This window comes from Corvus cornix, chromosome 4A, assembly GCF_000738735.6.
Source record: "Corvus cornix cornix isolate S_Up_H32 chromosome 4A, ASM73873v5, whole genome shotgun sequence".
NCBI classification, from domain to species: domain Eukaryota; kingdom Metazoa; phylum Chordata; class Aves; order Passeriformes; family Corvidae; genus Corvus; species Corvus cornix.
This window is the reverse complement of record NC_047058.1, coordinates 13,358,771-13,502,949: the sequence shown is the minus strand read 5'-3', so window position 1 is coordinate 13,502,949 and position 144,179 is coordinate 13,358,771. Positions and strand designations below refer to the sequence as shown.

Below are 144,179 nucleotides of genomic sequence, written 5' to 3'. Positions count from 1 at the left end.
GTGTACAGCGTCTCTGACATAGTCTGTCTTAGAAACGAGCATTCAATTTTCATCCTCTTTCCTCTTTATTTGCACTGTCAGATCGGTGTTTGTAGCAGCACAAAAGGGAATATGCTATGAACAGTCCAACTTCCAGTACACTGGTGCCCAGCAATGCAGGGGTGGATTTCGCTTCATCATGGGAGATTCACTGTAATTGTCTCAGAGCTTCATTAGCTGTCAGTGTCTCTGCATCTGACATGTCAAAACCCAGAGACAACCTACTAATTTCTTGTTGAAAGCAGCCACAGTCTCTGGAGCTTGAAAAGATACACAGGCTCCTTCCTTTTATGCTGACACACCTAACAAGTGCCAAATGCTCTCACCTCTGGATGAAATCTGAAATCAACAGGTTTTGTGGGTTCTCAGAGCTCTCATGTGGTTTTTTTTTAAAGACAGAGACCACAGTGCTTCAGCTGGGCTGGGGTTTGTGGGTTTCTTGGCATCCACCTGTGACTCTGCCATGTGCATCCTGTTGACAGGGAGCAAGTCACTTAGTCCACATCCTCATCAGCTTCTTCATCTAACAATGGAGCCTGTACCTTTTTGTATCTAGTAGGTCTGTGGTGAATTCCTGAGTATTGGTAATGTGTTCAGGTTTCACGGGGATGGTTATTTTAACAAAAAATATCGTGAATAATATTTGGATCCTTAAGGTGTTCATATGAAATTGTTCACTTTTCATCTATCCTGACTCCACAACCAGACAAGATTTAGGTCCTTCCCAGCCCTTAGTCTTGTCTCCCCGAGATGGAAACTCCAGAGCATGTGTTAGAATCCAACCATGAAGTGTGGTGTGTGTGGGTGCACCATGTGGGTGCACCATGTGGGTGCCTGTGGGTGCACATCTGCCCTACATCTGTAAGGTGTGGGGCAGATGTGTGACAGGCAACACAGTTTGTCTTCTCCTGAAGCTTAACTTTCTCAAGTAAGTTGGAGGCAGCTTAGCAGCTTTGTTATTCCCAGCCTAGTGGATCTGGAGCAGTCCTGGGGTAGTTCTGTGAAGGCTGTGGGTTCTGCCTACATGGCTGCCTTCAGCAGCAACATGATAAGCAGCAGCTTGTAGCACCATCGCACCCTCCCACACTGGGGATGACTAGAATGTGCAGTTGTCTTCCTTGTTTCCTAATCTAGTACATGATTTTATAGCCCTTGGATCCCGCGCTGATCCCAGACAGGCATACAGATCTCACATGCTGTTACAAAGGAGGAAACCCTGAGAAATGCTAAATGTCTAGAACTTAAGCAGATTTGCTCGTGACTCTTGGTTCTCAGGATCACATCTCTTCTTTCATTGAAGTATGATGCATGCAGTCCTTTTGCCCCTAAAGAAGAATTTTTATTTTGTATGAATGGCATTGGCCAAAGATATTGTCTAAGCACACAGATGTTATATAGTCTTTACTGTGATTGCTTTCTGCAGTTTTGGAGCTGCTAATTTTAGCTCTTCATTTCCACAGCAAGACCTTTTGGCATCTTTGTGGAACAGGAGCAGTGTCCTGAATTAGCACAGCTCCGTGATACTGACACTGTATAACTGAAGGAAGGAAATAGCTCCCCTGGTATGTGCTTTTACTTTAAGCAGCATAGGGATATTTGTTGAGATTCACTGAGGAATAGAGGCTGTAAGAAGTTGTGGTGTACTGTAGCTTCCCAGCAGAAAACAAGGGTATGGAGGCTCCAAGGAAAACAGACAACCTGTTTAATTCTCATAATGCTTACTGTCATTTGCTTCCAGGATGAGCAGAGCAGTAAATGTTGAGCAAAGCAATAAATACCAAGTAAAGGATGTTGATTTGTATGCACAGCAATTGTTGGAATAAAAATCAGTTCAGACCCCAGTGACCCTTGCCAGCCCTTGTTATGGCTATAGAGATCTGAATTCACATAAAGTAAATACAACTTAAAATTCAGGATACCCATCAGATTGTAACTCCAAATAGATCCTTCTCCTTTGCAGAACTGACTGGGAACTTTCCGCTGGAGGAGAGAGGCCTCAGGGGAGCAGGACCTGTGGAATTGTGTTGTATGGGGAGCTGTATCCCCAGCCCTGAGATGCTGCTGGCATTTTATTTGGTGTTAAGTAACACAATAATCTATTGCAGAGAAAACAAAATAAGAACTTTGTATCAGAGTGTAGATGCCAGACGTGCATTAATAAAACAATAAATGAAATTAATAATTTATCTGTGGCTGTTTTTACTTTTTGGGTGGGTTGTTTTTGTCTCTTTTTTTTAACACTAGTAGAAGGATATTTCCATTCAAACTGAACTGGAGTGAAATTACTTCTAGTATAGATAAAACATATTCAGATGAGCGGCATGCTTTCCCCACAAAGCTAACTGCAATCCCAATTAACACTTCTCAAAACTGAATTTATTTTTTTCCCCCTGCTTCCTAATGAGGTTTTTTCCTCCCTGCTGTCTTGATACAAAGCTTTATGCCGTATGAGTGTGTTCATATGGTGCTTGAGTGCGTTATCTGACCTTGATTGGTGTTTTGGGAGCCAGTTAAATAGATTACATAGAGGTTACCTTGACAACTGTCTTTGCTGATTTAGCAATGCAGTTCATTCTTGGGCACAAGACTCTCAGCAACTGTGGAATTCCACTGACTTCATATTAATCATTAACACAATGTTCTGGAGAGGCTCTGCCGAGCTAGCAATAAGGACTGTATTGAAATTATTTTTTTTGTGGGTAAATGTTATAGACCAAAATATGTTTACAGTATGAAATGTTGTTCGCAGTCATAAAATGAAAATATATGTTCCTGTTTATTTTTTCTCTCTCTTCTAGTTTCAACAATAATATTGGAATAATAAATCTCCTATCATGTCTGATGGGAAAAGATGGTCTTATAAATGAAACTCTTTCCTTAACATTGATCTTACACCATACCTTCTTTTAGGTCTGTAACCTCGCAGGCATGACAGATAGTTAAATTCAGTGTGCAAAAGCTTATAAGCCTGGAATCTGATCTCTATTAACTTCAAGGAGATTGCCTCTGATTTACATTAGTCTTACATATCGGTCAAAACCTGGTGCTTTTCAAAAGATGTTGGTAGAAAAGACAGGCACTTTCTTTTTCAAAACTGTTGTCCAAAATTGTTTACAATAGCTTAAACATTAAAGCCCTTGTGTGAGCAGGGCTTTGGGCTTTGTCTTTAAAATTAATATTTTTACTTTTAAGTACCCAGCTCAACCAGAATTTTGCAGGAGGATGTCAAGATTCTGGGGATGTATTTTTTTTGCAAGAGGCTGGAAACCTTGTGGAAATTAGACGAAGTTTTTTATGAATTAAATATGAAAATGAATAATGTACTCAGTACAGGGGCCACACCATGGTTTTTCTTCTACTATGATATTCAGTGTATCTCATAATGTCTTGTCCACGTCTCCATTTTCCATCTGCAGCATTGTACTGCAAATCTAACTGATTTTTGGGGTTGAAAATGCATAATTGTGTCATACAAAATGTCATGTACAAAGTCAGTGGAGAGCAGAGTTGAGGTCTGTGGCACATGGATTTCACACATGGAAGGAGATTGTATGGGGCTTATGAATAGATATATTGGGCTAAATATTTTGCTAGTGCTATCAGGCAATGAAATACGACACTTTTTTTACTGCCATCATTAGGTTTCAGAGGTAGTCCATTACAAATAAGAAAGTCGTTTGTACTTCCTGGAGCAGTTGTTTGCAAACTCAGAAGGACAGAATTAATCATGGTGTCTTCAAGTCCTGATTGTAAGTTACTGTTTGCCCAGTTCGAGAAATATTTTCTTTCAACTGAAATTATACTGAAGAATAATTTCACCCAGATTTGTTTTTCCATTCTTTGAGCAGTTTGGTGCTGGGCCAGTAGCACAGGCATGAGCCATGTTTTTTGTTTGGGGTAAGGACAGTGCACACATGGCTGGGCCTGTGGCCACTGCAGCTACTGAGGATTTTTCTCTAGGTGTTTTTTGCAGAGAGTACCAGAAATAATTGGAACTTTTCTCTCGGGCCATGTCTAGTATGGTCTCATACACTGTTTACAGCCAAGAAGGACCTTTCACTCACACAGAGGACTCAACCACACAAAGAGGCAGCTCTGTCTATAGAGATCTCAACTTTTTTGGAAGCAGGTATCTACACTCATTCATAGATGGCTTAGTGAGACATGGCAGTTGCCTTTGCACTCCTGATTTTGTGTCCCCAACACTGCCTTGGCGTGCTGCCAGCATTGAGACAAACATCAGAGGCATAAGTAGAAGGGTCAGTAGAAACTGGATTGTGTGGCTGAGTTACTGTACCCAAATATGACTCTTCCCCGGCCCCCTCCAGCACAGCTCTTCTGCATGCCCAGCTTAGGATTTCTTGGCATAAAAATACACAGGTCTGCAGCTGGAGCCTAATTTTGGACATCCACCAAAGTACCTCTGATACAGTATACTTACATTTATTTTTTGCTGGTGCAAGATCAGAATCAGTCTGAAGCAGGCTGGTGGGGCTTGCTGGAAGATATTCAGAAGAACACCCAAATCCTTCGCTGCAAGACGGAGTGGAATTGCTTACAGATCGATTAAGGAAAGGAGCAGAATTTTGTTACTAGAGATTTTAATCTGTCACTTTAAAAGACAGTGGTTATTTCCAATGCGTGCTCTAGCGTGTTTCACAATTGGCAGGGTTGATTTATTTTGGAGGCATGTAACCCTGCAAGAATTCAAAAGCAATACACTTTGAGGCTTCTAGTTTTAAGATACAGGGCACAGCTGATGGAGATATCCTTGACACGGTTTCTTTTTTTCACATCTGATGGGTTTGAATATTGAGCACGGTGGTGTCCAGCTGCCAGCCACCTGATCATGTGGTGCTGGAGTATTGGTCCTCCTGGAGAAGGACATGGAATAGGCAAAGCATAAGTAGAGATAGGGTTGGTTTAGGGGGTTTTGTTGCAACTAGGAGAGTTCCTTTTACCAAAGGAACCTACAAGCATGAAACAATTTAACTTCTACATTTTGTACTAGTACAGTTTCCAACTATCTTTGACTCATTTTGAAATACAAGGGTCAACAAAAGTCTTATTTTAGAACAAGATCCATTGCAGACTGCTTTTAGCCCTATGTCATTTTTACACCCATGTACTCATTCCTGCAAGCTGTGACCTCATGTGATCAGAATCCAACCCATTGCTCCCATCTGCCCTTCTGCCACTGCAAGAAATCAGGCAAATATTTCTGTCTCTCATGATAAATAAATATTTCTGTTGTTCATATGTGAATGTCCTGTGTAAACCCAGTGGCCCTATGTACTGATAATTGCCACGTTTCAGCATTCATAGGAAAAAGGGGTTTCATAACTATGAAATTTCCACTGGTAGGAATTTTAAGAAAATGTAATTTGATGCCAAGTGTCTGTGCATATCAAAGTTTAATGACTAGTCAAGACAAACATCCATGGTAACATCTGGGATATATTTATGCTTTAGCCATTGAACCAATCTGGTCAGACGTTTCAAGGCACTGTCCATCTGGGCCTGAGAAAATTTTTCCAAGATTATTAGATATAGTCTGAAGTCTATAGACCTGAGATTAATGGCTGTTTAAAGCCTTTCAATTTCTGCAGAAGAACAAAAAAGCAGAAACTTTCACAGACTCAGATAATGAAAGAGGTCACTCATGGATTATCAGGAGGATATTTTAACAAGATACTATGGAAATGTTGTTAAATTATGAGTAGCAGCCACTGTGGTATATTCTCCCAAGATATGGCCAAAACTATCAATACTGAAGTGATGTAAAGAGTTAAATAGGGCTTTTTCTCCAGGCTGATGAAGCAAATGGCTCTGGAACCTATTAATTCTTTTCCCAGAGAATACTCCTGTGGTATTGGGGCTTGGTTCCTGATGGGCTTTGGACTGGAACAAAAGGCATGTTTAGATGCTGATGCTTGAAGCTGCTCTAACTTATGCTTTGGGACTGTCTAGCAATTAGGTTGGGATCAGGGGATTTCAAAAGTCACCTTTGCACCTCCTGTTTTGAGCTGCATTCTGCTTTTTTATCGTGTATCACAGATCATGCTGGGGGATGGGATTGCAGCAGTAATTTGCCGTATTACTTTTCCCTACACACCAATAAATAGAAAACATTTTGTATTTTTTACAGATTTACTCTTTTGAAATAACTCCAGAATTTAGGATTTGTACAATATTTGTCTGGGAGGAGAAAATCTTTGCAGACTTCTGTTGTTATATGTGTTTTTCTAAAGGATCCTTAATGGAACAAGATAATTCCACCTGTGTGTCATCATTCAGTGTAAGGGTAAAGTTGTCAACAGACTGTGCATGGAGATGAGCATTCTGGTTTCCTTCATATTGAAGTAAGATATATGTGTGTTATTTCCTTACATGTCACCTGGAAGGTTGCCCCTGAGTATTGCCAAGTCATACAATTAACACTGCTGAATTCCCCACAAGAATCTGCACTTCTGATTTTCTACCCACACTAAGACAGTGATTCCAGCCCCAGACTAGCTTCAGTACTGAGTAACACCAGATACAGGTAACTACAAAACTTTTATATGTTTATGTACAACAAAGGCTTTACTAAAGCAAGACAGAGCACTAGCTAAGAATACAGAATGATATCTCCATTTCCACTTCATTTTTCCTTTTCTCAGAGGGTGGGGAAATGGGAAAAAACAACCTCTCAGGTCAAGGTTGAAGACTTTGTAGTGCAGAACAACAAAGCTTGACTGTGATAATCTACAGAGCACCTGCCCTGAGGATAAACAAACAGTTCACATTTTTGTGCTTTCAAGTATGGTATAAGCAAAATAGCACAAGCAAAAGATTCTTTTGAACCTTACAGGAAAGGAAAAATGGAAATCTTAAGAACAAACAAAGTATTTTATATCCTGTGATGGATTTTGTAACAGAAGCTGCAGCATGCAAATCAAATTGATCAAAACCATCCGTGTCATTAACCACATGATTGGATCCAAGACGAGAAGGTGTTCTCCCAGTTTTTACCAACTCATTCTTGAGCTTAATTTTGTCTTCCATCCCCTGTACCTTGCTGATGGCAGAAGCACACTGCTTGCCTCGTGAAGCATGCCTGAGTTTAGTCCCTTAAGCAGGGTGATTTTTCCAAAAAGTTTTCCTAGTTGTTGGGCTTTAATATTCTTTCCATGTACTCCAGAACATTCCAGCACCTCCTATTCTTTATAGTCTGAATAATCACATTTTTAGACTCTGCTGTTCTAAAGCCTTCTCCTAGCTAGTAGAATTTTCATAACACACCACACACCAATCACATGCTCCATGTTGATCAGCCCACTGATATGCATGCAAGTTTTTCCTCCCTCTTTTGCATTTTTGTTGTTCAAATATGGTGTTGATGAGACTCCAGGAGAAGTCTTGTCCCAAGACACATGATCTTTTCTCTGTGCATGATACACTCTCCAGCCTTTGTGAAGATGTTATTTGGGATAATCCTTTAAGGAAAAAGTTTCCCTTTCAAGTCTTGGGCTTTGGTCTCCTAGCACAAACACAGAGCAAATGAGCTTCTGATAACTTTAATTTTACTTCAGATGATATTCTGAATTATGTAGAAATGCAAAATAACTGAGGAGAGCATCGACAGACTGCATAGGGAACCATTAACCAAGAGTACATGGTTAAGCACAGATATTAAGCTGTGTGTTGCTGAAACACAGACTAAGTAAAAGGGAACACAAACCTCAGGAGTTCACATCAGGCTGAACAGCAACAACTGAGTCCAGCAAACAGACACACTTGGATTTCCAGAGGGCAGACTTTGTCCTGCTTAGGAGACTGGTTGACAGAGTCCCTTGGGAGGCAGTCCTGAAGGGAAAAGGAGCCCAGGAAAGCTGGACATACTTTAAGAAGGAAATCTTAAAAGCACAGGAGCAGGCTGTCCCCATGTATCAAAAGACGAGTCGGTGAGGAAGACCGTCCTGGCTGAACAGAGATTTGGCTGTAACTCAGGAACAAAAGGAGAGTTTATGACCTTTGGAAGAAGGGGCACACAACTCAGGAAGGCTACAAGGATGTCATGAGGTTATGCAGGGAGAAAATCAGAAGGGCCAAAGTTTTGACACTGTCTCCCACATCATTTTCCTGGAGAAACTGGCTGCTCATGGCTTGGATGGGTGCACTGTTCACTGGATAAAAAACTGGATGGATGGCTGGCCCCAGAGAGTGGTGGGGAGTGGAGTTACATCCAGCTGGGGCTGTCACCAATGGTGCACCAGGGCTAGGTACTGGGGCCAGTTCTCTTATCACATCTTGATTAATGATCTGAACAAGGGGACTGAGGGTATCCTCAGATGTGGATGGCATCAAGTTGGGTGGGAGGAAGGACCAAGGCAGTGACTGTCCCCCTGTGCTGGGCACTGGTCAGGCCACACCTCAAATCCTGTGTTCAGTTTTGGGTGCCTCACAACAAGAAGGACACTGAGGGGCTGCAGTGTGTCCAGAGAAGGGAACAGAGCTGAGAAAGGATCTGGAGCACAAGTCTGATGAGGAGCAGCTGAGAGAGCAGGGGATGTTTATCCTGGAGAAAAGGAGGCTCAGGGGGAACCTTATCACTCTGTAACAACTGCCTGAAAGGAGGGTGTAGACAGGTGGGGGTCAGTCTCTTCTGCCACATAACAAGCCACAGGACAAAGGGAATTGGCCTCAAGTTGTGCTAGAGGAGCTTTAGATTTGAGATTGGGAAAAATTGCTTCACTGAATAGGTTGTCAAACACTGGAACAGGCAGCCCAGAAAAGTGATTGAGTTAACATCCCTGAAGGTATTTAGGAGGTGTAGATGTGGCACTTAGGGGCATGGTTTAGTGGTAGACTTGGAAGTGTTGGGTTAACTGTTAGACTTGGTGATCTTAGAGGTCTTTTCCATACAAAAAGATTCTATAGTTCTAGGCTTGTTGGTGTGCTGAAAGCTGTTACTGAATACAGCCAGGCTCCATCTTGATCCCACTGGAAATCCCCAACAAAATTCCTATTTATTTCCATTGCTGAACAATCCTGGCAATAATAGAAACATTTATATGCGAAGAAAATGTGTGTGTGTTTATGATTCTCCTCTGGGTTCTATTTTCTGTAGAATCAAAGTCCCAGTTCCCATTTCATGATGAACCTAAGTCTTCACTTCTGTTAGCACCACAGAGAAATCTCTGACAAGACAGATGTCTGCAGCCACCAGAAGCCTTAAATTGAACACCTAAAAATAGAAAGCTGCAGAATTTATAAATATTTTTGCAAATCAACCTTTTATAACTACCCTCCTTTTGTAGCAGTGGTAGTTAGGATTGAAATCCAAGTATATTTCAGCAAAAGAGAAAGCTGACCAAGCAGCCCAAGAAATTCTGCAGAGTTCTGCAAATTGCAGGAGGCCCAGGGAAGGAAATCACTGCATGCCAATTTTTCCCACTGATTTCTATTGTCTCTACTTATCATATGTAACACAAGGAATGCAGTGTGGAGCACTGCATCTTCCCCACAATTCTTACCTAGCTAATAGCCTGATTATGTTTTATGACTTTGTATTCTCATTCAACATAATTTACTCTTCAGTTAGAAAATATGACTGTCCCCAGAGAAACATCCAGCCCTTTGTTCTCTTTGTTCACAAATTAGTTTGGAGAAGGATCGACCGGTAGTGTAGAAAGCCTGTATTGGATCTGCTAAGATCTCTTCCTATTCAGATTTGCTTTCTGTGGCTGGAGGCTACTCTTGATAGTTATTTGGAATGAAATATTGTTCATCCCCTTAACAAAGAGATAGTTGGTTCCATTCAGTACTTCCATAAACCTCAGACAGTGTTTATATAGTGTATTCAAAACATGCCAGCTATTTCTTACCATCATGTAGTTTCTCTGACCATGGGCTGGGCTTCTCTTTTATTAGAGGGCTTCTGTTTACCTGGCATCTCTTTTTGTTCTTTTGTATCTTTCTCTGTGCAATCATTTCCTAAACTGCTGGAGTACATATGATTATGAAGACAAAGAACTGCAGAATTTCCTTGCAATGGTTCCTTCAGCTTTTCTCCCAAAGACTTGCTCCTGCCTCCCTATCTCGCACCTGAGGTTGGATACTCCCTTCTCCACTTCCCTGGCTCCAGCATGTGGACGTTGCTGTGGAGCCCATGAGCAAATCACTGTGAATGATTTCCATTTGTATCTCATGTCTCAGTAAACCTCTCCCTGGGGTCTCCTCTTCTCTCTTGTGCATCCCATATCCCATTTCTTCCTGGTTTCACATTGCTAACTGGAGCAATCTGTGCCAGATAGGAGAAAATTCAGGGAACTCTTTTAAGTAGAAAGTTACTCAACTCAAGTAATTTCACTTTCCAGGAGAGATCTTTGCTGATGAATAGATCTCTTAAAATTGATCTCTACTACCAAGACTTTGCCAGGGAAGTCAAACCAGTATAAGCTTCTTGATAAGGATCAAGTACTGTGTATAAAAACTGCCTGTATTGCTAACCAGACTAATTATATAAACCATCCTGCAGAAGATTTCTTTTGCTGCTATAAATTGTGCCAGCTCAGGTGAATTCCTTTCTAAGCTATTTTGGCAAAATGCTGCCTATGCAATGCTTTGTAGGCTAAAAGGATCCCTTATAGAGGACTTTTTTGGACCAGGTGAATTTTTCTATTGGCCTGGTATGAATATCTATGAAAATCTAACTTGGGTCATACCACAGCCTTTGGTTTAGCTGCAGGAGTGGGAACACAAGAGAAGGAAGGCAAGAGGCACTTCTATTGCAGCCAAAAAAGCCCCTTACAGATCTCAGTATGCCAAATCCAGCTAAGTAGCTAAGTATATTCACTGTCATCAGAGGATGTGAGCATTGACAGTACATATCCTTCCTCTGCTGGGTGTTGAAGTCATCATGGACAAGTCATATTAGGTATTTTCTTATGCAGCCCATTGAAAATGGTGGGCCAGATGCACAGCTCCTTTAGATTAATGCCAATGCACCTCTTTACACCAGCTGACAGCCTAGCCCACAGTGCCCTAAATGCTATTTATTATTTTATTTTGTTTGCTAGAGTGACAATGGAAATGACAGTGATACACAGGTCAATTCAATCCTGCTGACATAGCCTCAAGGGGTTTTATGTTTGGGGGTTTTTTCCCCCTCTCCCAAGAGAATCTGCCTTACAGTTTTATATTTGGTAAGGTTTATTAAATAAGATGGGCATATTAGCAGTCTCATATGCTTGCTATTTTTTCTATCTCTTTATTTCTTTAGCTTTATTAATCATCATGGTACTTGAAGTTGCTAGCATGAAAAACGCACTGTAAGAATAAATAATCATTGTTATCAAAGTGCTTTGATTAAATGATCTGTAGGATTAAATCCTTATTAAAGTAGTATTATTGTTCATGATTATCATTATTATTACATATTAATTAGTCGTACCAAGATAGTGCAGCTTTCGGAATTATCTTTACCAAAGTAGTTAAATACAAAGGTTTCAAATTGCAATAGGTTTAGTGGTTTAGGACATGGTACTGGGATTATAGATAGTATTATTTATTCAGTTCAGTACTTGCAAAGAGCTGATGATGTGCTCAATGCTGTGCACAGCTGAATTTGCTGTCTGAAACATATACTTTAAGAAAGGGAAATGAAATAGTTGCATTAGAATAGGGTTGGTTTTTTTTCTGAAATCCAGGAGTTCAGTGTTATTTATAGCTCTGCTACTTCCTGTGTCTATTAAATTTTGTGCTTTGTCATTTATTTAATCTTTCTCTGACTCAGTGTATTGATGTGCATAAAAACCATTCCATTAATTAATGTGTGCACCATTTTGAATTATAGGTACCATGTAAGGGAGGAGCTTTTTTTCCCATAGCTGAGAAGAAGCTGCAGTTGACACGGATTGCCATGTCTGTAAACTCTTCATAGATGGGGTGCCTGTTTGGTTAATGGAACTGTGAGGTGATGTGATGGGCAGATTGTGTACAGGACATTTCTCTCTTCTTCTTTTATCTGAAATGATACTGTTACTCCGGCCCTTTGATGCAGTAACCTAGCCAACTTCAAGAGACATGGGATAAGAAAAGGCTGACAAATAAAATATTGTTATGGCAGGTGTTGTGAGATGGTACTGTTATATAAAGTCTTACAAGTTCTTTTTTTTCCCGCCTTATTATGTGAGCAAACGTTCAGTCTTGGGAGGAAGACCCACTGTGTTCATAAATTTTCTTTTGCAAGATCCTGGATAGAGAAAGTCAAATAAATAATTCCTTTTGTTGCCTTGGTCTGTGGATGGAGTTGTTCTGGAGACAGATACTCTCCAAAAGACAGGCATTAGTACTTGGCTAAATTCCTGAGCAAAGCCATCACCCTGCTGCTGCCATCTCTTTTCCAGGTCTAATTTTGCTTTTTGCCTTCTCTCTTTATGTCATGCCTCAAATTTAGCATCACAGGCTTTTCAGGGGCAGGACTCTGTGTGAGATACATAAATCCAGTTTAGGCACTGATTCTGCCTGCAAAGCAGGACCAGGTGGGGAAGTTAAAAATGACAGTCCCAGGAGCCACCACATTGAAAGGGGAACTGGTGGGTGAGGCAGGAGCAGATGTCCCAGAGAAGGACAGCTCTCTGGCCTCTGAGTGCATAGATGTCACCTGGGATTCTGAAATTTCTCTTGAGGGTTAGTACTCAAAGGAAGTTGACCCTTTCCTACCAAACAGAGTGAGAGAAAGACCATATCTTTTTTTTTCTGCTAGTGGACATCTTCTGGGAAATGGAAAGCTAAATGTCCCTCTGCTAAATCTGGCATATAGAATTAAATTTAGGTCTCGGAAGGGCTCTGCCCGCCAGGCTTTTTGAGTGCTGTGAGCTCTCTCAGCGTCTTCCAGTGTCACTACTACAGTTTGTGTTTTATGCAGTGAAATACCAGTGGTTGAATTACTTGATGAGATGTCCTAACTTTGTCACCTGCCATGTGAGTGATACAACCATTGTTTTATAGGATATTCCTGTCATAACATTTCTGAATGTTTCAGAAGAGCCTGACACTCTTAAGAGATGGAGGAGATCCAGGCTGAGGTCCAAGAGAGGTACAGTGGGGGTTAAAATGTGGATCACCCAGGCCACAGGCACATACCCCAGCTCCTACAACATAGAGTTTAGTACATGTTTAAAGGTATTGACTAAACTGGTCCCTGCTGGTTAGTAAATAGTCTGCTGTGCTGAGTAACGTGGTCTAGATTCTTGCCATTAGTGTGCCACAGGGGGCTTAACATATTATGGACATAATGGCTCTTCCTTTAAAAGCACCAAACTCCTCTTGCACTCAGTGTCATTTTGGGGTATGCAAGGAATGCGCGAGCAGGCTGCTGAGAGCAGCAGCCAGTCATTTGAGCAGTCTGAACTTTTTGCTTGGCTGCCCTATTTAAAATGGGTACCAGTGGAGCAATAGATTGGCATCTGATGTTAGTTAGGAAAAAAACCCCACACACTTAAGTGAAACAGTAGCAAAGTGATTTTTTTGTAAATCTCTGGAATTAATAATTACAGCTATTTGAGAAGAAAAACAGTATCATTCATACTGAAATATATTCTCTTCCCTCCCACAGGGGAAGCCTGTGTAGGTGTGGAGCTGCAGTCTGGGAAATTAAAAAATGCAAATTAAAAAATGCAAATGTAAAAGAGAGGCATTGCTTGCTGCAGTGCTCTAAGGGTTTTCTTGAATAGCAGCAAATTAAAGAAATGCTATGTAATCAAAGTTTATATCAAGCCTATGAAAGAAAAGCAGCATTATCTCTAAATATAGTGATAGTACTCTGCTCCTGATCCTTTATATTGTGTACATATTACCAGTAAATTACAAAGATACTGTATTATGGGTTTCAACAAGTCCTTGAAGAAAATGCACATTAGCCTTTTATATGCCACTTTATTCTGTTGTATTAAAACACGATGATTAGGAAGGAAAAGGAAGTTGGGCTACTTATTTTTTCAACTCAGTTCATTCAGGTTTCTTCACTCCATTTCCCTTTGCTGTCAGTACCAAAAAGGGCTGCCCAACTGGAGCTTTTTGCTGCCAATGGTAACACAGGTCAATCAGATAAACTGTACTGATTGTACAGAAGTTTAGATTTTTCTGTCTTCCACATCCCCTCTCAATTTATCCATATATAACCCTATCCACCTGCTTTTCTCAGTTTCACATCAACTTCATTTGTGGTCTGTTTGCAACATTTCCCACAAAAGGCCGACACAGCCCATCTAGGAAAAATAAATGCACATGCAAATATTATCTGCTCAGTGTTTCAAGATAAGCACAGTGCAGTGAGAAGGAAGGTAAGCAACATGACCACTTAGGAACTTCCCAGCATAGGGGTACAGAACGGCAATATCCAAATGGATTAACAGCACAGACAGTGGGCAATGTAGCTGAGGAGAGAGAATCAGGCAAATGGTGCATCCTAGCAACATCCAGGTAACCTGTGGTCTCCAAGGCAATATGTAACTAGTTTTGAGAGAGATGAGATCATTGCCAACTAAAATGAAAAATAAGGTGTGATGGAAATTCATATTTATTTGATTGGTAATTATAATCACTTTCTCCAGCAGAACTCAGGATATGTTTGGCATGACTAAGAACAGAGGCACAGCCATAAACCACATAGCTGGGAGTTTCACCAAAGGTAAGGAAACTCTCTTTAGGTTTTGGTTCCTCTGTTTGAGAGAACTTGTATTCCTTTGTGCTGTGATGATTTCACAAGTTTCATTATTTTTTTGTGATTCTTGGTCAGCAAACTCACTGGAGCAAGAGATTTGCCCATGACAATCTCTGAGCTCCTGCAGCAATTGGGTGGAAAGTAAAATAGAGATGGAAGGTGGTGGAGTCTTCTTTCCTCAAGTGTTAAGAGGAAGCTTGCAACCACAGCAAGGTGCAGAGCCTGGAAGTTGTGAAAAGTGGAGCAGATTTGTATAAAAGCAACAGGCTTTATGCAAATGCTTGTGACCAGAGTATTCAGATTTTTTTGGCTGAAAATGTGCCTGCAGCCTGAGCTGTACACAGAATTCAGCTCTGTGGATTTGGCAGAATGAGCAAACGAAGACTTCAGCAGAATCTCTAGGTACTTGAAGAAACTAGGCCAAGCACAGCCAGGTAGATAACCGCTGAATAAAATATTTTTTAGATCCTGATTTTAATTAAAATAAAGCATAACTACCCCATTGTGACACCACTACAGTTTACAATTCTTTCTTCATTTATTTAATGAATCAAAGCAGATAAATCAGTGCTTGCAAATCTCCTAGATAAAGAGATGAAACTCAGATAACCTTCACCAAATATGTTAATAAAACCAGAACTAGCAATATCCCACAAATGCCTCTATAGATGAAAAATACTAAAAGGATTTGAAAACTGCTTTTAACAAGTTGTAAATAGCATATTTTTTAATTTAATACTGTAATATACGATATGCTGCTTACTGTTCATACCTATTAGAAAGGGGGTATTTGAATAATAATCGGGCCTAGATTGAAATATCCTGCAATGGAAAAAAGGTGGCATTTTCAGAGCTGTTATGACCATGTGATGTGGTGAGGTGAGCAAAGATTCCTCCAGGGCATCTTCTTGAGATACTTCTTATATTTCAATGGCTCCTTTTCTCTTGGTCTGTCAAAGAGGGAATTAAAACAGAACTGCACTGGGAGTGCAAAACACTCACCGATAGACTACGAAAGCCACTTGTGATGTGACCTTTACTGGCTCAGGAGATGAACTTCTCCAATCCCAACCAATTACAGCAAAGGACAGTCATCATCACTGTTTCTTTACTCACTTATTGTATCTTGACAGACTTTTGTAACTAGTCTAGCTCTGCTCCCAAAGGGGCAGTTTATTACAAAAGTACTTAAGTGTTTCCATGATTAGCATTCCAAATACTTCATGGTACCACATATGAAACACAGGTCTACCTCTCCTTTGACACTTTAATCCTAAATTGAGGTGGCCACTCAAATTTTACATTCTCTGCAGTGTGCATTTAGCAGCCTTGAAACTCTTCCAAATTGTCTGGCTTTAGCTGCTTAGAAGAATCCGTTACTCTCAAATTCAAATACCATCATAAAAGCTGCTGTAACACCAGGGGTCCTCAAAAGGTCTTTGCCCAATTCACCTAACATTATCAAAGTGCTTGTAACTGGACATTTATGTTTCATTCCTTATTTAGTCTATTTTTAATGTAACTAGCATTGGGAAAAGATGGTGAATTTCTCAAGGTCTTAAAAGAATCTATTATATCATTTCTATTGGGTCTTCTATTCTTTACACTCCTCCCTTACCCCTGACAGCTAGAGTCAAGTTCTGCTACCAGTAGTTACTGGTTTTATGGGTGTCAGTAGCAGCTGTTCTGAAGCCTCTAAAATGGCTAAAGAAGTTACTGAAGTCATTATCATTTCTATGGCAAAGCAAGTCGAGGTGTCAGGCTCATCCTTTTCAGACCAACTTAATCATACCTTCCTGCCCTGACATCACTGGAATTACCCATCTGTTTCCTGTATTTTAGTGCCTTGTTGACTTGAGGAGTGCCTCTCTCATGTTTCTAACTAAAAGTGATGTGCTGAAGCACATAAGCAGGCATTGAAGCAAGCTTGCAGCACCTATTCAGTGAAAGGATTGAAGGACTTTTGCTTCTAAAGCTATTAATCTTGTGCCTTCCAAGCAGAGAAATCAATAACATTTTGGAAAGTCAAATTGTTCATAACGGAACTGTGGGTGGTGTCAGTGCAGAAAAAACTCATAGTTACTGGAAAATACAGAGGAATATATGTATTTATTTGATATTGAGTGGTGTGCATCAGAAACATAGCAAATACCTCTAGCAAGAAACAAACAAAATTTTTGTAAAAGCCTTGTTGGCCAAGGAGAGGGGGAAACAGATCTAAAACCAGAAGAAGCAGGGCTGTACGAAGTAATAATCAAATGCACATAGTAACTAGAGCTGGACTACAGTGCATAACCTTTTCCTTCAAATGTGGATTGAAATCTTTCCAAATATCAATTAATCCCTAATCTACCATGCATTTCCTAGTTGCTTCCTGTGCATTATTAATGGACTGGTCACCCTGAGATGAAGGTAGGAAGTAAAAGCAATTAAATTTCTCTCCCACCCCTGCAGATACAATTGACCTAGAGGATTCAGCTACAAGTAAAAATGAAAAAGCTCCCAAAAAGAATAAACATGGCCTTCTTTCCTGAGCCAGACTGTGTACTTTAAAAAGCTGCATGCAAGAGCAACAGCAAGCTCCCTTTATATAAAATACCAAATTCTAAGATTCAGGGCTGATGAAGGAAAAAAAGCAGGTACCCGATCTCTGCTGATTTTTCCTGGTGTTGTCCTGTAGTTGAATGGAAACTTTAAACCCACAACTCCAGACACTGATTCTTTTTCAGTGTAGAAAAGAAAAGCCCATCTGTCTCCTAGGAAGTATTCACTCCATTTGAATTCAAAGAAACAATTTTAACGTCATGTTTTTGTGGAGGGTGATGGCCACAGAGTTCAGGAAGGCTTCTGACTGTGTTAACTCTGGCCTGAGAGGGATGCAGTCATCCTAGCCTGCAATTCCCAAACAGAACAGTCAGCAGTGATAACAAGGGGAGCTCTGTGGCTGCTGTTTGCTCTCTAATGTTAAAGGTTTGTGTTTGTTTCTACAGTGTTGTAACGCTGAGGTGAAAGTCTATCCCTTTTGCCCTGTTCAGCATCACTGGAGATAACATACTAGGCTAAAATAGGTGTATTTCCAAATCACCCCAATTATCCTTCTGTTTGGAAAAAAGTCTCCTATCTTAACCAAGATTATGTTACCAAACTCGGGGTGTGTGAAGAACTGACTGTTAAGGGAAGAAGGAGGAAAACACTGACAGTGCCTACACAGAGAAGAAGGGGAAGGGGTGTCATGTGGTTGTATTAATGCAGAGGTCCACTCTGAATGTCTGTGAACGAGGTCCTTGGCTGTACCCATCCTGTAAGCCACTGGAAGGATTTCTCACTATTTGTTTGCTCTCTGGAGACAGCAAGTGGCACTGGCAGTAAGATGCACAGTGAGTGAGCCAAACCTGGCTCTCCTTGCCATGCAGTCCTGATGCAGCCAGGAGAGCCCCAGCAACAGAAACCAGAGTGGACTCTGCTAAAAGGGTGAGTTAGGCTGGCAGTGGAGCCCAGCTGAGGATGACTGGAATGGGAAACAGGAGGTGCTGGTTTTGCACTGTAATGAAGAACGGGTTTGGAAACAGGGGATGCAGAAAGATGGGCTATTAGCTGAGACTGGAGTGACCATAAAACAACAGGCAGGTTGCAAACTGGTATTGTCATAAAATATTCAAACAAAATGATATCAAGTATTAAAAGCTCTGCTTACATGCCAGCAAGAACTGAGTAAAGCCACAGAATATGAGCTTGATTCTGTGCCTTTTAATGAGACCATTCTTCATAACAACATAAATTAAGGAGAGACCATCCACTTTGATTTTGAATTTCCATGTTTGTCAAACTGAGTTTCTAAAGTGATTTTTTGTCTTTTTCTTTTAAAAAGGCAAAAAATACGAAGATCATAGTATAGTTAAATCACTTGTAAAAATTCCTTTTTTAAAATCAAAGCTGTTGAATGTTCAAGAATCCATTTTATGGTTATAAATTACTGTGTTTTAGTCTTGCATGATTTAAAACTGATTTTATTAATATTAGCAAAAATGTCCTCACAGACAGACTGAACTCTTGTGCCTTAACTCAAATCTCAGCTAATTATGGCTCAGCTGTAAAGTTATAAACCCTTGAAAAACAAGGTTTATAAGAGAAGTATTGACACAGTCTTAACTATAGCCATGTGAATGGAACCACTGTAACATTGTTTGGAAATAGTGTTCTAAAAGGGAATCTTTTATGAAAAGAGATGCCAGCTGTTCACTTTGGAAACATTTATTTCATTGGCTCGTGATAAAATTGGCTGTGGAAGATATAATTCTGAAACACAGGAACTTCTTAATTTCATTATGACCTGAAGTCACTGAGAAAGACATGATGCCTAAGAGCAGTGAAAAAGGATTGCCAGTGTTGGTTTTGCTTATATTGCTTTTCAACAAATATACACATTTTCTTAGAATAATTCATGCTGGACAGGCCCTCAGAAGGTCATCAAATAACTCCTGCTCAGAGCAGGAGAAAATAACAATACATTTTTTTTATTTCATTTTTGCAACAGATATTTTCTTTTTATTTAAAAAAAAAAATCCACTTGCTTTGCTTTGAGGGGACAGAAGTCTACAAGCATGGCTAGAACCCGCTGCCAACCACATCCATGCTCCACAGTCCAGGACTGCATAGGAATTGGTGGCTTTAACCACAATAATCCAAAACCCAAAGAGATAAGTAAGAAAAAAAAATTAAAGAAACAGAACGTGTCCTGTTGACTGGCTCATCATCTGCCACGTGGATTGTGAGTCAAAAAGGTTGCTGGGTCTGGGAGAGAGATCCAGCATCTGAGAGTTGGCAGGGGAGATGCCACAGCTGAAAATGCTGCTCCAGTGATATTTTTCTGCAGAGAACCTAACAGGAAATAGCTGTCTACCCTCAATAATAAGATCTGGCATGAGTCTCCTGTACATCACATGGAACTTGTTCATCTCACAGCATCCCCTTGTCTCAAAATTAAAGGAGAGGTATGGAGTGGTGTATCTCTATATGTGCCCAGGTACTCCTGGGTATGAAGTCCTGAAAATATACCCTACATATCCTATATTATATTTTATATATCTCATATTCTAGCATATTTTAATGGTGCAAAACTCTTGTAAATGCAGGAGAGGAAAAAACTTCTGTTTCCTCGAGTTGTTTTTTTGTAACATCCATGCAGTGCTGAGACCCAGATCTGTGTGTGTTCATCCCTCATTGCTACATCTCCTTGTCCTTGGATAATGCTGATGAACTTCTTGTACTGGCCAGTGTCTGCTGCTATTATTGACTGCAGTCTCCATCCTCTGCCATGTCATTGAACTTCCATCACCATTGGCTTCATTAGCAATTATTGGTTTTGGTGAAAAAAAATCCTATACCACATATTATGGGATGACCTGTGGCCGTTATGGAACTGAACATTCCCATAAGGATAATCTAGCCACAATATATCAAAGTGCTGAGAAAATATCCTTTGTCTCAGGTCATGTAACCAATGTGGCTGTTAAATGTTTTAAAAGCAGTTATATAACAGGCATTTAAAATGTTTTATTGAAAACCCTTAATGCTGCTGTAACTAAAATGACCTTTAGTGGAGTAACACACATCACATCTTAAAATGGGATGTGATTAAAAATATCAAATGTTATAATGTGCTCATGGCTCTACATGCACCATCCTGTCATACCAACCACAGAGGCAGATGTACTTGCTTTGGTTTTTCAATATTATTTTCAGCTTAAATGTATAACCTAGTTACTTTACAAGGAATGATTATTATAAGCTTTTAAACATTCCTTGCAATATTTGACATATGAGCACTTTATTATTGGTATTTTTTTATGAACAGGTGGTATCTTTTAAGGCAGATGTTCCCAAACACAGAGCATTTGATCTAGGGAGAGTTGGCTGATCAGAGGATTCTCACTGGCTTCTCTTCTCTTACCATGCTATGATTAGATTTCTCTGAGAAACAAAACGTGCATCCATTAATCTGTACTGTCATAGAAGAAACCACAAAAATGCAAAAAGTAGAAAGGTGATTTTTACATGTCAATGCAAAGCAAGATGGCCATGAAATATGTTTTTTTCTCTTAAGAGATTGCCCTTACTAGAAGCAATTTTAAAAGCCCCATAGAGAAACATGCACTTGAAAAAATATTAAATATCGTGTTACAAGTCATATAGTGCTGATGTCTGGAGTTTTGAACAAAAACCATCTGAATAGGAAGAGTGGAAATGTTTTTGAACTCAGGATAACAAAGCTAGAAGTAGAACAGATACACAAGTGGGGAAAAAAAATCCCCAAACAAAACAGATTCCCTGAATGACAATTGAAATGAGAGACACTTTTAAAAAATGGAGAAATGCTCTCACTGAGACTATCTAGCCTACTGAGAAACACAATTCTTTTTTCACTTACAAGTATTCTGAAGAGGGCTAGGTGGAAAAAAAAAAACTTACTCCAACAGATGAGAGCAAAAGATCTTTTTATCTTTCTATTTACTTTCCTGCCTAGTAGCTCTTTCCCCACAACTTCATGAGCACTGGTCATTCCAAACAGATTATCCTCACTATCTTACAGTAGGAAGTTGAGTCATAAAGGAGTAAAGCAGTATCCAAGATCACCAAGAAGCCTATGAGAGGTAGAATCAGGAGCTGAACAGAGTCTGTAACACGTGATTTCATCACATAAGTATTCTTCCCACCCCAAATTTTACTCCTAGTGCCTATGGAAATATCTCACTCACATTAAACTGATACATGCAGAATGGACAAGACTTCTATTTAAATAGGATTGGCTGGAGCAGGACTCAGGAACCCAGAGGATGAATTTGTTACCAAGGTGTTCATAAGCAAATGGAACAAATACGTGGCCAAAACAGACATATAGCTTTAAAAAATACACACAGAAATACTGGGAGAAGGTTAATCATAAGTGATAAGGAAATAAGGGACAGCAATTAAATTTAAAATTAATAAAATGGACTTGGTAACTTCCCCATAGCTGTTCATGCTTTCATAAAGTCACCTCTACCCCCATGAACTTACAAGGTACAGCCACAAGCTTTTAAATACCTTGGTGCAGTTCTAACAATTGAACAGTTATGGCAGTAATTCGGTAACAGCTGTGGCAAATAAGGGAGAGTCCTGAAGGGAGGCAAAGCCTTTGATGCTTCCTGGGTGCTGCTGAGAAAGAAGCTGCAGGTCTGCAATGATGAGGGGAAAGGCTGAATAAGAGGGAGCACTGATGGGCTGGAAGCAATCCAGAGTGCTGGAGGAGCCTGGAACCACAATGAGGAGAGATGGGAGCATGAGGTGAGTAAAAAATTGCAGCAAAACAAGTGTTGTACTGACAGTTGCTTGAGAAATGGTGCTTCAGGTATGAAGTTTGTTTCTCTGTGGCTGGTATTTGACTGTGGAAATTGTAGAGGTTGACTGGGTGAGAGAGAATTGGTGCTGCTGTTGTCAGAGGTGCTGTACCTAGAATGAGATTTATTTCTGGAGCTATGGGATGTGCCTTAGGAGAATGTTTTTGAGTTGAAGAAAGTTAAGAGTCCTGTTAAATGTGTTTAAACAAAAGCACAGAGAAGGCTCTAACGTTGTTAGCAATTGCACAAAACCCCTGGAAGTTGAAACCAACCAAGTGCTGGAAAGAGGGAAGTTTGAGGGATTTGAAAATAACTGCAGTTGTGAGGATCATACTGAATAGTCAGATCAGCATTTGTGCTCAGTCAGCCCAGGACTTGTCTGCCAGATAGTTTGATTTTTGCAAAGGGAGAACAATGGAATCGCGCATGCAAAAAATTATGCTTTGTGGAGGGGAATGTTTCTTGACCAAAAGGAAAAGGCAGACATTGGGAGCACAGGCTAAACTGATGTTTAAAACTTAAAAATGTGAGCAAGAAAAGATAGGAAGAAACAGATAAATGGAACAAGCAGAAACAATAATATCCCTGAATAAATAGCTCCAAAGTCACCAGGTAAAATAGGCATAATGGTGGTGGGAGCTCCTGTGGCTATAGGCCATGGCAGAGATACCAGTGACCTTGTAGTCTGTTACTCATTTTGGTACTTCTGCAATAATAAATGCATAGAAACAACAAAAACATTCTAACAAGTGTCACTATGGAGCTGGGAAATCAGTAGATTTCCCATGGAATTTCTTCTGAAAGGGAAACTTGAAACAACCCAGAGAACAGTAAATCCTAGTAAATGTTTATACACGAAACTTCACTCTGATGAGCAGCTCAGTCCCCCCTGCTACAGGGCCCTGGAGTAGAGCTGGCAATTAATCTCCAATTGCTTGGGTGGGAGCAGTTCACAGCTGAAGGGGCTCTGTGGATTATAAATCTGGCAAGCAAAATGGGAACTCAGAGAACTGGTAATGAGGGAAGTGTTAGTATAACTATAGTTAAAGCTATAATCACCAGAACTGCAGGGCAGATAGTAGACACCTATATGGCAATTTTCAATTCAATAACTAAAGTAGCAGAGTTGCCTAACAACACCACTGAGCTGCGATTACAACTGGCAGCATTATGTAACTGTGACAACCAGACGAAGTGGAAAAAAAAGAGAGAGAAATGCATATATATTTCCTTTCCTAGTTACTGAAGGAGTCTGGGGGATGGAGCCCCATATTTGAAAGCTGCAGAGAGAATATACTACAACCCATTTTGGATACTGCTCATCAATACCCTGGGGATCTACAGACACACACAAAGAAAAGGATTAGACAAAGGCAGGGGTTTTTTTCCTTACCATGAAAGTGGCACCAGAACCATATTTTTTCCACTCATTGAATAATGCAATCCAAGTATACTTAAAGAACCTGGAGGCATGGTTAGCCTCAGCTCTAGCCACCAGTATGGAATTTTGCACTGCAATGTTCACATGCTCAAATTTACCATAGCAACCTCCACATCACATTTAATACGCAGAGACATCCCTCCTCTTGCCTGTTTAAAGAGCCCTTGTTAAGTGGTTTTGCTGTATTTTAGATGCCAAGATGTCGGTAAGATTGATGGAAGGGTGCACAATCAAACTTGCAAGGAGAGCCTAGCATCTAGCTCATTATGTAAGAGAATTAGCAAGGCAGTTCTTTTGACATGACAGTCCATTATGGCGGCTGTCAATCATACCTTAACATATGCTTTTTTTTGTCCTCTTTGGTGTGTTTTTTTTAAAAAAAAAAGTTGTTCCATTCCTGTTCCTCAATAAGGCAGCGTGTAGATGCTTTGTGTGCAGGCACAGTAGCTGTTGCAGATCTAGATGGGCAGTGCTTTCTCCACATAATTGCTGGGTAACATATAATTATGCACGCATGTGTAATCCTGACTCGTATGGCTCTTTGTCCCAATTATATGTGCACAGAGGCTTCAATATGCTATTGCTTCTCATCCACCTCATCCCTTTGGCCCTCTCATATGAGATAGTGGTGCTTAGGTATTTTGGTGCAGAAAGTCTAGGTCTGCTTCCTGAGGAAAATGCACCTAGAAGGGAAGTTATATTTATTCATTCCTCCTTCAGGGCAGGGAATAAAATTTTGCACTAAGAGTTGTCATAAAATGACATTGATACCATAATAATATGTACCACTTTTCATAGAAAGACTTCCATATAATGAACAGAGAGTAATGAGTTTAACCTGGAAGATGATTTAGTGTTACAATAGTTGGCAAGTGAAGAAATAGATGCACGGGGAATCTCAACTTTGACTCCAGTTCAGTACCCTTCCTCAAGTCTTCTACAACTGAGCCATCGCCTATTAGAAAAGAACAGGGATGGAAAGGAAGCAACTGCTTAGAAAGGCTCTTTTCATCTCTGAAAGAACATCCAAGAAGGGGAGGGGGCACCAGAAGGACAGATTGCCTCTGAAAAATAAAGTTCATTTGTACAATCTCATCTTGACTGGTGTGCTCATTCGAGAGAGATGGTAACTGGCAGTAATGCATGCTAGGAACCCTGGGAAGGTAACACATAGCAAACAATAGTGCATTTGCAAACATAGAATATGTATTACAATAGAATTATCTTTTCATGATATTAAAAAAAAAGATCCTATATGTTAGAAGGCAGCTCTTGTAAGTTGTAGTTTTACCTGCTTTGATTAACACATGTATATCAAGCAGTACACTTGAGACTTGAAGAACACTACTGGTTTTGGCTCACTCATGAGAGGGAACAGAGAGATAAGCTGGAAGAAGCTTCATTACTGCACATCCATCTTTCTGCTACTCGTTCTGTCTGTGTCTCTCTTTTCTAGCCCGTGTAAAGTCCATGTTCTTGCCTTCTGGGGCAACACAAAGGCAACTGCTAACACAAAGGTGCACCAATGGAAAAGAGGTAGCACATCTGTCCTAGCAAAGATGAACTTCCAGAAGGAGGTTAGTTCACTGGGAAAAACAAGGTTAAACCCAATAAAAATGCTTTATCTGGGTTGCAACTTTTATTGGGGTGAGTAGAAAAGTGGGATTGCATTTTAAGAGCCTAGTGGGTATACAAGGGTTTGGGAAGGTTTCTTCCTGAAGTAAATGTTTTCAGAAAAGTCCTTTAAAATATTATCTGGTTTCCCTTCTCTTAGTTTACCTGGAAAGAAGCGGTGTGCTTTGTTTGTGCTGCTACCTGTAGTCCTAGGTAGGACTGGGGTATCCATATAAATGCGGATACATTACCCCCTCTGCCCCAACCATCATACAGATTAAGGCTTGTGTCCTGGAAATTGCTGACTGAGGCAAATACTCTTGCTCACATACACTGGCAATGATTTCAAGGGGGTCCTCCAGAGCCAGGGCTCAAGAGACCTCCCAGCAGGACAGGTCTTGGACAACTTGTATTGTAAGCATTGGCCTTAGTCTTTCTGCACAAATGGATCAAGCATCATTGACTTCATTGGCACTGCTCAGATGTGCAGTGGAGTGCAGATGTTTGCTTCTGACCTTTTAACATTCTTTTCCATTAAAACTCAATAAATGATGCCCTGAAATACCAAGCAGGATGCACATCATTCCAGCTGATTGCAGCTTAGGTGTTTTTCCTTTCTGTGCTAACATTTCATAGTCCTTAATAACTGTTCTTTTGTTTTTTCCTTGAGGGAGAGAATATATGTACATATATATATATATATATATTTTTTTTTTTTTTTTTCACAACCTGTTAAACAACTTCAAGGATGCTTCGTTCTACTATTTCAGCCATTAGGTGACTCTTTCCTTGGTCCGGTCTGCAATGAAATCAATGGAAAGTGTTCTATTAAATTCATTTGGCTTCAGATCAGATGCTGCCATTGAAAACTCTAATATAGGCAGCCTGGTCTTTGTGATATCTACCATAATGGCACAGTGTGGTCCCAATCCTGCAGTCTGACTCTGGGAAAATCCCTATTGACTTCAATGAGAACTCTCCTAAACGAAAGATTTCACAATCAGGTAATGAGAAGCAATGAGCATACGCTGCCCTCTCTATTAGATCCTGTAGTCAGACTACTTCTGTTGGGCTTCTATAAAGTGATTTTCTCTGGCAATCTGTGCTTGCAGCAGCACCTGCTCTGTTAGTCTCTCAATTCTTCGCTTAACAAAACAGCTTGAGTCTGCAGGTGAAAGATTCTGAAATGTTTTAATTAACTAGCTTGAGCACCATTTGATTTCTATCTCCCTAGATGTTTCAGAAATTCCAAACTGCTTGGTTTTGTGACTGCCATCAAACAAGATTTGAACATATGAAACAGGCTGCTGTAAGAGGAAAAGGTGCTGAGTTTATAATGTAAAGTTTATATCAGGCCACTGTAAACAGTGTGTGTACACAGCTTGTTATCACTGGGAGATTTGACTAGCAATGTTTCTCAGGCTGCAGGAATAGTTCTAGAAACTGTGGGCCAAATCTTATAGCTCTGATTTAGTCAAAACTTCTATTGATCTCAGATCTTTTGGGTTGAGGCTTATCTTGAGTTTTAGAGAATGAAATAAAAGATCAATGGGAAGAGCAAAAAAAAAAACCCACCTAGAGTTTTTTAAACTATTCATTTTTCAGGTTACACAGGAATATGCATTTTGGTGGGCTGGCATTGTACAGAAGCAATTGGAGCTCTCGGTCATACAATGAAATAATTACTGCAGTGTTCTGGCCATATTAGCACAGCTCAGTTCAGTAGGTCAAAGCTGTGCACCTACCACCTCTCAGAGAGGGATCAAAGGAAGGCAGTAAAACACAGCACCGGGAATCCTTCTGAGATATCCCACACCTCGGGCTCCCACACCCTGCCCCGGCTGCTCACAGCACAGAGCAGCTGGAGATAAGGGCTTGGTGTCTGCCTGCCATGAAATATGTTCTTCCTAAAGGGCTCAGAATGGACCTGTATTTAGCAGGGGCACAACCAAGCAGGAATAGCTATTACAGTTTATTTGCATGTATCAGCCCGAGTTACTTGCTTACAGGATTTGATACCAGGCTTCTGAAAAAAATAGGAAAAGTAGGCATGTGAAAGGAGGGAAAGCTATCAGATATCTGTCGTGGCCAGTGGGAACTTTTTTTAGTCCTGCCAAAATGATGAAAATATACCTTCAGTAAAAAGATAAAAGCTAAAATTCTCCTGTAGCAACTTGCCTCCATGATCTGAAATATCACAAGGCTTGTAAAGGGATGAAAGCTGAACAGCTTTACCAGTACAGCAGCAAAGCACAGTGTACATTTGTGGAATCCAGGATTTGAACGTGCTTTAGTCTATATGGAAGGGGTTTAAAATGTTCTACACACAGTAAGAAACACCATTTACCAACAAATCTTTAATAATCAGTGGAGTGCTGCTGGGGGAAATTTTTTTTTAAGTCCAGGATTACCACACAGGTATCTTTGCAAAATTACACATATTACTGTTCTGAAGTCAGAAACCTTAATCTGTAGGGTTTTTTCCTCCTCACATTAAGCTCAGTAGGCTAAATGAAGTGTTCTGTGCTGCATTGTGTCTTTTCATAGTTCCTGAACAGAAGCAAATTTAAATAGTTAAAATCCATTTACGGGTAATGTTCCTCACAAACACTGCACCACTGAGACTATTTGTCTTTCTGAACTTGTGCTAGTGCTCACTGCATTAGCAGTTTAATCAGATTTGTTAATGAATAATGTTTTGCTTGCAAAGTATATCTTACGTGCATTAAGCTGTTAATTGTGGAGTTGCCACAAGCCCTGGATGAAAGGCAGCACACACTGAAGGAGTCAGGGAATCCAGATCCCAGCTGGGTTCCTGCTCCCGCTCGCTCCTCTGTGGAATTCCCACTGGCTGGGTAACAGACCCTGGTGAGCCCCTTCTGGCTTAGCTGAGCTCTCTGGGTGCTCTGAGCATTGTCTTGCTTCCCTCTAGTCCTTGGTGGGGCTCAGGCAGCAGGGACAAAAAAGATTATTTTTCTGATATGAAGAGTTTTTGGTGATTTTGTTTGGTTGTCTGTGATTTCTTTTTTGGCAGCTTGAAACAGATGAGTGTATGGGATGTGGATTGCTGAAGATACTAATTTAACCCCGTAGAATACTTTCTATATTGGTGATTACTGATGTGGTTTCCCTACTGATGCCTTTGCTCTAGCCTTGGAGTTTTACTTTCACTCTTTGGTTTAGTATTTTAAGAAATTAACAAAAAAAAAAATGGAAGTTTGATGTAAGTCTTGGGCTTCTATTTTAACCTTCTATTTCTTAATGCCTGGTCCTTATTTTCATCTTGAAGCTTCATTCATGTATTTTTCTTGAGTGGATGTAATTTATTAGTAAAATACATTCGGTTGGGCATCACAATTCCACAAGCTGGGCAGTCTTTATTAAAGTACAAGCTAGCTTCTACATCCTGCCTAGTGATAAATCACAATATTGTGTATGAAACTTCTCATTTAATTGCAACGTAGAACAGTGGGGCAGAAGTAGGAAGTGAGGTTTTATTTCTCTTTGAAGTTAAACATTCCACTTCTCGTTTTCTTATCAAGTTTTCAGTTTCATATGCCTTTGAAATACAGCGATTATATAAAACACTGCTTTGAACTATGTCACAGAAAAGTGTGTGCCAAATTTTTTTAAGGCCTGGAAGTACATATAAACATAAGTTGTTTCACATAATATCTTGTTTTGTGGGTTTTTTTGGAATGCAAACTAGAATACTGAATCAGAGTTAGGCACTTGTTTAAGGACATGATGAAATCTAGAAATTATCAAGTAGGAAATCAGGTCCTGAATCCAGGTATTAGTGATCAATTCCTTCCTCAATTTGGCTGGCAAAACATGTTTTTAACATATTCATTTTCCTCCATAGCGATTTCTTTTTTTTTTTTCCAGGGAAGGCCAGTATGGTCTCAGGTTGGATTATCTCAAAGTGCCTTCCTTAAAGCATCTTTTTCAATAGTGTGAGTTGTAACTTTTATTGAGTCATTCTGAAATCTGTCCAGCTTCAAAGAAATGAGACAGACGTGCCTCACCAGGGTGGTTTTGTAGCTGTGTCTGCTCTGTGCCTTCACTGCTGGGCTGTGCCCCAGCAATGTGAGGAACCTCTGGCTGTGCCCACACAGGGCACAGCTGCGCTGAGCACAGGCAGCCTTGAGCTATCAAAAGCACCTGTGGCCAGTAAGCTGAGCTCGGTGTTCACTGTCCCTTACCTCAGCTGACACTTCAGGTGGATCAGAGGTGAAGCAGTCTGCATGACAGCCACTGCAGATCCCTGTTACCAGCACCTTTCCTCCTCAGCCCCATCCTTTGTTACCTCCCAGCCACTGAGCACTTTGTGGGAGGCAGCAGCTCACGGTCCTCGGCTCCCTGAATGTCATCAGAAACTGCCTACACACATCCTCCTCCAGCTGGCTCGGGAGGCGGCGGGCTCAGGTGAAAGGTGGTGCTGACAGCTGGGGCTGCTGGCAGTAGCACAAGGTACTTATTTAGACAGGCTCTGTATTAAATGTTCCCCTCTGCCTGCTTCGCTCACTTGTTCCTGCCCTTTCCCAGCTGATACTGGGAATTGCTCTGCTCCAGTGGTGCTAATTCAGGAATATAGTGCTGTCTTGCTAGCCTGGCTCTGGGAAACTCTCTCCTTGTTTTTTTTTTCTCTTGGAAAAAAAAAAAAAAAAAAAAAAATTCTTCTGGGCTCTCCTGCTGTGGTTCCACAGATCTGGATTAGCTGGTGGCACAGCAGCGATGTGGCACCACAGTGGCACAGCTGCTTCCGAGGCAGGGGGGAGCTGGGAGCCCTCCTCCCAAGGGGCTCCGCCAGCAGTTACCGCGGCCGGCCGGCGGGGCCGGCGGTGTGCCCGGGCAGAGGCGGCGAGGGGCCGCGGGACACACGGCCTGTGCCCGGGCAGAGGCGGCGAGGGGCCGCGGGACACACGGCCTGTGCCCGGGCAGAGGCGGCGAGGGGCCGCGGGACACACGGCCTGTGCCCGGGCAGAGGCGGCGAGGGGCCGCGGGACACACGGCCTGTGCCCGGGCAGAGGCTGCGAGGGGCCGCCGCCGTGTGCCCGGGCAGAGGTGGAGCGCGGCCCCGCTTGTGCAGCCGCGCAGGGGCCGCCCGGGGCTGATGCGCCAACAACGCGCGGGGAGCGGGGCCAAACACCGCGCACGTCACCGCTACCGACGGCTCTCCCGCCAGCCTCCAGTTCCTTCCTGGCTTTATTTATTCCTTGTGGTGAGCACCAGCTGAATGCGCCGTTTTATCCCCAGCAGGACAGGGCACACCCAGGGAGGAGAAGCAGAAAGTTCATCGCGGCTCCAGCCAAGCTGGGAGTATCTGCGGGTCACTGTCAACAGGAGCGAGTGGGACGCATTTGGCTGGGGAAATATGACGAGTAAAAACTTCAGGAAGGAGGCAGAGCCAAACGTGTCAGCTCTATCCAAAGCAGAGCTAGGTAAACCTGCTGCCTATTGGGTTACACCAGCTGCTGCAGCCCCTCTTTCTTAGAGTAAAGGCACAGAGAATCCAGATTGTGACTGAAAAGCTCGTCTTATATGTTTGCTGTTCTGGCACTGTATTTTGGCAGTAGAAGGATTGAAATTTTTGAAATTAGTGTGTATGTGATTCCTTTCCTTGCGTGTACTTCTGTGATGCTTATGTATGGGTGGCACACCCCAGCACATCCCACTGATTCTGAAGCTGATCCTTCTGCTTTGGGACTTCAAGTTTATCTGACTGCTCTTCCCAATCACTGTAAGGTTTTTATTTAGCACCTAACACGATGTTAAATTCTTTTTCTCCCTTCCCAATACACCGTGTACTTCGGGGGCTGCTGACCACCCCATACCCCAAGCAGTGTCACCACTTGCCCTTCAGCTGATTCCCGTGCAGCCCCTGTGGCAGAGAATATTTCAAAATGTTGCTAAGCTGACACCATTTTTCTGCACGCTTTCCTCATAAATCCAGCAGACTTGAGGGAAGTAATTGCTCCATCTTTGGCTCAAGATAACTTCTGACACCATGTAATGTTTTATAAATACTTGAGAGGCAGGTTTTTCAGGAGAGAAGGCACACTACCTATTAAGTGCATGAGCAGTCAGCTGTGGCTGATTTTACTCTGGTGTTTGGAAACTTCTGAAGTTTTACGCCAGTAGAACCAGGATTTCACCTTTTTGGTAGACACGAGATGCTCTCAGTAGTTCTGTGTGATTATCAGCACAGTCACATCTACACCAAAATTATTATTTCATTTTTTAGTCGTGTTCCTGCTTGCAACTAGATACCTCATCCCTAATACTCTTTGGGTAGCTCTGATATCTTTTTATGTACAGTCCTATTTCCTTTCTGGACACAGCACTGAAATACGACCCAGTGCCAAGCTGTGGTGCCAAGGTATAAAGTGCATATGAAGAGCAGACTAGCTCATCAGCACAGCAACTGGTGCCATAGCCAGGGGTTTGTGTACGGGTTACATTTTTGTGTGAACTGAACTATGCTATAAACATGAGAGAAAAATCCCAAGTCAATGAGAATACTGTTACATAAATAAAGTCATATTTATTTCTTTGGCCTAAGAAAATGTTGTGACTAAAATATTGAGGGAGATCAAAGAGGCAAAGAAACACCCCCCTAAGTAACACAGTAATAAGTGGCGAGTCCAGCTTCCCTCTTATAAACTGGTCAAATGTGCCAGAGCAAGTTCTTAAGCCCTTCAGTGATCACAAGTGGAACAATGCTGCAGAGCACACAGGAGGGGAGGCTGTTCTTGGCTAGGTCCTGACTAACACTGACAAGTTAGCTAAGGGTATAGCTGTGGCTGAACCACTGAGCAGCAGTGGGTTCAGTGAGTGGGGCTGTACTTGTGGGGCTGTACTTTGTTTAAAAATGAAGCTTCCTCTCATTAAGAACACATGGAAATATCTGAGGAAAACCAATTTTTAGAACACTTTAGGAAATGGGCAAATTACGTCTGACAGAATAGTGATATGTAAAACAATGAATGTAAGACAAAAGGTGCATCAGGGAATTCTCAAGACATCTTTCATAGTAACAAAGCCAAAAGCCATGCAAGACATAGAAAGATAATTTTCTTTCAAGATACGGATTTTTTTTCCTTTCTTTTCTGGCATGCTGTTCCTATTCAGAGGCCTGAGAGCTTCTCCATCTGCCTGCAATGCTGGGTCTTGCTTGCATAAGACATCACCAGTGAGTACAGTTACTCAGACTTCATACTCACAAAGAAAGTATTGTTTTTCTGCCTGTGTGAGAAATAAAATATTGAGACCTTACTAGTATTCAAGAAAGGACAATTAAATGTTCAGAAACAGGTCATGAGCTTATCTACACTGATGTTAACTAGGATAAAAATCTTAAGAGATTTAAATGCTTATGATTCACAGCATATGTAAGTACTGACTGATGAGACTTAAGGAAATATTTCCCTCTGGGGCAAGCTTTTCCATAATCAACCATTACAGGCACAGTTCCTCTAGTCCGTGATACCAGACTACAGGGACAGCAGCTGTGACCCAGGATGGCAGCTCCCATCTTCCTGCAAGGTAATGGCTGTGGCTGACAATCTCTGTTCTCTTGGAGCCATGCCTAACTGCAGATGTACAGCCCATTTGGGGGTTTCACCAAGGCTGTGTGGGGGGTTCTACTTGTTTTTCATCATTTTAATCTCCTTCACAGGTAACCGTGTTAAAAACACTTCCAAAATTGCTGTGAATTGATTGTTGATCGGATGTTACACCCAACTAGCCAGTGACTGGTCCAGCAAGGAGTGTTCTCATACAAGTGTGTTGCTATTGAAGACTGGGCTGTGGGCTATGCAGAGTGTAATTTCAAGACAAGATTACAGTTAGCCTGGGGAAAAAAAAATTTAAAAAAATATATAGGGAAATTACTTCATGCTCTAATTTGGCAGAGTCTTGATTCTGTAGTTACCACCTGCCTTACTTCAAGACCAGCAGAAACTGTGAGTAGGACTGGCAGGAAGACAGGTGTGACTTTTAACAAGTATGGTCCTGTTAGATCAGCAGTGAAACCTGTTGGGTCCTGCCACCAAAGACAGAGGTCCTGTCAGGCTGCTGCTTCTATGCTGTGCAACTAATGTGTGGATGTGTTTGTAGGAAAAGAGAGTGTCTGATTTGCACAAGTAGGGGATCAGCAGCTGGGGTGGGTGCCTGTGTCTTGCACATCTAAGGGGCAGCTTTGTACACTGAGTGGAATAGCTCAACATCCACCACAGTGCTGTGATCTTTAATAAGTCTCCTGTACCATGAAGGCACTAAAAACTGAAATCAACTCCCTTTTCTGTTGACAGCTCTTTATGATCCTCTCACTGGAAATACTGAAGTCTGCAGTTAAAACGGAAATATGTTTAAGAAGTATACTTTTGTCTGTGTTTGCCTTGGCTAGAGGCTGAAGTGAGTACAGTGTGCAAGTGTGGTGCAATAAAAGGCTTCAAGAAAGAAAAGAGTATGAGATGTGTGTGTTATAGATGTAAATATCACTAGCAGAGCTGTGCTGCAGAATAAATTGAAAGGTTTATAATGGGTTTCTGTCAAGAGGTTGCATAATGGTTAGGAAGACGATACATGGTTCAAGTCTAGAAATGGCAGCAGATGGAAAAGTATTGATTTATATTAGTGATGGTAGAAAAATAAAGGAAATAATTGAGCTACAACAGCTAGTTTCATGCTAAAAGAACAGTGTTCACAATCCATTTGCTTGCTGCTACTAAGTGTCACAGTGACTCCAGGAGAGATGCCTGTATTTCAACCACTAACTAGCATGTTTGAGGACCAAAAAATTTAATAGCCATTAACGTGAATTTAATGGCATTGTTATGTATTCAGCTAGAGCTACTGGAAGCAGGGTTTTGTCTTGATAGGAAACAAAAAAGTCTGTATTTGTACCAGATTCTATGCAAAAGGACAATTGTGCTCAGCACTAGAGAATGGGGAAGATGTCAGAGGTGCAACTATAGCCTCCTATATGCTGATCAATATATACTGACAGACCCTGGATGACTTAAAAAATGATCACGAGATCACTCCATTCTCCACTACTAGAATGGAGTTTACATGAAATGCAAGATCACTGAAGCAAAGCATCCCAAATACCCCTTTGTTCCCAGTTAAAATCCCTAATGAGATTGGAAAGGCACAGAAATCACTTCCACTTGGCTTTATCCCTGTAGTGAGGGAGGGTTTTCTTCTGGTCACAGAAAGCAAAATCTGTTCCTTTGTGCCGCTTATACAGGATCAGGCATTCTAACTTGGGATTTGTAATTCACCTGTATGGGGGCTGCATGTAGACTCAATGGTTTAGGAGAGTTCCCAGTGGGTCCAAGATCCCCGTGTGTGCAAATCAGTTCCCTGGTGCCCGGGCAGCCAGGCTCCTTCCTGGGAAATCGGGAGGGATGGTGGTGGGTGGCTGGGTCTCCCTTGACAGGGGCTAGCAAGACAGCTGAGGTGGGAAACTGAAATGGGAATGTGCACCTGTATCTTCCAGCTGAGCCTGAGCCTGTGGCATAAGCATGGGCAAACCTCTCTGCTGAAGAGCTGCATGCAAAAGAACTCCTGCTCTCTGTGCTCCCCTTCTCTCCCTTCATCTCTCACCTCTCTTCTGAGCAGAAGCGCTGAGCTGAAGCAGGCCAAGTTCTAGCTGAGTCTCATCTCCCACAGGGTACTTGTGCCCCTCTTTCTTGGAGTTTCAGGAGTGGCAGAATTCCTGGATGTGGTTTCTCTTGTGAGTGTAGCTGCGTGGAGAGGTGTGCCTGAATGTAGGTCTTCATGTAACTTAGCCCTGGAACAATAAAAGTTCCGTAAATTAGGATTAGGTCTTTAAATCTGAGCCAAAAAATTATACAGGGGTCAGCTAAGGCTGTGAACTGTTGTGCAAAACCCTGTATTTTCATCAGCCTCCTTTGCACATGTAACCTGTAAGGTACAGGCTCCTCCAGCTGGATTTGCACTGTTGTGAGGCAGCTTTCTGGCAGAGGTGGCCACAAGTCCACATTTTCAGAGCAAGACCTTAAGGATCTTGCTCATATTCCTTTGGAAATGGAAGGACAAAGTGTGCCCAGTTCTGGGGTGCTGCTGACACCTCCTGCCATCTTTCACTGGTCCATCTGCCCCAGTAAGTAACAGTGCGAAGGAAGAAAGATGATTTCTGGAGGGACCTAGGCTTCTTCTTAAAGGACTACTAATATTGGCTGCTGCAGGAGCAGATGGGATTTGCAGGAACCCCAAGCTCCATCTGTTCACGATAGACATGATGAGCCCAAGATCCAGGGCACAGCTGAATGCAATGGCCAGCCCAGCATTGTCAGCTGGAGGTGAGGAACAAGTGGGTCAGTGCAGCAAGATTAGAAAACAAGCAGTAAAGGCTTCTTTCACTAGAAAATGGCAAAAAACTTTTCACCACTGTTGAAATATACCTGCAGTAGAACCGAAAGTCCACTGTGTAAGGCCACCTCCTAAAAACGCCTGGCTGTCCTTTAAACAGCTTTATTTTCCCTTCCAAGCTGCCCATGGTTGTGGCTGCACTGGAGCAGCCAGAGCTGACTGCAGCGTGCAACCTTTTACTTAGTGGGTGGAGCTGGCACAGCAGCATTTGTAACCTCAGAAGCTTGAATAACCCAGTTTCTAAAATCATCGTACTCACCAGCCTATGCAAAGAACATATAATTAGAGCAGCCTTGACTATTTCTGTTGAAAATAGCTCTTGCAGCTTCTTGTTAGTTCTGATAGCAGGAATGTTGCTGCTTCTGCACTAATTGCTGTAACAATCTTCCGAGGGCTCAGTCCTGCAGTCAGTACATACCATTCCTGCTGAGCATGCTGCTCTTAAAACTAAGGGACTGTCAGCCCTGGCAGAGCAGGGAGCAGTGCTGGCTGATGTTCTGCAAGTTTTTCTTGCATAAAAGACATTATTACTTGTTATTGATACAGTTCTTCGGTGTAATCTGCTCAGCTAAACTCCAGTGTAATCTGCTCAGCCTCCATCAGGCTCTCCACAGCTAACTTCTGTCAATGTCCATGAGCTCTGCTGTGACTCTCAGGAACAGCCTCTTACTGCTGCAAAAAAATTATCCCCCTTAGGTAAATGGTGAGTTCATCTGAAACAGCATCCCTTTCTGATTAACTCATCACTTTATATGGGGAGAAGATCCTAAAGCTTCCTTAGCTGTCTGCTACCTGTGACATGTTTACCATTCTCCACAATGGGAAAGCTTACTCCTTGTTTTGGCTGTGATTCTCACTTACCAGCTGATATTTCCACATCTGCAGCACCAGGGCACAGTTTGCCTCTCCACAGCATAAACTCCTAGAACTGCTCACCTCAGATGAGGCCACATTTGAAGTGGACTTGTTTTGTCACCTATGGCAATCTCAAACTATAGCTTGTGCATGCACAGAAGACCAAATCAACTCTGTGTCCTGGAATGCCTGGGATCATCAGAACTTTGCACCAAAAGGCAAAGCTTCCTTTTGAGAGCCTTGGCCAGTGTTGGTCAGGCTAAAGCATTAGCAGACCAGGATCTTGCCCATGTAACATTGGTTATAGTGGTGCATTTGAAATACTTTAACACAAATTTATCAGTCACTGCCTCTGGGGCATTTGCCTGATACGTTGCAATCATCTGGATATTTTAGCAGAGTTTCAATAGACTTGCGTCAAAATCATTTTACCATCATCTTGACATAGTAATGTAGTCTCCAGTGACTGCAGTGACATTATTTTGCCATCATCCTGATATCATCTATTACAGCATTGTGGTCCCCATGCTCTGGCATTGCTGAGCACTTTGCCTCATTATACTATTTTCATAAGCTTGCTCTGAAATTAGTGCAAAATAGCTCTGGTTTTCATAGCGCGTTACATGCATGGGGGAGTTCCCTAAAATCAGAAAAGATATTTCAAGTATACTGATCTGCTATTTTAAGAACACTCCAGATTTTAAACATTTTTCCTTTAAATGACCAAAATGTTTAATTCATACAAAACTGCCAGAAAAAATGTTCACTTAGGAGGTAAATGATGTTTTACTCAAAGTTTGGCAGGAGTACTGAAAATTGGTTCCAAATTATGCTTTGTTAAACTCTCCATCATTAAAAGCAACATAAACTTAATCTTTTTAGCGTGTACACTGGAGGAAACATTGCTTATTGCAGCCTGAAATAGCCTCACTTATTCTTATGTTTATGATCCAGTGACTCCTATGTTTGGGATCCAGCTTATTTTGAACAAGCTCAATCCTTTACTGTATCATTTTAAGTCTTGATCACAAACATATCCCAAATATCTTCAGATGCACAGATAATTTCAGAAATTGAGAGTATTGCTGAATTGTCTTAGATAGAGAGAGGCTTATGTCTGGGCTTAGCCTGGCCACATTTAGCTAAAGCCATCTTAAACTTGGCCATTTTCTGAGCTTAAGACAAACAATTTCTCCGGTGGGATTGTTCATGTGAACATAAAGTACACACATAAGTATTTGGAGAATCCAAGAGTGCAAGAGACAAGATGTAAAGATTTTCACTGACTTTAGTGGCTTTCAAATGGCTTCAGTAGCTTTATACCAGGTCCTTAGAGAGCTTCTACTTATATTTGTAGAAACAGGAGGAAAATTTAAGCTTGGTGCATCAGTCAGTGCACAGTGGTGATCCTCTTGCAATCCTCTAAGTACTGGAGTTTGAAACTTAAGTATGGAAAATGCTGTCTGTGGTGTTTCAGCTCTTAAGTGCCAGGAATGCTTTCAGCAGGGGGTACAGCACTGACATCACTGGAGACCCAGCTGACACAGGACTTGGTGTTAAGAAGCAGTTCATATTTTGCAAGCTTTTTGTAAACTGCTGTAGGGTCGCTGCTTCTTAACATCCTGCCTTGGTATTCTCATATCTCTATTCCATGGGTGTCTTTTTCACCTTTTTAGTTAATCACATTTTCTAAAGAGAACAGCAGTAAAAAATAGGTGCCCAGTGAAGGCATTAATCCTTTTTTTCATGCCCTCATAGGAGGCCACCAGATTATAAACAAAAAATTTTAAAAAATGAGTTTGATTATTTCTTAATTGGGAGAAAATAGCCGGGGTTTCTTTTTTTGCTATTGATGTTACCCTTTTCAAAAGTACACACGTTGCAGGAGTTTTAAAGTTTCAGCTTTAAAAGTATGTTGTCTCACATTCCAGTACTGATCCTTGCAGTATTGTCTCTTGGTTGGCTGCCCTTTCATTTCTCTTCAATTACAGCTCCCTCAAAAGCTGTATAGAAAAAGATGCAAAAGAATAACACAGGCCATTATTCTGGGCTTTCAGTGGTGATAGACTCTGCTATAGCAGACATTCAAATAATGACTGAGCTATCACTCCCCTCAGAAGCTGTTCTAACAAAACACCACCAACAAAATTCATGGGGTTAGTTAAATTGTGACAAGTTATGGGATGATATGGAATCACTTTTTGTCCAAACCCAGAATTACCTCATGGTTCTGTTAGCTATATTAAATCTTCATTAGTCCAAAAACGAGACTGAAATCAGGCCATTCATACACTGACATCTGCTGAGCTTGCAGATGAATAAAACTTTGTGCTTCTTCCCTACATTCAGTGGGTTGGCAAACAAATAATTATTTTCTGTTTCTATTTTGTTCATACAAAGCCACCAAATCATGGTGCAAAAACATGCAATAGTAAATCTCCCATTGTCTCTATCTGGAGCCATGTCTGGGTACATCTATATGCAAGTTGTAAAGTCTGTCCTGAAAAAAGCTGCCTGGTAACCCTGTGAGTATGCCAGCAATCATAAATGTGGTCTGTTTTACAGGGCATGCTGGAAAACTACTTGTGCTAGGGAGAAAGTTCCTGATAGCAGCAGCCGCTGTCCCTGGGATGGGAAAGCAGGCACGTCCATTAGCCATTCCTTTGTCAGTAGGAGCAGCTTATCTTCATAATGCAGCCAGGGGAAGGCTGAATTACTATCAGGAAAACAGACAAGTAGCTACTACTATAAGCTGAGTGGGAGGAGAAGCAGAATGGGGACCACATCGGTGGGACTCTGCTGAAGGAAGTGAGAGGGGAGTTAGATAAAATGAAAATAGGGTCAGTGTCAAAATGTTTAACTAAGAGGCAGCAGCAGTGGAGTGAGCAGGGACACGAGATCACAGGAGATAAAGGGGTGGTGGGGAAAAGTAACAAAAGCAAAAAGCTCAAGGATCGTCTTTGAATTCTCTGGGGGTTTTTTCCCAAGGAGAAACATTGCTTCTGGAAAAGAATCTCCACCTCCTTTACCCTGGTAGGTGGAGCAGGAGTGAAGTCTGAGGGGGTTTCATTGATCCTTAGCAAGGAGGGGGGAGACCCCGGGGAAAGGGACACTGCTGCCAAGAGGGAGGGAGGTGCTGTGTGAGGAGCACCTCTTCCATTTCAGTGTAGGCGAATAACAGTAAATGGTCACATCAGGGACAGGCAGGTGGAAAGCCCCTGCACCCCAAGAACAGGGAGGGAATGGCTTTTGTGAGCCCACGTGCTGAGACTGGTAGGATGAGATGTGTGAGGAAGAGCTCAATGTGAAGGAAAAAGGGCTTTTTCTCTGGGTGCCCACAGGCTAAAGCCCAGCACAGAGTGTTTAGAATGCTTCTGCCAGGCTCTGCTTGCATCTTTCATTTTAAAACAATGAATATAGCTATTCCTAATTTATTGTAGGATGCTCAGAGCTGGCAGATCACCAGCGTTGTTTCTTCTCTCCTTGGATTAACCCAGTGTTCTCTGCTTTTCCGTGAGCTGCTGCCACCAGGGTTGTTGTTTTGAATTCTGCAGCGCCAGCTCAGCCAATCAATCACCACAATCAGTGCTGGCATTGAGACACAAAATAACATGGAAAAAAAACCACTGTGTAACCCAGGGAAGGGCTGGGTGGCACTGTGAAATCAAGAGCAGACACATCCTGCCAGTGGCTACATCATCTCCTCATTCCCTGCTCTGTGTTCGTGTGTGTGAGTATGCATATGTGTTGTGGCTTTTCTCCTTCCTCCTACAGTTTGAGAAACTTGGCCCAATATGCCAGAAAAACCTACTGAAACAGCGAAATATTTAATGAATCCTCTTTATGCCTCAAATCCAGTCCAAGCTAAGGAGAATGGGGGAAGAAATTGTGATTAAATGATTAATTTGATGTATTCTTAATACATGCTGTTAACAAGTGTTGTTAACTGAATGAAATGTGTTGTGTAACAGATCACACCTCCTTTTCAACTGACACCCTAAGATAGAGATCAGTGTTTGTACAGTAGGGGGAATGCAAGTATTCTTATACACTTTGCCTTTTCAATCAGGAGACAAGCTCCCCCAATTTTATTATCATTTTAGTGATGTCATCTCATCACTGTGTAAGTTTAGATAAACTAACTTCCTCATTTTCTGTGAGCTGTGACTTACAGCACTGTGGCTTCAGTGGGCAGAGATAGAATGACGTTTGTCTGGGACTACTGTGGGTGGTAGGAACATGAATATCTTTCTGACTGTGAGCTTAGTGATCGATATTCTAGTTACCATTTTAATGGAAATATTCAGCAACTGTGTCATTCAGAGCATTCTACACATGGCTGGGTCTGGGTTTAAACACATTTGTTGTAGGGATAAATTCTTGGCTAGTGGCCAGTGATCCAATGTCTTTTCTCTGCACGTGTGTTACCCACAGGTTGTTGTGCAGATGCTCCCGAGCAGGGCAGGAGGTGCAGTGGGTAGGACATGATCTGCTACACGAGACTGTAGCTTGGGCTTCAGTGTTCTACTCTCTCTTTGTTTCCCCCTGAAATGAATTCTTAGCTAGAGCAGGGAGTGCAGGCTGTGTTTTCGCCCAGCAGTTCAGTTTTCTCTGGAAACGTGGAGCAGAACTGTGCATTGAGTAAAGCCCCTCTGTGTCCTTCAGGAGCAATTCCCGGCTGAGCGCTGCCGCAGGTGTGAACAGTGGATGGTAAAAACTTGGGCAGTTGTGTTTGCACCTTGGCAGGGGAAAGGCTGCCAGCTGAGCTCCTGGTTCAATAAAGTGCTGAAAAGTTCATCCAGGTACAGAGGTGCCCGTGGGAGGGATCACCTCTCTGCTGGAGCTGAGGCACCGGCTGACGCACCTGCTGAGCCGCTGACGCCGAGAGAGGGCCGGGGTTGCTGTGATGTGCCATTCCTGCATCCAGGCATGGCTGCCATATCCCTAGAGTGAATTATCCTGTCAAACTGGGGGAATAGAAGCCCTCAAAAAGGGAAGTGAGTTTTTAGAGGTTGTCTAAGTCTGCCACAACTTTAAAAGCATAATTTCTGATAATGTACATCTTGCATACTTTTGAAACCTTCCAAGGAGGAAGGCTCTGTGACCTCCCCAGGCAATCTTTTCCAGTGCTTAACTTGCCATATTATTACCAAGTGTTTCCTAATGTTTAACCTAAATTTCCTGTGCTCCTGTTTAACCCAATACTTCTTACCCTATCCACACTGGATAAAGAAGACTACTTACTCCTTTTTTTTTTCAGTGCACATGTATATTACACATGTAGTCCTCCTCAGCCTTTTCTGCAGGCTATATGAGAGCCTTCCTTCCAGTTCTCCTTGTAGCTTGTGTTTGCTGGGCCTCTGCCTACTCTCAGTGCTCTCTGCTAGATCTTTTCTGTTTGGTATCTTCTTTAAAGATGAAAGGACTTGCCCCAGATTGCTTACCCTGCTCCAGCTGTGAAAAATCACATTGTATTGTAAGCAAACATCCTCAGAATGGCCTGATCACCTGTGCAGCCCTTCTCACTTTTACCATTTGCAGAAACTAAGTCATTCTGATCTAACACACAAGACTGGAGTAGAAGTATTTCACAGAAGCAAATCCAGGGCAGATGCCTACAGAAATGTATTTAACATACTTCCAGTTTGAGAGAGAATTTTGTAGGTGGAGGGAGACTGTATTTCTCCTAGCTCGCTCATGACCATGAGGAGGCTGATCCTGGAAAGCTTTAATAAAGTTGAGATTTATCTGTTGCTTCTCCTCTATTCCCACTGAAGGAAATGAAATTGGTTTAACAAATCTATGTTTTTGTCAAAGCCATGCTAGCTGTTACTCATCTCCTTGTTATTTCCTGAGTGGTTACAAATAATGTGATTGTTTCCGTATTTTTCCAAAAACTGACCTTCACCCACTGCTCTTTAATTCCCCATTACAATATTTTCTCTCCCTGTAAGGAAACACACTATCTGCTATTTTTCTCTCTTCTGGATTTTCACCCATATCCCCTAAGATCTCCAAGAAAACGACTCATGGCCCTGAGATTGCTTTGGGTAGTCCAGTAGGATACTTTAAGATGAATTGTATCTGACCCAACCAATTTGAAAGATCTGATTTATCTAACCACTATTTAATCTGTTCTTTCCCTGATTTCACTTGTGTTTCTAGATCTTTGTCACTATTGGTGTTTCCTGCCTAAGGTCATTTGACTTTTTTGGTAAAGATCGCAGAAAAAAAACCTTCAAGCACTCAGCCTCTTCAGCATCACCTGTCAATAACTTTCCCTGCCTTGTTCAATAGCAGGCCAACACATTTTCTTCATCTTCCTCTCCTTATGAAGTATGATTGCATCCTATTTTCTTGTTGTCCTTTCTGCACCAATGTGTTCTCACTTGACCTTCGTGATTTGGGCCCTACACCCTCTCTTTTCTTTCATCTTGGTCTTCAGTAATCTGACCTAGGCTCAGCTTTCTCTGCCCTTCTGGTGTTTGAGGTCAGAGTGGAGTCTATGATTTAGCTAAGGTGGTTTCTTGCAACACTTCAAATGGTTTTGCTGCTTTGGGATAATTTGCACTCATGCTGTTAATAGAACTATTTTAAGGAACTATCAGCTACTCTCAGTGTATTCCCCATGAGATAATACTTAAAATTCTCAGATTTTATTTAATCTGCCTTTTCTCAAGTCTATTGCTTCTATTTGCTATTCATTTTCCCTTCCAGGAGCAGTGGATTTTCTCCTTCCATGATAACTGTCACCAAATTGCATTCTGTTTGCTTATTTTTTAAACCTGTTTCTCCTGACTCTTAAAATGAAGACTAAAGAGCATTCCCTTCAGTTGCTTCTCCAGCCTTGTCTCCTGCAGGACACTGGCAGTGTGGAGTTTGTCCTGTGGTCCCTGTGTCCCAGCAGGCATCTCCATCAGCCTCCTGCCATGTGCCTCCATCGTCTCCAAGCCCAGTGGCCTGGATGTGTGTGTGATTCATCTTGTTGCCCTCCAAAAGAAGGAGCTCTGTCCATCTGTTCTTTGTGGCTTTACTCTGTACACCCCAACCCCCACATCGTGACAGCACCTGTGTTCACTCCCTCTGTTATTATTAGCTAGGGATTTTCAACTGGTTATCTCTTCCCGTGTTTTACACTGTGGGATGAATGTGTCTGTGGACAGCATTTCGTCCTTCTCCACTCCTTCTAGCTCCACTAGATATATTAATATTCTAGTCATGTGAATTATCCCAACAAGTTTCTTCTGCCAATTAATTCATAATTTTGAGCACGTATTAAAACTTCCAAGTCCTCCTGTTTATTCCATGTATTTCGTGCATAAGTTCTTGTGATTACTTTTTTGTGATTGCACCCAGCATCTATCAGGAATAACTCTGTGAAGTCAGCGGGTCGTATTTTGCTGTCATTTACATGAATGTCAATCCAAATTATTCTACTGATTGGCAAGAAGCTATTTCAGATTTACTTACATGAGGGTAAAGGAAGAATTTGGCCCATTGAAATGAATTCTGTGTGAAATAGGTCTGGGCCAGGAGGATTAACATGTTTCTCTAATTGCTAGATGTGTTATATTGTATGTAATCAGTGTAGTGGCAATAAAATATAATTGCCACACCCAGACTATTTCATCACCAAGCTTTTTGGATCCTTTAATTGTCCTTCGCTTGTTACTGTGCTCACATTAATAAGGTGCAGAGTTTAACATAATTGAAAAAATGAATTAAAATAATTTTAAAAGAGAACTCTGAGATGTACATGCAAGCAGACTGTACCATGTACTCTGCGCTACAGCAAAGCAGCAGAATGAGGTAGAAAAAGTCAGCTTTTGAGGTTTTATTACTTTTTGCTTTGTGATGACTGGCTGCGAGCCCACACATTTCTTGAATACACAATAGGGAGTTGGGCAAGACTGCAGAAATAAATTTTATTAACACACAATCACTGCAGCACCAGACAGAATAATCTCCTTTAGTCTCCTCTAGCTGGCAGAGTCCTCTTTGTACCAGGTCAAGTCAATTAGCAGTATAATGTACGACAGGTTTTATTTAAAAAGGGTTTAATTAAAGTTTTGTTACAAAGCTCATACAAACTAACATTCTGTCTTTTAGGGATATGTATTATCGAGAAATTGATTTTAACTTAAACACTAATTTATAGACTGTCCACTTTAATAAGTATAATTCCTTGGAAGATATTAAGGTCCTCCTGCCCCAAATAAATTCAGGTCCTGATTCAGCAAAACATGTAATTACTAAGGACTTCAATGAAGCCACTCATGCACTAAAAGCTGAAGGTGTGCTCCAGCACTTTGCTGAATCGGGGCCTTACTGTATAACCCTGCCCTGATTACACACATGGGCCAATTCAGCCATGTCTTTGCTGAGGAAGATGCTTAAAACCATTTGTGATGTCTTTAAAATATCTCATACAGGCCAGTAAGGATGGGAGCATTTCCTTCTTCTAGATACAGATGGTTTTCACAAGTCCTGGCATCTTCTCAGTTCTTACATCTAAATACAATGATTTACCTCTGCCACCTGTGAATATATTTTTCAAAAAGAGAAAATATTCACCCTACTAATTCTTCAGTTTTTTCTCTTCCCAAGAAACCAAAAGCTGGCTCCCCAGAAGATGCAGCTAAGTAGAGCTGCATTAACTTAAATGGAGCTGTGGTAGTTTATGCCAACTGAGGGTGGTAGCCCAGAAGTTTAAGTAGATGTTCTTAATGAAGACTAGCAGTTACTCTGCTTATTGCTAACTAAAAACTTTCACCTGCTTGTAATTCCTGTAGAATGAAAATACCCCTAAAAGCTGAAGAATATCTCACATTTCAAGATAACTGATAATTTATCATTGTATGTGACCTTTTTTTTTATTATGCACAATCTATACAATTTAGAGTAACAAACAAGTGACTAGAAGGGATTTCTGTGTAGAAAAGATCCCAGGGGGTTTTTTGGCTCTCTCCTGGGCAGCGTGGTTAACTTAGACCAAAACCTCTGGATCATTAATTTTCCCAGTGACCAGGAGGCAGGTGAGCTGGGCTCTGTGGTCTGCCTTGGACACCCCAGAATGTGCTGGATGTTTACAGCATGTGCTGGAGCCAGGAATGCTGGACCCTGCTGGGGCAGCCCCAGTGGGGGGGTCAGACACTCCATGTGCTGGGAGCAGGCTTGGGCAGTCCCAGCAGCCTCCGTTTTGGCAGCACACAGCCTCGAATCCACAGCAATGGCCAGAGACACCAAGAAGCCTTAGAAGGCATCTGTCTTCTCTTCACAGCATATTTGGGAAAGTTGTGCCTTTCTGTTGTAATGTTTATTACCAAAGAAAAACCTCCTCGTTTTTTATTTTTACTTCTTAAATCTTTGAGACACATGTAACAGTGGGCCAGAATTTGCTTTGATTAATCTCCAATCTGGTTCTACTGTGTTCTTCCCCATGGTGTAAATCTAGACTGCAGCTGGTGGGGGTTGTATGCTTAAAAAGAAGAAAGCCTCAGCACCACAACATGCAAAGTAGCAGGCTTGCATTGCCTACTTCAACGTCTGAATAGTCTGAAAACCAAAATATAATTCAAATACTACTTTTCCTGCCACCTTCTGCCTGAGCCCTCCAGAGCTGTGGCAGGGAAGGCAGGTGTGCATTTGAAATATGTGACAAGAGAATAAAACGGGGGGCAAGCGGAGGGAGAGAGAAAGAAATGCATTCAGAAAACCTGTAGAAAAGAATAAAGAAAAACTTGAATAGAGCAATAAATTCTGTGGGACAAGTCCTACACTGACAGCTTCAGTGACATATCCCTTGATTTCAGGGAGGCTGCCAACACTGAGCTGCTCAGGAGATTCTGCTGTGATGGCCCTACTTGTTTGAGCAGAGCTGTTGGGTGGGGATGCCTGGCCCAAATATACATCACAGGCTGCCTGCTAGCTAGAAGAACAGGCTTGCTCATTTAAAATTGAATCAGGCTTCAAGCTTAAGTTTGCAACAGAGTAACATATGGAATGAAATAGTTTGCAAAGAAATCTTAAGCAATCGGATAAATTCTCAAACCAAACTCTTCAAGAGGTGTCCAGGATTAATGCCCAGTCATATTACAAGTTAAACATGCTGGTCAAAGCAAATTTTACAAAACCCAAAGAGCCCTAGCACACAGCAGGGTGTGGGGTTCCTCAGGAATAACCACCAGGCTCAGGTGTGCTGGGGGCACAGGGCTGGTGTTCCTCATGGAGGCTGCCAGGCTGAGGGACAACTGACCCCTGCAATTAAACAGAAGTATTTTCCATACTTGGGTTCCTTGTTGGCCAGTTAAGAGGTATGGGATATCTTTGCCATTTTACAAGTCTCTGTGTGACCACATTGTCCACAGAATATGGAGAGAGGAGTGGCTGGATGTTGCAAGGTGCTGTGCACCAGCCAGTGCAGGTAACTGCACTTCCCACTACAGCAACTTCTTAGGTCCCACCGTCTTCCAAAGGCATTTGCAGGTTTAAAGTTAAGTGTGTTTTTAGAAGTGCAATGGAGTTTGGGGCCAAACTGATCAGCATTTTAAAGAGTTCCAGCCCAGAACTGTAAAGCAAAATAAACCCAGGCCTCCATGTGCCAAAGCCTAATGTGTTAGCCCACTCTTTCATCCACCCTTTCCTTCCCTCCCCTCCAGAAACAGTCTCACCCAATTTTACTGTACTGTAATGGAAAATAGGAACCAGAATGCACTGGGACCTCCTTTACCAAATTTTTTTAGAGTCCAAATAGGTCCTGTAGACCTCTCACCAAGTGATTTCAGTTCTCTCAGTCAAAAAAGCCACATGAGATAAAATACAAACAGCATTAATCCTTGAAGACAAAATACAGCAGAAGAAAGCGTTGCAATGAAAATTAAAATATCTGCAAACTAATTTAGCTAGAGTCCACCATCCTTTTAACATTTGGAGTGATCTTCCTCTGGAAAAAAATAAATTAAGGTCAACACACAAACTTCCTCTGCTTCCTGGAATTCTTACATATTTTCACTATGATAACATGATTTGTGTGTGTGTAAATGCGAGGGGAGAGGCGGCCGAGAGCTGGCGGAGAGCCCCCTCCCCCTCGGTCCTGGGAGAATGCCTGAAGCATGAGCTCAGCTGTTCGCTCCGCGCATGGTGTCATACACTTCCACAAGCAAATTCACAGTGACATTAAGAAAAGAAGATCTGGGGCCCTGGTCTCTAAAGTGTTCACAGTGTCCATGAGACAGCTCCTACATAAAGGGCTGTTTATTTGTTGAATTAGCAAATTGGTACCCGTGGAGGGGGTTGCAAATATCTGAGCAATCCTGGGGTTTTCTTTGGTACAGTCACAAAAGTGTGTTTTCTTCTATGTGAGTTTGTTCAGACAGAAACTCAGGTCTTTGCATTTCTGCTTCCTCCCCCTCCTCCCTCATAAATAAATACCCTTTTAAAAAAGGTAGCTCACAATTAGCCATTAATTAAGTCCTTTACTGGTTTAAAATAAATAGTTGCTGAAAGCTTCAGATGAGGATCTCAGCACAAAGCACATCTGTACACCATGGTGTGCTTCTGAGAAACAGAATTTAAATGATTTGCATATGGCCACCTAAATATTTAATGGGTTTGCAGTTTAGGAAAGCTGGCTTAGAACTATGCTGTGCAGCCTATCATCTCCTCTGGCTCTGCTGGCTATGTTGGGTCAAATGTGTTGTTATTTTTAGGGCCTGATCCTGGAATTTCAGAAGCTATCGGAGCCCTTGGCACCATTTTAAATGGGGGCTCCTCTCCAGCATTGTGTCTGCACACAGCTGAGCCTAGGACACATTCAAGTTTCTAAAGCTGCTGGAGTGTTTGAGAATCTTTAAGCCAAAACCTAGCAGTGTTGTTCCCTTCACAAAGAAGTTTCACACTAGCATGGTATCAGTTCTCAAGCTGCCTTACAGCCCCTCTTTCTTCCCCTGCCCCATCCCCCCGCTGTGGCCCGCTATGTACACGCTCCCAAACCCAGCTAAGCATTTCACGAGTGTGCAGGGCTGAATGCACATTCACAGGAAACAAAACCGTGAGATACTTTCAAAAATGCAGACACACAACGCTTCTAGACAGCTACAGGCAGGTGCAGTGTTTATGCTCCAGCCGACTGTCCAGTGCTGCAGCGGGACAGAGGCATTCTGATGAGACTGCGCTCCAAGGCCACAGTAAAATATTAACTGAATGGAAAAGTTAAAGAAAAAGAAGTAGCTCTTCCCAGTGGAATTGTAGCATTCTCTCCTCGTCACATTCTTTTGAGCCCATTCATTCCTTTGGGCTCCAATAACAAATCAGCTCTTTGTATATGGTGAGACTTGTAATGGAGAAGAGAGAGAAATTCCCTCAGAAGCAGAATTCTGTCTTGCAGTTTTTGCAGGGATCACTGTGCTTCTCTGTCACGCACAGAGAGACTTCTTCGCAATTCCACTTCCAAGCAGCCTCTCTGGCACAGACCTGGTCCCTGTGCTTTAGAGATCAAGTCTCCCATCACAAACATGCATCCAAATAGCCAGCATTTTTGGAGCAGTCATTCCAAGTACTTCATCAGGTAAACACTGGGGCTGAGGAGGCCAATAACCCTGGGGATTCTTAATCTCATGCAGAGTCAGGTTTTACTGGCCAAATCCCAGTAATCCAAAATTCCTGTTGACCCCAATGGGAATTACAGGTGCTTGAAAACCTCAGATTTATGGATCGCTTCATTCATCATTCCACTGCAGCCTTGTCTGGACAGGAAGACAGTAACCTTTAAAGAGCAACACTTCACAACCATTAAGGAACTAATATTTTATGCATTTGTATCACGGTTGGCTCCAAAGCCAACCTTGGCAAGTGTCTGGAGGTTTCTCCTGAGAGTCATTTGGTGTGTTAATACTGCTGCTCTGTTTAAGGTGTTTAAGGGTTGTTTCTCTGATCCTTCTTCATTAGAGGTAATTGAATAGTTTAGAAGCCCGATCATTGTTTGGCTGAGTCTTCCAGTCAACAACCCATTGATTGAATAATCGCTCACAAGACACAGAGGCACAGAAAGATAAGTTTATCACAATTTTCTAGCACTCAGAACATCTTCAAAGTGCTTGACAGGCCACTAATTACATTTTTATAAACAGCTGTGGATTCAAATCTTGCCAAAATGCAGAAAGATCCTGTTGCTCATGATTTCAATTTCCCTACAACTTCACTGGTGACTTCGGCAACAACATCCTCCACACAGTTTCCTTACTTGGGGAAAAAAATTCCCTCCAGTTGCTTTGCAAGGAGGTTCTGTGCAACCCCAGGTGCCAGCCCCTTCCTGCAGGCTTCTGAGCAGCTCTGTGTTCCTTCTGTGCTAAGAGATTTCATTTCACCACCCCCAGCGAGACAGAGTCTACCTTCTGCCTGAGGCAGAGCTGCAGCTCAGCCGTGTCAATTGTAAACGATGCCTCCCAAACGTGTATTCCTGGTTTCCAGAGTGACTCCGAAGTGCTACCACACCTATCTTTAGAGTGGCTAAAAGTTACCAAGAGGCAGTGTGGTCACAGGGAGTCACATACCGTGCTGATGAGCATAGCATGAATTGCTAACTAGACAGCCGGGAACACTTGGATTTTCCTCCTGGAATCCCTAACTGACAGAGGCAAATCTCTTTTTTTTTCTGTGGATGACTTACTATTTGGCTCTCCATGCTTTGCTGGGACATACTATGACTTGCTTCCCTCCTAGGCCTTACACCCAAAGTTGCACTTGCCTCTTGCCCCACCTTTTCAGGCTGTTCTGTATCAGGTGAGCCCCAGCTGAGAAAACTGTTCTGAGCTCTATTCTGACTTCAGGACTGACTTCACTCCTGCTGTCTTGAAAACACTTTCCCATGGTCCCAGTGGAAACTGTGATACATGTTCATACCAGCATCTTTCAAAAACCTTCAAAATAATGTGAATTTTGAATGTGTGATCACTTTCATCTTGGACTGCTGACTCCCCAAAAGCCTCAGGATCATTGCACCAGAAATTGTATCGAGATCTGTGGTTAAGTGTCTAGAGAGCAATGCAGCTGGAGCAGAGCAGAGCAGTATGGACTGCTGCATACAGGGGAAGGAGTACAAGAATTCAGCAGCAGGCTAAGGTTAGGGTCACCTGTGCTATAGATATTTCAAATCTATCCAATTAAAGAATGTTAATTTTGGTGGTTCTTTTTTCTAGTACAGTCAGAGCTGGTTTTCCCTAATAATGGAAGAATGCCTCCATATTCAGAAGAGATTTCTAAGAACTTATTAAGGAATATTTGTTCAACTTAGAGAAGAATGAAGTCCTACATATATGTTAATACATCCCCACTAACACAGAATGGCTTTTTGTTGTTCTCCTCTGTGTGGAACGTGAACAATTTATAGTCTCCTGCTGCATCTAATTAGTGAATCTGACCCTTAAATTGAAGCAGTAGAGGTTTGTGATTTCTAAGTCCAAGATTTCCAGGCTCTATCATTGAAAAAGAGGCTTCATGGAAGACTCAAGAGATGCAGTATGATGATATTTAAAAGCCAGTGAGATACAGCCAGAAAATAAAGGCATGCTCTGAAGCAGTTGCATGGCTGTCTTGGTTCACATTCACAACGCAGAGTGAAGGTAAACTGCTTTCAACATGGATATGTGGGAAGAACTTGGCCTTGTACAGCTCCCTCCTTGGTACTAGCCAAGATAAAAATACATCAGGATTACCAGCATCTAGGAAACTAGCATATGGTGCTACCACAGAATGTAATATGAATATACTTTAGAAAACCATTATTTTTCTCTTCTTGAGCAGTTTCTCATTAATATAGATGCCATTCATTCTCTGCCTGGATTTTTTCCGCATTTTTCCCATGAAAAGAGAGGATATGCTTGAATTAATTTAATTGCCAATGTTTTTTTTCAAATAGCTGTGGCAGAAATAACTTTTCCTAGCCAGGTTAAACAGCCCCTTCAGTGCAGCAGTTAATACTTATTGTTGCTGTCAGCCCCTCTGCATTGATTTGGGATCATACTGCTCTTAGTGCTGAAGTGGCTTGGGAAGTTGCAGTGCTTCCTTTTCTCTCTCCTTTCTTTTTCCTGCAAGAGCAAGATGATCTCACCATAATCTGGAAATAAGTTGTTTTCAAATACTTTAGGAAGAGCCAGAGTGCTCAAAAGGAATTCAGGGGTTCACTTCCAAGCCAGTTGAAAATTGTTCCTGAATGAGGGGGCTCCTTCCTTCACGGTGTGGTGATCACTGTGCTTCTGTGGGGCTGTTGAGTCTGTGTGAAATAGGCATCAGCCAGGCAACATCCCCCACGGCTGGGAGCTGCTTACCACCTTTTCCATCCTCCCATGGCAAAACCCAGCTTCCCTCAATGTAATGTGTAAAATGGAGGTGGTGCTACTCCAAGTAGCAGCGGGTACAGCTGGAAGACAGAGCAGGAATCACCATCACCTCTCTGAGAGGGAAGTGCTTTCCCTGTCCCAGCTGCACCAGCCACAGCAGCAGGGAGGGAGCGAAGCTGATTCATGTCCCTCTTGCAGTCTTTACCTGCAAAGGTTACACTGGCTGGTCCTGTGAGGGCTGTGCCCTGTTCTGTTGTGCCCAAACTGAATCTATTCTGCACTGTGAGAAGAGAAAAGAAAATGCTATCCTATTGATTCTGTCATTTCTGCCACCACTGTCAGCTCTGGACATTTTGTATTTTTGTAAACATAGAACTCATTAGGGCATGCAACTGACTTGAGAAAAGTGATGGTAAAACAGGGAGGTTTCTGAACACTGAGATGAGTATGGACCAAATTCTGCATGCGGCAGAATTGTAAGCATCTCTCACCAAATTCCACAAATGCCGTTGTACCCTGTGGCACATCCTGGCAGCTCCAGCAGTAGGAGAGAGACCTGTCTCCACCCTGGAGTATTTTCCTTGGGAGAGGGAAGACAGCAGAGTGGATAGCTGGGATTAGAGGTGTGAGCACAGCAGAAGAACCAAGAGAAAGTCTTAAGGAGTAGTAGGGCCAAATGAAAGAAACACTTTGCAGGAATGCATTGGGTGACCAGGAGCAGAAGGTGGGCAGGAGAACAGAGGGTCCTGGGAGGGGGACAGCCTGAGAGGACACAAGCTGGAACTCCCAAGGGCTCCCAGGGGTATTCTCCTTTCTGCCTTTTACAAGTGCTGGCAATTTGACTACCACTCCTGGCCCTAATGTACAAAGAGTAACTATACTCATCATCCTTTTGTACTTGCATGTGGTGTAACTGACTTGTAACTTTTATGTACCTAAAAGTAGTTAAGTTCAAGCTCTTTCTTGAGTTATGTGAGAAATTTGAGGCTACTGGTCTCTTACTTTCCTTTGGGGAACAGGGAGGGTGGGGTAGTGCAATTTCTCAGGACCATGCCACCTTATTAATTTGAATAACAAAATGTGAAGTTCTGGATGGATGCCATAGTTTTGTTGATATTTTATTGGACATAGAAATGTATCTTAATGGCTTTTCTTCATTCCTGTACTGAAGGGAAGTAAGGCTTTATTTTTTGGCTCACGAAACCTGACACTAGTTGAGACACCACACATTTCTACAGAAGGCTGCAGCCTCTAGCAAACGGATGCATATTTATATGACAGGATATGCTCAGTAGCCCTGGGAAACCAGGAATTGAAATCAATAATTTCTGGTAAATCACAAACTGACATTGGCAGCATCCTAGTCTGGCTGAATATCTGTATCATCACAGACACTCTTCTTTAATAAACAGAACATACAATGTTTCATGCATTGGTTTTGCATTTTCTTGACAACTGCATAAAAGTATAATTTCTAAGCATGATGCAAGGGATCTCTGACAAAGGGAAGAGGGTAACATTTGTTTCTGTAAGCTCTATGGGTTTAAATCTCAGGGCCAATTCTGCCATCAGGTAGTTTATGAATATTCATATAAATTGTTTTGAGTTGAAGAATATGTAACTTTGCCATGTATCTGGCATGGAAAGAATACTTTGACAGTCATGAAATAGAGAATGTTTTAAAAAATAGCTTTAGCAAAGAGAGGACAGCTTTAGAAACAAAAGGGAAAATTAAGGAAAAAAGGTGTGTTTCCAGAGGAAAGTAAAATTATGTGATCCTGTCTTAAAAACAGTGAATATAGAACCATTTTCTCATACTTAGATATTTAAAGCAATTTGGAATGTCTTGTATCAGGTATGGGTCAGATTCTGCCTTTCTCTTGACTTCTAGAGGAGCTGAGGCAAGTCTATATGTCCCTAATCATTGCAGTTGTGTATGAACTGTGTGATCCAGCAGTGAGAAACAGCAAGGCTTGAATACTGCTAAGCCTTGTTTGCGTTATTACATCTTCTGAGTGGTGTCTTACTTGCAGTCAGGTACAGGAGTCAAATAAGTGTGTCCTGCTGCCTAGGCCTATTGTTAACCTGGAAGTTTGGCAAGTGATGCCTGTCACTGTTTGCTCCTGATTCAATACCCTTCCATGTGCTGGGAGCTGGTTTTGTGCCCATTTGGCTGCTGGAGCAGTTGATAAATGTGAGAATGCTTGGAAAGAAGGCATCTCCTGGGCAGCGACAGGAGCTCATTTAAACAACACCTGGGTGTTTGCAGGTACCTCTCACTTCAGCAAATGACACCTTTTATTCTTAGGTGTAACTGAGGCTGCAGGTGGAATGTGCAGCAGCCTCAGCCCTGCTATCCAACACACCTGCAGCCCAGCACAGGGTTTGTGCTCGCTGGGCAGAGCCAGCAGCAGCCGTGCCAGGAGCACACATCACAAGTCAAGAGGGAAGTTGTTTTATGCACGAGTCAGAATTGGAGAAATGTCATTAATTATCAAACATTTCAATGTACTGTTGCTGACAATAGAGCTATTCAATGTGATATTATGTTCATTTGTATCAGCTTCTGTGCTTTTAATGAAAAATCTTATTAGCTGCAAGATGGTCAGAATTGAAATGTCTGTAAGTCTTCTACAAAAACAGCTCATAGAATCACAGAATGGTTTGGGTCAGAAGGGACCTTTAAAGGTCATCTGGTCCAAACCCCCTGCACTGAGCAGGGACATCTTCAACTAGATCTGGTTGCTCAGAACCTTGTCCGACCTGACCTTGAAAGTTTCCAGATATAGGGCATCCACCAACCCTCTGAACAACCTCTCAGCATTTCACTACCCTGATCATCTGTGTGCTTCCCTCAGCACTTGGGTAATCCCTTCCATATATGAGAGACTCATACATAACTTACATTACATGTTCTTAAGTGGATCTCTGAGCTATGCAAATAATTGATTTCTAAGTTAAATTAAGTTCAAAAGACATCAATTTGAAACAAGCATTTGGCCACTAAGCAGACATTAACAACTTGATTTTAACTGATACTTTAGTAGAAGACAGACACTTTATGCTATGTACCTTTCTGAAAATATGAAGAAGTTACTCATAGAGTTGTCATCTCTTAACTCCTAAGCAAAGAGATTAGACTGGTGTCTATTTTTCTTTCTATTTTAAAAGACAAAATCGTAATTCACTTTAATTTATATAATTTTCTAAAGTAGTACATGTACCCACTGAAATTTAGTATGGCCATCCATCCTTTGATGATTTTACCTGTACACTCTTTCATGGGAGCTCATGTAAGTAATGACTTGTGGAAGTTGAAGGACTTGTGAAAAGTTGATCATTCGTGTTCTTTTTTCATGTCCAGTGAAGACCATGCTGAAACCCTTTAGTTAACTGCATACAATCAAAAGCTTTTTTCTTGAAGCTTATTTTCCTAAAAGTAACATTTCTTAAAAAAAAATAGAATTGATACATTAACCATTATACACATATACATATATTTTTCTATATGACTTATAGAATTATTCCGTGTAGTGAGCATTATTGAGTAAATTTAAATTGTTTACTGATGCAACTTATCTGTTTTTAGGTATTTCCCGTATACTTCTAGTAGGAAAAAATAATGTATTGATAGGACTGGAAAGAGAGAAGCTGAAAGATGCTAGATTTAGATTAGATAATTAGGAAGAATTTCTTTACTGTGAGAATGTTGAGGCCCTGGCACAGGTTGCCCAGAGAAGCTGTAGATGCCCCACCCCTGGAAGGGTCCAAGGCCAGGTTGGATGGGGTCCTGAGCAACCTGGGCTGGTGGAAATTGTCCCTCCTCATGGCAGGGGGTTGAAAGTAAATGGTCTTTAAGCTGCCTTGCAACCCAAACCATAGCATCAAAGAATGGTTTGATGCTATGAAAAAGGACATGCAATTAACCACATTCAGAAATGACCTGAGATGCTGTTTTACTCAACACGATGTTACTGAAGCTGATGGTATTGTGGCTTTCAGAAATGAATTGAGAGTTTGCATGCATTAGTGATTTCATCCCCAGTATATTACAGTCCTATGGGGAAGTACACAAAGGACATGAGGCTTCCTGGTTCTGAGCATCAGCCAATTACAGATTGGCTTTGCTTAAAAAGAAACTTGCACCACTACCTGCAATTTGTCCTGCAATTGTTCAGTAAAAGTTTCTTTTCTATCTTCTGCAGCATCAGCTATTGCTTGTGGTCAGAGACAAGATACCAAATTAGCTGGATTGCTGATCTGATCTAGCATAAGAAATGCAGTACTGACTAGTCCAACCAACGGCTCATCTAGCCCAAACCATTGATTTCACCTGATTTCAGGCTGCAAATGTGCAAGTAGAAAGCATCACATGCTTGCCACCCATCTGGTTCTGAGGCACTGACAGATTTGTGAATCCTTCAGTGGATCTGTGGTGAATCCTTGTGCTGCTCAGTTGCTGCTTCCCTTCAGCGTACAAGACGTGCTGTGGGGCAGCCCTTGTTTGCTCGGACTCCCGTTCTGTGTTCTGATGCCAGGAACAACAAAGGCCAGCTGGAAGTTGGGCACAGTTCTCCTGGGAGAACAGAGTCCCAGCATCATGATTGCCTGGATGCTCAGTTTTAGCACGTTTAGTTCACACCAGCCTGGAAGATGCAAACCTTTTTTCTATCCCTTGGCCATCTTACATTGGCAGTGCCTGTTGCTGACACAACCCATCAAGGCTGTGTCTGAGTGTGTGATCCTTTTGCTTGGTGAATGCAACTTTGGGCAGTTATTTAGCATATTGCAGCTTTCCAGCTAACTGTTCTCCTTAGGTGGAAAGATACTGCTTTCTTAAAACTGTGGAGTAAAGGAAAAACATTGGTCTTGTTTGGGATATTTTTGGTTTGTTATGTTTTTTGGGTTTTGTTTTGGTTCAAGGCACTCTTCTCATCCATTTTTATTTTTCAGATAGTTATAATTTCTCAGCTCTCAGACTCGTCTTGTCTTGAATAAGACATCTCCATGTGGAAAGAAATGATGCAGCGTTACAACGGAACAAAGCAAACTATGTTTTCTGTGGATATTAAAGATGCTAAATGAAATGTGACAAACTACTGTAAAATTGATAAAGAATGTGATTAATCACAGCCAGTCAGGCCCAGATTTGATGCCCAGTATTGGGGAAAGCATTTGAGGTCCTAGGATATGTTTTGTCAAGCCTCATAGCCACAGCAGCCTGGATGCCATTAGAATTACATCTTTTCTGCAGAATCCTACAAGTCACTTTTTCAAAATAGAACAGAAGCACAGCAATAAGGTAGTCTGCAAATGCTTAGGGTAAGCCTAACCTGGGAAGATGAAATACTGCCCTGAAGAAGCCGGTGAAAGTTTTGTTATTGATTCCAGAGCAGCCAGGGATTCCCCCAGGTCAGCTAGAGTAAATATGCCTAAAGAAAGGGCTCATAATTTAATCACCAAAGATCAAAATTGCAGCCCTGAAATCCCCTGCTTAGCCATTACCCATCGCTGAAAATTAGTGATCTCTGCAAGGGATTTGTTAAATGCTCACACTGCCTGAAATTAGGCTTCTGAGCACACCCAAAGCTGTCCTTGCCACTGTTGAGCATCCCAGCACATACCACACAGGCTGATCAGCCCAGTGCACCAGGTTTGGCAGCATGGAGACACTTGGCACTGAGCTGCTGGAGTGACATCCAGAGCCTGCATGGCTTAAGCCAGCAGGATCAGAAAAGAAAATGTTTCCACATTTCTGTAGTGGACTAACTGCTAAAAGTGTCTCGCTTTGATTTCCCTCTGAGAGCACCCCCCTCCCTACAGAGGAGAACACAAACCACTACCTGGCAAGCAGATCCCCTTGGCAACTAAAGGCAGCAGCATCATTCCTGCTGCAGAGCAGGCACAGACAGGACTCCTATTCACCCTACCCATGTCATCTTCCTTTTGGGGAAGGCCTTTGGTCTAGTTTTATAAAGTGAACAAAGCAAATGACAGTTCTTAGGAAGTATTGTCATCTGTCAGGAGCTTCAGATGTCTGGCAAGAGTCATAAATGACAAAACTTCTTGACAATAACTGGTGTACACTGAAGGTGCTGTATAGAAAAACTGACATGGACCCACCGTTCATCATCTGATTGTGGTGTTGTCAGTAGGTCCAGTTACAGTGTGTGTGAATCCCTGTGTGCCCCACGTGTTCCACACATATGTATTTTTGTCCCAAATTCTCCAGGGAGAAAGATGGGAGCCCTTACGTACACACGTATCTTCAGGGGAGGGTTTCTGGCATTGCACACTGGGCAGACAGTGGCACTGTCTTCCAGGTGGAGTTTAATTCAAGCATGATGAATGTGTATCTTCACTGAGCCTGCTCCTTTAGGTGACTCCTGCTTAGCATGTTGGCTCTTTTAGATCCCATGCTGGTGCCCTAATGCTGTGTTTGGGCCTCAGCACTTCGGGCAGGGTTGTAGACTTGGTCTGGGCAGCCCAGCAAACCCAAACATCAGATGTTGATGCAACCTCCTTAGACACTGAAGCCTTTTGAGATCTGGCCCTCAGAGGCTGTAGAATTCAGGGTGTTTACACCCACAAAAGTTTATTATTTTTGTGCTTCTTTATTTTCAGTTGACAAAACAGATCAAAATAATTTTAAATAATATAGGAGGCAAAAGCACTAGAAAAGCCAAACCAATAAGTTTCCAAACAATGCAAACTGAAATACCACAAACACTGCTCAGGAAAGCGGGCCCATTGTTACAGCTCTCACAGGCAAGCCAGAGGCTTCAGCGAAGCTGGAAACCAATGTTTCTCTGTTGATTAACTGATATTGCCAATATTTATTAGCTCAGGGTACAAAGATTGGTTTGGAGGTCTGTAAGTTTACTCCAAGTTGAAGGTGATTGCTCTCTGGAAAACTTTCAGGAAAGCAAGGCCAGATTCTGGCTCCACTTTTATGTATTTGGTTACAGTAAAGGGGTTGTATTCAAATAACTTTCTTCCTAATTTTACAGAACATAATTTACTAATATCACTATTTCAGGAATGATTTTAAAAACTAGACATTTTCTTACAAATGCTACTAAGTCTTCCACACCTCATCCATTTAGTCAATGTACTGGGACAGGGTTTCTAGCACCTCCAATCTATCAGGACAGGAGTGACAATTGTAGTGATTTAGCAAGGTAATAAAATTAAATTATACCAGCAATTATTTGTGGACCCAGTGTGCTCTTCTAGCTGCCTGCAGCTTGCTCTTCCCAGTTCTTTCTGAACAGTCCAAGAGGAGGTCTGAATAGGTTCTCAGCTTTCAGCTGATGGTCTATCAAAATTAGTATTCAGGGGCTGCAGCTTGTAGCAAGCACATTTATAGTCATATGAGAAGTGCGTGGCTTTATGGGAGCTCTCTATTTGGAATTGTGTCTGTCTTCAAAAAGACATGTACATAGCACAAAAGATGAAAATGAAACAACTCTGCTGTTTCCTTCTTGCTAACCTGGGTTCACCTGTGTGAGATGAGTGTAACCCTTTTGTGTTAAGAGTGCTTAATATCATATGCCATAAAGGGAGAGGAAACTACACTGTAAGAATAACTCAAACCTTTACACTTCATGCTTTGGGCTCTCTTTTCAGTGATTTGAGCACTTTGATTTGGAAGGAAAAATAAATCTATTAATTGCCAGTAGCTTTCTGACCTATCCAACTTTGTACTAAATGAACTTGAAGCTCTACAAGGAAGGTGCTGAACATTCTAAGCAGCTATTTGTGCGTTAAATTTTTGGCTGTAGGCTGGTTAATTTTCGCCTTCATGAACGGAGAAAAAAAAAATTAAATCCTTGGATCTGTGAGGTGTCCAGTTTCTGTAGAGAAGAAAGTGTTACTTCCCCTTTAAGCCTGGAGCCGTTCGTGTGTGTGAGTGTGCGGTCTGTGTGTGTGTGTGTGTGTGTGTGTGTCTCCTCCTCTTTGAGTGACACAGCACTTAGATATGCCTATCAGTAACTTAAACCCCACAAACTCCACCTTCTAAGTGAGGAAGCTGTGGGTTGATGGAAATGTAGTGAGCAGATCGAGACAGACAGTGAATCATTAGCAAACTGCAACGCCAGGATGAACTTGTCTGGAACCTAAAAGGAGAAAACAGGCTGCGAGTCCTCTGCGGCGCTGGGTTTGCTCAATACAGCCAAAGTGGATCTAAAAGCCGGTTGATCCCCAGTCCAAGATGCTGCTGGTTTCCCAGCGGGTAGAAGCACCACGGATGGAGCCACATATTCCAGTAAGTAGCATTTGAAATCGATATGGGCTGAGGAAGTAGGAGCTGGTTTAAAAGGACTTAAACACCCTCGGAACAGTTGCTCGCCGGGCTCGGCACGGTCGCAGCCAGGCTGGAAAGTTTGCAGGGGCGGTTCAAGAAAGTGCCCACCTTGGGCTCGTTCTGCCCGCGGGTCCCGTGTGCCGGGGCCGCCGGAGGGAAGGGGACAGAAACTTGAGGGGGGAATTTCGCCCTCCGTTATGGTCAGAGCTGAGGTCGGACCACGGAGAGGAGGGCAGGAGGGAGAGGGTCCGTGGGCTTTAAAATGGTGGTGAAGAAGGTGATTTGCGGTGCGGTGCGGTCCCGGGCACGGCGGCGGGGCAGCCAGTGCGCGGCAGCGGGGGACGCTCCGTGGGTTTCTGTGTCATTGCTCGGGTGGTGACGCGCTGGGCTGCGGGAAGAGGCGGTGGATGCTGCGGGAAGAGGCGGTGGATGCTGTCGGGGGCGAGCGGGAGCGGGGACCCACCGGTGCGCCCGGCGCCGCCAGCCCGCGGGCTCCCGTGTCAGTGCGGCCGGGCCGGCTCAGCCATCGTCCGGGGATTTCCAGCTAAACTTGGATCAGACAGGCAGGGGAGGATAAACCCGTCATCGCCCGGGGACTCCGCCGGGAGGGTGTCACGCGTGGAGGGGCTAGTGCTGGTCCCTCTAGTATCATTTTTTTAATAACTCCTGGTATTTGTGTTGGCAGCCGCGTGCCGGGTTATTTTGGGAGCCTGAAGCGCACGTTCGATAGGCAGGATTGTGAACAAAAGGCTCGGCCGAGCCCCGAAGGAGCCCTGGGTTATTCCTGCCGGGAGCGTGGAGCGCGGCGCTGAGCCCCGAGCTGCGGGCGCGCGTGTGCGGGAACAGCCCCGAGTGCGGGCGCTGCTGCCGGCGCGGCGCCTTCGCCGCTCGCTGCCGGACCGTCCGTGTGTTCGGAACAGAACGCGTGAACAAAACGCATGCTGACTCACGCTTTAAACTGTTTTGGTTTCTTATGCTATGATTAAGATCGGGGTTCAGAGCAATGGCAGGGTAAACACGGCGCTTGCTGGCTCGGTCCCACGTCCCCCCCCCCAGGCAGGGGCTGCCCCTCTCCCCCGTCAATAGCCGGTCCCTCCTCCCGGTCCCTCCTCCGACGCCTCTCCTGGCCTGTTGCTCGGCCCGGAGGAGCGCCGGGGCCGGGGGCACCGCGGCTTTTGTTCATCTTTGGTTGGAGGGGGGTTGTCACCAGGGTGACTCGGAGGGATCCCGGGGAGAACGGCCGTTTCTGGGAAGAAAACGGGCTTTGATTTCCTTTCACACCGCCCCCCCTCCGCCCCCCCCCCCCCCCCCGGAACAATAAATTAAAAGGCCGCTTTTGTTTTCCACGGTGCTCCCGGCGGGGGGGCGGCGGAGCCCGGGGCCGGGGAGCGGGGCGGGAGGCGCCGCGGAGCCGCGGCCGGCGCGATCGGGCGGGCAGGTCCCCGGTGCGGTGTGCGGGGGACGCGCGGCCGCCTCTCCTCGTCCCGTCGGAAGCCGATAAACCCTGCGAGCACCGGCCGCTTGCAGGGAGCCTCCTGGAAGAGCCTTCCTCCTCCTCCTCCTCCTCCTCCTCCTCGGACAGCGGGGGGCACCCCGCGGTCCCTCCCCCGCCCCGCCAGCGCGGAGATTAACTGCGTCTGGCCCCTTCCGCGGGCCGGGGGCGGAGGCGCCGGGCTCCCCCCCCGCCGCCGTGCGGCCGCCCCGGCTGGGCCGGAGGGCGGGCTGTTGGGAGAGCCGGGAGGGCGGAACGCTCCCCCGGTTATATAACGCGAGTCTTCCCCTACTTAGCCCCGTAATCCCCGGGTAATGCCTAATGCCGGTGCCCCGGGGGGCTGGGGGGCAGGGGGTGGCTGCTGCTCCCGGAGCTCCCCCTCTGGGCCGAGCTGATGGGGAAATAAAGCTGCTGATGTGCAAGATGGACCATATGGTGCCTCCGGGAGACAGGGAGCCGGAACGGCCTTGAACCTGCCGGTCCCGGCAGCAGGGTGCTGTTCCCCGCCCCGGGCTCCCCCCGGCGCACCGGCATCCCCGGGTCAGTGGGGCCCCGCCACCCCCACACCGGGCTGCCCGGGACGTGCCCCGTGTGTTCCCGGGGAGGAGCTGCGTGCCGGGGGAACGGCGGTGGCAAAGGCACTGGTAGTGCCCGGGGGGAACCCTCCCGTCGGGGAGAGGGGGGAAGCCCCCGCGCAAGGGGGGCTCTTCCCTGCGGCCGCGCTCGCCGAGTGAAAGGCAGCGAGAGCAGTTTGAGTAAGTTACACGCGAGCACCTAAAAAAGCAGCGATCTAGTGCTGGCACTGCCCATTTTCAGTTCTCTCTCCCTACCATATGTTTAGAAGAGAGAAAAAAAATGCAGTTTGGGAAGGATGCTTTCAGCTGAAGGAGGAGGTGGGCTGGGGGACGAGGTACAAGGAAATTCCATGTTAGGAAAGCATTAGCAGGGGGTGACTTCTAATGTTTTCCTGCCACTGACGTTGACAGTGACACACATGTGTGGGTTGATATTGGAACGTCACAGAGTTTTTAAACTCAACCAGGAAATAGTCTGTTGCTCAGGGATAAAAAACCAAATAGTCTGTACTGTAAGCCAGGTAACATGCAGTTAACAGCCCTCGAGTGAGTGAAAAGCTGTTCAATGTTCACAATTGAGCAGCTCAATTTAATTCAGCTTTTTATTTTCAGAGGTTTGGGGGTTTTTTTCTCTTTATTTCGCATGGTTTTTCAACTCTATTTTTAGTCCTTTTAAGTAATACTTCAAAATCAGAAAAACACATATTGACAGGGCTTTGCTTCTGGTCCCTTGTAACTAAGTATTTTGAACTGTAAAGTGTCTTGGATTTTTTTAGAGCTAAAGTAGTTGTTAGAGGGTTTGGAGAGGGAATGGTAATTAAAAGAGGCAGTTATATTTTTAAAAACTTCTTTTGTATGACTTCCTCTTAACACAGGCAGCAGTGTTTAATAAATACAATAGGTTTGGTTTTGGTTTTTTACTGGGCCTGTTGTAAATGTTACAGTGTGGTAGCATTTGGAGATTTAAAATGGGATTAGGGAGCTATTGTGCTAGATGATTTCTGAACGTGCAGGAAGATTTACTGGAAGAGTTCATGATCCCAGGTGTCAGGCTGACACTCTTGCCCTGACTTAAGTGGTCACTAACCTGCCTGGGTGTGACTGTAGGACAAGAATTGACCTACGAATGGGCTTCATGAGAGAGACAAAAGTTAGGGAGGCAGAAAGAAGCACAAGGGCAAGAATAACAGCAAGTAAAATCCTTAAGTCGTCCTGTAGGTTAAGTACAGTGCAACTCACTGGTTCCCAGTCATTTAATCAATAAATGTTCTATGTCACTTGCTACTCTGATGAAAGTCGCCTTAAAATAACTTTTATGAGTACATAGCCATAGGAAAGTGAAGTAAATCTTGTAGAAGCTGTGACAAATGGGTTTATCCAAACTGGGGGATGGAGTAGTAGAAGGTTGAGTTCCTGAAATAGGGAAAGGGGCAGAATCCCCAGGTTTTCATTGTTCCCTGATGCTGGCTGTGTCAGTGTTTTTCAGCATTTAGGCGAAGGTGACTATAAGTTACGATTCATTAGTAATTGGTATGATCCCCAAATAAAGATAGCTAAATCAGTTTAAATGGTGCTGGCACCTCTCCAAGGGGCCCTCTTTATATCTGACACATTTGCTGCAAACTTCTTTGAGGAACAATTAATATTGTACACTGCTGTATCATCCTCTGTGGGAAAAGCAGTGGTGTAACTCACTATGAACGCTTTCTACCTGATGTTCCAGTTTGACTTGCTATGTTTAAAAAAACAAAAGAAAACATTCTGAACTGAAGGAAACAGAAGACACGCCAAGGCTTTGCGTTGAACTGTTTTATATCAATATTGATTTTTTAAGGGGGTTTGTGTTATAAAGAGGGAGCTTTTATCCCCCTGAGCTCTTTGGCAATTATCTTCCTGCCATAAATGTTGATACGCACATAATGGATGTAACTAAAAAATCTCCTTATCCCAGCAGAAAAGGCTGACTGTTTGTTGGAGCAGAGAGAATGCTGAGAGTGTGAATAGACAAACCCATATGTCGCTGGTGAGAGAGATAAATGATGGACGAACAGGAGTTGGTTACTATGGATCAGCACAATAAACCAATTCCCATCATACACCTCTCTTAATAATATACCAGTCTCAATGCCATTGACGGGTAACCTAGGTAGCACCAGTCAACTGTAAGTTTTTCAACTGTTCTTTTATACATCTCAAAGAGCAGTTGGGACATTTCTAATTTTTTCAGATGTTGAGTGCTAAAATTATGCGAACTTCTTTCCTTGCCAGTAATTTTGAAGGGGAACTTTCAAGCACGGCTGTAAAATGCCAAATGTGCACGATACCAGTGTGTGCTTGTAGTAAGTTTTGTGTTGTGCACCCATAAAGGGGGTACCCTTGAAAGGGCAATCACTGAACAGATATGTGAAGAAACTGGTTGGGTGTTTAGTACTACCCTCATTAGGGTTGTTTCAGGATTGGACTGGCTTTTGGAAAATAGTGGAATATTGTTTTAAGTGAAAATAGAAATAGAATAATGCTGTTTAATTTTAAAAAAACAGCCCTGTAGAACAGGCAGTGATCAGTACCACAGTAGTAACTTTCTGTAACCCATTTCAGGGCTGCCAGCAGCTGAAGAGAAACTTTGCAAACAGTCTGCACTTGTATCACGGTCTCTTTCCCTTGTTCTGTATTATTACTGCTAGTGCTTTGCACAAAAAAATTGAAGTCTTTGTCATTTAGAGACTTCACTTTATGTCCTTGTCTTCTGGTAGATATTTTCATTGCAGTTGCTATGGACTGGCCTGTTAGCCCTGTTCACAGTGAAAATATATTTCAGGGTGACAGCATAAGCAGGGCTTGTGGCTCTTAGGATGTGATTCCATGGTTTTAGAAGTCACCAGTTGCACTACCAGAGAGCAGTGCAGTCAGACAGGGATAACTTGCAAATGCAAATTAGTTTGAAGGAGTACTTATTTCTCTTGGGAGCCTTTCTCACTGTATTTTTAATTTTTTTTAATAGAGGAAAAAGTATTACCAAGTCATTACTTTCTTTTAAGAAGAAAATACTTATTTTGTGCAACATTTACTTACCAAGTTGCATTAGCTCTTTCAGAGCTGTTTGCCTTGGTGTGCACCCTGGGTGAACTGCAAGGTGTTTGTTGTGTTGGGTGGTAGGAGAGTACACCCAGCTTTCACCTTTCAGAGCCCAGCCTAGCAGTCCTTTTTCATTTTGCAGTGGATGAGGTTCAGATTTGATCCGAGAATTATGGGCTCAAGGATCAGGCCCTTGAGTACGGACAGGGGATTGTTGCGTGCCCCCACCCTGCTCACTCTCACCTGATGGGGAAAGTGAAATGGACACAAAGCAAGGCTCAGTGTATTGTCTCTGATGGATGAATTTTACCTGGCTCGTTGCTCCTGTGGAGAACCAGTTGTGCCCAAAGGGAAGAGCAGAGGAAAGAGCTGTGGGTTTCCTTCCTCCCCTCCCTACCTACTAGCCAGCTGGACTGGCTGGGGGACACATGCTGTGCCCAGGGAGTGTGTGGCTGGAGGCTGTATCCGTGGGGCCAGTGGAGAGCCAGTGGGGCCCAGGCGTGGGAGATGCAGCGGGATGCAGGATTTCATATGGGCCTTTACTCAGAGCGCTGCCTCATCGCTACAATGAGCCATTGATAAGCGCTGACCTGATTAAAGGGCTGCTGCTCACGGGAGGCTGGGGTGTGCCCCGGGCCTCTGGCAGGGGCTGCTGGGCTGCCCAGAAGTCCTCTTTGGGAATGGGTGACCAGGCTGAGGAGAGGGAGACAAGAATTCACTGCGATGCCCTGTCCAGAGGAAGGTGTCATATTGTGACTTGTTGAGATCCATGCTGCTTTTCCCTGCAAGGAACTTGGCAGTTTTATTGATAAAGGAGTGTTACATAAGTACCCCATCAGGCATGTCCTAATTTGTTAATAATTGATGATCTGGGTAGTACAGAAATGCTGGTGGTGTTAATGCGCTCCCACATGGATCTGCAATCGCTGCAGGCCCCCTGCTTGACTTTTAATTTAATTGTAATAAAGGCATTTTGCTTTCTTTCCATTTGGTTTTGGTTTTGGTTTTTTTACTTACTGGGTGATCCTGCTGCAGGTGCCTGTCGTGCCTTCTCATTTGGTCAGGGACAGCTGGGTGCTCAGCCTGGTGCAGACAGGATCAAGGTTCCCTCTGCAGGGCCGGGTGTTACCAGTGGGAGTGTGTCACCCCACGTCCGGCAACCTCTTGAGCGGCAGCAGCATTAGCCCAGGGACAAGCCTGTTCCTTGCGCCTTCCACCTTTGAAGGGGAGATATCAGTCTGGTGGGAATGGAGGCAGTGGCACCTCTGCAATTCCTGCACCAGGATTTGCCAGCGCAGGAACCAGGATGCTTCTCGCACAGCATAGAACAGGTGCCCTTCAGTTACCCCCTTGTTGATAGCAGGCGGTGTTTGCATGGATTTAATACCGGGCTACTTTCATGTGCCACAGCTAGAGAGATTGGAAAAAACATTTACCTCTGCTGACAACACACAAAAGAAATACTTGCTGCATATCACCATCATGATCTGGCTGCCTCTTACTTCTTGCATGGTTTTTCTTTTCTGTGTAAGTTTCTTTTTCTCTAGAATTAAGTACCTCAAAATCCTGAGCAGGTTTGGGAGTTACACATACCCCAGACCTACCTACTTATTGCTTTCAGAGTAACCCAGCACGTTTACTCTGTTGAGGGCAATGAAACCCATTACCTGCATTAAAATCTGAAGCAGCGAGGTAACTTTCTAGTTATGTTGTGAAATATAATGCCATTGTTCGCTTTTATTAACGTCTTGAGGTGGATTACACGGTGGTTAGAAGCCTGTTCTGCTGGGCAAAAGACTGTCTGTAATTTCAAGTGGTTGATCCTGATCAGGCAGTTCGAGCAGCTGCAGCAACAATCCCTTGGAGCTCTAAATCACATTTGTCACAAGATCTGCCTGGTAGTATTGGCTGCTCCAAGACTTACTCCGACTTCTCAGCATTCCATCCCTTTGGTTGGATCGCAGCGGTGAGGGACTTGCCAATCTTCCCTGTTCTTTGTGCCTAATTCTGAAAGACTGGCAAGCTTTATGCTCTGTTTTCTGAAGAGGGCCCAGCTTTCCTAAGCTGCCTGTCTGTCAGGGATTAATTTAACCTCTAATTACTACATTTTCTTCACAGTTTGCTGCACATGAGCGTGTTATAACAAAAGCACAAAGAAGTATGTCATTTTATTTAGCCACTACTCTGAAATTAATTTAGGGGGTACAGAGTCAGATCTGCCACACTTGGTGTTAAAATAATTGTGCTGGTATTAGAATTAAAGTACATAATCTTGTTGTTTCTAATGATACAACAGTACTAGTGTAAATAGTGTTGTTAACTCATTAGTTATAGCCACAATAATAGAACTGATATCTACTTACAGAGAAATACTCAAATAAGCATCACAGCAAAAGTTTCCCCCAAATAATTCATGGTTTCCTCAAAATAATGGCATGTTTTCTACTTGATTGCCATCTGACATTTTGGTTTAGGATTACATATCTAAGTGTAGTTTGTTGTTTTTTCTCAAAAGGTCTGCCAAATCGCAATAAACAAACATTTATGATGGCTTGGGCTTCTTCCAGCCTGGATAATGGTTTTTGATTTTTGATGATTTTTTATTTTTTTTTGTTTTTAACATGCGGCTTCATGGGAACAGTACAAAAGGCCGTATGTCCTCTTGTCCCTGCTCACAGTGACGTCAGCAGTGCCACAGTTTGCATTGAGAGCAGACTCCTCTCTTGAAGGGAGTGAGTCCACTCCTGTTACGAAACATGGGATGACTTTCTTCTTTTCCAGTTCTGTGATATTTACAACAAAGGTGTTGGTTGTTCTTTTTCTTTTGGAAAGGTTAGGCTTGGGAAATGCAGCCTATCTCCAGTTTAAGTAAATGTAGCTAAAATGTGGCTAAAAGTTGTTGTTGTTACATCAGAAGTGTGCAGTAGCTGTCTTGGCATCCTGTGCTGTGTTCATCAACTATAAACCAGGCTTGTTAAAATGACTTTGAAAGTGTAATTTCTTATGTAAGGCTGGACCTGAAAAATCATTGGTTATGTACTGATAGTTTATTTCTAATGGAAACAGAAGACTGGTTGTATATTTTTGTGTCGTGCATTTGAGTTACAAAGCATGGGCTCAACTCAATAATTCTCCTTCAGTAAAAACTGTAGGTGCATTTGATGGGAAACTTCCCCTAAAGATTCTCCAAGGTCAGGTAGGACACAGTTAAAAGAGTCACATCTTGTATTTCCTTTCTCAAAAGGAGAATTAATGTGGCTTCGTTATCCAGGTTTGTGACAACAGTGACACAAGATTGCCAAAAAGACTAATGGGAGGAGAGTGATGATTGATTCTCTTTACAGTAGTAGAACAGATTATTTCTCTGAATTCTTTCTTCAGTTCTCTCAATTCCCAAACTGTAACCAGTTACTGTAATTATTTACTCTAATTACTTCCAATCTACAAGTAAATCGAACATAAATTAAGATCGACTGATGTGAGGGACGGGGTGGTTCAGTGAGCTGACAGTCAGGTTTGGAGACGCTCTCACTGGTCAGAGTTCCACAGGAGGGTTTGACAGCTCTGTGGAGCAAGTGGGATTTTTTGTGGATATGAGTTTTCATATAGCAAGCCAAGGCTGAGTAATGCTTATTCTAATTTCAAAGTTGTCAACATTTTTTTGCAAAGGGCCTGAATATCTGTATGTATCTATTGCTGGAGGCAATTTTCAGAGTAAATAGTTCCTAGGTTCTTACTTGTTCATTGTAAAATGGGAATGATGGTGCTTTACCTTTACCTTCACACTAAGTATCCTTAACTAGTTAAATAGTTTATAAATCATCAGTACGTGTTACCAGCTGAGTTCTTTAGGGTCCTTTCAAATAGTTGGAAATTATATTCAAAATAAAGGCAGTTATATCCTACTGTAAGCCCCCCTCAGTGTAAACAACAGTTTTATTTCTTTGCTTTGGCTGTAATGCCAACTCAGGTGGATACTTTTATTTTTCCCCCCGATATGACATTATAGTATCTTTCTTTTTGCTGAAACTTCAGAATTTCATGTAAGGGTCTTATTTAAAGACAAAAATGGCATCTACCCTCAGGCATGTATTTTAATGCCTCATTCTCTGTCAAGGGTCTTCATAGGTTTAAGTTTTCAGCAAAGGTAAGAAAGTCAATATTTTACAAAGACATTTCTAACAGTTCCACACACACCAGAAGCTTTCTCCCCATACATTAGTATGTAACCTTTAGTATGTAAACATTTGCATTAGTTTAAGAATAATTATGTATCACTTATTTCATGTGGTTATCAGGATGGATACTGAGTATAATTTTACTTTGCTTTGACTAGTTACTTAAAAACTTACTAGGATTTTCACAAGTCCAAGTTTATATAAGGAAATAATTGCTGAATGTATCTGATACTTCAGTAACCCAGTAGGTCATGCTGGTGGTTGGGTACTTCAAAGGACTTCACTTTTTCTGTTACCTTAACTTACTTATTTTCTTAATTAATTGTGTTGATTTAAATAAAGTCACAGAGACTGAGAAAAACCCAAGTTTATACAATCTTCTAGTCAGAAAAACAGGCAAAAGGTTTTGATCTCTGACTGTCAAATGGTGACTCATTAAAAAGGAATTTTCGTTCCTCCCTTTTCAAAGGGTTACTCACTACCAAGCAGTAAATATCTAGTTTGATGCTACTGCATTGAAATGCCTGACATTGTTGGTGCATTAAGCCCAAACTCTGTAAGACTGTTTGTTCACAGGCTTCATGAATTTTTTTGTTTGTTTTTCTCTATTAAAGAAACCCATTGGGGGATTTTCTTCAAGCTTTACCCTGTCAGTTTGAGTACTGACTTTGTTTGGATTTTAATAACAGAGGACCCTGTCCATACTTTAAGCAGTGGGTCATTCAAATTATTTTTAAAAACACATGACCAAGCAAGCACTAATTTCTTTCTAATTTTGCATTGGGTAACATTAGACAAGGACGTTGGAATTTGTCTAAATCAAAAAAATTCTCTTTGTCCTCCACATCAAGGGTTGTGTGCTAAGCATGTTCTAATACTGCATTGCATAAAGCTGAAAATAAATTGTACAGAAGAGACACAGACAGAATCCAGCCCAAGGCATGCCCTTTTTCTCCATTTCCATATTAATCTTGGCTCTCTGAGCCATCTCTTTTGTCTTCCTGTTCTTACCTATTCTACACATTTGATGGAAGGGCACAAACGCATGTTTGAATCTTCCATCTCCTCTTCTTAGGTATGGATTAGTTGGTTTGAATTTAAATAGCATTGGAAAGGTGTTTTCTTGGTTGCAGCAACACTTGTGTTTGACTTGAAGCAGAGTGAGAGTGCATTTGGGCTTTTCAGTGCTTATGAGACGTGAATCTTGTTCCCTGATCCCAGGAGGTAGATCAAACTTAATTTCAAGTGAAAGTCCTGCATCTTCAAATAACTTCCCATGTCAGTTAAAGTTCAATATTCTTGAATTCCAGAGATGTAGATGAGTCAAATCTGAAGTTTAGGGCAAGTGTGAAGGATGTAAGAGAAAATGTAGATGTTTCTTCTGATGCTGCTCTCTCCTCCCCTTCAGGGCTCCCACAGTCTGTCAGCTGTAATGGAGTGATTTGATTACTTTGTAGTGTTAAGCTAAAAGAATAAATCTGAGAGCCTTGGGAATGGGGAGCCAATCCAACAATCAAAACCAACAAGTTAATAAACGTGAAGCATTTCTGCTCAGTGCTGCTGTAGGAATGCTACTTCCCGAAATGCTTGGGGCAGCCATGGCGATAGCCCAGTCAATTAGTGTAAGTACAACCCCATACACACCACCACTGACTGCGTGCTGGGGGCTGAGCTCCCTGTTTTGGAGGATAAATGTGTGGTTTCTGCTGGTTATAAATTATGAAAATGTTTAATGTCTCAGGATGAACTGTTTATTGCTCACCCCCTCGCTTTCCATCCTCTCTGCATACCTAGAAAAAGCTTGACATAGGCAATCTGAATTGCCCTTTCTTTAAAATCATTTTGGCCTTACATATTGTCTACAAATTTCTATTTTCCCCTTGTCAGTTCTTCTCTCCCCCCCAGCCCACAACCTAGCCAGAAATAGAGCATTTCAGTGACTGTCCACAGAGGTGGTTTGAAATCCAAATGATACCCTCAGACTGGTTTCTGGTGCCAGGCTAGGTACAGTTCGGAGCCATTTGGAAGACAGTGTACATAGAAATACTGTGAGCTACAGCAACAGAATCAATTGTTGTGTAAGAAAACCCGTACTACTTGTCTGCATGGAACTGACTGTGGATGTGGGTACTTCTGCAGGTAAGACCTGGATTACTTACAAAGAGTCTTATGCCAGCCTGTAGCTTTAATTTTATCATATCTAAGAATGGCAGTAATGGCAAACTAGCCAGGAAATGACCAGTTCTGGCTGCCCACAAGACCTCCCTGTGGAGCATCTACGTGTATGTTATTTCAGGGTATTCAGTGACCAGCTAGTCCAGCAAACATCCATTTGTTGGCATTCCTGCCTGGAACAGAAACAGGTACAGCCCTTTGTACAAAAATGGCAAAAAATGAGCCATTGAGTGCTTTGCCATCTGCTCCCCAAACCATAGCAAAGCAAACTGTTAAACTTTGCATGGAGCTTAGGGCTTGATTAACTTAAATTACCATCCTGTGGTACATGTTTGCAATGCCAAGGGAATTAGGTGGCATGTATTTTCAAGAAATACATGTTCATTATTCAGAAGGGTTATGCAATAACATCTAGTGGTCATTTCCTTTTGGAGCATAGCTGTGTCAGTCATGTAGCTTGTTTGTTTGTGCATTCATTCTGCTGGATCCTGGGAGGAGACGGACCAGCACTGCCAGCACCAGCAGAGCTGCTCTGCAGCACCGGCTGGCCCGGCTGCGTGGGTGGTGCTGCTGCAGCCACACATGGAGAGCCAGAGACCTCGGGGTGTAGAGGTGAAGAGGTCCAAAGTACGAGGAGGCAATGGTAGGGGAGAGAGAGCCGGGATGGGCTGGGATGGGCTGGGACCAAAGGGAGGGCAAAGCTAAGGAGACAGGAGAGCTAAGGAAACTGGGCAGGTGTCTGGGAGATGATGGAGGCACAGCAGGTCCAGAACTGCCTCAGTAGGGCTGGAATCCCTCACGTGCCCAGCATCTCCTATGACTTCCATTCCAGCAGTAAGTGCTTCCTGTGTACAAACTTGTTCTGTGCTCCTTGGACACTGGCTTCCAGGCACTGTTTTTCTTCATTTCTGTTGTCTTTTTTAAGTTTGCAACCCTTGTTTTTCCCTTGTACTCTTCCTTTCATGCCTTTGTTGTGATTGCTCTGCTCCTGGATCTCACCCGGTGTCGCCTCTCCAGAGGCCGGCAGAGCTGTGGCAGGGAGCAAGCACGGTGCCGGGGCTGCACACTCCCTGTGATCACAGGCATGGCTTGGTTGGGTTGGTTTTGTCAGAAGGATTTTTCTTTGGGCGAGTGTAGTGCTGAGGCAGCCCAGGTATCACCCAGCTGGCTGAAGCACACAGTTGCTGTTCCCCGTGCAGCTGTGGGCTGTGCCCCTTGGATGTGAGCTGGTGCTACCACTGGGGCACGAGTCAAGGTATGACTGCCCCACTGTCCTTTTTCTGTGAATTCTGTGAATGTTCAGGCAGAAACAGTGAGGGCAGCTTTCACCTGGCCAGCCTGCAGCTCACGGCCGGCAGGACAGCGTTGGCTGCATGAGCTGAGTTTGAGCTGCAGAAGTTGCTTAAGACATTAAGTAAATAATCTGGCACCTGACCCAAATGGAATGGCAGAAGTGCCTGGAGCAGTGTTGCCAGCCTGCCCCAGGCCAGCTTTCCCTGGGCCAGCCTTCCCTGGGGCCAGCCTTGTGGGCATGTCTGCATGAGACCAGAGCACCTTGCTGTGCACGGGAGGCTGGTTCAGAAGATCATCTGAGCTACTAATTAAATATCTTCCCAAATCTCCTTCAACAGCAATTTGGGATCTTAAGGTGGCCTTGGATTCTGTGAACCAAAGATGGTAATGTTCTCTTTTACAGCTGGTTCTGAAGCATTGTAGCTTCCCCGAAGTAAGGAGATGTAATTCAGTGTTTATAAAGGCAGACAGGAAAGTAAAAGACTCTTTGGTTCTCTCTGAGAGCTTTTTCAAATGTAGAAAGAATGAGTCACTCGACATTTCATTACTGAATAGGAGCTGATTTACAAGTGTGTATGCCCCGAGATGAATGTCGGTGGATGAACTCCAATAGTTTCCTCCATGACCATGCTGTAAATGGGCTTCAGCCAGTTTGATATAATTCATTCTGTGGCACTGCGCTGTCTTTTGAAATGGAACCATCATCCTTCTTATGATCTTCTGAATGCTAGGAGGCCGATTAACATGGGAATTCCTGATTAGCTTTAATTCAGCTCTACTACTCCAAGAAAGCATAGTTCCTGAATTGCACAAAGAAAGCCTCTTCAAGCACGGATCCAAATCAGCATACTGAAGATCCTGTTGGTAGGTGTGGTGACTATGATTAATATTTACTTGATGTCTTTCATCTTCCAAGTACTTTACAGAGAACAAGCATTTCATCTTTGCAAAAGATGTATGAGTTAGGTGAAATAAGTCTTACTCCCTCAGCTTTATTAATAAAGGCAGGGAAACGGAAGCAATGAGATAAAAGTAGTTTGGTCATGGTTACAAAGAAGGCCAGCACTGAAACTGTATAATTTCAGGTTTCTATTTCTGTGTCCAGACTAATGTCTTTTCTTGGTAAGAATAAGCAGCAGGACAAACTCTGGAGTAAGAACATCGTAAGAATTTAGTGAGGCATCACTTAGGCTGGTGCCCTGCCAGGCTGTTCTCCTCCCTTCCCCCTTACAGAGGTATCCCCACAGATTGCGAGTTGAGTTGCAAAGCATCCATGGACCTTTCCTTAGGCTGATATAATGGTCCAGTTTAGTCATTGGTCTGGTTGGACCACTGGAGAAATAAGTGTGTTTTGAGATTTCTGGAACAAGAGTCTCTGCTGAAGTGAATATGATGAGATGCATATATGATTTTACTCAATTCAATGACTTACTGCATTAGAAAGTGCTTAAATTATATTGTTGAATTGTAAGCATGCAAGTGGTCTCATTAATATGGAAAAAATTATTTGTTTACCTTTGGTTTGGATAGGGCTGCTCATAGAGCTCTATTTAAGTATACACTGAAGTTTATTGCCAAATAGTGTCCTGGTTTGCAGCAAAGGCCGTGTCACCCTGAACTGCAGACTGGCAGGGAACCTGTTGAGGGCCCAAAGATAGTTTTTGGTTTAAAGAGCTTCCTATCAAGATGAGTCAGTGGACAAAGCTTAACATCTGAGAAAGTTCTTGTCTGAGAAGGCATCTGGTGTTTTGAAAGAGAAGCCTCCTTTGTAGATGCATACGAGTTGTGTGCATCCTCAATCTGGTTGTGCAGCTGGTTGACTGTAATGGAAACCCTCACCTGGGAGGCTCCCCTGGGAGCCTCCCTCCTTCTGTGTGGGGAAAAGCAATTGCCTTTTAGTTCCTCCAATCCTACCTTAAAGAAGAAAGAGAAGATGCCCTTGCCTGAAACTGAAATCCATTCAGAGATGGTGGGTGTAGAAGCCACTTCATTTTGTTTAGATTTGACTGTAAATTGAGCCTCCTGTTTCACGTGGAATAACGATTTTAATGCTGCAGTAAGGAGTCACTAGGTGAAAGAAGCAAGGCAGGAGAGCAGAGCAGTGCAGCCCCACTCCCCTTGTAAGGCCATGGTTCAAAATGCTTAATTAGTTGTTTCAAACCGGTGGCTCTTCTCCTTTGAGGCAGGAATGATGTATCAGCAAAAGCTGACCAAATTGATGTAGCAAATCAATTCTATGGTAATCCGTTTATTTAAACTTTGGTACTTAAATTTATAAGCTCTTCTCAAGTGTGTCTGTGCTGCCGTTCATTAGCCCGAATTCTTTTATGCTCTTGCTCGGAGGTTTGTGCTGCAGATAGCAAAATGGCCAGGACATGCCACTCGAAACTGCCTCCAAATGTAATTCAAGCAGGTCTGCAATAATAGTGCTAAAAGAAGAGCTATTTAGCAGCATTATTAATGGGCAAAGAGTTCAGGCAGGATTATGAAAAAGTAAATTTTTATTAAGAGTGGAGGAGCTAGAAGAATGGACTGATTGCCCTGAGTCCTCTGGGCCCTCGAGCAATCAATTTCCCTTTCTAGTATTCAGTTACTTGCTAATTGTATTGATTTTTATCAAATATGTGTACAAATCAATTTTATATTCTAGTGCTATTAAAAGCTTCCTTCCTTCCTTGCAGGCAATGCTGCTCTGATCATTTTCATTGTCTTCCTTTATTTTAATGCTTTTATCCTAATGCATATTTTCGTTAGGACATGCATGTTTTTCTTTAGGACATTGAACTAGGTTGGGATTTTACCTCGATGCTCAGGGGTGGAGCAAATAGGCGTCACTCAGTCCAGACCTCTGGGAAGTCAGTGGAACTGTCTGCTTAAGGAAAAATTGCAGGAAAGGGATGTGTGGTGTCATAAAATGGGTGGGTGCAAGTGACCACACAGTGTGACCCCCTGAAGAACAGGAAACACAGCTGCCGCAGGATGGGGATTGTGCTGCATAAAGGTTGTAATGAGAAACAAAGAAGGGGATAAATGCTGAGCATGATGCACTCATACTGAGTAAAGGGGAAAATGAAGTCAGGGTGAGAAAAATGAAACTCCTGTTTCAGTGGGATGACCCCCATTGCTGCTGCAAACCAAGTAACTTAGGCACTTCAAGAAAAGTGGATGCTGGAGACATCTCTGAGCAGAGTGAATGTATTGAGCTCTGAACAAAATAAAACAACATTCTCTGTTTGTGTTTGTTTATGCCCATGGCAATTCAAATTGTTCCTGTCGAAGGTACCTATTTTCTGAGACAGCATATGCTTGTGCTCTCCTTTTAATGTGAGCCACACAGTTTGGGTTTGGGGAGAATATCTCTGGCTGTGTGTGAGCCTGAGAAATGGACTCTCATAATTTAAATGTTCGGTGTATGTACAGCACCGCCAGAAGTGGTGGGGAGACTTTGAACTCTTAACGGTGTGAGCAGTAGTCACAAGAACAAGGGGAGTTAGGGCTCTGCTTTTCCACTTGCCTCTGACTTAATATTAAAACTGCAGAGTTTATGGTGGTGTGTTTTCTGCTCTTATGCCCAGGTGCTTAAATGAAATGCTTTTATACTTTTCCTCAGGAAGGAAGAGTTGCATTAGCAAGTATTTGGATATATACACATATATGGTAAAAATACACCTTACATTAAATCATCTAATACAGTGGTACCCAGAGAATTTTATATTTGACGTGGATCACTTTGGTCTTTTTGATTATGTTCTCCTCCCTGGCTTTGCTGATGTTTCTTCATCGCACAGCAAACCCATCTGGGAGAACCAGCAGAAGCCCCAGCTCTCTCAGCCTCTCGTTCCTGCCAGTCGCTGCTCCCGAAGGCAGAGGTGCTGTGGGGTATGGGAAGACAGACCCAAGCCCTCCCGCCTCATCCAATGGCACAAAAGGACCTGGGTGCTGGTTCCCCAGGAGCCCCCAGACAACAGCTCAGTGGGGAGCAGGTATCCTTTGTGCCCCCTCACAGGGTTTTGCTGCACTCCCCAGCTGCCACAGTGGCTTTTCTTGCTACTTTGGGGTGCTTGGTATTTTCAGATCCAGTGTAGGCGCTGCCACCACCATGATCAGTATAATGTTTAGGAAGCTGGTTAGGAGAAACCAGTCTTCTTGTCCTTTGATCTCTGTGCACAGTGAGTTCCCTCCTTGCATTCCCAGCTCGAGTGGGGGCAGATCCTGCGTGCAGGGACAGCCACCTGCCCCAGGAGCTGGCAGCTCCGTGCCCTGGTGGGCTCCGTGGGAGCAGAGCCGCTGTGCTTCCACTGGCTCGGCACCGCCTGGCCGGCCGGGAGCACGTTTTTGTCATTAGGTTCATACAGCACCTCTTGTACGAGAAATCACAGCCTGGATAAGCCGTGTGAGGGGTCATTATAACACAGAGAAGATAAATGTACCGGTTCTGCTGGAGGCTGTCCTCGGGCTGTTTGTTATGTGTCTCTAACACTGTCACTACATCACACACTTCCTCGATCTCCGTATTACCCTACAAGCCTGTCTAATGGGATCCTCTGTTGCTGATTCCAGCTTACCCTGACCTACTTCTTTCTTGTGTCCCAGCAAGCTGTCAGGAGCTATCAGAGCACTGGGAGCTGAAATAAACACTCACTGAGGGGAAAAGCAAGGCTGTCTCTAGTGAATTTAATTAGCTTTGTTTAACTGGCTTGTTTGCTTTGTAAATCACATCATTTTTAGTCGAATTTAAGGGATAAAAAAATCTGTAATTAAAATCAAATGATGCATGACCTTATTAAAAGTCAAGGGTTTTAGAAGTTCTGTACAAAAAGTCATTTAGTTTGTAACACATTTGCAGCACTCTGAATATTTTAGGGAAAAGAAGGATGAAACTGAGATTCTTTTTGGTTTTGGGATCTTTCTTCAGAAGGAGATTGGGGCTTTTTGAATCACTATCTTTACCTTTTCCTGAATATGGGTTTAAAAAAAAATTTTTTTTGGTCTTTTTGTCAGCATTGCAAGCTTGCTGCATAAAATTTTAGAATCCAAATAAAGATTCTTACTGTTCCTTTCTTCTCTATGGCCTAAGCATCGGTATACTATGCATAGTTTGAATCCTTGCTGTTGTGTGAGGCCATGGTTTAAATCCTGGTTTCCTTTTGCACGTCTGTTACATTTTTGAGTGTTGGAACAAAAGTCATTGTAATTTTGACTCTGCCAGACAAATGAAGCACTGACTCAGCAAGTCATCACTGGGTTGAATTTGAAAGTGCTTAGAGTGTTTTTATCAGACAATACATTTTGTCTTTCAGGTGCTTTACTGTATTTCAGTGTGGCGCATATTTCTTCTAACAATTGATGTTCTTGCTCTTGTCAGTGTAGGGTCTAATCCTCTTGCTGTTGAAAATGATAAAAGCCCTATGAATTCCTAATATGTCTTATCAAAATCTGGCTAAAATATAAAATGTCTGACCCCAACTTCTGATTCTTCTTCAGCAGAAATATGTTTCTGCCTTGCACCAAGAGTGCATATTGATAGAGCCTCCTGAGCACATGGTTTATAGAGATACCCCATCCTTGTGCTGAGCTGCAGCATGAACAGAAAAGGATTAAAGGACCACTGAGAAATAAATGGGTATGGATGAACTTGCAGTGTGCAAAATGGTAAAATAGGGGATAAAACTACTATTGGAGAGTATGAGAGGAATTAAAAATCTGTTTCACAAAGGTGCAGAACTTCTTCCAGTCTTTTGAAGAGGATGTAAGATTAGCTAACCTGTAGTACTGCACTGAGAATTACTTGTGGAAATTATTTCATTGAGGAATATAATGAGCAGCCTGATCGCTCAATGACTTCTGAGTAACTCACTAACTTAAGGATCACTGCGAGGTTTCAGGGAAGGAAAAGAGAAATGTTCTTTTCTCAGTGGGAGTTTTGGAGGCCCCTTGGCCCCACTGGAACATGTGGTGCTGGAAGGTCTCTGCTGTGCCAGGAGTGGAAGTTGTGTGGAAGTCTTACAAAAAGATACACAGAGGGAGACTTCAGTGGTTTGACAAAATTGAATTGAAACAAGAATAGCCAGGTGAGGGGGATAACCAAGCACCAAGTGGTTGAAGTCAAGTGACCAAGTGTGTGGTCTTTCAGCAGTATGGAATGAGGCAAGGAAAGCCTGAGACATCCCAGTTCAATTTCAGTATCTTCAATGACTCTACTGAACAGAGAGCAGAAAATTTGAGGTATTATAACTTCAGAAACTTTTCTTGCATTCTGCGGCTTTACTGGATCCTGTATATATCCCTTGTGGATTGAGGTCTTAAGTATTTTTGGCATCTGTAGCTGAGCTGTGTAGAGTGGGAGGAATACAAGTACGGCTCCTGGGTCATTGCTCCAGAGAAAGTGGGTGAGGTGCATGTTGTGGAGTTTTTAACATAGGCATGGCAGCAGACATGTTTTATAATCTGATCCAGTGGGAATAGCAAGAAAAAACTTATAGTCTTGATACCCTATCGAGAGGTGAGTGGTGGAGCAGGGAGGTACAAGGATGCTAAAGCTAAATGCTCATTTGGACCCTTTAGCTGCTGAGTGCTGCTCACTGCAGCTGAGAGCCGGGTGTGAGGACAAGGAGACCTCAGCACTGTGGGAAAGTGGGAATTTAGTGTGTTTAGCAACAAACATGTGATTAATAGCTGTGTGCCTATCATCTCTGCGATAGCACCGTCATCCCTCCATTCATCTCCACGGCTGCAGGGGGAGGGGAGCAGGAGAGGGACTCCGTGCTCAGGGTGGGGGGATTGTGAGCTCTTGGTGGAAATCAGCAGCTGAGAAAGGGACCTGTCCCAGCACCTCCCTCTGCGCTTAGAAAAGTGCCCGGTGTGTTCTGGGCACCACTGTAATCTGAATAGTAAACATTTAATTCCAAGCTCCTCGTATTCAGCTGTGGTTCTGTTCAATGATGCTTTGCTTAGAGGACACAGAAAGGGACAAATGTTCATAAGACTTGAGTCGTTTAACTTAAATCAACCTCCTCCTACCCACTATTGACAGATCAAGAGAACCAATGAGGCATGTTTAATTACACATGCACCCAGTTTACAATTAGTCTGCAGACTGATTTCCACCCCCCTCCTGACACCACAAGGAAAGGTTTGGTCCTAAAAGAGGTTTTACTGGATGTAAGAGGAGCAGGGCTGCAGTGGGTTTTTTTCCTTTTTAAATGTAAGTGGAATATCTTCTAGGTCAAATGATTTAATCTGATGCTCTAATGTGACATGGTTTAGCAATCCTTCTGCTTGTAATAAGTGACAAAAGTACAGCTTCTTGCTTGATAAATGGGTTAACAGTATTCACAAGGCAGGTAATAGAAATCCATATTAATAGGTGGAAATTGGCTCTTGATGCCAGACAGGAGAGTCTAATGAAAGTATTATTGTTCTAGCTTCCAGCTCCTTTGGAAGCTGACAGCTAAATGCCTGTATTACGTTCTTATTACCTATTTATCACACCATATAGCTGAGTGGATATTTATTAAATTACATTCATGTTTAATGCCTGTTTGTATACTTTTCACTCATAGTGTTCTCAAAGGAAATTCTCTGGAAGTGTTTCAGAAATGCACAACTATTTTCCCATTCTCTTTTTGTAAAGTAAACCCATTGTTGCCAACTGTCAATATACAATTGGCTTGGAAATTAAATTGTTTCCTGCTAAGCTGTAAGAACTAGCTAAACCTGCTCTATTAAATTTAGGAAATAATTATTTAAAAATCTGAAAACCACACGGTATTCTTGGGTCGTGTTGATTCTATTCTAGTCTTTGAAAATACCCAAGATCCCAAGAGTTGGGCTTACCTAGTTTCAGCTTTAATTTAGCATTAAATTGCTTCATCAGGGATTTTATATATGACCTTCTGTATGTTTGTGATTCTTTTGAGAATATTTAAAATAGTACTGAATACCATCAAAGATAAGAAATTAGAAGCCTGTTTATTAATACACCTACTTATCGTGCTTTTCCAATTTTACATCCTTATTTTCTTCTTAGGCAGCACTTTCAATTCATTCCATCTAGATTAAAATTAAAAAAAAAAATAAAAGGAAGAAAACTAAAAGAACAAAAAACTAAAGCAAAAAACTCAGCACAGCTCAGGTGTTCCCACATAGCTTTGACCTGGAGAGTGCTGGGATCTCAAGGGCTTTCTGTACGTCCTGAGAGGTAAAAAAAAGGAAGGTGGGCTTGCATTTTCTTCCACCATATTATTTCCAGTTCATCCTCTTGTCAGAGCACTGTGACTGTGCAGCACTGTGGGGTGATGCCGTCACAGTGAGTCAGGTGAGGACCAGGGCTGACAGCCAAGGGCTCCTGGTTTTCTGTGTACCTTGTCCAGTAGAGTCACACCATTTCCTTCCTGACCCAGCATCCTGCACTCACAAACCACTCAAGAGAGATACCCAGCTGGAAATCTGTGCCAGTTTATTTAAGCAATCCCAAACAGGAGGTTTGACTCCCACTCTTACACTGAGAAATAGCTGTAATGTGTAGAAGTTTGAAGAGTGTATTCTTTCCCTTCACCAAGTTATTTGCAGATGCCCCAGAAATACCTGGGGCTTGGTGCAGGCAGCTCCTGTGCTTGCGCAGAGCCTCAGCAGCTCTCACAGGCACCCTGGCCAGGCATGAAACAGCCCAGGTGAAATGCAGGGGCTCCTACCCATGAAATCCTGCTGGGGGATCAGGCTGTAAGATCTGGACTTAGATATTACAAGAAGGCCAAGGGTTTTTTTGTTTTTTTTTTTATTTAAAGGCTTTGATAGCTCTTGTCTGCTTGAAGTTTAATTTCAGTGGAATATTGTATTGATCCATCAAGGTAATCTGTTAAATACTTCTATTTGAACCACTCTCGCTTGTTTATATTAAGGATAAATAAATAACCCAGAGCTGCTGTGCACATTGCAGCTCTCTGCAGTGCAGGCAATAATGCAAACACTCACTTCTGCAATGAGCAGGCTAATCACTTTATCACTTTTATGAAAATTTTGCTGCCACTGCCCTTTAAGGACCTAATCTTTGTCATTAGTGGGTTGTAACAATGCCCAGTGACCATATTTTCAATTTAGAGAGACTGAAAAAAAATCTATGTAAAAGAATACCATGTTATGCTTCCCTTAGTACTGATTTATATTATTAATGTAAGAGAACAATTAAAAAACCAGTTGCAATCATGCCACCAATATTTTTTTTAATGGTGGGGAGAGAAGCTATAAATCAGTCTCCTGGAGTATGTTGAGCATACAAGCAAGTAGCAGTTCAAGCAAATTTTAGCAGGTTTATTGGGTTTTGAAACTTCAGGCATCTTGGATCAGCAAATATTAATGTTTTAAGAGCCATTGCAAACTCTTCCTTAGATTTTGTATCTATAAAAATATATATAGACTAAGAAGTTTATATAGATGAGTGTATGTATATGTAGAGATGTAGAGAAACTCCGTCTCTGTTAAGCATTTTAGTTGTCATGGGAAAAAGCTCTTCAAACTGTTATTCTTTCAGTTTTAATGATCTTAAGTCCTTTTTCAGTACTTGCAGCTCTGCTTTACCTTTGTGTTCACTCAATTTGATAAAGACTCTATAGGCTAATTAGTTTCATTTCTGCTTATGGCAGATCTCTGATAGTTTTCATTCTTTTGGCTTCTCAGATCTCGATCAATGCTCTGGTGTGTTTGCTGTGAGCACTGCAGGGAATGATTGTTCTCTCTTCTGTACCCCAGTAAAACATATTGCAGCATTTGACTGGTTCCCCATTTTGAAACACCTTTAAAATATGGCTCTGTTTGAGTCAGGAGTTCATAAATCATATTGATAGAAAAGTTGCCTTCGATCCTTTTTCATGTAATGTGACAGTACAACAGAATTTATAGCACTGAACTCATCTGAGAGACACCCATAGTAACACTAGCATTTTCTGACCTGCCTTAATTTCTCTTCTTATTCCAGGCATCTGTACCGGACTGTGTTAATTTTTTTGTTTAATGATGTTCTTTAAGGTGAAACTTTGCCAATTGGTGTTTGGGCAAGTCTTTAATAAGTTTTTTATTATTATTATTTGTTATCTTTTGAACATATTTGAGTTATTTTGAGTTTGGATTCTGTCCTTGGAAGTCAAGACAAAATGCTTAGCATGAGGCAGAGATCATGTAGATCCTACAGTAACATGAAAGCAGCTTGTGGCACTGCAAACAACAGCAAAACCACTTACAGGTTTAATATGTTTGGATAGGAAATGCCCAAGAAAATGTATTTCTGAGCCCCGTGTTGTTTGTTAAGTCACACTGACGCACAGCCGAGGGCCTGAGGAAAAGTTCAGGAATGGCAGAGAGCAAGGGAGGAACTTGTCGGTGGAGCATTTCTGTGGAGATAGTTTGTGGGCTGTTTATTGATTGCTCAGGTCATTGGTGAAAGGTCAACAGCTCTGCTGTGTCGGCAGATAAAGACAGAGGAATGGCATGTTGAGGTCACATTGGAAAGGAATTCAGTCACGCTAAAGAAAGAACATTTTAAACCTTTATTTACTCAAAAAGGGTTGTGAGGTATTGAGCTTGCACATTTATGACCCTTCAGAGTAAGATTAAGAAACCTCATTCTCAGCTTTCCCTGGGAGTTTTCCCCTTCGCTTTGCAATCTGCTTTTAGAGTTGAACCATTTTTAGCTTATTGCTTAATTCCTTGCTCCTGGTTTTGTGTCTTGCAAAGATTAGAAGTATATTTCCTTGTGCAAAGAAACACTGGTAATTTTTTCTGAACACCCAAATTTTGAAGCAATTATGCCTTATGGTTAATTTAATTTTTTTTCCTCTTCTTTCCTCAAATTACCTGTGTTTATTTCTATTGTGTTTTGCTTTTACCCTATATGAAGGTAACTAATGCATTGCAGGGCTGAGATTTAACACATCTGAAAGGTGAACTGTTCAGGACAGGATTTAAATCAGGAGGACTCGGGTCTTGTCTGAACAAGGTAGTGACTGCTCATCAGCTCACATGTGCTGGGATTTAGGCAGGCAGGGTGAAAACAATCCTTTTCATTTTATTTACCTCCATTAGGAGCCAATTTAAATGAAAGCTAATAGGCCATTATTGCACTCCAGAAAAAGGGTTCTTATACAAACTGCTTAAGTTCATGGTTTTAACTAATCCGGTGCAGATTTGTTTTGCAGTAAGCTGTAAGTAGATGGGGAGCTGTTTTCCAGATTTGGGGACCAAAACACCTGTCAATAAGCATGATATTCTCTCTAATGCGAAGTCCTGGCCCAGATCTTCCCTGTCACCAAATTCCCCTTAATCCCTGGAAGTGGTACAGGGAAGTACAGCCAGACACAAAGTGGGTGGCAAAGAGCATGTCTGTTTCTTTAGTCAGGCTGACACAAAGGCAGTAAGTGATTAAGATTTGCCCGTATAGATGATGTGAGAAAAGGTTTGTATGTTGGAAACTGGGTTGCTGTAACTGATGATTTTAATATTGTCACTTAGTCCAGGCTTCTAAACTGCAAAATTACATTTTTTTAAAAAATCTCTGTCTCTTTCTGCCGTGACTCAAAGCTCCTGAGTTTATTATCAGGGTAGATTTTTTAATATTTTAGTATTAAAACTAATAAATCCTGCCTTTTAGATCTTCCAGGACTGCTCAGGTAGTTTGCTTCCCCCCTGCCAACCTTGATGCAAAGCACCATGTAAACGTAAACACTTCTTTCGATGAGGGCACTCAGAACTGCTCAGGGGAAGATGCTGAGGAGCACAACCAAGCATTGGGCCTGTCCCAGCCTCCTTGTGCACCCTCTGCATCATCACTGCTAACCAGGGCTTCTCCTGCTCAGCTTTATAGGTTGATATGTTCACTGCAGCCATTTCTGTACCTCACAAAGAACACAGTAAAAAATAAACATCTCACCTGTGTTTTGCAATCGCCTCGTCTGCTGTTCCCAGCAGCTCAGACGTGGGTGGAAGGTGGCTGTGATCCTTCAAACTCTGCCCGTGGAGTAGGGGCCACCACCTGATGTGCCCTGCTCTGGTACTGTCCTAAGAGGACAGAGCAATGGAGAAGCTGCTTCCAGCTGTTGGTGTAAAACAGCTGCAGTGGGGGCTGCATTTTGGGTGAAATTTTGATAAAATGTAGAAGAAAGCTTTTCAGAGGCTAAGCCAAATGTGATGCCAAGCAGAGGATTTTTAGCCTAATTGATGTGTGGCAATACTACAATTCCTCATAGGTTTTCTGAATACTAGAGAAGAGTTATGTTAGATCAATAATGACTGTAATAAAAAAACCCAACAAAATAAAAATGAATAAACTGAATTTTAATTTAATTTATTAAGAAAAAAAGGAGTCTCAAAGATTAAATGAATACACTGCTACTTGCCTGTAGTTGCTGAATCACATCCTGCTCCATCCAGAAGTAACTACATGTTGGCATCTAAATTGCTGTTGAGTCACCTCTGCAATATGAACTGGTGATTTACATTCATATACCAGAAGTGTCTCTGTTTAATAGAAAAAAAAAAAAAAAACAACAAAAAAAACCACAACCCTACACAGCAACAACAACAAAAAAACCCACCAAACTGATTTTTGCAAGGGAATGTCCCAGAGGAAAAATCTCTGGATGGGGTTAAGATTTCTATTGACAACAGGGGGAAAAACCTTGCGAGGAACATGCCCCATGCAGCTGCTGGGAGAAGGTGCAGAGGTGCAAATACCGAGCTGCAGTGTTGGCCAGGAACACATCCAGGAGGCTGCTGCCGGAGGTGCAGGAGCTACAGCTCCCTCCTTTTTCTAAATGCGTGGTCCCAAAACCTGAAGCAGAGCCTGGGGAGCAGACTCCTACAACTACTGGCAGAGCAACGTGCCAGCACTGTGCCCAGAACACCGTGACCGTGTTTTCTGTGTGTGTGCCCTCCCCTCGGCAGAGAATCAGCCCTTTGTCTGAACAACTCCTTTCTCCTTTTCTTTTCTTTCTGAAGTTTTCAGTTGGCGACTGGGAAGCAGGGAGGGGGAAGGGTGGGGGGGGCAGCCTGCAAAGATGAAGCAGCTCATGAAAAGAAAGCTGCTGAATAGGCAGATTGTTTTATCTGGATGGGTTTTGTGTTCCTGACTCTGTGTTGCAAGGGAAGGTACAGTACAAACAGTGTTCTGGCTCACATGCTCCTGCTCCAGCCAGGAGATCGCTCTTTCTCCTGCTGCTGCTAAAGCCCTGAGCATGTGTTATCTTTTTCCCCCTGAAGATATCTGTTCGCTGCTGATGGCATTTCTGTTTAGCAAGGGCCGTGTTTACACTGTAAGAAATGTGAACATGTCCCAAGGATTCTGCAGCTTTGTGCGCCCCCGCAAAGTGGTATTTCCTATGGCCGCTGACTCCAAAAGGGTCCTGTGTTCCCAGCCTCGTTTGCTTAACAGTCTGGAAGGAAACCTGGAAAGCTGAGGATAAAACATCTAGGCGAGCTTTAGGAGGAAATGTGGGAGCCCAGGCTTGGAGTGGGGATCCCAAATTACCCTGCATTGGCTGAATCTTCTCCTGCTTCTCTCTTCTTCCATCAGAAAAACTTTAGGAACAGCTGAAGCTCTGGTCAGCTGGTGGTTGCTTTGGTTGCCCATGTAATCCCAGGCTCCAACATGAGATGTGCTGATAGTCTTTGAAATGGAGAGGCAATGGCCTCCGTTTTATTAAAGGTCATCAGGCATCTGGTACAAGCTGAAGAGATTTTGTGCAGGCAAAAGAGCAAAAAGGGTGTATAAATTTTTAAAGGAAGAAGAGGAAAAAAAAATGACAGTAAATTTAGTGCTTCAGGTTCAACATGGCAGGGAGGGACAGGAGGTGGGATGTGTGTGTCCAGGCAAAATAATCCTGATTAAATAAATCCTGTTGATTCAGGGCCCTTGAAAAGAGAATTCCTCATCTGATGCAACTGGTTTGTTTTTTTCACATCCTGAACTGTGTCAGTGAGACACTGAAACCTTCGGGGGGGGGCGTGTGGGAAGGAATGGGGCTTCTGGCCTCTTCTGTGCTGAAATTGTAATTTAATAATAAGGGGGTTTTAGGTCTGCTAGAAGTTTTCTGGTGTTTCATCTGAGAATAAAGTGCTAGTGCATCCCCCTGCTGAAAGGTAGGAAGCCAGTGAGCAGGACTCTCCTCAAACACAATGGCTCTATCTTGCTCTGTTATGCCACAAAGGAGTGGCTTGCTTAATCTCCGAAATTAATAGAGCAGAGAGGAAACGGCTCTTAAAGAGATGTGTGTCTGCTTCCTTCCTGTGCGGAGCGCGGGGAGCCCGGGGCACCGAGGCAATGTCATTTCACATAACTAGAGGGCTCTTCTTATAAAGGACAATTACAGTAAGTGTAGCGAGGCTGGAATTTTTGACTTTTCAGGGTTTTTTTCCCTGCTAGGGTGGCGGGGATTTTTGTTTAAAACCTGGTATTTTATTTTGGTGGAAGATGATGCTGTGAGAGTTTGTCCCACATTTGCTTTCTCAAGAGATTGATTTTTTGGGGGGAGGGGGGAGGGTGTCTGCCTCTTGTTTAGTGACATCAGAGAAACCAGCCTGCTGCTCCATTCCCTGCCACGCTTAGTACAACAGTCTAAATGTGTTTTGAGCTCTTGTCCTAGGAGAATGTCAGTTCAACCAGAATTAACGGAGTGTATTCTAGTAGAACAGCTCCTTTTTCACACTGTGTTGGCCCTTTATAGCAGTGTGTTACTCTTGGTGTGAAGCCAAATTGACTGATAAGCAATGCACTAGATTTTCCTGCACATGGTCAAAGCTGTTTGCATCTATACAAACATTTTTAGCTTTAGGAAAAAGGTTTAGTGCTCACAAAACTGAACCCCACCTAGCTACTGTCACTTCAGAGGGAGGGAGAGAGAAAAATTGGCTTTCCAAGAAGCCTTCAGGATTTTTTAATTGCTTCAGGGAGAAAGATGGGGAGACCAGGAGGAGATGCCATGGGGACCAGGGCTCCTGGGTACTGTGCTGCCTCCAGCCCATTTGATTTGAGAACAGGGGATGCTGCTCAGCATGTTTCAGGAACTGATTTTAGTTGGGCAGATGAAGCTTTGCTCTGCTTTCATTCCTTAACTTTTTTAATAATTTATGTGTGATGCTACACAGTAGAAATATACCTCCAACTCTGCACTTGAAACCGCTGTCTAGAGCAGCATAACATAATCCAGCCATGTTGTATATCTTGTGCATTTATTGAAAAGAAAGGGTGTGTGGATTGTGTGGGGTTTTGAGTCACAATCAAGGGGAATCGAATAAAATGACTATCTATAAACTGCAGGACAGTTTGTTCCCTCCTAGCAACATGATGTATTTTACATATGAACAATAGTAGGTTGCTTTGCAGAAAATGTGTTTTTGATATTAAGATTATCAGTGCTGCCACCCCTCGTCCCTCATCTATTATTGGACTCACCACAGCAAAACTGCCAAGTTCTTAGTGCTTTTTCAGCTTTCATTCAGCCGCATGATTTGTAATGACTGTGGTGAGCTGGGGAAAGGAGGAAGTTTAAATTTGGGCAGTTGTGCATCTATCCACAGCTAACGAGGCATCTAATTTCTCTGCAAATCCAATACAGCTTTACCACAGCCCTGGCTGTAAGTTCAAGTATTTTGTAGTATTTTTCAGTACTTTTCTGCACCTTTGCCATTGTCTGTGTGTTTTAAGCTCCATCTAATTTGGATTTTATTTATCTGAAAAATGAGATAGAGAACTGGTTTGTATCAGTGCTGCTCATCAGTGGTGTGGGAGGCTCAGCAACCTTGGGCTGCCTTGACCCCACATTGCCCACGGCCACTCTAAGCACGTACTGGAAAGGGCCAATATTCAGTGAGGATTGTATTGCTGCAGTGTCCTTTTCCTTTTGATGCTTTTTCAGGAGCACTGAGTAGCTACATCCATCTGTCCCAACCATCACTTTAATGCCCTGCACAAAATCCCTCTTCCAAGCATGGCTAAATCTCAGCTTCAGAGTCCCTGCAGGCTCCTGGGGGCAGGGACCAGCTTTTCTCCTGGTTTCAGACAGGTACCCAGCCCCAGCCATTGTGACCTTGTCTGTCTTGCAAGGAATTATTGTGCTCCATGCAATACTGCCTGAGAACAGGCGGCAGCACAGCACAAGGTGGGATGGCTACAGTTTAAAATAGAAGATGGCATAATGAAGTTCTTAGGCTAAATGCCAGTGTAAAATTAGCATTTAACCTCCCCCTTAGAATTTGCCTGTTAATTAGGTATCACTGTCTATATTGGCATCATTTTTAGAAGTTGTTACAGCAATATTAACATGACTGAAATGCATTGCATGAAAATATATTATGCATCAAAGTTTTCTCCTGGTGGGGGCTTAGATCATCCAGCCCAGCTGGGAATGGTATTATTTTACTTGTTCTATTATAGACATCTAGACACATACACAGCCCTCAGACTTAAAGGAATGCGTCTGCAAGGTAAAATAATAAGCGTATACCAGACAGTCCACAGGATTAGAAGGCTATTTAAATGAGAAGAAAAAGTGGGGGGCAGAGATGAGAAGGGAAGGAATTCTATGCCTTGTAACAATACCCTATTTCACCTTCCAGCTAGGACTGCTCAGACTGGATCAGGGCACTGAACTTCTTCTTCTGAACATATCGACCTATAAAGCCAGGTGTTAGCATCCCAGAGCAGGCTGGATAGAGGATTTCTATTACATCCTTTCTTTGGACTTTATTGTTTTAATAAATCTTAATGCAGTGCCTTTCATGCATTTTGATATCAAGTTTCACCAACTTGCAAAAAGTTTCACTTCTGTCTGTTTCCCCAGAATAGATGTACAGTTGTGGCACTGAACTGTTGTTGTTTGGCTTCCCTCTGCTCCAGGAGCTTTCTGAAATCCTGGAAAAGTCTGGGGTCCACCGTGTGCAGGGCTGCCTGTTCTTGCAATGCCTCCCATTCCCATGTAGTCATTGTCTTTCTTTGGAGGACCCCCATGATGTGGGGTCCCATCCAACTGGCCTATGATAGCTCTGCCCATTCATTTTCCCCACCTCTGTTTCTTTTCTCCCTCCTAACCGGCACAGAGCTAGAGGGATGCAGGCTCTGGGGTCCTGTGCCATGCACCACAGGAGTACCAGAAGGCAGGCAATTTGCATTTTAATAACTCCCTCATTATGTATTTGTCTGGTCCTGTCAATATTTTGCATTTTTTACATTTTGCTGACTGCAGACATTGGGGGCTCTCAAGTCGATAATTAGATTGCCTTATTTTAAACACCTCGGTTATAAATCAGAGCAGCCCAATTCTGTAGCCCGGTGCTGTGTCTGGAGAGCAGCTGGCCTATATGTGAAAGGCAAAAGATTTGAGGAGAGCATTGCACACAGATTTGCTGTTGTTAGGAATGCCTTTGGGAACATACCTGAAGGGGGGGGGAGGCGGCAATCCTTTTTCAGAAACAAAAATTACAGAAATTAAATCTTTGTCACAGGCCATAGCATCACCTTGCCTGTCAAGTGAATGTGGTTCTTCCTACACCAAGTAGGAGTGTTGTAAACCTCACCTTCATTTTATTCCACCTGCCTAATGAGGTGGGGTGTTTTGTTTCACCTAAAGCCTGAGCTAATGGCAGAAGCATTAAATGCAAATTGCACCTTGAGGACCCCCCTTGAATCACACAGCACAGCTTGTACTGCCATTGGTGCTGGGTTTATCTCAATTGTTGTCTAAGGCTTTGGAATTATAAATGTTTGTGTTCAGCATGTGCTTTCTCTTCTGTGTATTGCAGTTATTTGTATTGCACATGGGGTTTGAAAGAAGTCAAATATGGAGAGTGCAGAAACAAAAAAATCTCTATGCATGTCTAGATGCACAGGTATGTGGAAAGTGAGGGTAAGTGCTGGTGGTGTTGTAAAAGATGTGGAGATCAAAAAGATCAAAAGAGCAAACTGTGAGTGGATACACAGAGAAATGCCCACTGAAATCAGCAGCAAAGTTTCCACTTATTTCACCAGCTCAGGTCCAGGTATAAAACTGAATACAGATTGTTCTCAGTATAGAATATCCTCAAGACAGATTTCAGAGAGGAAAAGCCCAAGTTCTGCTTTTATTTTTAAAACTATTACTGATGAGCACTGAGATACCCAAACAGAAATGTGTTTGATGCATGGGGCAGTAGAGAGCCTGGACCCGATGAGATCTGCAGTTGGCACTGGAATGTGGCAAAATGGGTGCTGGGAGGACATCTGCGCAAAAGAACCCCCAGGAACAGGTGAGCACAGACAAGGGCAAGGTTTACTTCTTTAAATTTGCATCAGGAACCAAGGGAAAGCTGTGTGCAGATGCATTGGAGAGGGAGGCAAACCACTATTAGAAGCTGCATTATTTCACTTACTGTAAATAGCTTTTTGTTCAGCATGGAAAGACAGCAGCTCTTCCTGGGGTTGTTTGCTGTTTTTGCGTGACTGCTTGATGGTTCAGCTTGTTAATGGACCAGGTTTCTATTAAAAGTGTTTAGTTGCTTGACAGCTGTGTGCTTCAGAGGCCAGGAGCTTACTATGTGCTGGTGAAGGCTGCCACTGTTTTCTTATATGGAGATATGCACGTTTTTAAGGAGTAATAGAAATTCCTCCTGTTTCTTGGATTGCTGTTAGAGCTAGACACAAATCATTAGAAAATAGTGGAAATGTACTTGAGGTTAATTCTCCTTCCTTCCCATTCAATCAGTGAGCTTCTGCACATTATAGGGGGAAAAAAAGTTTAGCCTCTTTCAGAAAACCCAAAACTAAAGTGGGTCAGTGAAAGATCCAGACCATGGCAATGTGAGAGCTGTCTAGGAATCCCATAACAGCTCCATTTTGGCATAATGAAATAGGCAGTCCTGAAGAGCCCATGGTTTTCAGAGTTGTTGTGCAAAGGGCTGCCCAAGGTGGTCTCCTGTCCTGGCCCCATCCCAAGAGGCACCCCAGCACCCTGAGCCCTGGGAGTGGGGGCACTTAGTGACGAGCAGAATCGCATCTTGCACAGCTGCTTGGTGAGCAAACCTGGTGACACAGCTTCTGGCCAGCTCACCGTTCTTCCCAGGAATCCCACTTTTTTGGCAGAGTTGAGGAGTGGGGCCTTTGCTTTGCTGTGGGCCCAGCTCGCTCACAGGAGCCGGGCGAGCTCCTTCCCTGCAGTGCAGTTCCATGTCCCACACTAGAAATGCTGTATTGTAAATGAGCAAAGTTTGTTTTCAGGGAGTTGCTCATATTGACACTTCTGACTTACTGTCTGTCTTGTTACAGAGCAGATTTGTCTCACAGAAACCAGGAAACGCCGTGTAAGGGAACACGCAGGGCACAGCTGAAGCAGAAACTTCCGTAAATCAACAGTCTGCCCCAATGCCACCCCATTTCTCCTGTGTTATTTTTGGTGTCTTGTTGTGTACTAAGAAAAAGTATTTCAAATTCAAGAACAAGGAGATTTTTTTTTTTTTTTTAATTGGAGGACTGATAAATTATGGTGCATTTTTCCTTTAAAGATACACTTGACATTTATCTGTCCCTGTTCGTATAGAATGAATGGGGAAACAAAAGAGGGAAATTGTATTTCAACTTGAGGTGCTCAAGAGGAAAAGAGAAGTAGTTTTATTACGGAAAGACATGCTGTATCTGATTACAATTCCTTATTCTTTAGGCTGTCATTTACACCTGGATAAAGTAAATATAAAATGCTGCCAGGTTAGAGCAGTGCTATTATACACCCATTGTCCAAATGATTGTGCAAAGAAACAAGGTGAAGGACTAATTCTGTGTTGGTTTTCTGATTAGATTTTTTAATTAAATCAAAGTGAAGATGACTGTAAAAGGGAGAAACATAACAGCTGAAACCTCCTAACAAATGTGTTTAATCATAGTACACCTTTTTTGTGCATCAGGACCTCTCACATCTGTACAGAGCCCAAATAATATCAGTTCTTTAACAGTTTTTACACCAGTATCAGAAGGAGTAAAAAATAGGTTGAGTTTTTTTAATTTTTGTTGATCTTACCAAATTCATGCAGTTAAAAATCCACAGTATGTTTTAGATTCAAGTAAAAATAGGTATGAAACAGGGTCTCAGCCTTTTTCATTTAAAAAAATGAATGTGTTTGGCAATGTGTTTGGCCTTCTATTTGTTTTTTGCTCTAGATCTGACTCAAATGTTTGTGTAAGAAAGGCTGCACTAAAAAGTGCAAGGTCAGGTCTTGGTATGCTACTCAAATATGTCATGGAGGGAAGGGGAAGAATTGCTGCCATACGTAAGGTTGGTGTTTCCTGCCCATTTCCTACATCATGTCTGGTAAATCTAGTGACTGAAGCACAGGAAACCAGGTACAATTTCTCTGCAGTCTCTGCAAGCAAGTTCAATAGGAAGTAAGTTAGTTTTGAAGAACTGAAGCTCTCTTCCTCCAGAGCAGCCACAGGGGTGGGATGAAGTGCTCAGGGCTGGGAATGTGCCCTGATGAGGAACCAGTGGTGCTACTGGGCACTAGGAGGCACACTGGTGAAAAGTTGCTTCAGAAGAGAAGTAGGCCCACTTACAGGAACTTGGGAATGGGAGGCTGGTGAAATGCATATTGATGGTCATGATGCATGCAGGAAATGCTGTTACAGTCCTGGCAGAGCTTTGAATAGGTACGGATGGAGATGAGGGGTTGCAGCTGTGGTAAGCACTTGGAAGTACTCAAGTTAGTCCTTTTGAAGAAGTTTCACTTCCTTCTACAGAGCAGTACCTGACGGCCTCTGTGCCAATGTGAAATAAAATGGTTACCCTCAGCCACTTTGTAGAGGATCACCTCTTCAATCTCCATTGTGTTTGCAGTCTGCCAGTGCTTCTCAGCTGGAGTTCAGCTACTTCCACCTGAGGGGCTGTCATTTCTTATAGAGGACAGTCATTTTACCGTGCCTAAGATGTCTTCAGGGGGGCTTTCTCTCAGTACAATTCCACTTGAGATTGCTGAGACTGCCTGGGCACAGCACATGCAATGTCCTGCTGAGGTCCCAGCATGGCCCAGCAAGGTGGGTTGCATTAACACAGTGCCCACCCATGCTAATTAGTCCCAGAGCTAGCTCAGTGAGGCTTTGGCTTCGGGATCTCTGAGCCCCAGGGAAGGAATATGGTCTGAAGTGATGAAGTGATCTCAAGCAGCTTTGTTGAAATTAAGTGAACCTCCCCTCTCTGGGCTAGGGTTAAACTGGTGCCCCTTCTATTCCTTGAATGCCCTGAAACTTGTAGGTGGACACAACATGGTGCTTAGTGACAGATGAGAACACTTCCAGGAAATCCAGACCTATGTTCCCAGTTTGCAAGGTCCTTGCAGCTCCCCAGGAATACTCCACAGTGCCATCCGGACATGACAGTTGTTTCCTGATGGTTGCAGCAGTTATATCCTCACTAACCCATGTAACGGTAGCTGAAAGAGGAAGTTCCTCCCATTATTTCAGAAAAAAATGAAGAGCTACCTGCCCTTCAACTGTGTGCTTTAGGAGAATTCATAGTTGTTCCTTCAGGTTTGCAAGGTTTGGTGTGAATGGTTGTGTGTGCTGGCCTGGGCAGCAGCTCTCCGTTTGCTGCCATCCGGCCAAGCCAGCTCCTCTCCTCAAAGTGGACAGGGCATCCCTGCTCCTTTGTCTGCTGGTGGCTCAAGCCCTTTTTTGAAGGAAAGGCAGAATTGTCAATAAGTCACAGGATTCAGTGGCAGCTGTGATAAATTTATGTAGAAAAAGAGTTTTGTCTTCACTTTCAGACACTGGGAGAAGAGCATGTTCTCGAGCTTGAAAACTTTTAGGGGAAGTAGTGTAATTCTTGTGGGTAAACTGAAATGTCATAGCTAAAAAGCAGCAACAGGTTTTTTCATCCTAAACTAGGTACACACAGTTTAAGTATTCTGACCTTTCAAGAATGTGTTTGTCCAACTCCAGACATCATGTCTGTATTAGAAAATAGAAGGGTAATTAAGTGTTTATGTTCAAAAGCATACAGTGAATTTTCCTATAATATCACTGTTTCTTAGCAAAGGCCAAGTCTTGCAACTTGCATTTCTCAGTTAAGGAGCCCTTACTAGGATAAGAAGTATAACCCAGGATGTCAGCCTTGCTCTATTGGTGGAGGGAAAGCTTCTACTCATTTGAAAATGTAAGTCCTTTAAGAAGGGGCTCAAAAAAAAATCGAAAGTACCTGCAGGGTTTTTTGGTTTTCTCCTTAACCTGATGCTCATGTTGGGTAATTTGAACACTTCAGACCAAAAACTGCTATACTCTGAATTGAACTTGTGCTATGCTTAAAAAGAAAGTATAACTCTGACCAGAACAACAAAAAAAAGCATATTGTAGACATGGTGTATTGCAGCCATAGTGCATGGTACATGTTGCTGCCTGGCCACTGCCTCCTGTGCATTTCAGCCTTGCTCTGGTGCTGCTGCAGAGCCAAGGAACACCCTTCTACCCTGGTACTGTTTCCTCAGTTCTCACCTCCCAGACATACAGCTATGCCTGTGGTAGGGTAGAGGAAGTGAATGAACACAGTTTGTTTGGAATGTCCATTATAATTTAAAGAGTTCTAGTAAGAGAGTGTTTGATGGAATGTAGTATTGGGAGAGAAAATAAGTGAAATGAGGAAATGAGGAGCCCATCTGTGAAGCACTCACAAGGTCTAGGGTTTTCTAAGGGTTTTCAGGTTATCTTGTCCCCTTGAAATTAAATTGCAGCCAAGTGTCTAGGCTCATCTGCAAGGCTTAGCTAAGACACTTAATGAAAAAATAGTTCCTTTACATAACTCCCTTCCTTTCGCCATTAACAGGATATATGGAATTTCATCAGTACTTCCTCTGTAAATCAAGATATTGGAGGCTATTGTCTCCATGTGCAGCTCCAGCTCAGTGTGCAAAGCATTTCATATTAGAAGCTTCAAAGGTCAATCATCTGATTAATACTCCCATTCCCCTGATGAGTCTTTTCTCTCTTTGTGGTAACCCTGTAGTTTTGAAATGCCTTATGCAGATGACTCTAAAAGCATTTCCTATGGACTCAGACTTGACCCAGCTGCTGCAGCTGCATGTTGGTGCTGCACCCATTGCAAAAGTTCCTATAGGGAATGGAGGAGGGAGCTCCAACCATCCAGGAGGCTTCTGTGAGATAGTCCCACTACAGCCAGCAGTAAGTTTCAAGCTCTTTTTCCACCACTGCAGTACATCTCCCTAGAGTTTTACAAGGAGACCAGGACCACGTAAAGTACTCCCAAGTGGAGCAGCATCCTTCATCCTGTGTATTCCAAACTACCTCCTCTGTTATGACAGATAACTGCAGTCTGGCTACAAAGTCTGTATCAGGGATTGGTAACCCTCCAGGATGGAACTTGGCACTCAAGAGCTAACACATGTTTTTGTTACATGAGCATGAGTCTAATAAAATGGCTCACTGGTTTAATATGCCCCTTTGTAAAAACAAGGCACAGTTGGATTTAGAAATTGTGATGATTTGGCAAGTTCAATTATTAACTTCTCTTGCAGGGTTAAGCTTTGACCAGAAATTTGCCGTGAAGCCATGGGCACATCCTGCTAGGAAACAGCATGCAGAAATCCTTCGCTGTCCTACTTGATTTATCTGCACAGTGCAAACTCAGAGTGTAGAGCTGTATTTTCCCCTGAGGAAGTCACAGCAAGCTCCATCACCACTCCAGAGTAGAATGTGCTGGGGTTTTATTGGTTTTGTGCTTGAAAATAGTTCTGCTCTGCTCAAGACAATGTATCTTAGGAAACTTTAGCAGGTCCTGAACTGATCTGTTTTATACTCCGCTTTCACCATGTTTTGGGAGAAAAGTTGGAATGTGGTGAAGAGCCTGAGCTATGTGAGCTATGCAGTGTCCTGTGGGATTGTTTGTGAACACAGCAGCTAAAGATAGAAGTGCACCACAGAGATGCTAAAAATACTGTCCAACTCTACGGTGGTTGTTTAGCATTTGGAGAGCTATAGTTGGCCCTACCCAGACAAAGGGAAGATGCAGTTTTGCAATTTGAATATGCAAATGAAATCCTGATCTTGCAAATGTGCAATCATATGCTCAAATCTAAAAAGACCACTTGTATTCCTGAAGTTAAGCATTGGCACGATTAAGAGTTTAATCAGTCAAATACAGTGTCATCAGAAGTTGGTGTGATTGCATGGCAATGCAGAGACTTTGCTTCAAAAAAGAGCCAAAAAAAATCACGTTGTGCGATTGAGATCAGATCTTTACATTCCACATGTTGATACTTGGAATTGTGTTGTCTTATAAATCATCTCTTATTAACGCAGTAGGTTGCAAACAGTTTCTTCTTTCCATTTATATGCATGATTTAGTAAACAGTGTTTTAATATCAGTGGGAACACATGCTATGCTTCATGGCTTTCAACCGTGTGACCTTTCAAGGCAGAACAAAAGCTTAGAAATTAGAGTTTACATAAAACTGAGAAGTGTAGAAAGCTTAAAAGGCTGTGTAATTCACTTCTGCAGCAAGAACACCATCTTCTCTAACATTGTTTGCATAAGACAGCATTTATGTTGTCAATTTGCAGTGATGAATGTGTGATTAACATTGCTTCTAGGACAGAGGGGAACTGGTATCTCTAGCAAGTTGAGAGTTGCTTTGGTTAAAACCCAAGTAACTTGGGCATTGCATATTCTGGCGGAGAGAATTTCTCAAACTCCTGTGTATTTTTAATCCACTCCTTTAGTTACAAATAATGAAGGAACAAAGAGTGAAATGTCATCCCTGATGAAGTCAGCATCCCAAAATATTTATAGATTCATAGAACCATTTAGGTTGAAAAAGACCTAAGATCATCGAGTCCAACTGATGATTTATTTCATTAAAGCCAAGATTTCAGCAGCTTTATACAGAATGAGGGCTTCAGGGCTGGAATCTATGTTTGGTTTGGGGTTTATAGTACCACTGACATGCAGAATCCCTTTAAAGGTCTCTGGGTAAGTTTGAGAGCAGGTATTACAGGAGCAAGAGCTGTATGCTGAGCTGGTCATCTCCCTGCTGCAGGAGGACAGGTGTGTACAAACAGCATTTTTCCAACAAATTGTGTTCATATTCCAGCTGATGCACACTGAGAATAGCAGAGGTGCTGGGTTGGTAAAGATGAAAGTGGTGGGATAACATGAAGTAGTCAGGAACAAATTAAATATTCATTCCTCTGCCTTACAAAAGATTTCTGCTTCTGACTGTTACACAGACTTCTCTCTACACCCACTTTCTGTGAAACACACTAGATTGATTATCTTTTTTCTCTAAGTGAGGCTTGGTTTTTTTGGATCTGTATTAATCAATATCCTGTTTATTGTTTCATTTTCTGAAAGACAGAGAACATCAAAGGAGCAGGAAAGGAGCCGTTCAGGACGTTTCTTTCCTTTCCCACTTGTTCCATCCTTTTTAAGAGTTGTGCTCCAGTTTCTCATACCACTTAGGAGAAACCTCAAACTGATCTTTTTAGTGTTTCGTGCCCCCCAAGCCTAGAGGAGAGCTCTGGATGCAGTAATAGATCGCTTTCCAGTGCAGACAGTCAGCAGAAGGGCACTGGGCTGGCAGACCTAAGGGTGCTGGTGTCAGAGTTCGGGGCAGCCACACACAGGAGGCTGGAGCTGTTATTCTTTGGAGGAGTAAGTGTAAGTACTTCAGCTGTTGGAACAAAAATGCCCTTTTTTTCAGACTGAAATTCCATTGTTTCTTACTGTTCTGTGAATTTGAAAGATTTTTGTCCCTAGGTTTGACCTAATTGGAGGCTTTGCCTCAGGCTATTAATTCCCCAAGCACACCTTTTGACAGAACAGCACCTGTAGTTTGGTAAAACCACAGGACTAAGGGTTCTGAGATATTAAAAATATAATACAATATGTAGCAGAAAAGAAATGTCAGACTGGGTTTTATCTGGTTATCTAGTAAATGGTAAACCTACCTCATAATTTAGGAACACGTACATCCTGTTTCTTCTACTTGTGGTCATTGCATAACTGTGCCACTGTTAAAGGCTGAAAAAGAAGAGAGAAAAGTATCTTACGAATCCTGGGAGACCCAAGTAGCAGAAACATCACTTTTTGCTCAGTGGAGAGGATCTGCAATTCTCTAGCCTAGATATTGCTGTGAGAAATTAATGTAGTCTACAAAATTACTGCAAAGTGTTCCATAGGACTTTGAAATTAATGGACTATAAAAAAAGATATAAAACAATACTGCTGGTATTAAAACTGAGGTAAGATGAGGTAATACTGATGGAAAGGCATTGAGTCTAAGATTGATCTTGATTTACAGCCAGATATGAAAAAAATGCTCTTGTGCTACAGCTTAAAACCAAGAGGCAAAGAACTTGTTCTGTCTTCAGCTGTCTAGTTAATAACACTTGTCATTAAATGGAACGTGGAAGTTACAGCCAAACAATATGCGTGACGTGATTGCTGTAAGTCTTCAGATGACTAATTACAAGGCATCTGTACAGAGATCTCCTGCTAGCAGCACAACACAGGAGCAGGCAGTAGTCCTGTTCTTCCAGATCCATTTGTCAATGGCAATTTTTCTCCTGGAAAAGTTTCCATTTTAACAGTGCCATTAATACAGAAAGCAGATGAATTGCTAAGGAAAGACAAGATGGGAAGGCTCTGAACATTTGTTTTGATAGGGCAGATCTCTGTTGGTGCCTACCAAATGAGTGTGGTAATGCTGCCTGACCTGAAAAGTATCAAAGCTGCTGATTTTTTTTCTTTTTTCATTTTTTTATAGTGAATGCTATGCGGCCTCTTGCATGCATCTTGCTTATGTAGGATGGCAAAATAGGTATATTCTTGGCTATGTCTTTTTTCTCCTTGGAACTCATCCTACATTGTCGCTGTTGTCCGCAGGGACAGCAAGAAAAATGACACAGAAGTCCAAGTCCAGGATAAATGGGATTATTTAATTAATTACAGACTCATTTGTTCGCAAGAGTGGTATAACATTATTGGGTGCTTGACCATACACCTCCCAGAGTGATTGGCTGAATGCTACGACACCCATTTCAAAATATTTTCTTCATTGTGGAAAACAAGACTGTGCATAACAAGTTTGCACCTGGGAGATAAAGTCTTGGTTTACAAAACCCTCTGCACTGTTTTCAGCTAGCTTGCATGAGAAAGGAGACTTTCACAAGCGGCTGTAAAAAATATGAAAATTTCTCTGCCAGCTTTTTTAGCATCTACACTACATTGATACCTTTATTCAGGCATTAGTGATTTTGCACAAGGGTAATTAGAAAAATCTTCTTCACAAACTTGCTGCTCTGTAGGCTGTAAGTTGTTCCATTTGAAAGCAGGATATAGATCACACATATTTCTATCATTCTATCATTGCATTCACACAAATCGGTGGATGGGAAAATCATATTTGTAGTATTTTCTTCCCTTTAACTTTTTGTTAAAATTTAGAAAAAAAGAAAGCTAATACCTTAGGCTCATGGTAGTCCAGGTTGAATTTCCTGTTAGTTTCTGTGGCTTACTGTAAGATCACATTATTCTGGTTTTGTCTAGTCATGATGTTTGATGTTTGGGATTTTTGTGCTTACAAGCTAAAGGGCGCAGTTCTGTGTTTGCAGCCAGGATTGCTTCCCTTGCCGCATGGGGACTTTAGGGAGAAGGCCGTGCAAAAGTGCCAGGTCTGCAGTCACCTTTCAGAAGTTCACACATATTCAAGTCAAACAAGAGACCTGTTGTACTGCAGCAGTGTCAGAGGGAACAGGGATTGATCACAGCTCTGGAGCCACCGTGCAAGGAAGCCAAACCTCCTGTTGTGGTCTCTGGCGATGCACACTCAGGGGGTGTGTGGGCACAGCTCCTGGGTCCTGCAGCTTTGCGCTCACAACAGGAGTGTGAAACTTATTAGGGAAAGCACACACCTTGTGCTCTTCTTTCTCTTTTAACACAGCTTGAGGTCCCTGACTTACAGACGGAATAACTGGGGAAGATCTCGATGAGTGGTGACAATAATGGGGCAAAGTCAACTGGTACTTGTGTACTGATGGGAGATCAAACTCCAAACATAGCAGCAGTGTTTAGGAGGTGATTTACATGTGCACACCTAAGTAGCAACTTCCAGTACCTGTTGTTACTATATTTGTTTTAGGCAGATTTCATATTTCCACTGTAAATCATGAAGTGGGAGAAGCTGTAGTGTCAGGTAAAAACAATCCACAAAGTGCATACAAGCTAGCTAATAACCAGTGTTCTTTCATGGTTAAAGTGACTGCTTACATCCCCAGTTCCTGTTCCTACATCCTCCCTTCCAGTTGCCTATTTCTATGAGCATGATGAATAAAAGGAAATCCACCCTGTGAATTTTCCCTATTCATAATCCTTTCTCTACCACCACACCTCATTAGAAATGGATCTGCCACAGCCTACAAGTACCCAACATACCCCAAAGTGGACTTTACTCTGGTACTCCTTACCTGAAGAATTGGGGAATTGCAATTTTTAAGCACACTGGTGCATGCCTCTGGTAGCATGGAACTGCATTGTGATCTCCTTCCTGACACTGTAAAATGACAACTTAATGTCCATCCATGCTCAAAATGCTTGAAATCAGAAGGGTCAAGCAGCCTAAAGTAGTAGGAAGAATGTGATTTTAGCTTACATTTAATCTTAGTGTGGAGAAAGTGAATGGTAGTTTTAATTGCTTGAGCCTCCTTGAGTTCTCCTTGTAGCCTGAGATAAGACTTTGATGACATGTAATTTATGTTTCTCATAGTCAGGTACTGCTTTGGCTGCCTACTGGTCAGCAGGAGGCATTTTTTCTTGGATTCAGGGATATAATGTGAGTGTCTGTTACCAAACTGCAGCCAGCATGCACAAACAGAAACCTACAGATGTGCTAAATGCACTTACTGCAGTCCCAGGTCCCGCTGTAGTGGAGTGGGACTGTTGCCCAGGAGCATTTGGGGTTTGCTATTCATGTGCAAGCCAGCCTACTACCCAACACAGAGGGTCTGCAAGTAACTGCTACCATTTAAAAGCTAATATTGTGTATCAGATTCACTTTCCAGCCTTTAAACACACAGGCACATTCTCACTTACTTTTCACAAACTGTCCTTAAATATTAGCAGGACACTAAAATCTCTTTAGAGTGTGGATAAGTGAGCAATAGAGAGCACAAAACTTTCCAAACTGTGAATTTAAGGCACAGGAGAAAAAAATTATGATGTTTTCTTGTTTTGTATGGAAAATTGCCAGTTCCATTTTCTCATTGCATGACTGTTTTTGTCAGAACAGATAGAAACATTTTGGGCTGATGTGCAGATAGGTCTCGCTGAAGCTTGTTGAAGCCACAGAGGCTGAAGTCTTGATCGCTGAATGCTGCAAACAGTTTGCCTCTGGCAAATACATACTTCCAGTTTTGGCAGTGTCTAGTGTTTGAAAGAGACAAAGAGTGATAGATTCTCTGGTCAGTTCAGTTGAGCAAACCTTACACTCAGGTTTTATGCTTTGCAGAGGGAACAGTTTGCAATATGCCTTGAGAAAATACTGGGGGAAAAAAATACTTCTACTTATCTCAGGCTTCTGCCTTGCTCAGTCCTTCCATCAAAAATTAAACGTGCTCTATCTGTCAAAATAATTCAGATATGCCAGATCTTAGCAGCCTGTTAGTGACCTGGATTCCCCAGGTGCCTTGCTCTGAAAGGCTTTGTGCAAAGCTGCCACCACATTAGCAAATCCCAGGATCTGTAGTGAGACTGATGTTTTCCCCACCTGCCCCATCTCCTTTTACAATACTTTCTTTTCCTCAATCAAACAAACAGAAAAGTCAACACCTGGGATTTCCCAAGAGTTACAAAGATCTTGAGACTCCTAGTGAAAGAAGGTTATCTGACTCCCATTCTGGATATCCCAGTTATGGATCCATAAACTTCAATTTATTAAAGCAGGAGAGTCTCCGGCTGTGCTGCTGGACACAGGGGCAACTGCTGAGGGAGGATGTTCATGGCAGCGTCCCACTGGCCTCAGTGCTCACTTGAAGAGGCTGTGTAGGTGTGGGAATCACTGCTGTAGGTCATCTGTCCGTGGCAGTGAGTGGAATGGGATGGTGCAGATCAATAATCAGCACCCTGTGGCTGTCGTAAATCAAGGCTTGACTCACTAACAGGCTGCAGGCACAAGAAGAGGCACTGAAATACCTTGCCTAAAGTTTTTCCTCCCTCATTTCTGCAGTATGTTAGCCTAAATAGGAATCTCTGGTTAGAGGTGGCTTGTTTCTGGTGGAGGGGTCATTGCGAGGCTGGAGAAACAAGGCTCTTGCAATTGTTCCTTCCCAGGTTCCCACTTGCAGGTAAAGGAAGGCACAAGTTCCAGGGGGAGAATTAACAGGGGCTGGCAGGAGGGCCATGGGGCAGCCTGGCTCATGGGGAGAGCTGGAGTGGCAGCTGAGGACAGCTGATGTGTTAAAAGAGAAGAAAGGCTGAGTGCTGGCAAAGCAGGGAGCCAGTCCAGAGGTGCCCATGTGTGGCTGGTTATTAAAATCCAATGGAACCATCACAGGATGTATTTATTAACAATTTGATCACTCTGATTCAGTTTTTGCGACTTCCTGCCTTCCTTTCTCCCTTCATTGAGTAAGTTCCTCAAGGCCAGCACTACCTCCTAAGTTTGGAAGGTGCCTGACACCCAAGGTCACCCTCATGGCAGCCCCAGCGAGCCTAGCTCGAGGAGGGCACAGCCAAGGACTGCCTTCTTCTGCCGAGGCTGCCTTCCCTCCTTGCACAAGAGAAGTCTGTGGAGCACTCTGCCCACATGGAGGGAATCCGTTTGGTGCAGGGAGGGAGCGTGTGACAAATTAGCTGTTTGTAACCACAGCTGTGCAGCTTCCGTGGACAGAGCAGTATAAACAGTTATTATTTATTCTGCTTGTGCTGCCATGTCGAGCCAGCAGCGCTGCTCCTGCGTGACTCAGGTCTTTCCCAGAAAGACAGACAGCCTGCTGGTTTGGAGAGGACAGTAGTGCTGGGATCATTGCTGAAAGCAAACCTGAGATAATGGAGAACTCAGAATCGGATATTCCCTGAATCGGAGAGCCTGCCTTTGTTTCCCAGGTATTCCCAAACAGAAGTTAGCCTGTGCATGCCAGTGCATTTTAATGCATTTTGACAAGGTCGCAAGAGCCCCTTTGTTGCTTGCCTGCTTCGTCCTTGCTTGGACATCGGAATGAAGCTTTCCCATACTGAGCCATAGGCAGCCTCCAGCCATCTTAGGAGTGTGTGTGTGTGTGTGTGTGTGTGATGCATTTCTAAAATATTTCCATTCACTTCTCAGGTATTCAGTTTGAAACTGCGCTGCCCAATATACTAATCAGCAAAGAAAGAGGAAGAATATACTTCGGTGTTCTTCTCTTTTCTCTTGAATTTGTCAAATTGCGTAAATGAAGAAGAGGAGAAAGAGTTGGAATAAATCTGGTCCTTCCTGGGGATTGTGGAACCAGATTAAGGAAGTGGACAATAAAAATAGTTTTGGTGAGGAAAAGTCTAGAAAAGGATAGATAGGCTTCAAAGAGATAGTCTTGAACATCTGAGAGTACCAGATGAATGTTCTGCAACAAGGAGCTTCTTGAATTAGTGAGGTCAGGAGCTCCTGGTCCTAAAAGTTGTAGTGCTTTGGGGATAGCTCTCCTGCCACCACTGTGGTTGGCATGTCTGAGCCAGGCAGGGACCCAGTAATATGAAACTGTGTTACTGTCCCCTGCAGTGGTCAGGGCTGCCACAGCAGCACGTGCATGGAGAGCAGTCACTGGGAGCTGGGGAGGAAACTGCTGGCTCCTCACAGCCAGCACCAGCCCAGAGCATGCTGTGTGGGAGTCACAACCACTGAGGTGTCAGTGGGGAACACTGAAAACAACCTCCCAGCCAGCCCAGCCAGAGCAAGGAGGGATTTCTGTTTATAATGGAAACTTCATACTTAAGTGCCTGGTGACTATAGTCTATTTTTTACATTGGTGCTGTGCTTGAAGCAGAAGGATGATGGCACCCAAGTGCCCCTTTTAACCAAAATTATTCTATGATTTGTTTAGTTGCTTTAAGGAGAGTATCTTTCTCTCTCAAGTTTGGGGCTGTAGTCAAATCTATCTTAAGCAAAAGCAATGCTACTAATTCTGTGGAGTTATACCTGCCTGCACTGGGAGAAATTGGTCTTCTGGATTTTATGGTTCTTGTGCAAATACTCACCTGGGAAACGGGAATCTTGCTTTTCAAGAGAACATGACACCCAGCTAATTTCACTGCCTCTCATATAGCCAATCTTCTTGGGAGGGCTAAGCAACAGCATCCTATTTAAAAGTCCTGTCCCAGTTTTGGAATACCCATGCCATCGGAAAGCTATGTCCTTATTTTATCTGTTTATATCTAGTAACAGTCTAGGAGAAATGAAGTTTTGTTTTCCCATCACATTTATTCCCCAGTGCAACAGTTAAAAAACTATTTTTCAGAGTGTTCAGAAAGCCCACATTTTTCCCCAGTAACTCAGAGCATAGGAATGTCCTATGGCAAAGGAAGAGCTGGCAAGGACATGCATGCCAGCATGTCAGCTGGCCAAGGGTGGGAGATCCCCTGCCACTTCCTGCCTGAAGGTTCCCAGGGTGCAACTTGGGAGCACACTGTGTTTGTTTTGGATGGGTGAAGCCCCTGTAAATATTCTCTATACATGGCTGAGATTTAAATATATGTAGTTATGCCCTACCAACATGTTTCAGCCTACGCAGTGCAACATCTGTTGAAACATGCAACTCTGGCTTAGTTTTAGCAGAGAAAACGAAGAAAAACAATTTCATCCGTCATTAGACTAACACTTGGGAGAAGATTTCGGCCTGCTTCCATTTCCTAAAGCGAAGCAATTTTGGCCTCATCAGCAAATGTCTGACGGTGCAGCAGTGTCTGGTTGTGACTCTGGGACAGTCTCTCTCAGAGCAGCAATCCCGGCCCAGCGTGGACACTACTGCCCAAAGAGGCTCTCAGGTAACCAGGCAAAGTGCACTGGAAGCAGCTCTCCTCGGTTCTCCCCACCCATGGTTTTGAGCACAGCCCACGTTAAAGCAGTGTGACATTGTCCCTCTGCCCACCGATTTAGAAATAAGTGATGAGAGGGCACTGGTGTGAGACCAGCTGAGTGAGCCACCAGGCAGCCCTGCCATGTTCCCAGGTCAGAGCCATACACGTTTGTGGGCAATTGCCTGAAGGTAGGCTGAATTTAGGGGTGGACCTCAGCTCTTTGCACAGTGACCTTCATGTGCACAGTGCAGAAGGAGCCACACATGGTGTGCCCACCCTGTGCCCTGCAGCCTCCATGCACCCTGTGGTGACAGTCCTGTGACACTGTCATCTGAGAGCACTGAATGCTGCAGTTGTGCAGTGACTGAGGCATAACTGTGCTGTGTTTAAAAATTAGTGTAAAATTTAGAAGCTGGTCATATGCAGCATAGCCCTAGAGTGAATCTGGTTATGCTGGGGTTGGCAGGAGGAATTTTCTGGTGATATGAGCTTTTATTAGATGGGATTTTTTTTTATAGCACTAGATGACAGGAAGCACTTGGAATTGTAGCCCAGAGCTGGGAGAGGTTTTACTGTGAGCTGCTTTAGAAGAACCAGTGTTCTCTCGTTTTCCCATTGCTGATCAGATAGTTTTCTAAATATATATATATATACAAGGTCATAATGCTTATTTCTCTTAACTTGAAGCAGCAATGTTAATGTCTGATTAATCCTGTGACATACAGGTCATGCTTGTTAAAACTGAAAGCCACAGATGATTTTATGTGGAAGAGATTGCCATATGCTGAAATAGTATGAGAAGCATTGTTTTCAGTTTCACTTTCTTTATATATAGAGGGCAGGTTTCTTTTCCCTAAGATTTGTGAATTTACAACTCCATCATTTCTTGTAGGTGAAGATATTTATATAATTGTATTTTGAAAACATACTCATTTTTATGAATGAGTGGCAATCCTTCAAAAGAACAAAGCCCACAATGCCTTAGACTTAGAAGAATAAACAAAAATTAAGAAGTTTAGCTGTTACTTACTCTTTCTGGAATTTAAAACATCTGTGATTAGGAAGTTTGAAAGTCTGTTTAGATAGATAGCTAAGAATTTGTTTTGTTTTGCTTTGTTTAGAAAGTATGCTAGTTATTTCAGATGTTCGGCCTATAAAGAATGTAAAACAATTTAATTGTCTCAGGTCTGAATTTAATCCGAGTCACTGGCAGAAGGTCACTAAATTCAGTCCAGGGTTTCATTCAGATTTGCCATTTAGACCTAAAAAATGTTACCATAAAAATGTTGGCATGTTTGTTATGCAGGGAGTATAATGTCTTAATTGAAATGCAACCAGAAACTATTTTAAAAACTTCTATTACAGTTCACATGACAGACAGTATTTTGTAGCTTTCACATCTGTTTTAAAGCCAACACATGAGATTTAGCCTTTGTGTGACTATAACTCTTTTGATTTCAGTGAAGTTGCACACATTTAAATCCTGATTGAATTTGTCTCACATGATTGGGTTTTTAATTGTATGATTTAATTTTCTTTATCTCCAACCAAGTGTTGTAGTGTGGAGCTTCAGCGCATGTCAGAATATGGTCAATAATGGATCCTTTCTTCTTCCTTTTCTATTTTCACAGTTACAGGGATCCATTAAAAGAAAACTGGAAGATGATAGCTCTCCTGCCTCCAGTGGCGTGCCTGATGTCATTTTCCCAAATGACAGTAAAAGACTTTGTCTTGACGATGTAAACCTTGCCATGGGCCAAGGTGCCAATCCCAGTGTGGCATGTCCAGAAATGCAAAGTTCCCCGTTCTCCACCGGTCACAGCACTTCTTCCCTGGGAGTCACGGGGCACCCAGTGCTCCTTGAAAACAATCACATGAATGGTGGTGGCATTGGCTCCCCGTTCTCAGTGCCACCCAACACAGAAATAAACCAGAAGGGGTCAATAGGAGGGCAAGCCAACAACATTGTCCACTATGATGAGAAAGGAAACAGCTTACAGTCTGTGGACCAAGAGCTGCAAGATCTTTTGGAAGAGCTCACCAAAATGCCTGATCCTTCTCCCAATGACCTGGATCTGGAGAAGATTTTGTGCAGCAAGGCTGAAGATCCACTTGGTCTGAGTCATTCCCAACCAAACATAAGTACCACTCCAAAGTCCTCCCCGCAGACTTCCCACTTGGAGAACCATGTTGCTAACAAAGATTTTTCTCCAGGCTGCAATCCAACCAGTGGAGGATCCCCTCAGATGAGACCATCATCTGCTGGAGCTAACTTCCAGGTTCCTCCCTCAAACAAACCTGCTGCATCACCCATCTCTACAGCAGCTCAGAGCAAGAACCAGCCACCACCGATGCTCCCAGTACCCCTCCCCAACATGCCTGGCTCCAACTGGCATGCTCAGCAGCTAAAGCAGCTGGCAGCCAGCAAGCAAGTGTCTGGTACCAAGCAACAAGTACAGGCTCCCAGCTGGCCAACTATGTCGCCTCCCGGTCTCTCTCCACCTTACAGGGCAGGATCATCCCCACACCATCAACCTTTCAGTCCTCAAAATGTTATGGTATCTGGCATGCCTGCTAATAATTTACCAGGAAACAACATTCAGAGTCCTCAAAACACTCTGCTTTCAAGCATGACTTCCAGCAGCACCCCATCCAATGGCCCCTCTCCCCCTTATGGCTCTGAGAAGCTCTCTAGTCCAGCTCTGAGCCAGCAGCCCTTCAGCCCGCAGAACTCCATGCTGCCCGCTCTGACAGCAGCCAGCTTGCCAGCCAACAGCATTAAAAGCCCACAGAACAACTTGGTTGCCAGCATGGCCTCCACAAATACTGGACCTTCTCCACCGTACAGGCCAGAAAAGCTGTCAAGCCCCGCTCTGCATCAGCAGCCCTTCAGTCCTCAAGGTACATTAATCTCTAACATCACTCCCACCAGCAACCCCACAAGTATGCAGAACTCGCTTTTTAAATCAATGACTACAAACCAGACCAAAAATATGAACATAATTATGCAACAGCCGTCCAGTAGCTTACAGCCAGGTCTGGTGAATGAGAGCCCTGTTAGCCAAGACCAGTTTTCTTTCAATAACACCAAACCACTGTCTCACTTTGCCTCAGAGTCAGCTACTCAAAAGATGTCCCCTCTGACAGCAGGACAAGGACAGCAGTCCCTCATTCACTATCTCCAGCAGCAGCAGCAGCCGCAGCAGTCTCCAGCCACTCAGCAGTCCCAGCAGACCAACAACAGCCAGTTTCTCCAGCAGCAGTTCCGACAGCTGATGCAGCCACATCGGATGCAGAGACAGATGCAGGCTGCCACACTGCCAGCTCAAAGCAGACAGGTGAGAACCTCTCTTCTATCTTACACGGATTATGTGAAAATACTGAGTCATTTATTTTCTTATTTTTGCTTTTCCATTTGTGTTTCAAATGCGACGTCACTAAATTTATGAGGTGTGCACAGTGCATACATGGACAAGGCAATAACAACCTCTGGTGTTATCAGAGTAACTTTATTTATGTCGTCAACTAAAAATGTACCATAATTCCACCATGCAGTGCCTGTTTTAGCCTGGTGAAGAACTTTGTGCTATTTTAAAATAATTTTTTTTGCATGTATAGGTGATAGTCTTTTTTAGCTTATATTATAAGCTCCAGAGATACTCTCGTTGCATGTTTCATGTCATCCTTTCAGAAGGAATATCTTCTTTTTATCTTAATGCCCTTCAACAAATTCATGTCTGTGTTATGCTTCTAAGGCTAGAAAAGATCAGGTGGGGTGAGAAGTGAAGTTAAAATGTGTCCTTCATGGACAGCAGGTCAAACAGTACAGCTTCTGAATAGCAAAGAGGCAGACTTGAAATACCTGTTACTAGCATTCGCCAGAAGCCATTCCCTGCTTTGGATGAGGGCCATTCCCCACCCATGGTGATCTTCGATACCAATCGAGCTGGTAAATGCAAAAATGCAGCTGGCAAAAGTGAGGCACAGCCCTGGTTTCTGTCCAGCGACCTTCTCCCTGAGACTCAGTGAGAGGTGTGAATCTCCTACTACCCCAGCTCAGAGAGACGTACTGTGAACAGGGTCCTTGGAGCAGGGAAGGACTCGGGGACTGGGTCTGAGAGCAGCCTGACTCTGAGCAATAAACATCTGTCTTTTTGTTCAGCAGAATAGTTGGAAACACTGAATCTCACCACCATACCAAGGGCTTTGTTAGGCTGAACCAGCTCTTTGTAAGCAGACTCCTCCAAGCTGCTTAGCTGTGCACACAGTCACTCCATCAGCAACTTGGGAAGGACTGAGAGAGACACTTCTCTCCCAGCAAAGCAGAGACTGATTTCTAAAATTCTACTGGGATCTGCTTGAGAGCTGAGGTGTGGAGTGCACTCCAGAGCCAGATCTTCTTTGCTCTTCTTCCTTACAAAGGGACTGGTTCTTAAGGAGGGGGATTTCATCAATCTTGGTGTAACGCTGGTGTAACAAATATCATAATGTCCTATGATAGCAATGAGAAACAGGGGATAGTTACCAAATATCAGCTTCTGAGTGGTACCTCAGTGAGGTGCATTGCCACTGTGCCACTTTAGGATCAACTGGCTCTTTTCCAAGTTGTGCACACTCCATTCTCCCTTACTCCATGCAGCAGCTCAAAACAGGCTGCAGGGAAGGACTGGTGACTCGCTGAATTTGCTTACGCAAGTGTAGAACAGGTAACAGTGGGGCACATCTAATGGTCTTTAAAGAGTTACCAGTGCAAGGCCCCTTATTCAACAAAGACCTAGAGCAGTTTGTTGCTTCAAGCACATGAGAACCCTGCTTGTGTTCGGTGGGACCCAGACTGAACACAGAGTAGAGAGTCTTGCTGGCTTGGGATCCAGGCCTGTGGAGAGACACACAGTTGAAAGAAAGCAAAGTGCAGCAGCTCCACAAATTACTGCCCACCAGATGTTTTACTCTGGAGGCAGGTGTGGGTGAAGAATACATTCATGGTGTTTTCCTGCCTCTTGGATGAGGACTAAAAAGTTGTTAACAGCAGTGACATGATCACGTTTGATCGTATGTCCATAACCTTTGAGCATTTTGGTTTTTTGGCTTCACCACTGAATCTATGAAGTTGGAACGTCCTTGTTGGATTCCTGAGGTTTCCTGTGCCCCAGTTTTCCCTGCTTTGCATTTTTGTCTTATACCTCTGAACGCCTTGCATCACTGATTAGCCACAAAAAAAAAAACAAAACCCTCCTGAAGTGAGTCTGTCTAATTGGCTGAAATATTCCTTCTTCAAGCAACTTTCCTGGTGCTCTGCCTGTGCTGCATTTTCAGCTGATTCTCACTGTCAGAGAGAGAGTTATTATAATCTTGCTGCTATCAGTAAAGATCAAGGACAGTTAAGACAATGATTACAGGTGATGAGCATTTAACATTTTCAGACTAGTTAGGTAAGCTTAGGGTGCCTCCCTCATTTTACAGGGAAGACTTATTACAATAATTACACACCAAATGACAGTGCTTCAGTTTTACAGTCTGTTGAGCTGCTGAAGAAAGATGGTGGATGTTCAGGATTGGAGCATTTTGTAAAGTTTTGGTAACTTTACTGCAAATCTCATAGAAGAAAATGGATCCTGAGTGCTGAATTAAAAGATTATGTGGGAAATTTATTCTATGTAGGAATCCTTGAGTCTGAGATACTTACTACATTTCTTGGAATCTAGCATGGAGATCTGTTATTGTCTGCAATAGATTTCTTATTTACATTGAGAGATTGATACTGAATTTTGGAGCCCACCTGCTCCATACCAATTTTGCTCCATTAAAGTGAAGTAGCCCCAGTGACTGTGGTTTTGATTTCCAGCAGTGTATCCAGAGCTGAATTTGAGCTTTGCAAAATTTCAGTCCCAATTCTCTCCTGAGGCAGGTGATGAATAGGACTTTTCAAACATAGAGCAGCTGTTTCATTAAAAGGCACAATGTTAAAGATTCAGAAGACGGGAGAAAACCTCTGCATCTCAAAAATAGTAAACTTCTGGTGGAAAATTGCCCTTTTTTTAGCCTCATTCACAGAAATTTGTTCAGAGAAAAATTACAGCATTCCCTGAAATGTTGTTTAGTGCTTAAAAGTCATCCCCTTACTTAGTGTGTGTGTTTGCAAATGTGACTAAAATTTATAAAAAGAAGGCATAGTACTCTCTTCTTTGGAGCAAGAGGTGCAGCTTTGTACAGAAGAAGAATGTGGATGGTGGCCAGTTGGAGGGAGAACAATAAACCATGAAATTTGATCCTTGTAGCAGGCACAGCAACATGGGGAAGAGAGCAGCAGCCACAGACCCAGAGTGAGCATTTTGCTGTTGTTTTAATGTGTATTAAAGCAAACACTCTGCATTCCAAAAGCGGGGTTACTGCTGGTGCCTCACAGCTCTACCGTTTTTGTAGTTAGTGATGTATCTTTTAATTGTAATCAGTCTGCATCCCAGATCCTGTCTTGCCTGGACAACTGCTGAATCTGATAGGGGCTAATCTCCCCCCATCTGAAGCACTATGTCTTTATTGTTGAGCATTGATGGGTATTGATTGAGGCGCTGACAGTTTGCATTGTGCGATAGTGCAAAGCCTGGTGGGGCTAACGCTGCTCTCTGGCTACGGGCAGGATTTGGTTTTATTCCTGTGGGGCTGATGCCTGTGAGTGAAATTATACTCAAAGGTCTGGACTCGTAAATCCCCAATATAAAGATGGTAGTAAATGCCAGAGTCAAAGATAGTCTCCAGAACTATCACACACTGTTTTCAGGGGTAAAGCTTCACCACTTGACTTTACTGGCTGTTTCTGGGCACATGAAAAGCTGCATTTGCCCAGGCAGGTTGAATAGTTGGGCATCTCCCTGATTTTCATGTCTAAATAGAGTTTGTACTTGCAGATATCCTATTCTGGAATGTCAGATACACTGGGCCAAATTCTGCCTTCAGCAATGCTGATAATACAACACCCCACTTCCAGAAGAGCTCTTCTGTCAGTCCCTGAAGTGTAAGAACAGAGGCCTTTGTGCAGGGGACGGAGGGATCCCCTCCTCCCTGAAGGTGGGAAAACCAGCCAGTGATATTCACAGTTTAAGTCAGGCTGAACTACAATAAACCCTTTGGGTGGCTGTTCCTTTTCCAAGCCCAAGATGATCTGAGTTAAAAACCTGGGAGTCTCGGGGAGGAGGGCAGCATTTCCCACTGACTGCTCTGTGCCTGAAACGCTGAGAACCAACACACAGCTGAAAAGGTTGTTTTGTCGGGGGGATGGAGGTGATAAACAGCCATTGTTTGGGTGGGACATGCTGTGTCTCTGAGCTCCACTTGCACCCTAGGAACCAAATGTGCTATTCTTAGAGCTCTGCATTCCTGCTGACATCTAGAGAGTTGTACACTGGATTGTCAGTGAAGGGTATATTTGTTTCATCTCCATTGCCAAAAATACTGATAGAGAAAAAATTACAAGAGAAGAGAGAGAGAAAACTAATATTATTTGCAGTAAAAGTGGCTGTATTTTTACTACATATGGACTGCATATGAGATGGTGAAGGGCATGCTGAAGACCAAAATACCCTTTGAAAAGCAAAGTATTTCTTTAACTGTGGTAAAAGCAGCAATACATTATCTGAGTTGGAAGAATAAACTGTAGGTTGCAGAGAAACACCAAAACTTCTGAGCTAGATTAAATATACTTTTTAAAAAAAAGTTTAAAAACCTTCTTTCACAGCGTAAGTTTTCTAAATATAGAAACAAAACTGAAGAATAAATGCTCTGTTACAAAGAGCAAACTGACCCAGAGGTTAGATGTCAAAGGTTAAATAACTATAATGGAATACAAAATACAGCTTTTATTAATATAAACAGAAATGGTAATACCATGGACTGATTTCTGGATGCCATCTATTATGGGAAGTTATTTCTGCCTGTGAAAAGTCAGTGCACTGTGATTGTTAGGTGATACTGTTCTGACTCAGCAGCACTTTAAAAGCTCTGATGCAGGCTGATGAAGAGTTTGGAAAAGCAGAGAACACAGCCTGCATCATCTGAGTACATACAGTTCTCCTGCAAGTACAGGGGAAAATCATGTTTTATTTGGGATTTCCAAGATGTCACAAGGCATCTTCCTAATATGTAAAACAATTAGAGTATCATGCATTATTAATGAAACCAAAAGTACTGGCCAGATTTCATCTGCAGTTTCAATCCCCTACCCTTTTTCTTCAGGTGTCAAACTTATTTTTAAAGCCGCTTTGAAAGAAGTTCTGCTGGTATCTTCTCTTTTCTCTTCTCTTCTCTTCTCTTCTCTTCTCTTCTCTTCTCTTCTCTTCTCTTCTCTTCTCTTCTCTTCTCTTCTCTTCTCTCCTCTCCTCTCCTCTCCTCTCCTCTCCTCTCCTCTCCTCTCCTCTCCTCTCCTCTCCTCTCCTCTTTCCCTTTTCTTTTTTCTTGGGAACCAAATTTTTTAAATACTACTTTTTTTTTTTTCTTTTACTAATGCTGTGGAGGAGAAAACCAGATTTGATTTCAAAGGGCAGTGGTAGCACAATACCAAAGCAAAGCCTTTGAGGGATGGAGAGCTTTTGAAGGCAAAGCAACAAGCCCTTCAGCTAATTAAGTGCCTTTGAATAGGGGAATAAAGGAAGCTGGTGATGAATCTGGATTACAGAGAGCAAGCAGTAAGGCTGAGCCTGGAGTTTGACCTCTCCACAGATGTAAAAACATCTTCTTGAATGGTCATTTCTGAATTTATATTTATCTGTGCATTTGCAAGTGAGTTGATATTTTTTTCAAACTTGGAGATTCTCTGTTCTCTTCTCAAGAGAGCCTGAGAGGAGCTTGACTGAAGCTATCAACTATCATCTTCTCCCTTTCCTCCCCTGTGAATAAATAATGTCAGAAAAGTTTTGGAAAGCAAGACGTAGACTTGTGGAATGAAATGGGGTGTTTGGCCTCAACATGTCAACAGTAATACAACATTTTCAGAAGAGCAGTAATCAAGATTAAAAAACCTTAATTCACATCTGATCTTCTGAGCCCGTTGCTCTTTTGCAGTTTCTTTAAATCACATGTGTTGTCTTCTTGTGTTACATTTCAGGTATTTCAAAGCATTCCCCTGTTGTAGTGGAGTCCTTGTAGCCATGTCTTAACCTTCCCACTTCTCTGGCTTGCACAGTTAAGATGTTTATAGGCACTGATGTTTCCAACAGCTCTGCCTAATGCACTCATAATTCCTTCCAGTTTAGCTCTCTGTTGTGCTGAAAGCACTCTTGGACACCACACAGCACATCATTAGGGGAAGCAATCTGCAGAGGAGAAGCTTGTAAATAGACCAAATCCTTCTAAACACCATGTGGGGAGCATCCTCCCCCACTCTCACCATCACCCACCTTTTGGATCTGAAATTAATGTGGACACTGCACGAAAACTGCAGCACTTTCCTCGATCCAGACAGGTCTTTCCCTTGGTTATGACCTGTTTAATAAAATGGAAGATGTTCTGCCAGCAATTGAGCATTTAGGACACAGACAACTCTATGGGAATCTCACACTGGACAAATTAAAATCCAATTGGAAAGAAAAAAGAGGCTCGGGAGGTACTGTAAACACCAGTGATGGGTGCTGGAGGCATTCAGGGAAGTCTTTCTCTTCGTTATGTGCAGGACGATGAAGCAATGCATGCGGGGCTGAGGGAGGGCTGTCCAGGGCTTTGGTGGAGAAAGAGGAAGTAGTGCTCATGTGCTGTGAACATGTAGAAGGAAATGTGACTTACCCCAGAGAAATTTAGGGCAAGGTGCTGCATTTCAGCCTGACAGGCTGCTTGCAATGTTTCAAGACAGGGGCTGTGTGTCAGGGCTGTGTCCCTGCTCAGTCCAGGCACAGCCGCAGAGCCGTGGGTGGGCGGAGGAGGGAGAGTCGTGGCACGGAGATTCGGCGTGACCTCTGAAAACCCCTTGCTTTTGTGGTTTTCAGCTCTAAGCAACAGACAATTGCTTCCTTCTGCTCTGTAGTACAGGGAGGGAGACAGCCTCATCTCCCAAAGGTGTAAGGAAAACGGTACTACCGTGCTGAAAAATGTCTGATTCACCAGTTGTACCCCAACCCCTCTGACCCTCCCAGCCCAGGTGGGCAGTTCCTCTCAGGTTTTCCAGGCAGCTTGGTAGCAGTTCACAAGTGTTCTGGGCTAACCATTGGCTGAATCAGGCCCCAACTGCAGATTTTCTTGCCTTTATTTTTTCCCCCACATAACCCATTTTGCTTTATTATCACAAATCAGAAAAGCAAAAAATCCATATGCAAAAATCTTTAATTAAAAGCAGTTGAGGAAAAGGTTATGAACATATGTATTTTCCTAACTGTGCCCTTAGATACAATGAAGTTTTAAACATCCTGGGAATCTAGGGAAGGACTTGACAACCTTCTCACTGGCTTCAGGATGAATGCCGTAACTTCCTTCTGTGTATCATTCTTAAAAATAACAATTTGTAGAGTGGTTAGTGATGGGTAAGGTACATCCTCACTTACAAGGCAGCACCCATAATTCTTACATTGCAAAGGTGTGTCCATGGCCCAGCGTGCTGAGGAATGACTACAAGGAAATGATCGTGTTGTACACCCAACTCATTTCAATTGTGCTGTAAATCCCCATCCATATCAGGATATCTTAATTCAATTTTTCCCACCTTTTGGAAGGTAGGGTTGTACATTGTTTGTATTTTCTGTCTCCTTCTTGGTAAATGACAGTTTGGGGAGCTTGCATTGAACTAAAAGCAGCCTGGCTTTTGGAAAATGTGCTCACTTCCCTACAACCATGCCCTCCTCACTACCTAAAATTTGATGCCTAAATTAATAAATAATTTTAATACTTTCCACAGTGATACTGTTAGAGCATGGCATCTACCCTCGATTTTTGGGGTGCTTTCTACCTCATATCGTCATGCCATAGTCTAGAATTGTATCAGTACTTCACAAGGCAAAAGTATGTCCAGGACCAAAGTCCAATTTAACAAACAGAATAAAGGCAAACAAGTGAGTAGGAGAGTCCCTGGGATGCTGTTAACGCCGTGCCTGGCTCCGGCCGGCGCTCCGGCAGGGCGGGGTGCCGGGAGCAGCCCCTTCGCCTTCCTGCTCTGCTCCTCCGCCGTTCCTGCCCGGCTGCAGCGAGCGCTGCACACCAGCTCAAAGTACAAACATGTTTTGTTTCAGATGCAATACCTAGAAATAACTTTCCTGGTAAAATGAACTCAAGTCTCCCCCCCTTTTTTTTTTTTTTTCCTTTGGGCATTTTGGAGAAATTTCAGTGTGTGGGTGGGGGAAAACAAAGCCGTGGCTGTAAACAGGAACTGATATTGTCTGTGGGACTGAATGGGGAGAGAAACTGAACTGGCCTCGGTGATTCTGTCATACATCTGTGAGTCTGGAAACACTGGGATGATTCACAGTTTGCTGATTAATACAGGAGCAAGCAAAATGGTGTGAATTAACGGCCATTACAGAGCTGCACTGGATGGCAAATATCCCCCCAGAACAAATGATGTTTCATGAAGATTGCTTAGAGGAAGAGGTAATGGGTCTTAAATACAAATTAGAAGCAGTCCCAATCAAAGCTGTTAACATTAAGGTTTGAAAGCCAAACACTATTATGGGCTGTTTTCAAAAACTGTACATTTAGGAAGCCTATCAGTCTGCCCTGTTGGCTGTGTAGTATTTCTGTCTCAAGCACTTTGGATATTTCAAGCAGCCAGCACTAATAATTGATAGAAATCCACAACCAGGAATGCAGCAGCTCTTCTTAGGGCTTTGAAGGCTAATCACTCTATTACATGTTTTAAAGTTAAATTTTTTATAGCTCATATAAAGGCAAATATCATCATTATCGGTACATAATTCTGGAAAGCACTACCATTAACAGGAAGTAATCCTGTATTACAATTTAACCCTTTGCATATAGGAACGTTAAAGGAAGAAGGTAGTAAATGCATCACTTCAGTATAAATAATATTCTCTGTACAACCAGCAAAATGATTTAACATTTGTCATTGAAGTAATGAAAATGCGATTCCTTGGATCAGTGTCAGGCAGATGCAGATGTGAATGCAGGTTATGGACAAGCTGTGCTGAGCTATTTTTCCCCATTACAGAATTGATGAGAGACCTGCAAGGAGGGTAAGTCCTTTAATGTAGCCAAAATAGTGTGATATCCTGGCCTAAGATGTTACATGAACAGCTTGATCTTGTAAAGATTCAAACACACACGCCTAAATTTACGCAGTGGGAGGTCATTCCAGGACGACTGCAGGATTATTTCTGAGAGCAGAGTGAATCATGTATGTATTTAGGCTTTGTATGCTCAAGAAAGACCAAAGGTGGAGCAGAAGGATGCAGCAAGGGGCCCAGCAGTCGTTGGCAATGGTATATTAGTGCTGCAGCAAAAAAAAGAGAGGGAGTTGGAAGCTTTGATGCACTTGTTCCTGCCTCAGCTCAAGTTTACATTTGAATTATTTTTGGCTTTTCTGGTGATTTTGTTGTTGTTGTTGTTACTGGGGTTTTTTCCCTCTAGGGGTTAGTACCAGCATTTCACAAACTTGCCAAACTTGGAATAAATTCATGTTTTAATCAGTCCAGGGGTTATTTGAAGTCTTCTTGTGTTTGATTTTTAAAGTCATCGATTGCAGAAGGAAAATTTGCCCCTTGTAGGAAGAAAAGCTGCCCCATCCTCTCAGGCACAGCAATAAAAAAAGCATACGGGGAAAAAAAATCTTAACAAAACACTTTTCCCCTCTCCTTTGTGATTAGCAGTCTGCTAATGTTAATGTGTTTCTTCCATTTCCACCAAGATGAGGACATAGTACCCTGGAATATCAGTAGTATGTATCCCTGTCATAAACAAATCAATTTCTCTTAGTGCTTAAATACTCAGGGCTTTTGAAAGCTTCTCTTTGCATAATAAATATGTTTAATATTTCCTTTACTCTCTGTCATTATTAAGAATAAACAGTTACTGCTCTGGGTTGAAGGGTAGTTTACAGGGCACTCGTACTCGGGCAGTCTGTTTTCTCTCCCCGTTGTTTCGAAGGTTGTGTTTAAGCAATGAATGAACAATCTATGAGCATTATTTTTTTGTTTCGTACAACCCCCTTTTTCTCCTCCTTTCCAGCTCAGTCAGCACACTTTCTGCAGTGGCATTTTACTTTTCTACATGGAACTGTGTTTAGCAGCATAGCTGCATGATGAGGATGAGGTACTTTTTTCTCCTTTGCCTCCTCTCCCAAGAGATGCCCTGTGACTTCCTCTATTAGTCCATTAATCGCCGTAGCTCAAAATTCAGTCTGATCAAAGGAGCAGAACGAGGTTGAAAAGTGCAGATTCCAGCAATTGACTTGACTGTTTAGATTCCCTGCTGAGCTCATTTAGAGCTGGAATTAAGCTATTCCTGCTGTATTTTTCGTCCTTGGCTCGGCACTAGCGCAGTGCTCAGGGCTGCACCGGGGAGTGCCGAAGGCAGAGCGGCCACTGACTCCCCCAGCCCGGACCCAGCCCTGCCAGAGCAGCCTCCATGCCCTGGGCCAGCACAACGCCGAGTAATCTTGGCTTGGTTTGATAAGAAGGTCGGTGCTTAGATTGCTTTAGTTACTTGACTACAGAAAAAGTGGAGAACCAGTTCACTGAAGGAGTAAATCTTGATGATTCTGTTTTTAGTTTAAGCATCAAGTTTCCATCTCTTGCAGACCTTTACTAAGGTTGGGGTGCATGCTATGAGTGGGAAAGCAAGAATTAAAACAAAATGTAAATGGGAAATTTGTAAACAACATGAAGTTTCTTGTAAAAGATTTCTTTATGCTGTAATGACTCACTTCAGGAGTATACTTGGTGTTAATGGCTATTTATACATGCAGTTAGAAACTGGTGCTGTTTTCTCTCATTAGTAGTCTTGTTTTTCTTGTTTGCTTAAGGCAAAAATGCAGACGGCCCATACCTGTGGTGTTTGCTGCAGATTAACATCTGCTTTTGCAATTCTTACACATCTCAAATTCCTGTTGATGTAACTGGGAGTACAAGCTCTCCAGGAATAGTGTCGGACTCCTGATGTCATTATTTGTGATTCTACAGTTCCCCAAAGTGTGCTAATACCTCTCAAATAGAGGTAGAGTCATTTGACGTGTAAGTTCTTATCTCATTAAAGTGAATTATTGTTACTGAAATGTGAATGGCATTCTATTATTAGAGAATATTATGTATATAATGGTTTAAGAATGCTTAAGGTCAGGAAGAACAGAGAAATGCTGATAACATCACCACAGACTGTGTGATGGTCCTGAAATGTGAGTAGATCTTTAACTGAAAAAGGTTTTGCTAGACCTATCAGTGTTTTCCCATAGTTTAGGACTTGGACTAAAATCCCCAACATTTATTTATGTTGCATTTTACTTTTTTTTTAAGGAAATTAAAAATTACTACTAATAAGAACTTTCTCCTAAGAAAAAATTTGGGCATTGAGGGGGGATATGGACAAATCTATTTTGTGCCCAGTCTATAGTCTGAGCTTTTTCCTACATAGGTGGCATATATCTATATGTCTATAAATTTTATTTTTAAAAAGAACTGTGGCCTTCATGAGGGACCTTATGTGGAATAACATTAGTAAGGAACTCCTGTCTTTGATGCGTTGCTCCATTCTAGATTGACACAATATATAAAGTTACTGTGCTTTAGTTTATGGAGAACTAAATAATAATCTTTTATAAAGCATTTATCAGAATGGTGAGTTAAAATCTTGCTTTCTTTATGACTTCTTATTTTTTCTACTTATGATAACAGTATTGAGGCATTTCATAAGATCAAATGCTGTCTAGCTGCATTTAAAATACACATTTTGCATATTTCTGTCTTGATTAAGGCAGGGGGAAGGTATGTACCTGCTGCCTAGATTACTGTCAAACGTAACTGAAAGTAGAGTTGAATTGTACTCTGTTCTCCTAACAGAGCCTATTTGCTCCTCTGACTGGGTACTAAAAGGCTTTTATTGCCCTGCTTCACTAACATTTTCCAAATAAAACATTTTTTGCCAGTTTCTGAAGAAATAGCAGAACAAGTACCACCTTAGACAGGCTGGAAGGAGTTCCTGTGCCGTGGATTATAAACCGAAACAGTTGGCCAGAATAAGGAATTAAAGTAATCCCTGATATTAGGAGCATGAAAATGAGATGACCTTCTGTACATGTGAGTTTCTAACCCAGCTGCAGCCCAGGCTCCCCTCTATCACTGTTTCTCCACACCTTTACTGGGCAGAAAACAAAAGCCCAGCCGTTCAGCTGGGAAACTGGAACACATGCTTGCAAATATTACAGACTTTTTAGGCATTGTATTTTTAACAGTAGTTCGTGATCGGAATGACAGGAAGGAAATGAGCAGAAAACATCCTATTCTATCTCTATATAAAATCTTGCTTGTGAAAGATACAGTTACCACAGTAATGATGGGACGCTAATTGATTCATTGTGCTGGGAGACAAGTGCTGAGCCGGGGAGCCAGCGGGGTCATTTTCTTGCTCCAGCTCCACTTTGGTTGTTTGCTGAGGAAGGGCAGGAGAGGGTTATAAAGCTGCTGCCACTACATTCAGTGCATGTTTTTCTCAGAAAAGAAGAGACACCGCCAGCCAAGATCTCTTTCCTTTGGAAATTGTGGCTGGGAAGGGCCCCTTTGGCTCGTCAGACAAAGTGGGCAGTCAGACAGCCCCTTTCCTGAATCCCAGGCAGGCACCAGACGGCTGAAGGAAGAGAGGCACCAGGCTGAATTAGATTGCCTCCTGCTTTGGACAGTACGGCAGGGAGGCAGGCTTAATTGCTTTGCAGCTGTTCATTTTTTCCCCTTCTCCCTCCCCTGCCTCCTCTCCCTCCTCCCAGCTGACTCCGGAGGCAGCCTCTGCTCCAGCCCCTGGAAACCTCCCCAACTTGAGGGCAGAGTATCAGAGGTTTGTGGACTCATTTTTATCAGCCTTGATACTCTTTCCTCAAGCCCAGCAGCAAGTGGGAACAGAAAGGAAACAATTAAGGAAAAAAATTGGTGTAACCTGGTGGTTTGTTTTTTTCCTGGGTTACTTGGTGGTTTCTGAAAGCTTCTGGGACAGGGCACAGGGCAGCACCAGGCAGGTGGCTTGGGTGGCATCGTATCAGGAGAGGCAGCAGAGTGTCATCCTGGCATCCTATCTGAGCAGACAAACTGGGAGAGCCTTTGAACGAGCCCCCTGTGATGTGGCACTCCCTGCAGCAGGATTTACAAGACATTTGGGGTTTTCTCTCCCAAAGCTGCTGCTCCATTCACAGAACTCTCCCAGCCTCCTGCCAGGCAGTGTGACTGTCAGCTGGGGCTGGTTTGGTGATGGTAAAAGAGCCTCAACACTGAAATGGTCTTGCCATGACTATTCAAGGCAAAGCTCTTTTGAACCTTGGAGAACTCGCAGAGTTCTCCAGCCCTCAAAAACTGCTCAGGCCAGACTTGCAGATTTGCATGTATCTCATAATCCCAAACTGTCTGAACCTCATGTTTGTTCAGGAAACAAAGTTTGTTTCCTTAATTGCTCTTGCTCCCGGATTTAAAAATTTAAAAGGTGTTTCCGTGCTGGAGTGATGAGGCTGTGGGCAGCACTGTGCTCACCTGCTCTGCAGAGAGGGGCTCTGCTCACCTGCTACTCAGCCAGCCTTCCCAGCTCTGTTCACCTCCAGCAGCAATGTCAAGCTAACCCAATTTTGCAGCTGGTATTGAGTGCCACAGGCAAGCTTTGAAGATGTCTCTTTAATTCCTGAACTTGTAGAATTTTGTGTATATTTTCCCCTCCAGTTCTACTGACTCACACCATCCTGGGGGGTGGAGGCAGTGAGAGAACAGGAAGACTGTAACCCAGGCCTAATTTACTCATCTGGTAAAGCCAGTTGTCAGTGAGCCATTCACCTCTCTGTCCACAAAGGTAGTACCTCCTGTGGGTCTGTTTGGCCTCCCAGGTATAAATATGGCATCAGTAGTACTTGACTGTGCTAGGCCAATGCACCTCCTGTGCTGGGATGCCCTGTCTGGGTGACAGCATTCCAATGGGAAATGCTGCTGAGCCCACAGCCCAGTGCAGGGCACACAGCTCTGCACTGTTGGGGGCACAGGCCGTTGTGGGAGACTAATCTCTTTATTCTGGACCTGTTTGCTGCTTGTTTTTTATGATATCCTTAATAGCCTAAACCAGAATTTGAGGTGGGCACCAGTGCAGGGTTTTGGCACATTTCTTTTAAGGCACAGAACTGTAATGGGGATCGTTGCTAGGGCCACTGGGAAGACTGAGGGTGTCATTTCTGGAAAGGGAGTGTAGCTATGAGATGCCTCGGTGCTCAGAGAGATTTGTGTCTGTAAGAAATGGATTTAGCAATAAGTTACAGTAGCATGGCAGTGACTTTTTTTTTTCCTAATCTGTTCAACATGCAGCTACGATTGCTCTGCCAGTTAGATTTGAATTGAAACCGGCTCCACAAGGTACAAAGGCTCTCGAGCCTCATTGCTGAGGCCGGAAATCCATTGTGGCTCCTGATTAGTGCTGGTGAAATCGGAAACCTTTCTTGGGGCAGATAATGATCTCGCAAATTAAAATATAACCTGTTAATCCTGAATTTTAACAGGATGGTTATGCAACTCCAGGCCAAATCCAGGATGTGTCTTTTCTGTGCACCCCTTGGTCAGAAAGGCTTTGCTGATAGGGAAGGATGGGTTTGCACCCCTGCAGTACCCTCTTTGCAGAGCTCCCCTGCTTTATGCCAGGCCTGTGGCCAGAGGCAGCAGAGGGGTGATGGAGGTGGGACTGAGTAAAGAAATTGGGGTTCACATGTTGGGACCACCCCTCTGAACCTCTTGGCTGAAGTACCTTAAGATTGGGCCTCCATTTAATGTTCCTCCCCATGACAGTCACCATGGCTAAAGGACAGGTGGTCTGGCTGGGGCTATCCAAGCTTTTGCAGTCCCATAATAATCCCTTTAATTATGGGTAACAAAAGGCTCTGTTTTTTCCCTATGTTAATAACAAGTTCCAGGATATAAATAACTGCAATTAAAACAAAATACCTAACGATTTACCATTTGACACCTATGCAGTCTGCTGGAGCCTTGGCTGTGCAAGGAATTTTTTCTCCTGCCCTGATTGTTTTATAATTGTTCTACAAAGAGCACATGGATGCTCCAGTCATTAAGAAATGCCAACCAAGGTACATTGTGGCACAGGGGAGCAGAGAACAAATAGCTAGGGCTGTGCTGCAGCCGGAGGGAGCGCTCCTTTCGGACCCGCAGCCCTGGTTTGTTTGACTAGTTCTGTATATTGACCTTTGCTTTTTAAGAAAAACACAAACAATCAGGATTGCTTTCTTACAGGACCCATTAACTCTTTCAGAGGCTTCCTGGGGCCTCTTGGTGAGAGCTGCACACATGTGGCCATGTACTGCAGCCTGGAACACCCTCTGCTGTTCTGCTTTCGTTGGGTGTTTGCAGACAGAAGCTGCATGGCTCCTGCTTTGTGCCTTTGGAAGAGGCAGTCTGTATGTAAAAATACATGGAAATAGGCCTAGTCACGTTTGCCAAGGAGATAGGGGCCATGGGGAGAGGGAAATTCACCTCTGCTTTCTGTGGGGAGGCATGGAGTCCCGAGTGTCATTTCTGAGACTGCCTGTGATGTGTTTGATGTGGAGCCTTGCGAACAGAGTTGCTTAAACATACAAGTGTGCCTAAAAATATAAAAATAAAAGCAGTGCTATTTTAAGACTCGAGAATCAGGGATTATAAATAGCCCGACTGGTGTGTTACTCCTGGCTGGGTGTGTCAGTCCTTAAACACCAGCACAACTGTCGCTTCCCTTTGAAGCAGCTTGTCGCTAATGACTGCAGCTGCGGAGCTTCCTCTGCATTCCCGTGTTCTCCCGATAAGCACAGGGCACTGATAAGGTGCTCTCCAGGCTGAGTCCATCACACCAGCCCTCCAGTGGCAGCTTGGGCCTTCGAGCACACACCAGTGGGAGGTGGGCGCAGGCTGGCAGGGAGCTGCAGAGCTGGGATTCAGTGGAGGGAGGCAGCGCTGGTCAGGTACAGCAGGGCCGGTTCTGTTGAGAACAAGCTGTGGAGCTGGGGCTGCTGAACCCCAGAAAAAAAGGCAAGATAGTTGTGAGGTTAAGCGCTGGTTTGGGCCTTGTGAGCTGTGGCTTTAGCGCTCTCCGTTGTCAGTCTTCCTTGTGACTGGTTGGGATACATCTCTCTGTTCCCATCATTTAGACTTCTCCTGTGGCCAGTGGAGGAAAAGATGTTTAGAGAGTCATTTCAGCTCACCATAATGTACACCTCCAAGATGTGATGGATGGGCTGCAGTGAGGGAAGCCTGGAAAACACACCGAGGCTTGGCCCTTTTCTGCTGGAGGTGCCTTTATTCCCAGTCTGTGGAGGCAACAGCAGCTGTGGTGATCCAATATATAAAAATAAATTAAGTTGAAAGTCACACAGGTATCTTAAATAGCTGACTTTTGACTTTCTGACTTTCAAAAATCGTTTTCATTTCTATCTGTTTTTCTGGCATGGTGGCTGGAAAGAAGCACCTTTGATGGTGTGTTCCACTGCCTCCACACTGCGGGTGAGAGGTGGGGGGACAGGCTCTTCCTTGGAGGCTGTTTCCAAGAGGAATTCTGGCCGACTCCTGCACCAAGTAATGATGTGTTTATTTGCAATATATGGAGCCAGGAGCCGTCTCTGGGTGATAGGGATCTGGAGACTAGTAAACAAAAAAAAGGCAAGGTTGGAACTCAAACTGTAAGAAGAGTTGTTTGGGTCTAAAGAAAACAACTATAAACCAAATAATGATGGTGTTCAAAAAGGTCTGGAGTGGTGTACGTCAGGACAAGGTGCAAATGTATCTGCCAAGCCCCTGCACTGGTAGGATGCTAAAATCTGGGTTATTCTCACAGGGAGCTCTGAGCAGCCTGTACTCAGAAGGTGAAGGAAAGGGAGTGTGTTGGCCATGTCTTCTTTTCATAACAAATAGAAATGGGTCAGGAATCTCTCCTAGTGTAGCTGAGTCTTCCCCAGACAAGGGGAGCTTATTTCGTGGTCTTGCACTGGAGGAAGGTTTGCAAATAGGCATCAGTAAAAGAAGTAAAATACCCTGATATCTGAAGGTTTCCAAGAGTTCATGCTGAATTCTTACTCTGTAGCCTGCTTGTAAAACATATGCCTGTGTCCTGACAGGATGATCTGCTAGCACAGACACCAGGTTATTGGTGATAGAGAAGATGATTTCCATCAAAAAATTAACAGGAACAACAGCAGTGACAAATAAAGATCTTACAGGTTCAAACCTGATAAGCTGACAGCTCCCTTTCCAAAGCTGGATGTCTTCAACTAACCACCTAGAAACAGTATTTTGGCAATCTGCTGACCTGCCTTCACCACACTGGTGACAATCAGGGAGCTTCTGGGGGGCCTGAACATAGATCTGCAAAGTTACGGTTAAGTGCCAGGCCAAAGATTAAAGCCTTTTTCTGAAAGTGAAGTTGTTTGTTCAGTCTGAGAGCAGAGACTTCTCCCATGGCTCTCTGTGGTCAGAGCTGCTCCTGGAGGGCAGTGGAAGGACTGATTTAATGCTCCATGTCTCCTTGCTTTTATGCTGATCTCTAAATCATGCCTGTGTTTGGTGGCAGCTTAGCAGCGAGTGCAGCATGGAGCCTGAGACCCCTGGGGTGCTGCAAGCACCCAGATCTCCTCTGCCCTGGCCTGGGGGGTGTTTGCAGCCATGGTCTGTGGGTCTGGGAGGATGCACAGCACACACAGACACAGACACACGCACAGACAGACACACATGTGCACACACATACAAACACACACACATCGTTATGGTATGAAGAAGCTCAGCTTGCTTTTTGTTCCCTCTCCCCACTCCCCCCCTTCTTCTTTTCTATAATCATTGCAAAACAGGAACAAATGAGTGTGTCACTTTAAACCATGAAACCACTTAGTCCATAAAGACAGATTTGGCGTCTTTGTGCTGGCAGTGACAGGCCAGCGTCACTCCATAGTGATCCCACTGTTCTCCTCGGCCCCGCACCCCACCACCCTTCCCACCCCCTCCGAGATTTGCTCCGTGTTTGCCTGCCTCTGTTTTTGTGGTTGGTAACCAGCAGAAGAATGGAATGGATTTAATGATTTGTTGGCTGCGGTGCTGGCATGATTAAGTCAATAAAGCTGCAAGCTGAAAACAGTGTAGTTACAGTATATGACTTTAACCTTGTTAATGCATGTTTACGTCCTCCTGCCCAATGTATAGCTGTATATTGCATAAAGAAGATCTGACCAATCTTTAACCCATTAAATAATTCATAAAGTGAGAGCAGACATCAGCTACTTGTGGAGTGGATCAGTAACCATGGGGTCAGCAATAACTTTGGCTTCCTGGACCATATCCAGCATGTTTAAACTCTGGTGATGTCACCAGGCAAGCTTCTAACCTTAATCATTTGGATGGGAACAAAGGGAAGTTAACTGTTGACATGCGGTGTCTCCGAAGAAGAAACACTTGCGAGTGCTCTGCACCATCTCTGCCTCGCAGGGAGCGTGGCAAGCTCCAGCCTGTGAGCCTCTTTTGTAGACTTCCCTCTTTCCTTACAGCAAAACTGTGGCTGGCCAAATGTTCAAAGGCACATGTTTCCTAGACTCCTATTATCTTAAGTGACAGATACACCAAAATCCCACAGAATTTCAGGGAAATGCTGGCTGACATGAGAAGATGGTATTTGGAGGCACTTGGAAGGTTTTCTCATCACGGATAAATTTTGAATAAAAAACATCTGCCATATAAATGACGGAGAAGGACATATAATGGGGATGGAACAGGGTGAAGACAGGGGTGTGGGAGAGGATGTGGAGTGAAACTGGACCATTCTCCCTGCAGTAAAAGTTGTCACAATAAAATATCAAGCAGGACTTGCAGGAAGATCTTAAGATTTTCACACATAACTACCACAGCCAGTCTCTTCTTTTTGTAAAGACAAAACATAGGGCTGACTTGTCCCAGCACCCAGCCCTCTTCACACAGCTCCCAGCTGGGCACTGAGGGATTCTCCAGGTGCTGCGATGTCCGTAGCTGTTGCAAGCAGCGTTTTTTGCAGACTTGATGGTCAAGTCACGGGATCGTGGGGCATGTGGCTGGGACATGCTGCGCTCCACTGGGCTGTGCAGCCAGGTTAGAGGCCCTGGGGGACCATTACAACTCTGTGTAGTTTAGTGTTGTTCTGAGATGCAACCAGCTGTGGCCAGACCTGGAGGAGACATGCAGAGAGGAGAACATGACAATGACTTGTATGTGGAGTGAAACAGGAAAAGTCCTTCCACCTCTCACTGGTGAGCAGCAAGGAAAGCAGCTCTGCCAGGTCTGTGGGGTCATGACCCCATGGGAGAGGCACGTTTCAGATATGTAAATCCCCCACATTGCCTCATGAAATTTCCCTCATTCCCCTTTTCTGGGAGGAACTTTAATTCCTTTTGGAGGCAAACAGACACAGGGAGCAATGAAGTTTCTTGCCCATAGTCACATGAAGAATCTCTGTATGACAGAACTGGAAACTGGACCTGGTCATGTGAGCCCAAGTCCATAGGAATGGCTTTGTCCTCTGACTCAGTAACGAAACAAGCTCACTGTTCAAGATCATCTTCTTTAGAGGCTTGGGAGTTCACCTGTCATGATCCCAGCTTCCACATCTCCTTCTGACAAATTGCATGCTCACAGTCTCATGAGCTCACCCTCCGCTGTGTGTCCAAAGGGACACTTGCTTGTGTGGCTGAACTCCTCAGAGTCCTGAATGCACAGCACAGACCAGGGGTGTTTGCATGCAGACCTCCAGCATGGGCATGTCTTCGTGACTAGGACTGCTGAGACACCCAGGTGAAAGCTCTCACATGGTTATTTGTGAGGCAGATGGCTGTGTACCGCAGAGCATATCTCGGAATCCACCACATCCGCTCAGTAATGAATTTTCCAGGTGCCAAAAGATAGGCACCTTGTGTTGGAGATTAGAGCCAGGACCCTCAGTCTGCTGTTGCCAGCATCTGGAGGCAGAGATCGGGGGTGAGGCTGACCCCCAGAGCTAATGCTGATTATTCTCAGTCACTCAGTTATTCACTGTTTCTTTTTGGTGGTTCTTTTGAAGATTCTCAATTTAATTTACCCTGCCTTTTTTGTTCTTTTGTTTTGTTTTGGTTTGTTTTCTTGGTTTGGTTTTTACTGTAATCCAGAACAGCAGTCTCTGCTTCAGAGAAGATGCTCCAGAATTTATGGGAAGTCATAGCTGATCTGAGTAGAAATTCCATGTTCTGTTTTCTTTGTTTTTAGATTGGAACGTTGTGTGATGTGCCTGAAAATCTTTCTTTGCCAGTCTGTTGGTTTCGATGAATGAACCCACATACACCTAGTGATGTTTTATTATCACTCACCCACCATAGGGTATTGTAGCAGCTGGTAATTTTTGTGCATTAACTGCATTTTTTTTTCTGCTTGATAGAAAACAGAGTTGCTCCAAGCATGTGCTAATGCTGAATGGGGGGATCCCAACTTCTGACCCATAGCTAATATCCTGCAAGTCACATGAAGCTACCGGGGATTCTTGAGCTGGAGTTCGAAATGCCTGTGTTATCAGCAAATAAACACCATTAATTGCTTCTAATATGACATGCAGTAGTTAAATGACAAGATCCTTATTAATATGTGTGTATATTAGCCTTTTCAGTGTGTATGAGGGGGAGTACGAAGTGGTAAAATTATTTAAAATTAGTAGGGAGTATTTACAGGAAGGCATAAAGAACTGTCAGTTGAGGAAAGCAGCATTTTATGTTCTTGTCCCAGATGACCTTGCTCCAAGGACAAACCAGAGCTTGATGAAATGAAGCTGCAGATGGCTAGTCTCAACTCTGTAATAATGAAATGACACAAGAAAAAAATGAGACATCTACAGTTTGTAAATACAATCTGAATGGAAGGGGAGAAAAGGGATTTTTTAAGGGGAGATTGAGTTGACTTGGTTACAACAGTTCAGCTTCGGGTGTTTTAATAATAATTTCCATTTAAAAACATAATGGAATTGCTCCTTCTTCCCCATACTCAAGGTCACCTTAATACATTCTTCTTTTTTAACATGTCAATATCTCGGTTTTAAAAATTTGCTCATGAGGACTACCTAGTCACAGCCTTCTTTGTATCCATTATTTTAGCATATTATTGATCACTCCACGTTGTTTTGTAAGTCATGGTGGTGATTTTTGACACCTGATTGGGCAGAAAAAACCCTTTTTAGGCGTTGGACTAGTTTAATCTGTTAGGAAAGAGTAAGGTTGTGAGAAGTTTAATACTGAAAAAGTGGTGTGATACTTTGTGCCAGAGCATGCTTTGTGCACTTACATGAGAAATCAGGAGTAAATATGTTGGGTTTTGCATGTGGGGAGGCTTTCATGCAAAGGGCTCTCAGAAGTTGTTAGGCAGCCAGCTACTATTGGAAGTGAACAAGACTTGGGCATCTGCCTCTGAGAATTGATCCTTTGCATGAAAAGGAAAAAGAAATTAATGGAAACGTTAACGTAGAGAAAGCAGGGGATTTTCAAAATCTCAGCGATCCAGACCACCTCACTGGAGTTCAGAGAGCTTTTCAGAAATGGGCGGGTAGAGAACTGATTTATCCCATTAGCTTGAGATTTTCTGACTTTCACTTTGTTATTGTGAAATCTTCACCATTTCTTTTATCAGATCTCTTCTGCTCTCCCTAGTACATAAATTCACCAGCCGGTCATTGCATTTCCCTGTAGCAGCTTCTGCTGGGTGTTGAGCTAACTTGACTCCTTTGGAATCTCATCGACACCTCTGAGAGCATGACTTGACATAACACAAGGGTTGCTTGAGTCAAGCCACTTTATAGATACGAGATGTTGTAGTTTGTCATCACAGCTAGCACAACCTTGTAGAGACAGGCAGAAGGACTACCAGCCAAAACTTGGTGAGAGAAATACAGTTTTAGATTACCTCATTCAATTTATGGCAAGCTGCCCTCCATGGGAACAAGAGCATGGTGTCAAGGGTTGGAGAATCACGGCAGCTGTACAACCCAAATATAAATACTTTGTTCTGTGCAGAGAATTCAATTTTGGATCCTGACCATATGTTATACAGAGAGGTACAAAACACCCATCCCTGCATCTTCGGGTGTATACACAGAAAAACAGTAACAGACACAGTTTCTGTTAAAGAATGGTGGGGAAGGATGAGTCTGACCCCAGAGTGCTGCTCTCAGATGGAAGAAAAGTATGTGAACACTGCAGGCACCTAGGTGCCACTGCCATCAGGGGCCTGCCAGAGACTCCGTGGGTCTCCAGTCTTCCAGGAAAGTTTGCCATGCATTCGGGATGCTGGATCAAAGCTGTTCACCAGACTACCTTTACCATGGCCTGGGAGTTCATCTGGGCCAAAGGATCTGTTTTCAAGGGAGCTGCTCTTGCTGGAATCTTGATCACACCTCTTTACAAGCAGGGAGATTGTGTCTGTCTGTTACACACCAACTCTTCCATTCCTCAAGCTGTTGGCTGCTCCCAAAGCTGTTTCCCATGTTCCTTGTAACTACATTGGTGCTGCTAACAGCATCACAGCTTGATTTCCACATGCCTGCTAAAGGACGCATTTTCGTCTAAGAGAAAAATCACTATTGCAATAATTCACTCTGGATTTTCTGTCTTTCTGTTGCTCTGGTTGCTGTTGCTCTTTAACAAAATGTTTTGATGGATGAAACCAGTTCTGAAAATATTGGTAGAGTCTTCGCACAAAAGCTTTATTTAATTAGATTAATTTTTTTTTAAGAGGGGAAGTGAAGTCAGTTTCCATTGTACTAGAATTGTGGGTGCATTTTAGAAGCATTTTGGATACTTTGATGGGATTTTATTTTGTTTTGAACAGCGTGAAGTATAAGAACAGCTATAGGGAAATGAGTGTTTCATCTGCTTTGCTTGAAGGCAGGAAGAAGATCCTGATACAATTGCTAGCCAGGTGTGGTGATCTTGTTGCTGCTCCTATCAAGGAAGGAGGACTACCTTTCAAGGAAACTGTACATGCTCATGCTGTATTAAAAGAAAGAAAAACTTGAAAGGATTTTTTTTTAACAAAACCATATACCCACGGATCACTTACAGTCTTCAAACAAAGCCTTTTCCTGACTGACAGCCCCCAAGATAAGCTTAGAAACTTGAGTCTGGCAGTATTTCACATGCTTGTGTATCAAGTAAAAGGGTGAAAGATGGGTAAAAAAAAACCAGATCCACTGAACTGCACAGTTTGTTTTATCAATGTTCATACATTGTGCTAAAGCAAACACGCAAACAAACAGAAAGCTTTGGAGCATTTCTGAAATGAAAGGCTGTTTTATCTTGAGGAACATCACTGAATTGTGAGCAGAATAGGGGAGGAAAAAAGGCAGAAGACTTCCAAAGAGCAGATGGGGAGTTTTGTCAAAGGCAAGAAACAGAGGCAAAAAGCACAGGTAACCTCTGACTTCTGTGTGAAGCAAATCACAGTGGCATCTCACAGACATCACACTCTTGAGTGGGCTGACACAATCCTTCTGACAAACCTGACCCTGGATTTTGTTTGCTTTATTTGTTTGCATTGGTCACCATCTTCGTATCTAAGACCACTGACAGCTGTGGAGGCCATGAGCCTTCTTTGTAAAGGTGGCATCAAGGTTTCCTGTGGGGATGCACAAAATCACTACACACCAGGAGTCTGTGTGTGGCTTCTCTGTAATTCTAAATCATGAAACTCTTCAAACCATGAAGTTGGGTGAGGCAGCTTTAATGCTATTGGTGTTTTAATTGCTTAGTGTGTGGTATTTTAGTGTGGTTGTGCCCAGAAGTCTCAGTCCTGGGCTTCAGAGCTAAGTGCTGCCCAAGCTTGGAGTCCCCACCAAGGAGATGCAGCGCAGCTCCTGGATGGGAGAGGATGCATCAGGAGGTAGGAAAACACAGGGGCATTAGTTTGAAACTAGTATTTGCATTTTCTCATCAGAGTACAGAGCTCCCTGTATGTAAAAGATGTTCTTAAAATACAGAACAAAACTTGGTTTGTGAAACTTCACCCCACCCCTGGGGAATAGCTGTCCCTGCCACGAGCATGGATCACCCACGAGTCCCCAGTGCAGGAGCTGGGGCCTTGGAGCAGGTCAGGAGTGGCTCTTCTCAAGTCCTGTAGTTTTCTGGTTGTTTCTTGTGTTTCTTATTTACTATGTGATATCATGGTAAATACTTCAAACTAAGTTACCTTTGGTTGCCAAAAAAACCCCAGACCTGGTGGAAAAAGCAGTTTGTCCCACTCTCAGAGCAAACATCCACCCTGGGTGCCCCATTTCCTTTGGCCTTCTGTTTTTATGCTGCAGCTCATCTCAACAGCCTTTCTGGTTTAAGCTCTGAAATCACTGGATTCAGCTGGATGCCCCATTGGAAGTGGAGGGAATATTTCTCAAATCAGCAGCATCCTTTGAAATTGAATAAACTTTTAAAATTCAGGTACTAGAAGTATTTTTAATTAGCCACTTTTCTGTTCCTCCACTACTGTTAATGCTTTCGGTTAGGAAGTGCAGCTCTTCCCCGACTCTGTAAATATCTGCTGAAATTTGCAGTGCTGCCTGCCTCTCTCTCAGTAACCTTGCTGTGACCTGGTTATCTGTTCAAACCACAAAGAATTCCGTCTCTAATTAGTCCATCTGTTAACTATTGAAATTCATGACTTAGTTTTATTGTCTGAGCCTTTAACATAATGCTGAATGGTCTCACCTGGCAGCTTATTTCTTATAAAGCAAATGTGCCTTTTTGAGAGCCATTTTGGTGCAGATAACTGTCTTTTCAGCATTGGACAAATGAGTCTGTCTAGCAGCCTGCAGTCCCCTTCCTGCCCTCACTGAAATAAATTGTACATCTCCAATAGCTCTGGGCTTAAGTCAATACAATTTAACATGTACGATTTCTTTGTTATATTCTTTGGAGTTACACTGTAAAAACAGATGGGAAGGTTTAATAATGATAAATGAGTTTAGTGTTTTCACGTAGTCCTAAAAAACAATGAATGCTCTTTATTAAAGATTAGAGGCTTTTTTACATACTTGCCAAAGAGTGATTACAGCTCTGGTTCAGATCCTCAGAAAGTCTTGCTTTTAAATTCTTTTTGGACTGTTTGTTAATGAGGATTCAGAGGAATTAGGGGCCATAAGTTTCCTCATTCTTGCTTAAGTGAAGCCACAAAGTGATTATTGGATATATAACTAAGTACTGAGGACTGAAGTTTATCAGCCATGTTCACAAAGAACAATTCGTCTCCACGCTTATTTGCTGCAGTGCATCTTATATGTAGTCAGACGATGGGTCTCGAGCTCATCAGTGGATTTCTGGAAGGATGTGGATTCATAAATGTACATGGTAGGACTCACTGGGACTATTTGCACACTTTCCATTAAGCAGTTGCCTGGATGGTTGTTGGACCAGACCTACACTCGCTGCAGCTGGGTGCAGTGACCTGTGGATTTGCCCATCATACACCAGTCAGCAGCTGTGGGGCACTGGTTTCACTGGGCTGTGCAATGGCCTTTACAGCTGCAGTCAGTGGCTGAACAGTGACACAAGCACTACACATCCCTGCAAGCCTGGAGCCTGATTCGTTTCTCCCTGCTCTCGAAACTAGTGCATGAGATACTAAGTCAGAATGGTGTAGTTATCCCCAAGGCCTTTCTGAGTAGAAATTGCCCCACTGGGAAGCCCAGGAGCTCTGGACCTGCTGCGTGACACTTCACCTGGCAACAGGCACACGTTCTCAAACACACTCTCCAGTTCCAGGTTGTGTGGTGTGCCGTTTAGTTAGGGATTCTGCCCATTTTAGTATGAGTTTGGGGAGGGAAAAATGGAAAAAACCCCTGATACCTACATGCAAGTGCCTTTTATTTTATTTATTTTTTTTTTTAAGTCAAAGAGTCAGACCCTCCCATAGCCCTTGCACCCTCCAGTGTAACTGTGCAGCTCAGCCACATGGCCCCTTGGGTGGGAACACCCGCTTCCAACATTTCCAGATTTGGCATCAGAATCCTCCTCTCTTTGCTGTCTTCCTGGATTTATAATTTATAAATCCAAACTACTAAGGTTATGGCTGCTTTGGCTTGGTTTTACTAGGGGAAGGAAAGTGATTTTTCTTGGGAAGTGATGAAAAGGAAAAATGTTTAAAGTTCATTAACCTTTGGTACAGATTGCAGTGTCCTTTAGACTACACCAGAGCTATTCTTAGTCATGACGTGCAAGTGGTTATTTTTTATTGTACAGGAATACAGTAGTTCCCACTAGTGGTGAAAAGAGAGAACTTTTTCCTTTCCTTTCTGTTTTTCTTTTTGTCTTAACCTAAATGTGAACTAGTAGAAGTCAGGATTTCAAATTCACTCCTTGGCTTCTCATCTATGCTATTTTGTCCTAATTTCCCCAAAAGCAAACTGCATATCTCTAGATTGTTTCTTTACTGGCTAATTAAGTGTTATACAACTTTGCTCTGAAAAACTCAGCAACCCATTCTGTGTATTTGCAAATGAACTTTGCTGATTGTCATTATTGCTATAGGGTGCCTGCAGAAAATCCCATATAATTAAGCATTTGTACCGCCACAGCACAAGAGCCGCAATTAGTAATGTGATTTACACTTCTTTACCATTAATAATATGGAAAAATCAACATTATTTTCTTGATGATGTTTAGGAGAAATTAGAATGAGGTGGACATGATTAGGAAAAGAGACTTTAATGTTATGACTTGTTAATGCAATAGCCCAGAGCAAGACATCAGAATGATTGTCCTTGCACTAAACTCCTTTGCTTCAGTAAGCACAGACCCTCTGCACGCCACAAGACAAGTTTGGAGGAAATTGGATAGATGGCAGGGATTTTGGTGGTATGAACATTTCAGCGTCTTTCATGTGCAGAGTACACAAACTGAATCTCTCCACTTTCAAATATTCCCCCAGAGGCAATCTGCATTATTCAAAGCTTAACTGTGGCTGCAGAATCCTGTCTGACATGAAAGCAGAGTGCCAGCTTTACATGAACTTTCATATTTACATCTGTAGTAAATCATATTTACTTTTTCCTCCCCTCCTCTTTTTCTGTGGGAGAGAGGGAGTAAAATGGGTAGGAGGGAATGGGGAGGAGGAGAGATGTCCAGCAGAATTGTAAGCAAAGCACCAGTAATAAAATCTAGTCTTATGAGACTGCCCATGAATAGGAATGATAATGAGAGCAGTGATGAGCTGCAGGTTTGTGTCTTTTAGTAAATTATCTAGCAGGCATTTACATTTCATCAATTGTGCTTTTGCATAATAGACCAAAGTGCTACAACAAAAGGAGGCACCATAAAAATGAGTAATTTCAGTGACCTTCTTGGTAATCCCTCTTAGAAAGAATGTCTTGGAAGGAGTTGGGTGATTCCTCATGGTGAAGCCTCTGTGGAAAGGTGCCCCAGGCTCGAGGAGCTTTCCTGGTGACAAATGCCTTCCCAGGCTTTCTTCTGGCCACTCTGAAACATGGCTCGTATCCTGTTTTCTCCATCTGAGCGTGCTTCTAATTGTCAGATGTCAAAAGGCAACAACCATTTTCTGCTTGCTTATCTCCTGATAACATTGATTCTCAAACAAAGGATGTGGGCTTCCATTCTGAAAACAAAGGAAGCATGGCCCAGCAAGGATGCTGGATATAATATACATACTTCTCCCTGCCAATAATAACAAAACATCATAAATAATGTAGAAGCTGGATGTGAAAATGGAGGACGGGGAATACGCTGGTGCTGCTGTTCCTGGGTACAGCACTCACAGGATCTTGTCTTCAGCGAGGCCTTGACTTCTTCCCTCATTTTTCTCTTGTGTTTCCCTGAATACCTGCCAGCTCCTAAGATGTTTAGAATTCAGGATTTTTAAAATTCTTTTTCCATTTTGGGTTGTGTCTTCACTGTGCTCTGGTGAATTATATTTTTCTCTCCTCTCCACCATACTCTTTCTTTGGAGGCAAGACCTCAGCTGTCAAAGTCAATTTGGATCTTTCACTGAGGACTTAGAGCAAGACTGGTTTGTGCCAGGCAGGAGCAGGTCCCACTGCATTTATTACTGATTTGTGCTGAGGCATGACCTGGCCCTACATTTTTGCATGTTCTTCTCTCCTTTTACAATGACCTCTTCTTGTTCATCCAATCATGAGACCCACAAGAACCACTTCAATCGCAGGCCCACATCTTCCTTATCTCTCTGGATCCCTGGTCTGATGGCACCTTTTCCACTCTTCTGCCTTTAGTTTGCTCTTTTCCTGTAGGTTTTTCCTTTACATTCACATGCCAAATCCTACCCTGATGCAACTTTCCTTCTGTCCTTCAGTGTAACAGTTGGAGAAGTTGTGAGAAATGTGATGCTTTACTCACATCCCTTCTGCCAGCCAGGCAGCCCTGTGACTGCAGCAGTGGTAGTGAATTGGTCCCTGTGGCCTTGGGCTACTCACGAGGAATTTTGGATTAACTTTTTGCTTCTCTCACTTCTTCTTGTGCTGATCCTTAGAAATCAGAGCAGTCCCCCACCTCTCACTGTCCTCACTGTAACACACAGGGCTGTGTGAGTCCATGAGGTGTTTTGGCCTTGGGACAGCTGAAGACCGAAGAGAGGGCATCAGCAGAGAGGATAAGGACTTCTGTTGTTACCTCCCTGATGAGATTAATTTTATTTTTTTCATCTTTCTTGGCAGGATCAAAATCCTGGAATTGTTGCCAGACTTCAGGAGCCGGGCTCCATCCCAAGCGGCGGCTCTGTGCCGGCACCAGCCACGGTCAACGGGTACACGATGAGGAACCATTTACTGAAGCAGCAGATAATGAAACGGCAGCTGATGCAGGTACGATGCTGAATGCGTCTGTGGGTTGCTGTGCTGTCCACCTCACTGGGAAGGACAGGACTAACTGGAATGAGGAAATCATCAGTCAGCAAACACTAAGGAGTGACCCTGGAATTGCTGGGCTGAGTCACACTAAGGCTGTGATGAGTCTAGGATGAGGCCAAGAGAGGCCAAGGCCAAGTGCTGCTCTGCCAGAGTTGAGTGCACGTTTGCCCCCTCATATGCAAGGGAAGGATTTGGTCACCTCCACATCCCTGACGTCATTTTGGTCAGCCACAGAGCTGGGAGGGAAGATGCAGAGAAGGGAGCCTTGTAAAGTGAGTCAGCCCCAGAGAGATGTTCTCCATGCTTGCCTTTCTCTCTGGTTCCCTGGGGATTTAGCAGAGCAGATGTTAGACTCCAGTTTGTCCAGGACTTGACTGGTCTCTCTAGCAACAGAAGCCCCTGTAGGAGGTTTGCTAGGCTGTGTGAGGAAGCTGGGGTGGGGAAATCCCACTGATTAATTGGGTAAGGCAGCTCTGACCATGTGTCTCTGACTTTCTGAATGTGCTGCTGGATTTGGGTCAAGGAGGCTCATTTCTGTGGATGGGAAATGAGATGAGAAGTAGCTCAGTGAAACCCTCAATGAAGTCCTGTGCCGCCCCTTGATCAAACTTCTACAAACCCAACTCTGCTTCCCTGCCATCATTTGGCTTCAACTTTTTCTGGGATACTCTACCACAGGGGGAGCCACCCCTCCACTACCCCCAGAGGGCTCCCCAGGTCATAGCTGCTGCCCGCAGCAGGGATCTGAGTGCAGTGGTGGGTTCTGGGGCTAAATGGGGGGAGACTCAAATCAGGTCACCTGGAGTAGCCTGGCAATGCCTTGCTCAGGGAGCACCTGCTGTGGATCCCTGGCTCCCTGTGTTCTGGTTAAAAGTGGCAACCAGCACACAAGGGGGTGGTGCACATGGGCAGAGCCTCCAACTGCAGCACACTTCAATCAGAAGCTGGTGAACACAGGAGTCTCCATGTTTGTCCAGCTTCCTTTTGGCTGCCTGCACAGCATCTGCTGAAGGTTGCACTTCCCAGTGCTGGGCTGGCATCTGGACACGTTTGCATGAAGGGGAATGTGAACAATTAAGATTCAGTCTGAAATGAAATGTCTGGGCTGAGTCTCATCAGAGGAGGGGGGTAGAGAGTGTATGGGAGAGGTTGTTAATGATAGTGGCTACACTTCAAGTGTCTGCTGCTCTTTTGCTTGTCAAGAGACTGCAACTTGACTATTACTCCCCTTGTTTTCCAGGAAAAGCAGAGACAAAACATGCTGGGAGTATCATCTGAACAGAGGAGCTTGTTTGCGGCTCAGCAGATAAACCAGTTTCAAGGTAAGGAAGGAAATGCCATGCCATAAAAATCCTTGAGGTGCCAGGGCCTGGTGTCTGGTTAAATAGAGACATTTAATGATTCTCTGCCCTCAGTTAAAAGCATTTAGCATTTTATCACATATCGTGAGATTCCCCTGTTCTCTTTTCCCTGGCTCCAGTATAACTCTGTTACAAAGAACACCAAGGAGAAGGCCCCTTGACATGAAAGAAAGACAGAGCAGCAGTTTCTAAAGGCTCTGCCATGTTTCCAGACTGAATCTGTGCTCACCAGCTAATGCATCTCTTTGTCCACAGCCGTGCAGCAGCCCATTCCTGCTGACTGTAACCAGGTGATCCCAGCTCCTCCGCCCAACCACCGCATGCTGCCGTCAAACCCAGCCATGCTCCAAAGCACCTTGGGCTCTGGCATGGCCCCAGCCACCGCCAGCCAGAGCAGTGGGACGATGGTGATGATTCCACACAACCCTGGCAAGCAGCAGGGGATTTTTCCACCTAATTCTGACTTTAACATCCCGCTGCGGCCAAGCCAGAACTCACTGGGCATGAACTCGGGATGCCAAACTGTTCACAGCCACTCCACTGTGAGGCCAGGAATGCCGATGGGAGGCTTCAGCTCTGGCTCCTTAGCAAATCACTCTGCAACACAGCAACACTTGAGGCAGCCGAGCATGCCAAGAATCCCCAATGTCTACCCCAACTCATCTGCCCAGATGTGGACGCCGACTACTGTGCCAAGAATGCCAAATCAAAGCCAAATGGATACCAGCATGCAGCAGTTTTCCGGGAGCACGGTGTTCTCCAAGCAGAGTGTGAGGCCGAGCACACCGGGTCAGGCGTTCTCGCAGCAGGCTGTGGTGCCGCCGAATCAGATCGCTCCCGGCGTCCAGGTAAGGCAGATGCAGAAACTGAGCATGGGACAGTCTGGCCAGGGCTTGAGCTCAATGAGTAATCAGAACTTGAGACACAATTTAACCAGGGCACCGTTGCCAGCTATGAATGTTATGAAATCGGTGCCCCAAGGAGTGTCCAGTTTTAACCACCTCAATCCTGCCCCGGGCCTCGGCCCGCCAAGCTACCCTTCCACTGGCCAGCCCGACGCCTTCAGCAGGATGAGCGCCGCCGCCGAGCTGCCCCAGTATGACTTTGTGTCCCAGCACAGCAATTCCATCATGCCTGCCAACTGCAGCGACACTGACTTCCTTGACTCCCTCATGAAGAACAGCAGCAGCAACGACGAAGAGTGGTTGAACAATCTGACAATGATAGATGACATTTTGGGACAGCACGCTCAAAGCTCTGGACACGTTTAGCTCAGAGAGAAGCAGCCTCATTGTAAATAACACACGTATGGCTTTGAACAGAACAGACAACCCGTGAAAGCCGCTGCCTCGTTTAATACAGAGGGAATAGACTCAGCCAATTCTTTGCCTGCATCAAAGTTTCATATTGGCAGTTTTTCAGATGACTGTATATATTTGAATATTTTGTAAATTATGTTTTCCTAAACCTTAAATGTAGAAGTATTTATACTTCTTTGCTGGACTCTTTGTAAATAAATCTATAGCATAACTTTTGGTTTTATTATAGGGATTTCATTATACCTTGTTATAAATATGCAAATAATATTGTTAGTTTCAGTAATACTGTGTATTACAGCATAAAATACTTATGTTTTTGACATAACTTAACACATGATCTAGGGGTGTCATTGCGACCAGACTAAGCAGAAATCAAACGTGGCATCTGTTCTCCCATATCAAGAGGAAAGATTGAAAAGTTGCATTAAAAAAAAAAAACAAAATCCCTAAGAGGAGCTGCTGATTCCCTTGTCGCTCAGTCTTGCAGACCAAACGTGGTATGTAGGTCCCATCCAGGCCCCCAGTGCATTCAGGGATCTGCTTGCAGAGATCCATTTGCCAGATCCCAGGCGTGTTCTCAGCTTGATACACTCCAGGAGGTCGCTGTGACACTGACAAGGCGCCGGTGCTGTCCTGCAGGGAGTGTGTGCTCGTGACCTTCCAGCTGCTGACGGGTGTGTGCCTGGGGGTCGCAGGCTCAGCATGGCATGGCATGGCCCATGGTGGCCACACTGGACAGGAGGTGCTGGGCAGGCACTGCCCAGCTCCAGCCACTGAACCCTTCAGCAAAAAGGTAGCTCTGGTTTGTGCACCTCTGCCATGTATATTTGTAGTGTACAGGTGATTTGTTCCTGGTTTTAAGGCTTTTCATAATTTCTGTTTTAATGTAAGACTTTTTTCAGGGGAAAAGTCTATAAACATTAATAGTTAATTTTTGATGTTTTTCTGTCAGCTACTATTGTCCTCTGTATATTTAAGAGTCTGTTTATAAAAGATTCACTGTACTGTAAACTTCTTAAAATGTTCATACTTTGTGTAATCATATTTTAATAGTCACGTCATACTTCGCAATACATTTGTAATATAACGTCAGCTTCAAGCACAGAATGTTTTTTCTTCATACCATAATAAACTGCCAGGGGAAAATTGCGTATCTTTATGTGCTCATTTTTCAGCTACAGTGTTTCATACCTGCAGATATTTGAATTAATTTGATTTGTCCAGGATGCTACAACGTCAATCTAATAACATGTACAAATGCATGTGTGTTGTTGGTAGAAGCAGAGGGCCGAACAGAGGGTTTAAGCAGGCTTTAATTTTATTTTAAGGTGGGATTGCTGAGGCCCTCTGTCCTTTTCGAGTGTAATGATAGGTGAATGTGAAATTAATCTCTGTAGGGCTTTTTTTTACATAGCACCATGTTTCTTTAAGTGACAGTTCTTGTGTGTAAATGCCAAGCGTGAGGCAGTGAGGAGGGGACCTTGCTCATTCTGCGACGCCTGCAAGGGCAGTGGTGGGTACAGAATGTCACTCCTTCAACACAGAAATTGTCTTATGAGAGAGCTGGTGCCTGTCCTGGGGGAGGCCAGGCTGAGAGGAGGGGTAGGAAAGAACAGGAAAATTTTAGCAACGTTAAATAAATGCACAAATAGAATCTGGAGCTAAAATTGCCTCCATTTAACCGAGCCAGACACCGCCCCAGCTTCCTGGTGAAGATGTGTTATTGTTGCCCTTTGTCCCAGGCACACTGTGGGCACGGAGAGCCTGAGGAAATCTCCTGGGGGATTCCTTGCTGGAGGGAGGGGTTTGGCGAGGATGTTCCTGTCCTGGAGCGGGTCCTTCTAGGAGCCTGTTCTCCAGAGCCAAACGGCAGAAAACAGCTCCTAAAGTCAAAAGTGAGAGGGGACAGTCAGTGTTTAAAGCAGCCAGGCACATGCTCTGCTGCTGGTGCACAGGTGGGCAGGAGACCTCCCCAGGTACAACCACCCCAGGCTTGTCAGAGACCCTTGTGGCTTCCTGATGGCAAAGGCAGATCCTCACAGAGCCAGGCATTTTGAGGGGAATGATCCCTAACCAGCTTCATCTTGAGTTTGATGTGTACTTGTAAAAAAACAGGGTGAGGAAGAAAGAAGCCAGTTTTTCCAGCAAAGGAAACCAAGCAATTGCCCAAAACATGCTGTAGAACTCAGCGTCTGAGCAAGGCAGAAATGCCAACTGGCCTCCAGACAGCAGAGAGGGGGAGAAATGCCCATGAGTGTGTCTGTGGTGAAGACAAAGGTGAGTTTGTTTGGCTGCGAAAACTGGCACCATTTCAGCAGCTTTTCTGTCGTGAGCCGTGTCCTGCCTGGGCACAGGGAGCTTCAGGGAGTGGCAGGTCTGACACAGGTCTGGGATCCAGAGGCCCTTGAGCCCCCCAGGCTGGCAGCACAGCAGCCACTGATGGCAGAGAAGGCTACTGCCTGCACGCTCCTCTTTGGGATATTAATAAAAATAGCAAAAATGTCCTCTTCTCATTCTTCATTTTGTTTGTGTCAATACACACTTCATCTTTTCAGTTCTGCATGATTTGGGTAACATACACTGTGGGAAGGGTGTCTTCAAAAGCCAACTGTTTCCAACAGAATTTTTGGAAGACAGTTTATCTTGTACCTCTGTTATGTACGCACTTTTTCTCAGTCTGGTTTTTTTGTCTAGCTTTTGAGCTGGTAGAGATTTTCACCCCTCCATATCCCATTCCTCATGCCTCAAGAGGGAATGATCATTCCTTGCCACAGAGGTGTTGTGAGGAGTCAGGACTATATCAAGCTTAGAAGAACTGGACTAAGTATAATTATTATTGTCTTGCTGATTGTATTTGTAACTACTGATTAGTAAACACGTCTTTTGGGGAGTTGGCACATAACCACAATGACCAGTGCCCTGCTTGGGTTGCAGCCCAAGAGCAAGGCTGCATCTCCCTGGGTCTGCCAGCAGCTTGGGCTGGAGCACAGGCACAGGGAAGTGCAGGGCAAAGGCATGATGACCACGGGGGGTCATTCCAGCAGCTGGAGTACCAGCACTGCAGTCCTGGTTGGTGTCAGGCTGTAACAGTTAATAATGACATTTAATTGTCCGATTTTTCTGAAAAAAACTACCTTTGTCTGTACTTTGCCTTCCCTTTTCTTCTCTCTGTTTAAAGTGTGAAAATGCTCACAGTGTCATCCTGCCTTCGCTCTCATGGTTTGTCATTAAGGTGAATAGTTATAGCTAGTGAGGGCTACGGAGTTGTAGGACTAAACGTATCTACATGGATCTCCTGCTCTGTTTATTGGACCAGCAGATCACCCCACAAGATGTACATGGACTTACACCATGAGCCAAATTCTTCCACCATGCAGTGTAAACACACAATAGACCTCCTGAAGGCAGTGGTATAGCATGGAATTTATACAAACATAAATAAGAGCAGCACGTGGTGCTCCAGCAGTGCAAACTGAATTTGGATTTCTAAAATAGTCACAAGGAACGAAGTGTCTGACAGCACTTGCTGTTGAAAGCAATCATTTATTTTC

The 144,179-nt window shown here is 43.2% G+C and overlaps 1 protein-coding gene across 2 annotated transcripts; it reads left to right on the top strand.

Moving 5' to 3' along the window:
* Nucleotides 1–59,745: 59,745 nt before the first annotated feature.
* Nucleotides 59,746–141,781, top strand: MAMLD1 (mastermind like domain containing 1). Of its 2 annotated transcripts, none has more exons than XM_010403299.4 (5): nt 59,746–60,043; nt 107,555–109,261; nt 137,757–137,903; nt 139,189–139,270; nt 139,565–141,781. In XM_010403299.4, exons 1-5 carry the CDS (start codon nt 59,990–59,992, stop codon nt 140,578–140,580), a joined length of 3,006 nt encoding a protein of 1,001 aa, XP_010401601.2. In that variant the 5' UTR covers nt 59,746–59,989; the 3' UTR covers nt 140,581–141,781. The 2 variants fall into 2 exon arrangements, with proteins under 2 accessions (XP_010401601.2, XP_019143641.2); XM_019288096.3 differs by lacking the exon at nt 59,746–60,043 and adding an exon at nt 72,203–72,220.
* Nucleotides 141,782–144,179: the final 2,398 nt, after the last annotated feature.

What these genes read in the sequence shown, in the direction of transcription:
- MAMLD1 (XM_010403299.4), top strand. Translation starts at nt 59,990, where the DNA reads ATGCTGCTGGTTTCCCAGCGGGTAGAAGCACCACGGATGGAGCCACAT. An exon ending in GGATGGAGCCACATATTCCA is followed by an intron (nt 60,044 to 107,554) that starts GTAAGTAGCATT and finishes CTATTTTCACAG; the next exon opens with TTACAGGGATCCATTAAAAG. An exon ending in TGCCAGCTCAAAGCAGACAG is followed by an intron (nt 109,262 to 137,756) that starts GTGAGAACCTCT and finishes CTTTCTTGGCAG; the next exon opens with GATCAAAATCCTGGAATTGT.